Consider the following 144,179-nt stretch of genomic DNA (forward strand, 5'->3'; position numbering starts at 1 on the left):
ATCTGGGCAAAGGGCATATGGGGTGTCTCTGTATTATTTTTTACAATTGCATGTGAACCTACAATATCTGAATAAGAACTTCTATGAAAACTAGGGATCTTGGGTCATGGCTTTACATATTTTTTAATTTAATTGTTTTGAAGATCAACTTTTTATACTTTTCACTGCAGTGGCGTGGAGTACAACGAATGCAAATGCTGTTTGCTAACACGACGATTAGTCACCACAAAGACAAACAACAGTTAGAAGCGTAAGTCAAGGAGAAAAATCAGTGAAATTAGAACAGCAAAACCACATCCAGACGGATGAGGCAGCAGACGAGGAAGATGACAGAACAGGAGAATCCACCCAGATACATCTATTAGATAAACACGAGATACGCAAATCCTTGCTTGAAAATTAAGATAGATTCAAAGCCCTTTATTAGAGTATTTATAAATCTTCCATTTATAATAAAAACTCCACTCCACGATTCAATTAATTTCTTTGTTATCTCCAGAAGCGTTATAATGCAGGGCTAAAGAAAAAAGCACAGTTAAATTATGCTCAAAGCCCACACAAGCCTTATTTATAAATTATGTTCCACATAGAATTCTTTCCCGTTATACCCTGAACAATTGTAACATTAGACGCGAACTTGGCTACGTTCTCTCTCTTTCTCTCTCTTAACCGCCAGGGTGTCTCAGTAAGGTTCACCCTGGCCACCCTGTTTAATAGCACAGACCCCCTACCCTCTGGGGCTTTCCCTACCCCCTCACCTGGCTCTCCTTTCTCTTGTTTCAACAGCACTTCTCATATCCTAACATTTATTATGTCTACAGTTAACATCTGTCTTCCTTCCTAGAAAATCAGCTTTATGAAGGCAAAGATTTTCTGGGGGTGGGTTGGGATGGGTGGAGGAGACACACACTGAGGTACCTACAATGGAGTTGGCGCACAATGAATATCTGTTTACTCAATGAATTTTAAGCATTCAATGGTCTAATTTTTACTTCAAAGTTTTTGAGTAGAGACTAAAAAGAACAATAAGGAAAGCTTTGTGTGTGGCTTGTCCCTCCTGGGGGCACTGCTATGCAGACAGCGTGACGTGAGCATTCAAGGCAAGGTGGGAGCAGAGGGTCAGCCTTGCATCCCCATGGGGGTGACACTGGCCACCTGCCGTGGGCAGAATATGGTGATGAACGCAGCAGGGTATTGAAATAGGACCTAGACGAGGCCACGTCCTCGGCAGTTTACAGCCCAGAAGGGGTGCAGAAACACATCCGTGGATGAAGACGAGAAAACTGTGAGAGTTGGAGGTGAAAGTCACACGATTCTGCAACAGAGAGGTCTGACTTCCAGGGGGATTCCCGTGGGATGCACTTGAAGATGGAGGGGACGTTCTGCAGGAGGACACCTGAGCAAAGACATGAAGCTGCCCCTGGGCGGCCCCTAGGAGGAGCTTTGTCTGAAGCAGAGAAGGTGTCAAGAGAAGGCGGAGACATCATCGTGGCGCAGATAAAGGGCCAGGATAACACACAGTTAACTAGCAAACGTGCATTTATAATGAAAGAGGTTAAGCCGTGGGGAGCCTGTGCCTCCAGGTCTGGAGCCAGGATCGGGAGAGAGGGGAGGGGACCAGGGCTACTGTCTCCAAGGAGAACCGTCTTCAAGTGTGTCCACAGCTCTTCCCCTCCCCCAGAGGGATCCAGAGACGCACCCGGGGCCCCTGGAGACCCTAAATGCTCCTTCGATGTCTCCCTTGGGGATGGGGAACCAGGGGCTGGAGAACCATGCCGTCTCCAGAACCCTACATTCTTCACACCTGGCCACACACACGCACTGCCTGGAAAGTTCTGAAAACCAACTAGTTCAAAGGTACTCTTTCTTTCTTCCAAAAAGTTCCTTTCTCTCCCCCAAAACTGTTACTTCAAGCAAAAGACACTTCGGGACCGAAATGGCGTCTTTCGAACAGTGCCTGACCCACAGCCACTTTCCGTTTCCTACCAGAATGAAAACACAGAAAAGGAGAAAAACAGCACAGGGAGCTAGGACAGCCGTCCACCCGCCGCCGGCATCTGGGAGACACGCCAACGGAGAAGCAGGATAATGCAAGCGGGTTGAGAAACAGCCCTCAGCCCTGCCAGCCGGGGCCCAGGGTCCAAAAGCCAGCAGCCGGGGCCCGTGGCGCAGGGCCGCCCCTTCCCGCTGCTGCCCTCCCGCGGGCTTCTCATCGCCTAGGAAAACCGCTTGTCTATCCTCCTCTGGCACAGCCGCTATTTTTTGAGGAATGTAGATTGATAACTAACATAGAATTGATTGTCTGTGTTGTAAACCTGTTGCAAAACCAAGGAGAACGTGACAGATGTCTCCCCTCCCCCCAACCCGTGCAGGCTTCCTCTCTCTCCAACCTCAAGTCCACGCGGACCTGCGGTCAGCTCCGCAACCCCACCATCAACGCCGACACTCAGCACCCTAGTCCTCACCTGGGTCCCTAGAAAGGTTTCCCTCCTCCGGTGTGGCCCCATCCCAGTGAACTCTGCACTGAAACCAACAGGGTCTCCATAAATGCCAGTGGGAACACCCCTCTCGAGGTCTCCCCATAGCCATAGGCTAAAGCTGGAGTTCCCCTTGGTCAGCTCACCTCCCCCTGGGCCACACCTGGACCACCTTGTCCTCTGAAATTCTCTCCTGCTAGAACCTCCCTGGATACCCCAAGCTTGAACTCAGCCCCTCAGCGCTGAGCCTCCGTCTTCTCTGTCTGCCTAGAATGTTCCCGCCCCCTCTCTCCCCCTGCACCTGACCCATCTCATCACTGAGGGACCAGCTCAAGGAAAACCTCCCCAACAGCCAGTGATGGGAGAACTTCCCGGCACAGCATGCGCTGAAGACCTCCGTCAGACCACTTCACAGGCACAGCTGGGCAATGATCCGTTTCTCTTGTCTCCTGCACGGCGGCCCCTGGACGAAACTTCAGTCGTTCGTTCCAAAGCGATTTATTCAGCGCCAGTACATACCAGGCACTCACTGGGCACACTCACCAGGCACACAGCAGTGAAGGCACAAGTTCTGGAATTTTGATGCTTATTAATCAGCGATCCTATAAATCAGCCACGTAATTTCCGAGAAGGATGGGTATGCTGCGACTGTAGCTTTTTCTTCTCTATCCTCCAACATCCAACCTAGGTTTTGACACAAAGGACACGCCCCATAAATTGCTTGAATGAGCGTGAAATGGTAAGTATCGGTCTGATGATGATAATGAAGTGTTCAGTATAGAAAAGTGTGTGTAGAGAACATGGGACAAAGAACAGAAAAGGGGAAGAGCAGAACTTCATCAGCTGATTAGCTGATGAAGAGAAAGGCGGTGGTGAGCACTTCCTTGAAGAGTTACAGGATGTCTTAGTCAGCTCAGGCTGCCGTAACAAAACACCATAGCCAGGGTGGCTCAAACGACAGGAATTGGATCCTGTAGTTCTGTGGGCTGGAAATCCACGATCGGGGTGCCTGCATGGCTGGGTTCTGGTGGGAAACACTTCCTGGCTTGAAGAGCGCTGCTTCTGCCTCCCAGTGTCCTCCTGTGGTGGAGGCAGAGCTCTGGTGTCTCTTCCTCATCTTATAAAGACCCCAATTCCATCATGGGGACCCCACCCTTGACCTAATCTAATCACCCTCCAAAGGCCTCGATTCCTACTACTATCACACTGGGGGTGGGTAGGGTTTCAACATTAGCATTTGGGGAGATGTTAACATCCAGTCCATAACAGAGGCACGACCTCCCCTGCCATGAACTTCAAAGAGATGTGTGAAGGGATAGAGTCGTTGGTGGGGAGGGGGTCTGCAAGGCCAGGGCTTGTCCTGCCGACTTCTGTTTTCTTTGAAAGTCTAAGTCAAGGTCACCTGCTCAGCTGAGGGGAGGGACAGGTTGGGGAATTGCAGGGAAACCATTAAAGTGTAAAATGACCCTTGAAGAGCATGGGAAAGGCAGCTTTTTCCAGAGGCCAAAAGACGACCCTCCCCCAGCCCCGCAGCACCGACGTCCAGCTGTTTGGACATCACTTGACACAGTTACATGCTTTTCCGGGAAGGCCCGGGGGCAGAGCGGGAAACAGAGAGGTAGAGAGAGGGGCTCGCGGCTGAGAAGATGCTCATCACCTGGGCAGGGGAGTCAGGAGCACAAGCAAACCACCTCAGGGCTGGCGGCTCTAGAAAGTGGTCCAGGTCTGGTGTCTGGGTATGGAAGTGGGGGAAGTCAGCACCGAAAGAATGATGCCGTCTGAAAGTTTTGCTTTTTAAACCAAAGAAGAGTCATTAAACTATATAAAGTCAGGTGAAAATGTAACATGATTTGACCCCGTTCCCAGAATACTGATGCCCAACCCAGCAGCTTTCAGTTCTGATTTGTGTTTATTGTACGTCAGAAATATTTCCTAACGTTGTTTCATGGCCTAGCGAACCTGCCAGTCCTGGACTTTAATCTCCAAGAGGCAGGATAACGCGTCTGTGTAACAGGACCCCTCCAGGACGAACCTGTAACTGCCCCCAATGCTGAGCCCTCGGGGTTCATGGGCCTCCCCTGGAACACCTGCAGGACTGGGCCTATCTAAGTCAGCCCGCTTGCAAACGGGTGTGTGTGGTCAGATGGAGAACCAACACATTTTTGAAAATGGGACACATGAGAAATGACCTTTCCTCACATTAAATTTCACTTAATCGAAGTAAATGTGGTATGGTTGTCTGTGGCCCAGAGGATAAAAAGCCTTGGGTACTGTCTCTGCTGGCCTGGGTGCCCACCCCCGCTTGGAAAGTCGAGCTGAGCGTGGGGCAGAGGATTTGCTCTGTTGTGAAAAGAACTGGGCTCATGGTCAAGTCCAAGTGTGTAATCTGAGCAGGAAGGGGTGGGTGTGTTTTGTGCGCACCAGCAGGTCGACTGGGGAAAAGGTGATGTTTACTGCAGGGCTCAGGAAACGTGAATTTTCGGCAGCTCCGGAGCTGAAATGGCAGCAAACGAGGAGGGGTCACAGCAAGCGGCCCCTCCCAGCCAGCCCCGCACAGATGGGCCGAAGGGGACAGTTAGGCAACCGTCTGAAAAAAGGGAAGATTAAGATCAGGACACAGAGCCTGGGGCAACAGGCAAAAAGGAAGGAAAGGGTCACGAAAATGGACCGGGAGAAGACACCGGTGCCAGCTGGACTGCCCGGTGCTGATTAAATAGACTGGGATCCGCTCAGGATGGATGCCCAGGGAGGGAGGCCATGGGGATAGACACAGACCCAGCGGCTCTGATACAGGGGTCCTCGAGCTCCAGCGTTCGTCTGTTTCTGCTCCTGAAAAGTTGCCACTTGCTGACTGATCGCAACCAGCTCATTACAAATCTCTTGGAGCAAATGGAGCCTTTCAAGGCTAAATATAAAAGACGTTGGCCCAAAGGTTCTGGGGCAAATCTGGACTTTTGTCTTGAAAGGGTAACGTAGTTGTTGATATTTCCAACTCTAACAGAATGGCTGACATAACCCAAGTGTTGAACAGTTATTTGGGGCAATTTTGGGAAAGAACTCATCTTTATCACCCAGGAAAAAAGAAAGATGGGCAATATCAAGTAAAATGGACCCCTCCTTATTTTCAATAACACATTTCTGGGCATAAATTGTCTTGGAAAATAATGCCTCAATTTGTGTTTTTGACTATCCAGTAGAGTCATTTATTTAAACAGGGGTTCTTAAAATTATTTAGGGAGTGAACCACCAGAAAGTTACAGAGCCTAAGCAAAGATTGATGTTCAACTCTATTTTCAAAACTAGGATTTTTCCTTCTTAGTGCTTAGAAGAATGTCAATATCGAAAGTACGCAACACACATTCACAACTACGAAGACAGCTCTCTATGAAAACCCAGCTGTCAAACGACATCCCTGAGCCATTTCCAAGGGATTCTGCTCAGGGTTTGTACTCGTTCCCTCCTTTCTGTATCAGTTGAAGTGTTTTCTGGCAGAGAAGCCATAGAATGTGCAAAAGATTTAAGAAAAAGTAGCTGCGGGAACTTTTTAAATTGAGAAATTTCTATCCATTTTCTCAACCTTGTGTGTGCCGTGAGAAAAGGCCTTTGTTTTATTTTAACAGTAGAAACCTTGGTTCAACCCGTAGAACACATGCTTTCCACAAGAATACCGATGGAGAACCGTTGTCCTGAGATGTCTTTGACTTCCGACGTTCTGTCTTAGAATATATTAGAAACTGGTTTCTAGAAGTGGTGTTTTCTTCCTACAGGATTGAAGTTCTCTTCTTTTTCACTTGGCTCTGACCTCATCATCTGTTTTGATCTTATTGCCTGTACATTTTGTGAGACATTCTACATCCCTGTTGAAAAGAGGTGAAAACTATTTAGATAAGACGTGAGAACAAAATTCGACGACCATGCGCCCCGCCCCCAAAAAAGCAAACTTTGGAATCAGGATTTAGAGTTTTCAGAGTGCTGTTTCCTCATTTTTGTCTTTCGTTTATTCAACAAGTAATTAATGAGCGTTTATTCTACCTACGCCAGACACTATTTGAGGGCTGGGAATATAGCAGTAGATAAAACACAACAAGTTCCGGCTCCATGGAGCTGACATTCTGGAAGGGGTAAACAGGAGACAGACAATTAAATCACCTTTAGTAATACAACATGGCAGGTGGTAGTGAGGGCTATGATTACAAACAAGCAGGGCACAGGGGATGAGAAGGAGGTTTTCACCTACAGTGCTCAGCGAAAGTCCCTCAGATAAGGTGACATTTAAACAGGAAAGTGAAAGAAAATTTCAGGGCAAGGCCTGAAAGGTTCTCTGGGGTGAGAGCATTCCAGGAAGCGGACTGGCAGGTGGCTGGCTCTGGGCGGGATTTACTCTTTAACCCTCCTAGAACCGATGTGTCCATAAAGCCTTTGTAGGTTTATACATCGAAAGGACCTCCAAATGAGTTCTTTGATGGGATAAGTATAAAGTCGAAGTCTTTAACATTGAATTTTTCTGTCTTCAGGCTCCCCATCTTACCTCCACCGGGCACCCCTGTGTCCTCAACGTCGGACACAAGTTCTCAAAGCGTTCTTTCAATGGTTTCCACTCATGTACTTTCACTGCACGGGGGGCAGAGAAGACTGAGCTCTGCAGCAAATTCACTGAGACCGCCGAGCACGTCTGCTTGCAGACGTTTCCTGATTCCCGCCAAGGTCATCTTGATATTTTCCTGAAAATTGTCAGAGAGCTTCCTCAGTGGACCCAGATTTCTTTGACATCGACAGGAAAACCACTGAGGGAGGAGGGCAGGGTCCCGGCTCCACTTGGACTTGGTGTGGGAACAGCAGTCATTCTCAGAGCCCGGGGCCACAGGGTCCTCCGCAAAGGCCTGGGCTCCACGGTGCCGGGTCAGAACCCCGTGCAACTTGCGGTAAAACCAGCCACGGAGAAACCCAAATGCTGAGGCGGGGCGTTTCCGCAAAGGCTCACCTGTGCCGTCGGCATGATGGTCACACCTGCTCCCTTCAGAACACCTTGCCCCGCCTGTACTTCATCCCTCGCTGCAGATGGCAGAGGGAAGTCCCTCCCTGTCCCATGACAAGCCACAGTCTGCCTGTGAACAGGGCGGTGGGAACAGGGCCTGGCAAGCTAGTTGTGTAACAAAATGACACAGAGAGTAGGACGCAAACCCCTGCCTGGAAATGGATAACTTTATCCACCCATCCAATCAGAAAGAGCCCAGTGGCCACTACTACAAAGTTACCATTTCACAGAAATGCAGAAAATACAACCACAACCTTCATGGGATTGAAGTCATATAACCTTTACATTCAAGTGGCTGGTGCGGTCTGTCAGGGCCTTCCTTTCCCACCTGGCCATAGAGCCGTGTGTTCTAGGTCATGGCCAGGTCATGGCCAGGTCCTGGCGGCCCCAAACAGCAGGTGCTACCAGGGAAGAGCTGTCCTTGTGTTAACAAATGTATCATCTGTGTCACAAAACCAAAAATAGGGCTGAAACAGAAAAGACATTTGTTTGAAATCCACATGCATGTGAATTTCACACCCAACAGGCCTTGCAGCTCCTGCATTTCACCCTCAGAGAGAAACCCCTTGGGCAGAAATGTCAGGCCTTTAACTTTGCTGCTTTACCAAAAAAAAAAGAAAAGAAAAAGAAAGGACCATTTAAAATATTTCAACCTATATGGGAAAAGAATCTAAAAAAGAGTGGATATATGTATAACCGATTCAATGTGCTGTACACCTGAAACTAACACAACATTGTAAATCAGCTCTACTGCAATAAAAATTTAAAAATAAACTATTTCAGAAGGGCTAGTAATTAGTAGGATGGGCTTCTGTAGAATCTAATAGGTTAGTTCTTTAAAAGCTAACCCAAGCAAACATGGTAAATGCTAGCAGTGCTGGGTGGTGAGGACACAGTGCTCCTTGTATTAGTCTAGCTTTTCATACAGATATATTTTAACAAGAAAAAAATACATATTTAATAATGAATATATAATAAAAGGTCATCACTATTTAATAATAAAATATATTAATGAAAATGCTGCTGGATGCTTTGAGCTTCACTAATATATAGGGTGGAATACATCTGTGTAGCATTTATGTGTAATATTTGCTATTAATGTGTAGACTCCTCCCTCCCCTCCACAGAGGTTCTAGAAAAGCAGACCCCATACCACTTCACAGCCAGCATCTATTTGTCCTTAGGTGATGATGTGATAAGAGAACGCCACTAAAGCTTCCATGACGCTGTAGCATCCCGCCGCCATGCTGGGGACCAGATATTTCTTCCCCTGGGCTCAGATTCGCCTGCTGTGTGGACACCTAACAGCCGGCCGCCACCAGCGGGCTGTGGTCCCCAGACCCAGCAGCCAGGGGCAGCTCTGTGGCCTGGCACCAGCCGGCAAGCATCCCGGTCCAACTGCAGACGCCGCTCAGGGCTGAGACACAGAGGCCGGAGACCGGTGGCCCAGGCTGCAGCGTTTCCTGTTTCCGTCAGTTCTCCCTTGAGCTGCCCCCAGAGAGGCCCTCCCAAGGAGAAGCATCAGACTGCATCGTGTTTCTCCACCTCGATTCTTCTCTGCCGTCAGCACTGACCGCCTGGACCACGGACCAGACCATCCTCCGCCTCTCCTCGCAGCCCTGCCAGTGCGATGAGGTCTCTGATGCTCGAGGAGTCTCGGTCCGCATCCCGCGCAGAGGAAGCCACCGCCTGCACTGGGCACAGTTCACCCCTACCTGAGGAAGGACAGGGGACACTCTGCTACGGAGGGAAGACTTAGGGGGTCGGGGGGTCGGCCGGGCCGCCTGGGCACGGCCCACCCTCCTTCCTGCCAGTCCTCTGCACCCACAGTGACCCGTCTGCCTCGGCCAGGGGTCAGGGACAGAGGGAAGTTGAGACCAAACCCCACCATCCTAAGAGGGCAAGGAAGGACGAGCTGGAAGTTGCTGGTTTTCACCTGTCCTGAAGTCACTCTCACCTGGACAGGACCTCAGGGTACCTGCCTACCACAGCCAGGGCAACTTAGCAGGACGCACTCGGACCTCAAGTTTGTCCCTTCAAAGGAGAGCTGGGCGTGAGGCAGCGATCATGAAACATCTGTCCACACACTGTACGCTCCTGTGCCGGTATTCTGCTTGGAGGAGAGGCGTTTCTTAAAGATGGGCCAGCTGGTTGGAATTTAACACACACACACACACACACACACACACACACACACACACACACATATATATATATATAACACTCTCAGTATCTATTCCTAAATTCTAGTTGGGGCTTTTTGAAACTTAAGAAGCCCTTGGGAGGCCATCTAAATGCAAAGTCTTTCTAGATCTGGTTGCCTCCTTAGTTTCCACAATTGCCGCACCTACACGTACTTAGAAACAAATGTTAGTGACTCACCCATGTTCTCTCCAAAGCGTTAACTTCCTGGGAACGACTTTCTTCTCCTGTGACAGCTCTTTGTGATGAAGTATGGCCACCTAGTGTACCTGTATGTTCGCGCGTGGGACGAAAAGTCACAAGATGCTGTATATACTATAAGTCACACACTCTGTTATTCTCCATGCTAGTCTCATGGAGTCGAAACAGATCTATTTGTTGCTGTTGTTTTTGTTTTTGCGGTACGCGGCCCCTCACTGTTGTGGCCTCTCCCGTTGCGGATCAACAGGCTCCGGACGCGCAGGCTCAGCGGCCATGGCTCACGGGCCCAGCCGCTCCGCGGCATGTGGGATCTTCCCGGACCGGGGCACGAACCCGTGTCCCCTGCATCGGCAGGCGGACTCTCAACCACTGCGCCACCAGGGAAGCCCAACAGATCTATTTTTTAAATGCAGGTCATGACCCACTGAAGTGGTTTAATGACCTGCAAATAGGACCCGAGCCTTGAAAAACACTGGTTTGCGGCTCTGAGTTGACATCGGGTGAGGTATGGGGGGCCTTCTCCCGTCCCTTCCTCCCTGCACTCTTTCCCACCTCCCTGTGATGTCCAGTATCTCAGAGGATGGAAGTATCAAGGATATTGACATAAATCCTGAACTCTAAGTAATAGTTTGTTTTGCAAAGATATAAATGCTCACAAATTTTCCATCAAGACAGAAAATTAATACACAGAAAACTTCAGTGCCTCTTCCTCCGTGCTGTCAGCGCTTACTCTGTTCTCCCAATTATTTTTTTCCTCTAAGTCAGAGGGAAACACGACATGTCTCATTGCTTTGAGATGCACCCTTTCCACCCTGTCTTAGTTTAATTTGTTTATTGGTTTAATGTCATGACACAGGAAAGTAATTTCAGGCACCTGGGATTATGGTCTATTTTGTGGTCTCCTATTTAATTTTTAAATTATGTGTAAAATTCACAACCTGCTTCCTACTGTATTTACGTTAATATTAAAATTGCTTATTGTCAAGTAAAATTCATAGTCCAGGAAGAAAAGCGGTGTTTACTCCAGAGCTTCAAGGACCCCAGAACAATAGGCCACCATTTCTCTTCATGGTGCTCTGGTTCTGTTTGAAAATTACGGCCTTAAAGCAAAAGAAACTACCAGGAATTTCAAGCACCATCATAAGCCAGCTGAAGAGGTTTGGGTCAGTGGCTCCCAAGGGCCACGACAAGAAAACCAGATGAAAATGACCTGCTTTCATTATTACCGTAAGCTAATCATTGTGAACACAGTGATAAAATCCTCCTCCACACACGTAAAAGCATGTGTCGATCTAAGATCTAATAACTGCTATCAGTCACTGTTGAGCTGTGTGTGTGTGTGTGTGTGTGTGTGTGTGTGTGTGTGTGTGTGTTGAACTGTGTCCCCCCAAGGCTTATGTTCACATTTTGACCCCTGGTACCTGTGAAAGAGTCTTTATTCTGAAAGAGCATCTCTATAGATGTAGTCAAGTTAAGATGAGGTCCTACTGAAGTACCCTGAGCCCTGAATCCAATATGACAGATGTCCTTATAAGAACAGAAAGGACACAGACACACGGACAAGGCCACGTGCGGACGAAGGCAGAGATTAGAGCCACGTGACTATAGCAGCCAAGCAACTCCACGTACCGCCGGCCACCAGCAGGGCCGGGACAGAGGCCGGGACCAGATTCTCCCTCATGACCTTAGAAGGAACCAACCTTGGCCACCAGCTTGATGTCATACTCCTGGCCTCCTGAACTGTGAGAGAATCAAATTCTGTTGTTTTAAACCACCCAGTCTGTGCTAATTTGTTACTGCAGCCACAGGAAACTAACACGGACGTGTAAACTCCCATGAATGCATTTGTATTTTTATCATTTAATAAACGTCTATTCTACGTGAAAGTTCCCCCAGAGAACCCCAGGTTACACAGTGGCCCCTGCACAGGAGGACCAGCTCCTGTCTTCGCTTGGTGGGGAGGAGCCTGAGGGTAGGAACCAGGTCAAGCTTGTTCCAGCTGCTTCTCCAGCCCCTGTGTTTAGACATATTCTTGCAGTTAAGTCTTAGATTCTAAGTAAGAAGTAATAGTACATTGACCATAACAACAAAGAAACATACTTGAGTTATTTTAATTCTGTCTTTCATGGTGACCTTTTCGAGCTTTTATTTATGGTTAAAATTGAAAACAGTGGGACAGAGGGTGGACTGCAAGATGGAATATTTCTGTGTGGTAAATGCAAATCTCAGTTCATTAAATATTTTACTGAATTTGGAAAACATTTTTTAAAATAGAAAGGTACTCTCTCAACTGCTATTTGTTTTAAAACTAAAAAACAAATCAAGAAAAGCATAATTATCACTGACTATGACACGGTCATCACTTCCCCACTGTGGGGAGGAAGGCCAGTCGGCACCCTTTGTCACCCCCATTTTTGCACCGATCAACAAGTATATGCTGGCACTCAGCTAGGTCTGGGGGATACGGAGATTACAAGAATAAATACACACAGTCTCTTTCTTCAAGCACCTTATAGTTTATGGGGGAGGCCAACATACATGTGATTACACCCAGCCATGGTTTCCAAACCTACTGTAGAGTGTTTGCGTGTCCCCCAAAACTTGTATGTTGAAACTTAACCCCAATGTGATGGTATAAGGAGATGTAGGACCCTTGGGGAAGGTGATTAGGTCATGAGGGTGAAGCCCTCCTGAATAGGATTAGTGTCTTTACTGAGAGCTCCCTCACCCCTTCCACCAGGTGAGGACACATGGTGAAGATGGCCGTCTATGAACCAGGAAGGGGACCCCCCACCAGACACCAGATCTGCCAGCACACTGATCTTGGACCCTCAGCCTCTAGAACTGTGAGAAATAAATGTGTGTTGTTTATAAACAGCTAGTCTATGGTCTTTGTTACAGCAGCCTGGACAGACTAAGACAACACCAGAATTAACTAGGAGTCTTCAAAAACAATTATAGGCACCCACTCTGGAAGACAGCTTATAAAGTTAAACATACCTTTATCACATGTCCCAATGATCCTACTTCTGGGTATTTACCCTAGAGAAATAAAATGTGTGTTCACACCAAAAGCTGTACTCGAATGTGTACAGCAGCTCTATTTATAGTTGCCCCAAACTGGAAACAATCAGAATGTCCCTCAACGGGTGAATGAATGAGCAAAACGTGGTATCTTGGGACAATGGAATACACCTCAGCAATAAAAAGGAACACATTTGTGACACACAACAACTTGGGTGACTCTTAGAGGCATTGTGGAGAGTGAATGAAGCCAATCTCAATAGGTCGTATTATACTTGCACGATGTTATTGAAAAGACAGACCTATATGGTGAAGAATAGATTCGTGGTTGCCAGGGGCAAGCGATGGGGTTGGATATGACTGTAAAGGGATAGCCCCGAGGGAGGTTTTGGGGATGATGGAACCATTCTGTGTCCTGACAGTGGTGGTGGTCACGGGAATCCATACATGTGTCAAAACTGATAGAACTGCAAACCCCCCCCCAAAAATCACCATTGCTGTGTGGTTGAAAGGTCTTAGCGGTAGAGAACAAAAGCTTGAGAAGCAGGTGAAGACGGAGCTGTGAAGAGCTGCAAAGAGGTTGTAAATGAATTTTGAATGCGATGGGGAAACGAAAGATTTTTAATCACGAGAGAAGCATGATTAGATTTGGGTTTTAGTAGGGTCATTCTGTTGACAGGATGGAAGACGGATTGGAGAGGGTTACGTTGAAGGGGAAGAAATCAATTAGTATTCTATTGCGAGAGATCAATTAAGAGCAAGAGATAATGATTTCAGCTCTGGACATTCTGAGTTAGAGACATGTATGGACATTGAAGCAACGATGTGTATAGGGGGTTGAATATATGAGTCTGAAGTTCAGAAAGAGGCCTGAGCCGAGACTATCAGTTTGCTGGTTGAATTCATACGTACGGATGAAGTTGCTTTTCATGAATTGTATACAGGGTCGCAGGGGGGAAACAAGCAGTTTGGGAATGCAACTAGGGGGATCACAGTCTCTGAAAAGAACAGAGAGAGAAAGGAAGCTGAGAATGTATGGTCAAAGCGAAAAGGCAAAGAACCAGGAGGAAATGACGCCCCAGAAGCAAAGGAGGAAAGAAGAGAGGATTCAACACGCTGTGTCTGGCTCATTATCACGTGATAGACGGATGAGCAACCCAGCCGTTCACAGAGCCAGGAAGTCATCTGTGTGTCCCCCGGTCCACAGCCTCATTTCACAGCTAAAGAAACCGAGTCCTAGGGATGTTACTTGGCTTGTTTGAGAATCATGGCTAATTCATGGTCAGGCTATCCCTGGCAACCAAAACGCCTGGAGGTTGGAATGAATAGTCGGATTTTTCAACGTCTTCCATAAAATATATCTATAAATATATATTTTAGTCAACACATTTCCCCATCAATTTTTGTTATGTCCACTTACGGGAGAAAAACCTCATCCATCCCAAGCCAAATAAGTCAGAGCCAGCATGAGTGGGTTGATTCCATTTTTCTGTTTTTTTATGTGAATAATCACCAGTCTACCTGGATATTTCATTTGCCTTCCGCTCCCCATTCCGTAGAACAGAAACATCACTTTTGAACTACCCATAAAAGTCCCAAATGTGGCTCCTAGGTAGGTTTCTTAGATAATTATGACGGAAATTCCATTTTGCCCCAGACTTGACTTTTCCATTTTCTTTCCCAAAATACTTGCCACTTGCTACCCCACCAGGGTATGGAGACACTCTGAAGTGTATGGGATTTCCTACAAACTGGGATAACCTACCCAGGCCTTCCAATAGCTTGAACACTACCACATAGCTTTTAAAAGAAAGAAAACCTTATATGTGTTTCAAACCTTACAACTAATCTATTATACAACTGAAATTATTCTATCCAGAAAGGTTAAATGTCACACATTAGAGCCTCAGATTCTCAGCGCACTCCGTTCTTCCCAGATAAATCTCAGTAAGTGAAAAAAAAAAAAAACAACATACATTGCCGACATGCCAAGTTTGCTCCCTGATTTATAGATTTCTTAAGAATTGGATTTTGCTTAGCAAGGTTGGAAGAAAGAAGAACATGGCATCCAAACACGTGGCGAAAGGATAACTAGTCTAGAACTGAAGTTATAGACATTTGGCGTAGTACGAAGCCACTCGATGCTTTCTTGGAAAAGGCAATAAGGAGCATTCTTTCCCATGATGTCATATCTTTTAGAAGCGAAGTTTCTCAACAGCCGCTGAAATAACGAAAAGCAAGTGGATGACAAAATCAAGGTGGACCAGAAAATGCAGGTAAGTCATCCGATCCGACCCCAGGGCTTGAGATGCAGTGCCGTTCGGTCAGGCACATCCAGCCCACCCCTGAGTACGGGGGTTCTTTAGGTATGGCAGAGAAATACTGTTTCCTCTTTTAATTTACTTGTATTGGGGGGTTTTTGGGTTTTTTTAAGTTGAAGTATAGTTGATTGACAGTGTTTCAGGCGTATAGCAAAGTGATTCAGTTATTTATATACATATATATATATATATATATTCTTTCTCTGTTTTCTGTTATTAGTCCTTACAAGATATTGAATATAGTTCCCTGTGCCATGCAGTAGGTCCTTGTTGTATATCTATTTTATATACAGTAGTGGGCATCTGTTTTCATCTTTTAAACAGCTACTAAGTTGTCAGGACATAAGTAGTTAATAAGTTGCTTGAACCTAACTACTTATACAAAGAGCAGTTAGGACCCACCTTTGGCTTAGGAGTTGCTATGAAAAATCACTGAGACACGAAGGGGCCAAGAACCGAGGAAGCAGGGAAATCTCTATGCTCTGTTATCAATGCCCTGGTTTGGCACTTGGCCCGGGAAGGGGAGGGCCCCAGCATGCCCACTTGTTTTTCCTACTGTTGGTGCCTCACCCACTTCTATGGGGCCTGAAATTCGCCAGTCACGGAAAATGCCTGCTCAGGAAACAGATGTGCAGAGGCTGCAGAGGAAACCCACAATCACCGCCCATGTGAACCAGCCCAGGCCTCCATTCATAAAAATTCAGCAAACCGAGGGCCACGAGACAGAGGAAAACACCAGCACGGAAGATAATGATGAACAAATAAAACAGCTCCGTGGAGAGAAAACAGAAATAATCATAATAATGAAAGAAATCCAAGGGGCTTCCCTGGTGGCGCAGTGGTTGAGAGTCCGCCTGCCGATGCAGGGGACACGGGTTCGTGCCCCGGTCCGGGAGGATCCCACGTGCAACAGAGCGGCTGGGCCCGTGAGCCATGGCCGCTGAGCCTGCGCGTCCGGAGCCTGTGCTCCGCAACGGGAGAGGCCACAACAGTGAGAGGCCTGCGTGCCGGGGGAAAAAAAAAAAAAAAAAAAAAGAAATCCAATTTGATCTTGAAAGGTTAGAGAGGGAGTTGCACCCATAAAATCAGAATTGGCTGCAATTAGGAGCAGGAAGGGGGAGGGGCAAAAGAAAACGAGAAGAAGAGAACAGCACTCACACAAAAGGAAGAGACCCTGGAACTAAAAGTAGGATCGTAGGGATCAGCAAAATAAAAATGGATGGAAACACCAAGCTGGTTATCTAGACCAGAGCCCTTCTCCACTGTGCAGACCAGTCAGCAGATACTGTCAAAGCAATCTCCCAGATCCAGAAGCAAAGATAAACAGACAAGTGAATAAATGAAAACTTAACAGTCTTGTGAGATATATCCAGAAGGGTCAAACTAATAGAGACTTAGAGACAGAAAGGTGAGAAAGAAATAATAAGAGAAATAATTGAAGCATCATTTCCAGGGCTGAAGTTTCTTAGATAATGGTCCACCAAGGCCAGAACAGGATGAAGAAGAAATACATCCACATTCTGATAAAATAGAAGAACACCAGAAATAAAAGGAACATTCTAAAAGCTCCCACAACAAAAAACGGAAGAGGGCCATGTGGTATGAATGAACCATTGGCAGTCATGGGAAGCTAAGAAAATTCACAAGGAAGTTTAAAGGAATCCAGGAGCCCTTGGCCTCGGCTCACTCTTCTTCACGTGGTTGGACTGAGTGACGTGAATTACATCGCCTTTGCGACAGGTTCCACCACCTTGCTTTGAAGAGGTTAAAATTGAGTAATTATAATACTATGGGCTGCCATGGAGGGACGTGTACTATGTGAAAGAAACAAGGTGCAAAACAAATGGACCATCTTATCCTATTGAAGCTAAATACACACACAGGCACATAAAAACTGGACAGATAGAGATGATGATGATGAAGATAGATTAGACAGTTAGATAGAGATAAACATTTAAAAGGACAGAGTACACAGGTGGAATTTGGGAGAATACATTGGCTTTTTATCTTCCACATTTGACACTTTCTCTCCTTTTTTTTTTTTTTAAGAAGGAGTACAGATTACTTTTGAAAATTTTTGTTTACAATGGGGGCTGCAGGAGCACGGCGTGCTCGAGAAGTGAGGAAAATCCGCGTGGCTGGTGAAGGCCGAGAGTGGAGAGCCAAGCAGGAAGATGCCAGAGCTCTGGGCACAGAAGGATCAGGTCCCCACGTTCAGATGGGGCCAGAGAGGGAAGCCAGGAGTGCACAGAGCAGGGAAAGGACGCCTTAGCTCTGGCCCGGAACACGGAAATGACACATCTGACCCTCGGCCGGGTTTGTTCTATGACCTAAGTGGATTCACCCATCGCGCACAGACAGAAGAAGTCAAGAACCGTGAAGCCTGGATCGATTGTTCGGGGATCGACTCCCTGCCCTAAACCTTATTTCTCTGCACGGCGCCATTCCTAGTGGGGAGTTAAATTCCCGGACATGCTCAGAACCAAAGCAAGCAAAATGAGGGTCGCTAGGCACACAATTCTTCTTGCCCTCCATGACTGTCCCACCAGCAATGGCACCAGCTACCCCTGGGTCTGAAATGCAGTTGAAAAAATGCCCCCAAACATGGTGGAAAACTCTAGATTATGTTGGGAGAGCAGGGCATTTGATTGAATCCCCAATCCCACCCATTCCTGGTCTTCCGTCTTGGGGATGCCCCTCAAAGAGGTGGACATGTGGGAGTGAGCTAGAGTCACACCGGCGGCCACAGCCCCGAGGTTTCAGGATGGCCCGGTTTTGCCATATTCCTGAAGAAATTATGAGTGGGGAAGGAAACGGGACTAATTCTTATTTACCCTTAACCGCAGACTGTGAGTTATAGGGACAGATCATGGCATGTGATTTATTTTCCCACTCTTTTGTGTTTGTGTTTCTCATGCTCAAAGGAGTTTATCACCCTAAAGACTCCCATAGACGTAACCCCACATCTGCAGCGGGCAGGTCCCCAGACTCTCCAAAGGGCTGCCCAGCTGAACCTCGTGCTCTGAGCAAAGACCTTAGCCGGTTCCTGGGGATTTCCTTACCCTCCAAGATCTTACCTTGGCATGTTGACCAGGATATCACTAGCGAAGAAGTATCAATGTGGGTCAAAGGCTCTTTTCTGAAATGTAATCAAAGCACCAGCAGAAGAAACCATGATAAAAAAAAAAAGTATTGATAAGTACAACTCAAGTCCTATTGTTGCCTTTGTTTAAAAAAACCCCACAAAACCACAGACAATTTTTGTATATAAATTTTTATTTCAAAGCATCTGATCCCCAGAATGTATTCCACAATAAGTGATTTTCTTAAACAAATCAGGACAGTCATCAGTAGGATATTAGTTCTGGGGTGAAGTTTTCCACAAGGTTCCCCCCCGTACTTACTGTGGATGGTATTTTAATCATCTGTCCTGGGAAAAGCACGAACACAAAATCAAGTCGTGTACTGAACCTTCAATGTTATTCTATAAACAAAATGAGTTTTAAGCCTCAGAAAACACTTCCGAACAAAGAACATGTTTTTAATGCCCATGAGAAAAAAACAACTATGATAAAGATGATGGGTGTAAAGGATGACTGTTTACAGCCGAGGTAGACGTTCTCCCATCGAAATCTCCACCAAGTCTGTTGTTGTGAGTCCCCAGGTCCTGGGGGAGGACACTTGGTTTTTTTTCCGCTTTCTGACATCATCTGTTGCAACCTGATGCAAAGCAGCACTTAACTTGTCACAGGAGGAAATAACTCCGCAGCCAGCACGGAACGTCTCAGGGAGCCCGGGGGCTGGGAGGCCAGCAGTCGAGGGTGGGGCAGACCGCCTCTTGGGGGAGCTCACAAAAACAGTGCTGCGGTTCCAAAGAGAAAGCAGGATCCAGTCATTAAAGAAAAGGGTGGGAGTCCTTGCCAGGCGGGAGTCATGATACAAAACTTCGGATAAAATGTCAAGGCTTATTTCAGAATGGCTGTGCGAATGTTCCGTGCTTCATGGGAAGAGGGCTTGGAGCAGAGCATCCGTAGATACAGGTCCCCTAAGAACGGAGATAACAGGAGCGATGCTGGTGGTCCTTTGTGCCCCTTCTCAGCCTGGGGGCCTCGGGGGCAGGACCGCGAGCGTCTTCTTCCTTTCCTTGGTTCCCAAGGAGCAAAGGCCAGCCTGGTGAATGTCACAGCAGGTGAGCGCTGGCCAGGCCAGAGAAGAGAATGAAAGCTCCCTGAAATGTGCCCTGCATCGCTGGGGCCCTCGGGATGGCTCCGTGAAAACAGCATGTGAGCCTCCTGCAGCCTACAGGGCCCAGACTTGCTCTCCAGGCCTTACATAGATATGTAGCACGTAGCACGCTGCTTCTCACAGAACATGCACTCAATTAATATGTATGAGCACACGCATGAGAAGTAGCTATTAAAATGGTTTATTTTATCTGTGGATAAATGGATGAACTAAATAAAGGACAAAACACAGACCAGCAAGATACTTCATGACGTTACTATCTTATTATAAAATTCATTTGTGCAATAATAAAAACAAGCACATGTGCCAGGACTGATGGTACAGCTTCGTGGGTTTTGAAGCACATCGATCTTCACGCCATCCCCATTTCACAGAGGAGGAGACTGAAGCCCCAGAGTTCAGGCAACACGCCGAGAACAGAGCGGCACTGACGGGCAGGCGGGATTCGACCCCGGGGAGTCGGAACCAGTCACAGCTCTAGACCACTCTGATGGGCAGCAGGCAGCCAAGTCACAATTTCCAGAATCCCTGTCTTTTCCTGGTTGTCATATTTGCTTCCTCTTGTTCGTTATGTATACTCCAGATGTCTTTCAAGCTTTCAGGTTACGTGGTTAACAGCTTGGCCAACAAGAACCAGACCACGGCCTATTTATTGCTCTCTATGCAGCTTTACAAAGATGGGTGTTAAACCTAATTTCCTCGTTGCTAACTGTGAGAGAATACTTAAGCTTGGAAACCTCCTACCTCACTGTTTAAGGCTCAGACAAAACAGGATCCATGAAACAGTCTCAAATGCCTTTCAGGGGTTCTGAACCCGGGGATTACCATCATTGGAGGGTTTTAAGATTTTATTTCAGTTGAAAGCAGAATTAAAAGAAAATAATTTTTTGAGAAATTTTTCTCCACTGAGATTGTGAAAACATCATTAAACAAAGTTTATATACCTACTAAGGACACCCAGGTGTTTCCAAATATCTAAGCATTTGGTATTGTATGTAATTAAGAATTATCAAAGAATATCTTTGCTGTGATTCATAAAATCTTTAGCAATTGATTAAGTAATTTTTAAAAATTATTAGCTCTTGAAAAAGACCTGAAAATATAACTGTTCCATAAATTGAAAATGGAATCCTGTTAATTGAAGATCTTCTCCGTAAATCACACCTGGGGAGCCATGGAGGAATTAAAGCTTTTCCGCAATCTTCCCCAAATGCACGCTCAGGTAAAATAATATTACAAGGCAGGAAAAGAGATGAACTTTGATCCACCATCAATCATTTACTGATCGTGCACCTGGGACCAAGCATTGTGTTGGTTAAGCTTGGGATTCAGAGACCAGCGGGGCAAACCTCCTGCCCACAAACTTACTTCCTGTTCACAAGCTACTTCCTGCCCACAGCTACTTCCATTGGGGCAAACTTCCTGTCCACAAACTTACTTCCTGTTCACAAGCCACTTCCTGTCCACAAACTCACTTCCTGTCTACAAACTTAAATCCTATCTACAACTACTTCCTGTATACAAATTTACTTCCTATCCATCAGCTTCCGGGTGGGAAAGGGAGGTGAGAAGGATCAAAATAGTGGTTGCCATGGGAACCAGGCCAGGGAATCTCTGGGAGAGAGGACACCTGAAGATGGGCATCTGCACTGAATAGGAAGGGGCTGCAGTTCCTGGGAAAGCATGAGAATTGGGGTCGGGGGGCGTCTACAGAGGAAATGAGAATTGTGCTTGCTTTTGGAGAACAGGTGGAAATTGGATGCTCAGAGGGAAGCAGTGAGGGCCCAGGAAGCAGAGGGGACTCCTTGGTGATCCAATGTCAAGGTGACAATAATAATAGAAATCATTGTAACTGGAGAGAATGACTTCAGTAAGGGAGAAGGAGAAATGTAAGTTAGAAAGGCAGATTGGGGTCAGAATGTGGTCATTCTCAAACGTTAGACTGAAAGTATTATCCTGTAGGTAACAGTGGATACTTTGGGAAACAATATTAACATAAAATAAATCACTAAAAACGTACTATCAGAGCTGGAAATGGCTTTAGAGAATAACCAGCCGCCACTCCCGCTCCTCTAGATTGAAGCCCCTTGTGTCTAGAAGGCTGATTTATTTTCCCTGTATCCCCACAGTGCCTGGCAGAAAGTACTCACTCAATACAAATTTAATTTTAAAATGAAAGAATAGGAAAGTGTAGCCCACAGCAATTGATTTAGTGACTTGCCTAAAGTCACCCTGCAGAGAGCAGACCCTAGGTTCTCTGTTCATCCAGGACCAGAACCCATTTTGGCTTCATTCGGTCTTAAACATAAGCTAGATATTTTATCCACACAAAGACAGCTATCTAGATATATGCACTTCTAGATAGTTGACTGTATTTTTCCAGTTGACACATGGACATCTGATGTCTTTCAAATATACACATTAAGTCATTAAGTTTAACATTAAAATATAGGTGTAAAATTTTCTGGAGTCAACCTTACCATACGAATATTACAAGGGTTCACAAGCTATATGATATATTAAAATACATTTAAGAGGAAGAACTGGGCTTCCCTGATGGTGCAGTGGTTGAGAGTCCATCTGCCGATGCAGGGGACACGGGTTCGTGCCCCGGTCCGGGAGGATCCCACATGCCGCGGAGCGGCTGGGCCCGTGAGCCATGGCCGCTGAGCCTGCGCGTCCGGAGCCTGTGCTCCGCAACGGGAGAGGCCACGACAGTGAGAGGCCCGCGTACCTCAGGAAAAAAAAAAAAAAGAGGAAGAACTAAGAAAGCCCTAATCCTACAAATCTCTTTCTCTCTCCTTCTCTCTCTCTCTCTCTCTCTCTCACACACACACACACACACAGAGGAACACACACACACAATAACTGCTCACTAAGATTATCAATTCATTAATTCTCCCCTCTTTCAAGCACTTCATTTTTCTACTGTAACCCTGGGTGGAGGGAAATACGTGAAGCAAGATTGGTCGTGAGTTTATAACTGCTGAAACTAGGTGATAAATATATGGCTACTCCTTATACCTTGCTCTCTACTTCCGCCCATTAAAAACAATTTCTCATTAGAAAATGTTTTTTAAATAAGTGTGAAAAAGTAATATCCATTAACAAATAAATATTTCAGGCCAAACTGGCTTATTGAGCAACATTCTGATGGAAACAATGAAAATGGAAAACTGGGTGAACAGGGTATCATTAGAATGGTTTCCTAGCAAGTGGCTGCAGGGGTCCGGATGCACAGAGTGTAGGTAATTTGGGAAGTTATCACCCTAGAAGAGGAAACAGAGCTGTAGGACTTTCTATCCTATTGTACAACTGCCTGCTGAACAGAGAGCTGCCACGTTGTTTCAGAGACAAAGCCATGTTTTAACCCCAAACTTAAAAACAGCGTTATTATTCAGAAGAGATTAAAAGGATTTCTAGCAATGTGAGTATTTGAAAACTCAATGACTAGGAAGCATTCACCAAATTTTATAAATCGAGACTTCTGATTTTGTTTTTGCTTGTATACCAAAATAGACCTTTCCACGTGGGCACAGCTCCCCGCAACCCATAAGCAGGAGCAGGTTGGGAAAGCCAGCTGCCATGAACCCCATGAACCCCTTCACTACTAGTGCAGTCCATAAAGTTGACCATCTGTGCCTGAAGGTCTGTAGTGCCTATGTGTGTGAATGTTAACCATACGGGACTAAGCCCCTTTGGACGGTATATTCTCATCTTATTGGCTATAATCCTTGACCAATCCAAACCAAAAGTAGACAGTTGTAACCCTAAGGACTAAAAGAATCTAAAACTGAACTTACCTCCCTAAATTGTGAGCACGATTGTCTGTCTTCATTTTATCATTTGCTATTTTTGAAGGAGAAAAATGGAGAAAGATTGAAATGTGATAAGACAAACCATCAGAACCTAAAGTTCTATGTATACATTCCTGGTTGTATAACCAATGTCAAGGGTTGGCTGGGCATAGAAAGAACTCCAGAAATGTCTGCTCTTACTAGTATATATAGGATGGATAAACAAGGTCCTACTGGATAGCACAAGGAACTATATTCAATATCCTTTGATCAACTATAAAAGAAAAGAATACGAAAAAGAATATATATGTATAACTGAACCACTTTGCTGTACAGCAGAAATTAACACAACATTGTAGATCAACTAAATTGTAGATCAACTTCAATAAAAATTTTTTAAAAAAAGAAACGTTTGCTCTTGAGCATAGAAATCATTGTTATCAATCTCATTACATGAGAATAAGTTGAAAGTACAGGTACATCCTATATACATCTTAACACACATAGTTATATACAGTAGACAAATTGTTCATACAGACGTGAGCAGCAAAAAACCCTAGTGAGTAAACCCTGGCACACTGGATGCTTCATATTTCAGTGTGTTCAGATATCTGGGAAAGTAGGGAATTGAATTTGTAATTGCATTTTATTTTTTTTTTGCGGTACGCGGGCCTCTCACTGTTGTGGCCTCTCCCGTTGCGGAGCACAGGCTCCGCGGCCAGGGCTCATGGGCCCAGCTGCTCCGCAGCATGTGGGATCTTCCCGGACCGGGGCATGAACCCGCGTCCCCTGCATCGGCAGGCGGACTCTCAACCACTGCGCCATCAGGGAAGTCCCTGTAATTGCATTTTAAATGCAAAGCCTAAACTATATTACTATGTTTATAAGGCATGAATAGTTATAGCAGGTACAGGGTCCTGGAAATACCAATTCTTTCTTCACAGGCCGCTAAGGCATTCTTTAAGAACGGAATAGTTTTCATGTTTCTATTCGGGATAAAATCAACCACACTCAGCCAGAGTCTGTAGCTAAGACAAGGTGAGTAAACTGGATTTTAGGCTGAAATTATTGTGAGGTGAAGCTTGAAAGGCAGGAAGTGTCTCGCAGAGTCCTGGGCTCTCGGGATTGGAGGGAATTACGTGCAGAAAGGCCCTCAGAGGGGGCTCCAGCTAAAGATGGAGTTAAATGGCCTGGAACTCAACTTACAAGTAAGTTAAAAAATAACAAGGGTCCTCCCTTTTCCCTGTTCCTTTAATTGAAGTATCTTCTATCTTGGAGGCCTCTTTTGAAATGCAATACTCCTGGGAGTGTGGTCACACCTTAAATTATCAGCTGACACTTTCGGAGAGATTAGCGGCAGCCCACAGAAAGAAAGAATGGGATTTAGGCAAAGTGCCTGGGAGTGGAGGGAAGGCCAGAGACAAAGGGGGGAAGAAAGCTTAGTTGATAACCAGACAAATTCTCCTAGTCAAGAGCGTTCTGGTCTGCAATCCAGACTCCTAACCTCTGAGTGCTGTCCTTTGACCAAAAAGGTAAACGATGGCTCACGTGTTGCTATGTAAGCTATTTCGGCACAGTCTCCCAGGTTATCTTGGAAGCAATTCGAATTCCCTGAGTGGGGCAGGCAGGACGGCAAACGAAATAAACCCTTAATACAATTGAAAAGCATTGACTTTTTACTTCAAACATATTTAGACAATCCCTGAGGGGTGTTTGTACACTTGAGATCAGACTTTAGAAAAACTATAAATGCACTTTAAGGTAAAGACATAGTCAACAGAATAGCAAGTACTGATAAATCTCTATCCTGAAAACTCATCAGATTCTTCTAGCGATGCAACTAAGATACTCTACCAAAAACTATGTTGCTGAAGGATTAGAAAAAGAAATTTCTGCTTCAGGAATCTATTCTTTTTTTCCTTTTTCAGATGTACTTTTAAGATTTACTCTTTTAGCAGAATGAAATAATGCCATTGGCAGCAACATGGATGGACCTAGAGATTGTCATACTGAATGAAGTAAGTCAGACAGAGAAAGACAAATACCATGTGATGTCACTTACATGTGGAATCTAAAATATGACACGAATGAACCTATCTACAAAACAGAAACAGACTCACAGACATAGAGAACAGACTCATGGATGCCAAGGGGGAGGCAGTGGGGAAGGGATGGAGTGGGAGTTTGGGATTAGCAGATGCAAACTCATTATATAAGATGGATAAACAACAAGGTCCTACTGTATAGCACAGGGAACTACACTCAGTATCCTGTAATAAACCATAATGGAAAGGAATATGAAAAAGAATATGTATATGTATACACATATATAAGTATATATATTTATAACTGAATCACTTTGCTGTATAGCAGAAATTAACACAACATTGTAAATCGACTATACTTCAATAAAATAAATTTTTAAAAATACTTACTCTTGGGCTTCCCTGGTGGCGCAGTGGTTAAGGATCCGCCTGCCAATGCAGGGGACACGGGTTCGAGCCCTGATCCGGGAAGATCCCACATGCCGCAGAGCAGCTAAGCCTGCGTGCCATAACTACTGAGCCTGCACTCTAGAGCCCGCGAGCCACAACCACTGAGCCCGTGGGCCTAGAGCCCGTGCTCTGCAACAAGAGAAGCCACGGCAATGAGAAGCCCGCGCACTGCAACGAGGAGGAGCCCCTGATCGCCACAACTAGAAAAAGCCCGCGTGCAGCAACGAAGACCCAACGCAGCCAAGAATCAATCAATAAAATAAAATTAATTAATTAATTAAAAAATATATATATTTACTCTTTTAGCAACTTTCAACTAGGTAATTCAGTATTGTTAACTATAGTCACCATGCTGTACATTACATCCCATGTCAAAAAATAATCTATTTTTAGTTTTCCTTAGTACCCTGGCGAGGGTATTTATACATGACCTTCAAATATCGGCTTGAATTGATCAATTTACGACAGAAGCTCGCCGCAACGCTTCCTTGGAACCCTACCACGCAGAGAAAGTAACCTGTCGCGTTTCTGTGACTGCACTGGTAGATCCTAATGGCCTTAGGTGCCACCAGAAGTGGCTGAGCACGGGCTTTGGAAATACATATTTGTGAATATTAGCTCCATTTCTCCAGGTGTGATAAGGGGCAGTGTGTACAGCACAGAGAGAAGAAACCAAAAGTTGCCTCCTAACTCCACTTTCACATCCATTTGTGTCTCTGCTGCCACGAAATGTTTCACCATCACTACCAATGAGCAGCAAAACAGATGTGACTTTTAATTCATTTTCCCTATTTTCACACTCAGGTGACCATATTCATGAGCAAAGGAAGGGTCAAAACTATTAGTATCCTTAGATGAGCATGAGAATCATTTGAAAGTGAGCGTGAAGGGAAAACAGGTTTGTTCTTTAAGCTGTAACGTGGCAGATGTAGCTGAGCTCCTTTTGCGCACCAGACAGTGGGTTTGAAAAGACAGGGGAGGGAATACGGCCGTCACCTTTCAGGACAGTATCATGTGGCCATGTGCAAACTGGGTCTGATTTACGAAATAACTAGTAACAGTGGAATTGTGCTGAGAAACATTCAACTAATGATCAGGAGACTTGGTTTATGATCTCAGTGTTGTCAATTACTAGGTGTGTGACCTTGGACCAGTCACAATGTCTGTCTCATGGGTTTCTCCCCGTAAAATGTGACATTTGGCCACGGCGAGATGGTTCCTTTCTGATCCAGAATTGTCTGATTCCATGTGAGTCAAGTCCAGTGAGGGAGCAACCAGGGTTCATGGCTAGAGCACCTGTCACCCGTTGGGTGGGTGACATGTGTTACATCCCTTAAAGCACCTCAGTCCCGTCCACACCTCTCTCTGCCGAAGGTCCTCAGTTTAGGCTCTTAACTGCTAAGGAAGAATAATTATTTAAATGTAGACCAATTGGTAAAACCGGCATATTTTAGGAAAAAGGGGAGGAGAGCTCAACTTCTCATTATGTAAAAAATTCAAAGTATCATGTCGGATGAGGGAAATGTGTAATGCGGACCAACACAGCCCCTGGTTAGTACAAGAATTCTGCAAAGCCGAACAGGGATTCAACTGATGTGATTTGATTGAGGCAACCAGAAATGAGGTATTCTCTTGCTATTAGATTTTGGACTTTAAACAATTTTAGGGGAAAGTTCTATTAGTTAGCCGTATAAATACTATAAATCTACTCTGATTTCCCTGAATCTTTGTATGAGAACCTGTGTGTGTAAGGTCAGTATATCTTAGAGAAAGCAATAAATATTGAACAATCTGAAAAGGTAAGTCAGAGAAATCTAATTACAAAGGCCACAGTTCAACCCCAAATGGATGTATTTGAAAGGAACGTGGCTAACACAGGCTCGTCAAAATGGATGACGCCCAACCTACAGTGTCTGATTTTCAAAGCCTCACTCTCCTTCTGCCCCCATGGCCATTTCTAGGTCTTTCAAGAGAAGAAGGTCTTCTTCAGCTTCCTGGGGTGAGGGGTGCAGGCAGAAGGGAGCCTGAAACCCTCCATCTCCACACGAACCCTCAGAGATAGGCCGCCTGCCACCCCAGGCTCACACGACGGACAGGAAGCCACGCTGCTTCCCAGGCAGCAGTCACTTGTGTGTTGTAAACAGTGACCTAGTCATTAAAAGTATATCCTACGTGGCAGCCACTGGCTTTGTTCAGGACCCAAACTCTCTGTCGCCAGAGATACCAACAACCCTGTTTGCTCGTCACCTCCAAGGTGATGGCCTACGGATGTGATGACCTTCTTCATTTTAACAGATTCTCCTGCTGTTTGGAGACTAGGAATGAAGAACCCTACTTAGTTTAATGCCCCCGAACGTTAGACTGATTTGAAAACATCGTCGTTGTTTTGACAATGATGTTGACATTTCAGACAGAAGAGCCACGCATGGTGGGGATGCCTCGGGCTCAGATCCAGCAAATTGGAAGGACTTCACGCAGCCAGGCTGAGGGTAGCGGCTCTGGAGCACGAGGTATGGCTTCCACCCTCATTTCCCACCTCCACGCTGGGTGGTCTTGGGCGAGTTTCATCATCTCTAAATCTTAATGGCACTGGAAGCGTAAAGATCACTGGGAGGTTTCTATGTGACAATGCACTGAAAGCATTTGCTCTACACCTTAAAGGCATGCGGTACCTGGCATATATATAATAGATATATAATATACGTAATAATAACTAGTAGTTAGTGTTGTGTTTATTCCATTGTCAGGGCTGCCATAACAAAGTACCATAGACAGCAGAGATGCATTCTCTCACAGTCTGGAGGCTGGAAGTCCAAGATCAAGGTGTCAGCAGGGTTGGCTCCTTCTGAGGCCATGAGGGAGGGTCTGTCTGCTCCAGGGCTCCCTCCTAGGCTTGCAGGCAGCCGTCTTCTTCCCGTGTCTTCTCACATCATCTTCCCTCTGTGCGCGTCTGTCTCTGTGTCCAGATTTCCCATTTTTCTAAGGCTACCAGTCACATTGGATTAGGGTCCATCCTGGACCTCCTTTTACCTTGATTTTCTTGTTAAAGATCCAATCTCCAAAACAGTCACCTTCTGAGATGAGGACTTCAAAATACGACTTTGGAGGGGACACAGTTCAACCCATAACACTGTTGCTATAAATAACAATAATAATAATTGATATTTTTACTGTAATTATCATGATCATTTTTGGAGCAGAGGTCATTCATTCCAGGGAAATACATGATGTCTTTGAAACTGAGAATTCTTACCCACTATCTTGTTATAGCTGACTGAGAAGGGGGGTGACTGGTTAAATGAAAGAACGAGTAAGTGGGTGAATTGTGGGCAGGATGTAAGTACCACTAAGGATTTATAACCAACAGGACTAACAGAGCTCCCAGCACCCGAGGGAATGAGTCACAGACACGAATAAGATGCCCCATAAGGAACCTGCAGTTCCAAGCCCACGGCAATAGGAGGACAAAGCAAAGACGTCTGTCTCAGAGGAACCAAGGTCAGAAAGAAAGTGGCAGCAAAGTAGGCTTGAGGACTTCCCTGGCGGTCCAGTGGTTACGACTCCACACTTCCACTGCAGGGGGCACGGGTTCGATTCCTTATCAGGGAACTAGGATCCTGCATGCCACGGTGCGGCCAAAAAATAAAAATGTATTAAAAAAAATAATTCTTATTAAAAGAAGAAAAAGCAGGCTTGAGGCTGAGTGGGGCTCCTTTTCCCCTCCCCCACTCCCCAGCTCTGTACTTCACCTCTCAGTACCTCAGGGTCCACAGAGTTGAATCTACGGGTAACTGTAAAGTCACCCAGCTCAGAACCTACACATCACACCATCATATGCACACAAACATGTTAGGTTTTTTTTCCTTCCCGCAATTATGTGACACTTCCCGATTCTGGACCCTTCGGGATGGCCCCGGGAAGCCCAGGGATCAGCAGTGGAAATCCTGGAGGAAGTACCCAGGGCTCTCCTCACTGCAGCAGGGGCGGGAAAGCCCTCCAAGCACAGAATTTCCATGGAAACCACCCTGAGGCGTGACTCAGAGGACACGGGCCTGTTTGACTTAGGTTACATTGTCGCCAGGTTGAGAGCATGGGGGCAACATAGCCTACGGTGCATAAGAGACTCAGTGGATTTGGGGTATACTTAGAGGGTTTGTTTGTTTGTTTGATTTTAGTATAAGAGAAAATTGCTTTATTTCAAAGGCCAAACTCATTTTCCTCAGAAGTCAAAATGTTATTTAATATATACGTATTAGCCAACTGGAGTTGAATTATAACTTAAAAATCAGAAATAAGAATGTCCTTTATGAAAAGCAATAGGGGGGCTTCCCTGGTGGCACAGTGGCTAAGAATCCACCTGCCGATGCAGGGAACACGGGTTCTAGCCCTGGTCCGGGAAGGTCCCACATGCCGCGGAGAAACTAAGCCCGTGCGCTACAACTACTGAGCCTGCGCTCTAGAGCCCGCGAGCCACAACTACTGAGCCTGCGCCCCTAGAGCCCATGCTCCGCGACAAGAGAAGCCACCGCAATGAGAAGCCCACGCACCGCAACGAAGAGTAGCCCCCGCTCACCGCAACTAGAGAAAGCCCGCGCGCAGCAACAAAGACCTAACTCGGCCAAAAATAAATAAATCAATAAATAAATTTCAAAAAAATAAAAATCAGTGGGACACACACACTAAATCGAAATACCTAATTCAACAGGCTGGTTGTAAATATGATTGTAAGTAGCCTGTGGGCTACACCTACCTCCAACAAAATATGCCTTCTTCCGGGTGACAGCAAACTCAGATAAACAGATAAACAGACACAGGGAGTCTGACTGATTAATAGGAAAGGTGCTAGAAGGGCAGAACTTCGGAAGAAGAGAAAGTAAAAACGCCCCCCCAAAAGGTATAATCAGTCTCCTACTGATTTGACAAAACAGCCTCATTTGTTCTTGGAACTCGATTCACAGTTGATGGTGAATTACAGAAAGGGCAAAAAGATGAAATTCCTTACGGTATAATTCTCAAGGGTATGGAAAGGATTCAAAGAACCCTGTGAAACTGAACACAGATCGTGCTTTGTCTTCAAGGAAAATCATATTTGAATTACCAACCTAAATATTTCAGTACACTTTTATGAGACAAACATTTTCTTGGGATGATAAAATATGCATTTTGCAAAAAAATAGAAAGCATGTCCCAAAGGACTGAAATATGTATTTAGGGTGTGTGTGTGTGTGCACATACACACATATGTACTTATATAATACAGACATCAATATGCATACACACCACATACATGCCCTGTATCACATTCATACACTATCTATCTATACACACACACACTAGTAGTCATTATTCATACCAGATCTATGTCTGAATACTGTGATCCAGCCTCACAGCCCCCACTTAATGGAGGTGCACTACCACGGTGCCAATCACCAGGGTAAAACGCTGTGCCTAGAGTTAAAGTTTAGTTTTACACTTAGAATTCACAGTTGGTCTCACACACACAATGGGATTTGAGTATTTAACCGTTCTCAGAACTTCATAAAGACGAGTAAAAGAGAAATCCCATTGCTTTTGGAGAAGGAGAAAATGAGTGGTTTGTGCAATATTTATAATAAATGTAGATGGAATCCCAAACAAGAATTTGCCTTTAGGATGAACAGTTGAATTGGCAATACAAATGGGCTAACAAAGGGTCGTGAACTCCTCGACCGTATTCTGTTCAAGGACTTTGATAAAGGACCGGTCATGGGTTTTGAAGGTCCAGTGATCTCATCAGGGAACATCCGGCTCCCACTGCGACACTGCCCACTGTGGACAACGCATCCTCTTTGGAAGAGCTTGGACCTTGTTAGGACAGAGAACGGCTGCACCAGGGTCAGACCTGAGAAACCAAACAACAGCAACGCACCCGCTCCCAGTCCCTGACCAGCCCTGGCGTCTGGAAACACAGAACCCAGAGCAGAGGTCAAGTCCTCTGCAAACTGGCAGCAGGCGTGGCTCTGGGATGATTCCGCAGACAGCCCAGTCACCCTCAGCTGGTTGGCTGAAGGATCGAATTTTACCACCTGTTGGAGACAGCGTCTGATTTTGTTCCAATATCTGAAGAAACTTTTAAAGCCAGAGTGCAATCACGTGGCCTCCTTTCCACATCCAGCGGGGGCTGGGAGGGTAGAGACAGACACGAAGTTGTCCTGCTGCCTGCAGTGCAGACGGTGTGCCGCGGACAAGACGCATAATGGGAGACTTAATCAAATTTCAGTTTTCAACTCTGAACCCTGAAAGGAGCCCGCCTTGTCCCCAAGTCATCGGCTAAAGGGAAAAGGCTACACCAAGTGACCACGTGGATACGCTGATTGCTGACCTCGTGGATGTCAGCCGTTGGAAAGGATCAGGGGGCTCAGGGGGTTCCCTGAAGAGGAGGGGTCCCAGCAGGGCTTTGAAGGAGACGTAGGGTCCATGAAGGCAAAGTGAGAAGGGAGGTCTTTCAGAGCCCCACCCCCAATCTATAAACCAGTCTTTCCCATTTTCTCATCAGTATTTCTCAGCATCATTTACCTTGAAAATTCTGTGCAAACGAAAACCATCAAAAGCAGTTCAGTTAATTCAAGATAATTATTTCAGTGGAAGAGATTTTTGTTTTCCTAACCCCCTCTCTGTCTGCAGAGAGGCAGCTCTTGGTTACACCTACCGCGGAAAGCCTTCGCTCTGCTTACTTTAAAGAATAAGCCACTGTTTGATTTGCTTTCTCATTTTCAATATGTAAACCCTGGTCTCTTGTGTCTCCATTCCAGGAAGGAAAAAGAAAAGAACAAAGCTCTTTAAATATCAGAGTGACGGCTGCTTCCAGATGCACACAGCCTCAATACTTCATATAACAGCAGCTTAGGAGGATGCGTGAGAATTTCCCGGCTGGCAACCTCGATTTGACAGGTGAACCTCCACTGAACCAATCACTTCTTATTTGGCTGCAATTTGTTTCGTTTTGCTGGCTGCATTGCAGGAGTGTGTATTTATTCCAAAAGGTCGTTCACCTATTCCACGGTTCAAAGGGATCATTTTGTTCATTTGAAGGGTGACTGTAACGATATAGGAAGACATAGCCAGGGAAGGGGAGTTAGAATCGTGAGCCAACTTAGTAGGACAACTTAGGAGTATAAACCACGAAATACAAAATAAAAATACCATTCCTTCGTTTAAAACAAAATGAAAAAACAAACAAAAAATCGCTAGAGCAAACCACACTGCGAGAGTTTTACTCTATACTAAAAGTAATAATCACAGCTGCTGTAAATACTTGGTTTATTTGTTTGATTCATATTCTGCATTGGCAACATATTCTGTCTGCTTGATTTAACTAACCCACAGCAAATGAAAATAGAGATTCATATAAATTTGTACCTAGATTGTAATGGAGTCCCTACCTGAACTTAGGGTTTACTTGATTGGATGAATAGTGACGTGTCTTACCCACCTCCTGCCGTACTGCTTGCCACGTGACAGGCCAATAGGTCAAGAGACCAGTTGTTGGGACTAGGAATAGTGACTTTATTCAGAAAGCCAGCAGACTGAGAAGATGGTGGACTAGTGTCCCAAAGACCCGTCTTCCCTGAGTTAGAATTCAGGCTTCTTTTATACGAAAAGGGTAAGGGGTAAAAGTCCTGGTTCTGGTAAGACTTAGGAGGGGATGTGTTCATTGCTTCCCTCCTGCAGCCATTCACAGGTGGGTCTGGTCGGGATGTCTCCTGTGAGCTAAAAAAAAGGTATCTTAGCTTAACGCTCATAACCTGGGAGGCACACGTCCCAGAGATGGGCCAGTACATAGGAATTAAGCTTACAAGCAGCATCCCCTTAGTGATGACCTCACAATAGAATACAAAGGTTCTTCTCTGCTACATGAATAGCTTTCCCTACCCCCATGGGTCGGCCCACTTCTGATGAACAAAAAACTAGACTGTGGCTCCACCGTCTATCTTTTTCTTCAGAAAAGGCCATTCTTGCAGCAAGGATGAGGGCAAGTATTTCCCAAAAATAGCGGGTTGACTAGCTACGATCATATTCGACAAAAATCTTGCTTGGCCAATCAAAGGCTATCTTCAGGTAGGACAGGTGGCTGTCGTTGGTTGTACCACATTAAAATATATGATTTACATCAGATTTTTATAATCATACTGCTGTGGTTTTCACAGATGTTTGGCCTGTAAACATGCTCAAGTTTATAATTTATGTGCTACCATCTACCTGTATCTATGGAGGCTACGAGAAAGAAACCAGAACCACTTGGGAGCCGAAAAGCATCTGAATGAACTTCATCACGGACTGCCAGAGGACTTGGAGATCTGAGTCCCCTCTGAGTCTGATTTTCCTCAAATGTGAAAATGCAGACAATATGACCTACAGCAGAGCTGGTGGAACTGCCAGGTTCACGTGGGTGGAAGAAGGGCTGAGCACGCTGCCTGGCGGGGGAGAGGCATTCGGGGATGCTAACCAACGCCTTCCCCTTTAGAAACCTCCGCATCGTCCCAATGGCAAATACAAGCACTGACAGGTGTGTGTCTGACCCCTCGGCAGGTGTGCCGGGCTGGGAGCAGAGGTCAAGCATCTGGACGGCTGTATTTATCCACTAACTGACACCCCTGCTCTCTCTCCTTAGGCTCAGCCTGAACATCGAGATGGAGAAGCGCGCTCTCCCCTTGAGGTGGGAACGCAGAGTCACGGACGCGAATGCAGACGCGGTGGGGTAATTACAGCTGTGTGCTGCCCATCAAGTCTTTCCTGTTATGTACATGCTCAGATGAAGTGGGCCCTGTTCACAACCATGGCATCGACCCTGGGACTTGTACCAAACAGAACCTCAAACACAAACCAGAACCAACTGCGCTAATTTGCTGAACCCCAAATGGATCCAAATTCAAAGCTTTTATTTTCGAAAGTGCCAGTAGAGAACCACAGTTTCAAAAACACCAGGAAAACAGTCTCAACAGGACATCACTACAGGAAAGTTTCCTGCGATCTATTTCAGTGTGCTGTGGGTCTTTCTTCTTCTACTTTCTCAAATTGCTGAATTCGTCATTAAAACAATAACTGAAGTAATCTGACGTCTCCTCCATGGAGCCACGCTTTATTGACCCTAAGATCTCTCAATCAAATGGAGATATGATCAGTGTGATCAATTGAGAGATTTCTACGGCATCTGTTCTGTGACATAGTAAATCTATGTCTCTATGAGACAAGGACATTGATTTTTTTCCAGAGCAGGATTATTTTTTTCAGTTCTAAGAAAGAACTGCTGAGGGCTGCAGAACTGAGCAGATCGCCCCATGGAAGAATCTGCTTGGTTGATAAGATGGTTTAGAAGAAAAATCACCTTACTGCACATCCTGAATAACTGTCAGACTAGGTCACAAACGCTGTTTGACTGGACCGTACCAAAATATTTAAGGTATCGAATTTTCCAGAGCTCAAGGTACCTGTCTTGCCTAAGACCTGGACCTCAGCTTAGATTTTCCCGTCATCCCTTCGTTCACACCGACCGGTCTGGGGCCATGTCTGCGGATCCAGTCTTTACTCTGTTGGCCACACAGGGGTCTTTGTAATCATACCGCGTCTGATCTGAGTAAAAGGTAAACGGTAAAAGGTGCTACTGAGTGCTGGGTGGTCATCACCTGAAGACAGGGTTCAAGGACCCAGCCAAGACCTGAAGCTGGATATGACTAAGTAATTCTGTAAATCCTCAAACAAGTGCAGTGAGGTGTTTATCAGAGCAAAGAGATGCTCCTTTGCAAAAGGAAAAACATTTTCTTGATCTGTGGAAATGGCAGAACGTCTCCCCTCTACCATGATGGGCAGCCTCTGCCTTGAACAGCAAACTTGCAGATTAATGAAGGCAGTAAAATACAGCACATCCTCCTGCCTCCAGGTATAATATTTTATTCATAGAAGAGCTGTGTGAGCCTTGATGTAGATGGACTTCCATTAACAGGCAAAATTCAATCTGAAGGTGTCACCTCCAGGCTCCCTTAAATTCAACTCTCAGTCAGATGTGCTGGGCGTCCCCCCTCCTCAGGTAATTCTTCCCAAAAAAGAAAAAGGAAAAACAGGGGAAAAGGAAAGACAAGCAGGTTAGAAACAACTTGAGCGCCAGTATAACTCATGCGGGTCCAGGTAGGGCCCTGAATCTCCCAGTCACAGAGAGAACAGCTCTAGGTTCCAGTAGAGCCATTTTATTTTATTCTCGCAATTTGTACTCCCAAGTTTATTTATTTATTTTATTAATCGAAGTATAGTTGACTTACAATGTTGTGTTAGTTTCTGGTGTACAGCACAATTATATATATATATATATATATATATATATATATATATATATATATAAAATACATATATATATGTATATATACATATATATATAATACATATAAAATACATATATGTGTGTATATATACATATGTATATATTCTTTTCCATTATGATTTATTACAAGATATTGAATATGGTTCCCTGTGCTATACAGTAGGTCCTTGTTGTTTATCTATTTTTTATATAGTAGTGTGTATCCGTTAATCCCAAATTTCTAATTTATCCCTCCACCTCTTCCCCTTTGGTAACTGTAAGTTTTGTTTTCTATGTCTGCGAGTCTGTTTCTGTTTTGTAAATAAAATTCACTTGTATCATTTTTTTACATTCTACATATAAGTGATATCACATGATATTTGTCTTTCTCTGTCTGACTTACTTCACTTAGTACGATAATCTCCAGGTCCATCCATGTTGCCGCAAATGGCATTATTTCATTCCTTTTCATGGCTGAGTAATATTCCATTGTATACATGTACCACATCTTTTTATCCATTCATCTGTTGATGGACATTTAAGTTGTTTCCGTGTCTTGGCTATTGTAAACAGCACTGCAATGAACATTGGGGTGCATATAACCTTTCAAACCATGTTTTTCTCCAGATATATGCCCAGGAGTGGGACTGCAGTATTATACGGTAGCTCTATTTTTAGTGTTTTAAGGAACCTCCATACTGTTCTCCATAGTGACTGCACCAATTTACATTCCCACCAACAATGTAGGAGGGTTCTCTTTTCAGAAGAGCAATTTAAAGTCTTGTCAGATAGGTAATGTGTGGTGTCAGATACACCAAATGTGTGATTTATTTTCTCCATAAATTGTGAATGGTTTCCAATTACCCCCAAACCTTTAAGAAGCTCTAATTGGCCTTAAATAAAAATTCAATGACACATTTATCATCGTTTCTATTCTCAAGTGTTTGATTTCTTTAGGTTCAGAGCCTTCATTCATCCACTCATTCATTCATTCACTTTGTTCCGAGCCTGGCATCACACAAAAGCAGAATTGCAGGAAGTGTATAAAACCATGTAGGGACCCCCAAATGGATTACTTTTAACTTTCTTAAACCATTAAGATGTAACTCAAGTACATTAATCTATCTGCCAAGCAAGGAAGTGGGGTGTTAAATTTTCTGATATATAGGACAGGATAGTGGACTCCTTGGGATTTGAAGCCCAGTATTTTAAGCTTCCGGCCATTCTAAGCCCTTAGCACTTGCCCATGACGTTGGTGCAGGACCCTCGACCCACCCCAGAATGGCTCCAGTCTGGGCTGAGGGCAGGGATAAAGGCAGAGCTGCCCACCCCACAAGCTCACTGCTGGCTGCCACTCCCAGAGAAAACAGAAAGGTCAGCCCTTCCTTATGCGACTCCTAAAATTAATTTGGTGCTTAGCCTCAGAGGTGGATCAAAGGGTGGATTACCTGAGGTTGCCTCTGTACTAACAAAGGCATCTCTTCAGCATGGTAAATCGGTGTGATGGCCCTGGGCCCAGAGCAGCGATTTGAGAAAATCACCCATGGCAACAATTAGGCCATGAGTCTTCAGTGACTGCCAGGAATCTCACTGAATATTGGAGGGAGAGAGAATTTATATGTAATCCAATTTCGAACAACAACATCAACTGAACATTCCCTGTTCTGCGAGGGCGAAACCCAGCCCAGGTCTGAAGGGACCCGAGGGCTGTGCCTCTAGTGAGACATTTATCTCACAAAGCCTTGGCTTCCTCGTCTATAAAATGGGATATCAGCCTCACAGGCTTCAAGGCCGGCACAGAAGCGCTCAGCACACAAGTTATTATTATGATGATCCTTCAGGCTGCTGTGATAGAAGGAAGTCCACACCAAGAAGCAAAGGCCTCCCGAACAAGGGAGCACCCTAATTGCCCTAATATAAGCCTCACAGAGATGCTCTCCGTGTGGAAGCTCAGAGGAGGGACCTGCAAGAAAGAGGTACAGAGCTGACATTATCAGCTCCAAGAGGAGGGAAAATTCAACCTCACAGCCTTCTTGCAGACCTGTGAATATCTGAAGTCTTTGAGAAAACTTCAACAAGGAAGAAATAGCAAAGCCACAAGAAATGAACTTTAGCAGCAGGAAGGAGCCCCTTTGGGCCCCAGCATCTCTGACTAAATGGAAGCAGATCTTGACGGGTGCTAATTGGGTGAGTGTTTCTTAAACATACGCTTCATTTTCCAGCGGAGACCCTCAGCCCTCACATGAATGGATGGAGGGCTGTGGTCACTGGTCAAGGAGCAAGAGATGGGTGAGGACGAATGATGGGGGAGGTTATCCTCAAGGGGGTTGCACTCCGTCAGTTCCCAGGCATCTAAGGAATCCCCTTTACTGGGAGAGGTAGGGGTCCAGGACGAAGCAGTCGTCCCTTAATAACTAACTATCTTTTATTCTACATATTTTATGTGGCAGGCAGTGTGGTGGCTATTTTAAGCAGGTGATATTTCTAATCCCCTCAATGGTCCTGGAATGTAATATTATTGAATCAGTTAGCTGGATGAGTGAAATGAGGCTCTGTGAGACTGAGTACCTTGCCCACCTCAATACACATCGATACATATAACATTTTGTCCACCCTAACGTCCTTCCTTTCACTAGGATTCTGAATGCGGGTGGGCAGGAGAGCTGTCACATAGGGTGGATGCTGACCCAGGCTGCGGAATCAGGCTACCCCACAGGGTCCCCCGGTGACTGGTCTGGGAGTGAGCATGCAACCCATACAGAACCAGAATCATCTGGAGGAAACTTTGTACGATGTTGGGAAAATCTCTTTCTGAAATTGCTAACTCTGAAGGGAATGTAGGCCTGGGGCTGCCGGGAGCTTACTGTGTCAGAACCTCAACCCATAGGAATACAACACGGAGAGGTGAGGAGAGAAATAGACTCCTAGGAATTTCATCCCTGAGGTCCAGCAGTGACGGGATCTCTGGGCCAACGGTTCTCAGAGTGGGATACCCAGGGCAGCAGCAGCAACCTCCCTTTGGACCTTGTTGGAAGTGCAAATTTCAGCCACCCCAGACTCAGTGAATTGGAAACTCTGGAGGTGGGGTCCTCCAGGTGAGGTTGATGCAAGTTCCCCTAGAAAACCACGGCTCTAGGTCAACCACGGAGTCTTTACTTTCATGAGCTAACAAATGCCCTTTCTTTGCCTAGACTTTGATTAAAATAAAAGAAACAAAACCAAGATAGTTTTGAATTATTTTCATGAAAAAGTTAAAGTCTTTCTGTACATCCCAAGCAAACAATTATTTTCTAATGAGAAGCTTTTCACTACAGAGGTGCCTTGGGGGGTGTTTTCGTTTTGTTTTGTGTTTGTTAGTATCTGCCTGATGCTTACAAGAAAGAGGAAATTTGAAGCTCCACAGACAGAAGTCGTATTTGACGCCGTGAGTGCTGCACAGTGGAAAGCACTGCTGGGGATGTGGAATCTGAGTGGCTGTCATTTACACAGGAAGCAGTTAGCAATAGGAGTCCAGGCCACAGAGAAAGCAGGGGGCTGGAAGCGTAGATGTGGCCACTGGAGAACACCGCAATTCAAACAACACAAAACTCTAGTAAAGAGGAGAAAAATGACAGACGATGAAATCTTTGAAGAAAAATTTGAAGACTTGAAAATGACATGCATCCTTACCTTTGCTAAATGCATGGAGAAAGAATGGCTGAAAAAGATATCACAGGAGATCAGAGCAAAGGAGAGCAGTGGATGAGGGGACAGTTCTCACGGGCAGTGGTCCACTGCATGCGGTGCTCCTAGACAAGCAGGATGTGGCCAGTGGTTTAAAACTCCTCCCAGAGGTCCAGGGCGGTGGGCCTAGGAGTGTCCTTTGGATCTGCCCATGGAGAAGACTGGCGAGCTGTTTCAGCAGGGGATGGAGACGGGAGGGAAACTAAGCTGGAAAAGGAGTGAGCAGATGCTACAGGCAGTTGTCCTGGGGGTGGGGTGCACACCCCAGGATACAGGTTGTGGATGGCAGGTGGCTGACGTGGAGCCTGGAGGAGGGCGCATCCTAGGAGGATGGATGGCCGCATGCTTATAAACTGAGTGGAGGGGTGAGTAGGAAGCAATGGGAAAGAGAGGAGGTGTGAGGTATCCTATGAGGCAACCCTCTTGTAAAAGTGGGGAGGCTCACGGCTGCAGAGGTGTGAGAGAGAGAGAGACAGAGGCATCACAGGGCTCTCGGGCAGAGCTGGGCTGGAACCCCTACCTTCTGGCTCCTGGGTTCCGTGCTTTCCACCCATAGGTCTGCACTCTGTTCCTCCAGAGTCACCCATCTGTTCATCCAACCAATAAATGTTCAACGAGCACATTCTACGCCAGGCAATGTGACCGTGCACAGAGACATAGCAACGCCCAAGGCGAGAGTCATGTGACCACGGCTGTCGCCCCAGAATCATACCCCTGCCCCCCCATGAATAGAAAACAATTACTGTTATCCAAGTTTCAGGAGGAAGCTACAAAGAGAAAAAAACAAGAACTGGTTCAAACCACCGTGACCCAAGATGGCAGAAGATTCGACTTCCGGTTGACCTTGAGCCTCATCACGGGCTCACTGCGATGCATTAGCTAAACGACACGCCCACCAGCTGCACACGGTTGCCAGTTGCCATGACAACAACCGGGAAAAGCCAAAACAAGGACTGAAAAGGACGGTTGCATCAATTCTGGGCCCAAGCCGCAACCCCGTTTCCAGATAACTCATGTATTCCTCTCACTCTTCTCCAAATCCCTCCCTTTTACCTCGACCTTCCTATATACTTGGTGTCTCCACCCGAACTGTGTTGAGAAGTTGATTTGCAAACTAGGTTCCCACTTCCCCATCCTTTGGCCACTGAATAAACCTGGTGCTCTTCCAGTCTCAGCATCAGTTTTGTTACTGGCTGCGTGAATCTGATCGGAAAAAGAACCTCCCCAACCGAGGCAGGTCGTCTCCACCCGGGCTACGACCCCAGCCTGGGTCTGGTCAACCAATCTGGTAACAGTTGCAGGGTAGGGTTTGGGGCCTTAGCTCCTGCCCTGTGTAATCTCCAAGCCCTCAAGCCCCCTCAAATAGATGCTGGATATAAGTTAGAAGATAGCATTTGCCATGAAACTCAGCTTCCAAACAAGTGCCCTCCTCAGATCACCACCTCCCCACAGGTCCTCCCTGTGGAAATCCGGGGCTGCCCCTGCCCTGGGAGGTTAGAGATGAGGACACCAACCACAGAAACTGTGACTGCAGAAGCCCAAGGTCAACGTAAGGAGGTAGTGACGATGCTGGACTGTGTAGAGCACAGAGGTCGACCCCGGGTGCTCCTGGGAGGCCCACGAGTCCATCGGAGCATGGAATTCCCGGAGGGAGCGAGAAGGGCCTGCGCCTTAGACCAATAGGAGCTACCCAGTTGGAGGAGGTGACTCACAAAGAGGCAACAGGATGTAGCAGGAGGAGAAGCAGGAGGGCAGAATGACCAAGTGCAGGAAAACCCGGGCCATTTGGCATCCCCAGAGCAAGGGAGGAACTCCTGGGACCGTGAGGCCAAGCTGGCGCTTGGGCTTCATCGGGAAGGCCATCGGGAAGCCCGGGGCACACGGCAAGACACCTGCCAGCATCGCGGATGGAAAAGAAACCAGTGCCAAGGCTGGAGGGTGAGAGTCACGATCCAGGCAAGAGGCAGGTGGCGGGCGGAGTTGCCAACGGCAGCAGTGACAGAGGAAATGGGACAGCGGGGCAGAATGTGCAGGAGACAGCGTAACTGGGTTAGAAGGGGGCATGTGAAAAGCTGTGACAATGGGGGCAGATTTTGCATACGTGTGCAAGTCTGCCTTTCTTCCTGGGGACAGTTTTCATTCTTAAAGATGTCCGTGACCCAAGAAGACGTCCTTATCTAATTTTGGAGATGCATGCTGTCCATTGGGCGGGATTGCGTGTTTTACTGGTTAATGGCAGGTAGGAATGGGGTGTCACTCTTAAGGCTTGTGGCTTCTCTCCAGGGAGCCTAGGGGAAGGGTAGCCTGCAGACACGCCAGGGAGAGGGCACACGCGTTCACAGGTCGGCAAGTCTTAGGTGCACATGTTCTTTTGTGTGTTTTTTGATGTATCTATTTATTTCTTTATTTTTAAATATCTTTATTGGAGTATAATTGCTTTACAATGCTGTAAACATTTAGTTTCTGCTATTCGTTTACATATATCCCCATATCCCTTTCCTCCCACGTGTCCCTCTCACCCTCCCTACCCCACCCCTCTAGATGTGGCTATATATACAAGGGAATATTACTCAGCCATAAAAAGAAACAAAATTGAGTTATTTGTAGTGAGGTGGATGGACCTAGAGTCTGTCATGCAGAGTGAAGTAAGTCAGAAAGAGAAAAACAAATACCGTATGCTAACGCGTATATATGGAATCTAAAAAACAAACAAAAAAATGGTCATGGAGAACGTAGGGGCAAGATGGGAATAAAGATGCAGATGTAGAGAATGGACTTGAGGACACGGGGAAGGGGAAGGGTGAGCTGGGACAAAGTGAGAGAGTGGCATGGACACATACACACTCCCAAATGTAAAATAGGTGGCTGGTGGGAAGCAGCCGCATCGCACAGGGAGGTCAGCTCCGTGCTTTGCACGTGTTCTTTAACTGGGTTAATCGGTCCAGCGCGGAAGGAAGCTGTTTCAGTTCAACCCAGGGAAGACTCGTCGCTCTGCTTCTTCAGGCACCTCACCTTGGAGGGACCACGTGCTGCTCAGCACAGTGAGGTTGTGATACACTCTGCCCAGGTCGGGGTTGGAGACCTCAGCCCAGGAAAGAAGCTACAGTCTCACCCCAGGCAAGTAGGGTCTTCTGAGCCCAGAAAGACGACCTGCTTCACACGTTCCAAAGGTAGCCAGCAGCAGCGAAAAGGAAGCAGCAGGAAAGAGAAAGAAAGGCAGCCGCTCTCCCCCCCATCAACGCTGATTCAGGCTGGTCCCAAACAATCGCCCAGAGCCACTGGGAGGCCCTCTGATGGCCTCACCGAGGGGAGGGTGCATTGCAGATTAAAAACAACAGCCTGCCCGTCAAAGGCAATGCTGTTCAGCATAAGAAGAGGAATGCCACGGCGGGGAGCAGATCAAAGGGCTCTGAGCATCGCAGAAGCGGCTCACAGACTCACAAAAGCACCTCTGTGCCTTTAACAGCAGCCCCTGGAAGGGTCCCCGGGTTGCACAACCTGAATGCTGCCCAGTGATGTGGTTTGGAAATTAACCTGGCTTTTCTTCCCACTGCTGTTTTACATATTAATTAAAGTGTTTTCCCTGGATCTGGAATGCCGGCAGGCTGGCTGGGCTCTGCAAAGGCCCTTCTCTCCTCCGGCTCTGCCCTGGCCCCAGGCTCCGTCGCGCAGGGTTCCGGGATTAAATCTCTCCCGAGTCTGCAAGGGACCCTGTCCTCCCTGGCTGGTACCGTGCTAGAGAACACACAACCAATAAGGCCTTTAAAAAGTCACCCGTCACTTCCCCCAAAGATGACTGTGCTGTGCAATTTAAGGGAGCTGGGCTGTAGGAGAAATTCCTGGAAGGGCCTCCATCTCTCTCCTCCCCGCCAGCCCATTCCTTTCTTTTCTTTGCACGAGCCTATTCCTTTCTTTTTCTTGTTTCCTATTCCAGCAGTGTTTGGAAAAACGTGCAAACAACTCACATTTTACGAATAAGCTGACTTGTTTTAGATCATATATTTTGAGGGAATCACAGTGGCTTAACGTTTAAAACCACGGAAACCTGAACCCTCAACATGCAGAACTGTTCCGCAGAGCTCAGCTTCCACCCGCCTGCTCCCATCTCAGGCTCTGTGTCCCGACGTGCACCTTCGAATATCATTTTTTTTAAATGGAAGATTCACAGTGCTGCTTCAGATATACAGTAATGCCAGGATTTTCTAGTTAGATACATGTGGTTCATATATCTGTCACCAGGATAATAAAATTAAGTCATAGTACTGCCTTAGGTTTTAGATAGTTCAGCCTAATCCATCCTTTTCAGTTCTGAATTATAATTTGGACTGTATCCATGAACTTCTTGGATTACGTTAAGCTTACGTATTTCTTTGTGATTTTAGAGAACTTCGTTCCCTATAACATCAGGCGTCAGGTGATTTAAACTCAACAATGCAAAATGTAGGGCTCATTGGTCATCTGTCACAAAGGCAACTCTGCTTCTATAGCAAAGAGAAGATTATTCCAAAATTTATCTATCTGTAGCAGTCTATCTGTAATTTATCTATCTGTAGCAGTCTACATAAGGAAATCCAGTGGATTTACTGAAAATAAAATAAAGCTACTCTATTTCCCTACTTAGCGCTCATTTATAAAATTCAAAAGAGATCGGAGAAGGTCAGGATTCATCGCAATGAGGGTTTGGGGGTGCCACGGAAAGGTGGCCTCCACACCAAACGTGAGCTGTAGCAGCAGAAATTCCGTCACCGTTGACGTATTCCTTGGAAGTACGTCTACAGTATATACCACACGCTCACCTCCACCCCGCCCCTGCGTAGTGAGAGGACACCAGTGAGGGTGGCAGAAATCCTGTACCAAACTGGTTTAATTAATAAGGAAACGTAGCGCCTCCTCCGGACCATCAGTCCAGAGGCAGGGCCTGCTTCGGGGCTGGAGGGGCCGGGAGTCCTGCGTTGCCCCCTCCCCTGCCATCAGCCTAGGTCTCCATTCTTCTGCCTGTTCTTCCCGCATTAGCTCCGTCCCGGGCTGGCACGTCTTGCAGTCCTGGGCTGATTGCCTGAGAACTTACCTACATTCACCGAGTGAGCTGCTTCCAGAAGGTTCTCAGCGGTGCTGGGGAAACCCTTCCATGAGCCCTAAGCCTCCCTCACATGCTCTCCGGGGTCCCGAACCACCCAGCAACGAGAAGACAGCCCCCCTGGAGCTGCAGGGGGACCAGCCTCCTTCCGGCATAAGGTCCGTCGGGGCCTCAGCGTTCTCTTAGAAACGTCTGTGGAATGAAGCAGGGGATCTCTAGCAGAGGAACAGCGGTGCGAAGTTGCAAGTCCCCATCCCAAGAATAACTCCAGGGGACGGAAGTGATGGATTCCCAGTCGGGAAGTTCATCCCAGGGTTTCCGTACTGAGAGCTAGGACTCAAGCCCATCTGAGGCTTCTTCCAACTCCAAAAGCCTGTAACGTTACACCTGTTTGAAATGTCCCACTTTGTCAGGATGGAAGATTCACAAAGGATTTATCGAATGCCTGCTGTGTGGAGGGGACTCTTCTTCTAGGGTCTGGATAGCAGGAGTGAGCAAAGCAGACCTCACCGCCCAGGTCACTTACCTTCTGGCAGGAAAGACGGACAACACACAGGGTCAGCAAATGGAACGACGGAGGGTCAAGCGTGAAAAAGCAACAGATGGGAAAGCGGATAGGAAGTATGGAGGCAACGCTGGAGTTTTCATTTTAAATAGTAGCCAGGGAAGAACTGACTGTGAAAATAACCAGCCCCCGCAAGGATTTGGGTTCAATTCCTTTATCCGGGAGGCAACTCCAGGAAGTCCAGCGGGGAAGTAGGAGGTGAGCAGGGAGCCTGGAGAGTGAGCTGCACTGGGGCAGCTGGGACTCAGGGCGGCTGAGGACCAGAGGGAACATGGGGAACACAGTTCAGGACGCCCCTCAGACAGAGGACCGGGGGGGACAGAAGGTTCTGGAGCACAGGGGGCTGCCCGTCGTGGTGAGCACGGGGGCACTCGCTGGGCACCAGGCCCTGCCTGGTGACTTTGGGAGATGCCGTGTGGCATGGCCTGGGGAAGCGGAGCTAGGAACGGAGCCAGGAAGGTTTTCAGGACACAGACTTTTCCCCCGAGTCAAGTGGGGACACATCTGACCTATTTTCTTAACAGGGTCACAGTGCTTCCTAATGAGGAATGAACTGAAAGGCAGCGAGAGCGAAGCTGGGAGATCAGTCTGGGAGGAAACCAAGGCCCAGGTCGGGGAATGGGCTCTTCTGAGGACCACGTGGAGAGGTGTCGGCCGGGCAAGAGTTGGGTCAGGGGGTCCCAGGCAGCATTAGGTCAAGTCTGCATGATTGGAATGTCTGCAGGAAGAGAGAGAGCTGGAAACTGGAGAGAGGGAGAGAGAGAGAGGAGAGAGAAAGATGGAGAGAAAGATGGAGGGAGAGAGGAGAGAGACGGAGAGAAAGATGGAGAGAGAGAGATGGAGAGAAAGATGGAGGGAGAGAGACGGAGAGAAAGATGGAGAGAGAGAGAGTTGGGGCAAAAGTACAAGGAAGTTGGAGGCAGAGGGAGGAAGTGTGAATTAAAACAAATCTCCTTGTGTCGCCTTGTTTGTGTGTTTGCCTTTCTGACGCCAAGTCGGGATTTCAAACTTTAAATATAGCATAAGAGTGTGAAACATGCAGCTCACTGGAGTAAGGAAATCTTTGTATTTGCTGCTGATGGGGTAAGAAATGTGGGTCTGGGGGATGATGTCCTTTTCCATTAAGATACCTTGGCCTCAGGGAGGGAAAGCTGGACTCCGCTACCCACCGCCTCACACCCCCGCCACGACTCAAATTGTTATTTTATTCCTCGTCATGTCTCCACATCATAAAAAAATGACTGTGCAGGGCTTCCCTGGTGGCGCAGTGGTTGAGGGTCCGCCTGCCGATGCAGGGGACGCGGGTTCGTGCCCCGGTCCGGGAGGATCCCACGTGCCGCGGAGCGGCTGGGCCCGTGAGCCATGGCCGCTGAGCCTGCGCGTCCGGAACCTGTGCTCCGTAACGGGAGAGGCCACAACAGTGAGAAGCCCGCGTACCACAAAAAAAAAAAAAAAAAAAGAAAATGACTGTGCATATTATGGGGTTTAACATAATTTTCAATGAATGAAAGAATTTGGGGAGAGGGTTTCTCAAAATGCCAATACCCATTGGTTAGATCTTCTAAAGATACAGCTAAGATTCTTCTATGAATAGATTTATTTAATCTGAGAGTCCAAATAAAAGAAGCGATACACACTTATGATATGTTTGTCCGAGTTACACATAATCCTATCATTCAAGAACAGACCTGTCAAAATAGAGACAGCAGAGTGCAGCTGGCTAAGCTGACCTGGCCACAAAAGTCATTTATCAAGATCCAAAGGTAGCTCCCCACAGGACGGCCTTTTCACACCAACCCGCAAGTCCACAAATAATTTTGAAGACCCAAACTTTGACATGCTTTGAGATCCAGTAGCACTGGGGCGAACACTTTGACCAGGGAGAGGCCAGCCCGTTGCTAGGGTTAATCCCCCAGCAAGCCGTTCAGGCCTTAGCACCCGCGAGCTTACCTCCCCCGTCCACTCTGCCGGAGTATGTTCACGCCTCTGAAAGGACTATCCCTGAGTTATGAAACCACCGTTACCACCATACTCTCATTTTGAGTCAGTTTTCTAAACATTTACACCCATGAAAGTCCAGGTTCGGGGTAGGCTGGACATTCGTCCATCCCTAATCTCGGAGAACATACACTTTACTAGAGGGGTGACCAGGTACCTCAATTCAGGGGCAAGCATGAGCCGCCGCAGCCACCCCCGTGCCATGGGTCCGTCGTACGTTTGAGGGAATCAGGGAAGTCTTCCGGGAGGAGGTAACAGTGCCGAGAGCCCTTCGAGCATGGCTAGGCCTTTACCAGGCCAACTTAGGGGACAGAAGGAGGCAGCAACCACACAGACGGGGGGGCGTAAATGTGTAGGGAGCGCTCCTGATTCCTTCCCGCCACCCCTGGACCACACGGCGCCGGGGATGCCCAGATGAGTCGCTGGAGATGGGGCTGAGTCGTAAGGGCCCGGAACCCTGAAGACCAGAGTTTAGACCTTGCTGGGTAACAAGAGGGAGATCTGTTGAGGTTTTGTGCGCTGAGCAGTGATGCGACCTGAGCTGAGCATCAGAACGATGAATGTGTGACGCCACAGAGGGGGGCTGGACGGGCGTCGGGCTGGAACAGGGAGTCCAGAGGACCTGGCGCAAGAAGCAGCATCCTGTCAGCGGGGACGGCGAAGCAGGGGCGGAGCTGAGTGAGACCCCAAGACAGAAACGGGCTGCATGTGGGGAGGGCCCAGGGGGCTGTCAGAGGTAAGTTTCAGCCTCACTGACTCAGAGAACGTGGTCAGGAAGTGGAACTGGTGTTCAGGGAAGACAATGGTCCGTTTTTGGACCTGCTGGATTGACGATGCCATCAGGAAAACCAGGTGAAGGCATCCTGCAGGCCACTGTCAATGCGAGATCGTGGCTTCTGGGACCCAGAGATGGGAGCAGACACCAAGAAGGAGGTCGCAGAGGAAGGAAACGCCGAGCCGGGAGGTTACGGAAGCAAAGCGGGGCTCGATGAGGGTCAGAGGGCAGAGGACGCAGGAAGGGCTGGAGGAGAAGGACAGCTGGGCAACCAGAGCCCCGGGGGAGGGTGGGCGCCGTGCGGAGGCGTGAAGCCAGACAGACTGGGCGTGAGCCCTGGGCCCCCCCTCCTGAGGCCACAGTACGGCGCGGCTCCCCCTGCCAGCATCCCCTCGTGTTCCAGGGGAGGTGCTCTGAGGATGAAGTGAGACCACAGGGTCTGGCCCACGACCGCCCCGTAGAGCGGAAGGATCCTTCCCCCAATTCCCTAAACAACATTCTACATGACAGACCATCTCGGAGGAGCCATGACGTATGGCTCTGGTGGCCGGGAGGTTGTCAGCACCCGTGGCACCTGCTGGCAGGGAGCGCTGGAGCCACTGCAGGTCGTCCCTTCTCTACCTGGAAAACATGGAGACTGTCTGTCTCCCTGCCTTCCTTCGAAGCTATAACTGACAGTTTCTCCCTCGAACGCTTTCCTCAGCTCTTCAAAGCAGAACTGGGATCTCAGCGACTGGCGTCTGCTGGTCTTTGTTCTTCATATGAGGCCCAAGGGGGGGCCACTGAGTTTCTCACCAGCTGGTTTGGCACCAGCCCACCCACACGGATTAGACAGACAGAGACTCAAGCAGGAATGATGCCCACGTCCTAGAGCAGGATGGGATCAAGTGCTGATGAGCATGAGGCAGAAGGAGGGGAGGGAGGGGGCTTTGCATGGTAGACACTCCGTCGCCCCCCCACCCCCACCCCGCAGAACCAGGACCCCTGGGGCTGGCTGGACGGGGGAAAGGGAGGGAGAAACCCAGGCGGCCAGCATCCTGGAGAGCGGGAGGGGCGGGGAGCTGTCAGTTACAGACCCGAGCCGGAATTAGAAAGTGCAGATTTGACGTGGGGTGTCCTCGTAGCCCCAGGTCGGGAAGGCCCTGACCACAGGGTCCTCTGGGCCAAGAAGGTGAAACCTGTCGGGCCTTTCTGGACTGATCTCCTGACTCTATTTATGCTTGCCCACCTGCTTCAGAATAAATGAGCACCTGAGACCACGGGGTGGCAGGGAGGATGGGCTGGGGACCTAGAGAAAAGCGAGGGGCAGTGTCGTAACCATGGACGGCACGGGCGGAAGTGGGGCATGTTCGAGAGGAGACCTTCTTGTCACCGAACAGGCAGGGAAGCCCAGCGGCAGACAGACCTTCCCCTTTGCTCCGAAGGGCGGGCTGGGAGTCTTTGAGTCAGCTGGGTGACTTCTGGTCTAGCCTGGGCTCTCAGAAGGCTTTGGGACAACCGGCCTGACGGGTATCTGCTGTGTGTGGTCCCCCGTCAGCCAACAGACCAGCCTGGCCTTGCTCCACGACGACCCCAGGCTCCAGGGGGGCAAGCGGAAGCTGCCGGCCTTGGGGACGACCAGGTTCGGTCCCTGTCACTTGTGCCAGCATCCTCCTGGACACAGCAGGTCACGGCCGGCCTGACTCAGGAGTGGAGAAACAGACTCCTTTTCCTGATGAGACGGGGGTCACATCTCAGGGGGGAGATGCAGGGCGGGGCCGGAGAGGGACATACGTGGGAGCGTTTTTGCAGTAAATGTATGCCTGAAGCTTGGGGAAGAGGAAGGAGACAAAGAAAAATGGTGCTACGGTGGCGTCTGTCGCCAGGCAGGGAACTTCGGAGCGTGAAGTCTTGGCATTGGGTCATTTTCAACTCCTGATAAGGCCAAATGAGTTGCCACTTGATACGATGGTCTGTCACGTAGAATGTCGTTTAGGGAATTGGGGGAAGGATCTTCAGAGTTTCTTATATGATTTATTTTCGTGCTTGTCACTTATTATAAAATTAATGAACTTTTATGAAAGACCTGTGCCTGACACAGGGTAGGTGATTAGTAGAGGTATTTGCTGAATGAATCTAATTCAATCCCCTTTGAGATAATTCACGTGTAAGGAAAATGAGGCCCAGAGAGGCAGAAGAGTTTGCTTAGTGTCACACAGGAGAATCTCTTTCCCCGAATCCTAGTCAATCCCGCCTCCTTTTCATTCTCTGTTAATTATGGTTTTTTTTATACGTGATAAGAAAAGAGAAAATGATTGAAGACACTGTAACATTAAGTCACGTAATATGTTTTATCATTTTAAATTTATTTAACCTAGCTTCGCTCAAAAGTTTTGTGGCTACGGTGGTATATTACATGATATGAAATAGATTATCCTGTAATATAAGGAACCAGTTTCTCGGCCGACTACCTAACACCACGCCTTGGGACATCAAACCCAAGAACGTTGTTCAATTATTTTATCAAACGGTACTTATTTCAGCCTCAGATTTTTCCAGGACAGCTGATTCCATATTCACTCCAGATCCTCTCTTTAGGTCTGGAGAAGTCGTTTCTTGAATAACTCAGCAAAGACTTCAGTACGAGAGGATCCTCTGCTTCTTATACTCAATCTGCTGGTCAGCGTTTCCCTTTGTCAGAAGCAAGCGGGGATTCCATCCTCAAACTGCAGGAGGGCCCTTGGCTAAGAGCAGCCCTGGACCACAGAGCAATGATACTACGGAAGAAAGCCCAGGGGACGTAGTCACAGACGAGGTTCCAGAAGAAGCACGTGCCACGGGCAGTAACTGGTGGACACGTGGTTTGGCTGGGAAACATCTGTAGCAGCAAAAAAGACGTGATCAGCAAAGGATAGCTGTGTGTCCTGGGAGTGGATTCATGGGCAGCACGTTATGAAGGAGATCATGGGATCCTGTTTTTCCTATAAAGGATTCTATCCTTATCCGCTGATTATATCAATCAAAACAAAGTGGGATTAGTTAAAATAGATAACCAACAAGGACCTATTGTATAACACAGGGAACTCTGCTCAATCCTCTGTAATAACCTAAATGGGAAAAGAATTTGAAAAAAGGATAGATACGTGTATATGTATAACTGAATCACTTCGCTGTACACCTGAAACGAACACAGCATTGTTAATCAACTATACTCCAGTATAAAAGAAAAATTAAAAAGATACAAAACCAAAGCAAAGCAGGGCAGGTGGCTGGTGTCACAGGAGTGGCCCATGTGGCTCTAACACTTCCTGACACGAGGCTTCACTCACTCTCTGGAGAGCCTTCATGCTTGTTCACCATGCTGAGGGTACAGCAGGGCTGGGAGGTCTCCCCTCTACCCGTGGCTGCCGAAGGGCTCCAAGCCATTCGTCCAATGCCGAGCGAGACTCGGACCCAGGCTTTGGTCTCTATCCTGGGCCCCGAGACAGCTCCTTGCAATGTCCAAGTGCCAGAGACAGAAAAGCAAAAGCACCCTTCTCTGCCGTCTCCTGGCTTTGACTTTGAATCGTGTATCATCCTTTCAGCCATGTTCACATCCCAGGTGGGTGGGCACTTTACAAAAGTCTCAGTCTGTTTGGGCTACTGTAACAAAAGTACCGTAAACGGAGCAGCTTAAACACAGGAGAAACCTATCGCGCATAGCTTTGGAAGCTGGAATTCCGAGGTCCACGTGCCAGCCTGGGCAGGGTCTGGTGAGGGCCTCTTCTGGGTTGCAGACTCCTCATTGTACCCACGTGGTGGAAGGGGGCCATCTCAGGCCTCTTTCATAAGGGCCCTAATCCCACCCATGACCCCCTCACCTCCCAAAGGCCCTGCTTCCCAACACCATCACCCAGGGACGTAGGTTTCAACAAAGGAATCTGGAAGAGACACACACATCCCGTCTATAGCAACAAACAAAGATGAGAAGTTATTTTCTAGAAAATGACACAGAAACCATTTCAGCCTATGTTTTCAACTTCCTGACATGTTCATTTTGGTGCCTTTCAATCACTACAAGTCTCACCTTTCTACCAGACCTTGAATGCAAAGGCATGTCATGAAAAGTCTTATTTTCTTCCCCAAGATACGAGCTCAGCGAGCAGGGTAATGAACCCGTGAAGTCCAGAAAGAATGAGGACGTGTGAAACCCTCTTTCCAGAGAACTTAGGGAATCAGCACCCCAGCATCCTTTGCAACAAGCCAGCCACCTGGCCCCTGCATCTCTCCTGAGTCACCAGGTAAACAGCTCAGGTTACTGTGAGCATCGGTGCCCTGCCCAGCTGTCTTGCACGGCTGGTCACTGCCCTCAGGTGTGGCATTTACTCCGGGATGGAGCATATTTTCAGCCACACCTGGATGCCTCCAGGTAGACGGGAGAAAACGTTCAGTGGAAGGGAAACAACATCCCTATGACTGATGGGAGTCTGTGCAGAGGAAGGCTAAGCGGAGGGAGGGGTTTACTCACTATCCTTGCAGTGGAACAACTTCGCTTCCTGCTGGAAAAGTATGTGATGAAAAGCTTCCTGCCGTGTTCAGTTACCCTTTGGAGGAGGCCAGAAAGGGGCCATTAGCAGCGAGACTCCAGGATTTAGGCAAGCACTGGAGGACCACCCCGGGGGCTGCCATCTGGCAAAAATCAAGGTGGCTGAGGGCACGGCTGAGCCGGAGACAGATGTATTATCGACTTTACATCCCGTGGCCCAAGTTGGATACACTCCCCTTCACGTGAGTCTTCAAAGGTCAGCCTGGTAAGTAACTCGGAGGGGAGTGAGAAGAAGAGGATTCCCCGGGCCTCTGTGTTTCTGCAAGACCAGTGGTCCTGACCTTGGAGGGCTGCTCTGGCCACTGGCCGGACATCCTTGGTCCAGGCCAAGCAGATGAAAGCAGGAAGCGATGTCTGTGAGCCAAGAGCTGAGTGTTTTCAAAAAATAGACCGGACGGCAGGAAGCAGCACGGGTTTGCTTTGAGAGCAGTAAACAAAACTTTGGTTGCCTGCCAGGGAGGAGCTGCCATCTCCAGGGGATCCTGGAGAGCCTGGCGGCTGCTGGGGCCTCGTTAGGGCTGGGAATGGGCAGCAGGAGGGCTGCTGGGCAGGGGCGGTGGCGGGGGGCGGGGGTCGTCCCTTCTCCTCCCTCCCTTCCCAGGGAGGGCCATGGTCCAGAGGAAGAGGAAGAGCCCGGGCTGGCTTTGGTGTTTGGGATAAACGCCACCGGGGCTCAGCTCCCTGATGGGAAAAGAGGATGGAGGGAAACGGCCAGGCAGCATCTCCCGAACTCTGCCAGCAGGTGCTTCTCGCGGGACAGGAGCTCGTTCACGGGAGGGTCCTGTTACCACGGGGTCCTGCAGGGAGGGCCCGTCTGGGTCTTAGCCCAGGGCTTCCCTTCCTCCCTCACAAGGAGTCTGAGAGGGGCATGACCACATCCACACGGATAAAAGAACTTTGCAAAGACAGACCCTTCCCTGGGGTTTGTCGTCCGGTGCCCTCGCAAATTAACTGGCCTCCCTCGCTTTTTTAGGGGAAAACCTGTTTCTGCACACCCCGCAGGACAGTTATGAACCGAATCTCTAATCTTGCAAAGTCGCCGTGGGCGTGACCACTTCTGGGCATCCTCTGGCCTCGCTGGGTGGTGAAGGTAGGTGGCCTGTGAAAACACTGCCGGAGAGACGGCAACTTCATTAAAACCTTATCTTTGATTATTGTAACAGGAGGTGCCCATCTCCCCTCCTCAGCACACCCGGAAGCGTTCATTCCGTGTGAGGACAAAAGGACCATGTCTCTTGTGTGTTTTGCTTTTCTTGGACACAGCATGGCCATGTATAGCAGACATCACTGATGGTCATACTAACCAAGACCACAATAATGTGCTAACAGCAGTTATATCAGTGGATGAAGAAAATACACAGCCCGGCAATTTTGAATCACCCTGACTCATCACATGCCCTATCTTAAATGTAGGGCAATGGACACAGCGTCATCAAGATCTAAAGAAGCAACGGCTCCCTTTGTCTTTCAACTGGCGGCACCGAAGAGCGGAAATGACAAAGAAGTCGAACACCGGTATAGCTCAGGGTTTGGACACACAAAGGAATGAACCGCCTGCCCAAGCAGCCTGCAAACTTGCCAAGTGATCTTTAACCTGGGACTCAGGGGCTTCAAGACGGACTAGCTGTGATCCTGCCGGACCCTTGAAGATGGTAACAGCATCTAGATCACCAGGAGTCCATGTGCATCTTCCAAGCTGACCACTAATGGGTCAGAGTCAAACTCTCCCAAAACAGTGCAGGGGGGCCCTTGAGCCCTCAGCGCGGAATGCCCTGGAACCTAGCATTCTCCTCCAAGTTTGTAAGTTGGTTTCTGGTGAATAGTTCCAGCATCTCCGGGACTTTGAAACAACTCCTCGCTTCTTTATTTACAATCAACTTTTCTGGGTAAATACACTCACCAATTCCTGCCTTGTACGACTCCCTTAGAATGACAGCCCTCTCGTCACTAAAATAGCAGATTTCAGGGATTTTAAACCCTGCAGATCATGCCTTCTTCCCGGTGCCGAACAGGAGCCCCCAGGAACAATCAGTCAGGGCACCAACGGGCCGCACGTCACCGACAAGTTCCCAGATGCCACACAATGCACGTCAGTCTCGTGACTTAAACTCCATCATTTAAAAATCACCTTCCCGGGGCTTCCCTGGTGGCGCAGTGGTTGGGAGTCCGCCTGCCGATGCAGGGGACGCGGGTTCGTGTCCCGGTCCGGGAAGATCCCACATGCCGCGGAGCGGCTGCGCCCGCGAGCCACGGCCGCTGAGCCTGCGCGTCCGGAGCCTGTGCTCCGCAGCGGGAGAGGCCACCGCAGCGAGAGGCCTGCGTACCGCAAAAAAAAAAAAAAAAAAAAAAAAAAAAAAAAAAAAATCACCTTCCCCATCGCTCTGATTTTATTTGTTCAAAACAGACGACACCCATGTTATTGCATTACTATAACGCCCAGGTAAAGCGGAGGTACAGAAAAACGACTTCTAACAAGGAGGTGACACCGTCCTTGATGAAAACCAACAGACACCATTTTCGTATCTTCCACCTCCCGAACTGCACCTCTTGGCTCTGCTGACCTGCCTGCCACGTGCTCTGGATGCCATCTGTCCCGTACCTGCGTCTCGGAAGCAGGATGGCAGCAAGCACACGGGCACAGGTTCCGGGGCTGTGCTTCTGCGTCTAAGTCCCGGTTCCGCGGCTAGTGAGCTCTGTGCCCTCCGGCGAGTCCTTTCACCATTGTGTGCCTCAGTCTCCTCATCTACGAAATGGGATGGCGAATGCCACCACCGAAGGGTGTGAGGGACGATGAAGGAGTGAGTATCTGTACAGGACTGAGAACAGGCAATGATTCTACGTCGGATGAAGTGAGTAAAATATTCTTTTTTTAATGAACACATCGACTTTTCATAAATTTTGTGATGTGTGGGGTATTTTCTGGTTTCCAGAATACACATATTAAGTGAAGAGGTCACAGTCACCAAGTGTTTTTAAAGAACCAAATAGTTACTGAACGACCCCAAACACCAGAAGAGTGGCTTGATGTCAACTTCATTATCCACACGGGAAAAAGCGTTCTCCAGGCTTTCTTCGTTTCATAAATAATGTATTTTATTGTATTGCATATGGCTATTAAGGAGAGCATCCATGATCATTACAGACTAAATACAATGCACTAGTCTAGTTCCATTGAGTCTGGTTTCCAGCAGTGCCATATAGGCCCTTATATACAGCAAGGACAGTGGAAGACAGCAAGAGAAGGTCAGTCTTTTGTCATATCACAATAGCAAGAAATATATTTAACATCTTGATCTCCAGAAACAATACGTACCCCAAAAGAAAACACTGTTTAATAACTGTTAAAGTTTATATAGCAAAAAATATTTTAAATTTAAGGTAAGTCAGGCAAAATGTACAAAGACCCAATATACATTGTGAAGTTTTAACAAACATAACATTTATACATTTTGGTTCCATTCTGTAAACTAAATTAAAAATGTAAATATTGCATATGCCTTTTTTTTTTGAAATGTACAGGATAGAAGAAAATTTAGTATATTATCAACTTTTTACTTCGCTTGTTTAAAGTTGCAGGAGGAACATGAACCATGGGAAGGGTGGCAGGACCACGTGAAGGATGGGGAGAGCTACTTAAATACGAGTCAGACACTGCGATCAGCAGCGCCCACGTTCAGTCCTATCTACGGGGGGGTGTGGGGGGTGGTTTCCATAGCAACTCCATCCATCCCGAGTCCCAAAACTAAACCAAAACTTTAGGACATTTTATACATTTTAATAAAGTCTCTCTATATTACACACTGAAAATGACCATCAAACTAACGTGGTATAGTTTACGCACTGTTGTGCTGTGTGATTCTCTAGAAAAGTGAAACTTGGAAAATGCTCAGGGCGATCACTTTACATTCAACTTTGTCTTGCGGTACAATCCTCTGTTCTAAAAGGTCAGCATGGCAGGAGAAAGACTTTTGCATTGCGATAAATACATGTTTAAGACATTGAATTTTTTGGTCTTCCTCTAGAAAAGCCTCATTTTATGAATGCATTATTCTATAGTGATATCTATCTATATATTTATATATATTTTTCTCCCCCCCCCCAAAAAAAAAAAAAACCAACTCGTATCTCCAATGAATTCGTGTAACCTCTACAGGACTCTCAGAGAAGAGGCACTGGGGACCCAGACACGGGAGGGGGGCTCTAGAGCTCCCCCGACGTGTCAAGGCAGCAGAGAGATGCCGTGACATCCTGCAGGTCAAGGGCAGCGGTCTTCCGCGACACCCGCGGTAACTGCCACCACACTGAAAACATGTGCAATAGGGGTAGCCTTGTCGGGAATTGTTTTCACAAGTGACATGTACTGTAAGATTGTTTTTCTTCTTCCTTGTCTATTAATAACATAGGGGCCAGAATGCCTCTTTTATCAGTTCCTTTGTGTGTGTGTGTGTGTGTGTGTGTTGTTGTTGTTGTTGAGGGCAGCCTCGTTGCCAGACACAATAGCATCATAGTAAAGATAATACATTTTAAAAGAAATCTGCCAAACCCTTGACCAGCCTTGAACCGCTAGCATGCCTACGTGAATTTTTGGTTAGAGAAATGCAAGCTCAGGATTAAGGATAGCAGAGACGTTTGAGCTTGTGAATAGCATCAAAGGCGTTTGCAATGTGAAGTACCTACATAAACATCTACAGAGAGAAGATTAAACAAGTCTGTTAAAGGTAAAAAGAGATACTCACCCCCTTCCCAGACCCCGCCCCTCCCACCCCCCCATCCTCCAATACAGCTGATGGTTTTCCAAAGTAGGTTGCTTCAGTTACATATAATAATTATTATTTATCCATCCATCTTCCAAGTCCAATCTCAAATTTCATCTCCGTTGGGAAACGTCAGTCCCACGCTGGGCTCTGTCTGTGAGTAAACACGCAGGTACCTGGGTTGGAGTCTGACAAGCAGCTGTGTACCGGGCCTGTTCGATGAGGCAGATGACCGCGCTGGGACTCTCGGTACCCAGACGTCCTGCCGGCCCCTGACCACGCCGATCTGGCTTCACCTGGAACTGAGGTAGGACGGTGGTAGTTTCGAGAGGATGCCAGTAAATACCAGACTTTACCACTTTAATGCGAATTGGCAGAATCTCCCAGCATGCTGAGGGATACATCTGCTTTGCCAAAAGGAAAGTTAAGGAGAAATTAAGACACTGGCCACAACGGAAAAGGCCGATGAAAACGTCCAATTTTCTCGTGAATCACTCCTTCCGCTAATTTTGTCGAAAAACGAAACACAACACGACCAGCACAAGGATGAATGCCCCCTGTGGGAACGAGGGATAGAGACGGTTCCACGTCTAATCCAGAGGCGTCCACGTGTGGTAATCGCTCAGATTCAAAAGGAAACTGAGCCGCTTCAGATTTTAAAAAAATGCTGAGCATCTTCTGTTCATGTTTTTCTCTGATGTGTGTCGTCACGGGGATAAAGCCAGGCAGATCTTCACTCTGAAAGAGGAAGGAAAGAAGTCAGCGGGGCCGCTGTGCACACAGAGCCATCCTACTGCGGGAGACGAGGTCCCTCTCAACCCTCCTTTACCATCTGTGTCACTTTCGGGAAATGATCCACTTCGGGAAGCAAACTTTTACTCATTCCGTTTTCCAGAGACGAGTTCAATGGGTAAACTCCCCTTCGGTTTCCCCGGGAGCAGGGCGACTGGGTTTACAGTGAGTTGTGAGATCCATAAAGTGAGGTTCACATTTTCAATGCAAGAAAGCCATTCACGATTCTACCCTTGGGAGAGGGGCTGAGCGACCTGGCAACGGCCCCTTAAATGCCCAGGTCTCAGTTCTTCATGTGGACAGAGCGGGAGAAACCACTGCTTTCCTCACAGGGCTGTGGAGAGGACGAAAACCACGCCACGTGTCACCGCGTGTTCTCAGCTACATGGATAATGCCAATGTGGGTCGCGGTAAGAAAGTGGGAGATGTCATATGTTCACACTTCTGCCCTCGGAAAACCCTTCCCACTGGGTACTCTATCCTGTTGCTAAAACGACCCAAGATTCAAAAATAAGCCCCCGTTACACACCCGCTTCCTCTGCCCTTGGGCGGAGCCAGCAGGACCCTCACCAGCTTCAAGTGCTCCCCTCTTTCTGGGCTGAAAGATCAAACTTCCTTAACTTTTTCCCAGTCCCCAATGTTTTCAGCGTACTTTTACTGGATGTGTTTGTCCCTTTAGCGGACACACCAACTGGAGAGACTGGCTGGCATTTCACAGCATGCCGCCTTTGTTTTCTTTTTAAGTCTCTTGGCGTTTAAACAAAAATGCCAAGCTGTTCATCGCTCCCCATGCTGCTAACTACTTGGTCACATGCGTGCCTGGTGGGTCACGCCCCACCGTAAACAGAACCGTGTCTTCCTTTGCAGCTGTAGTTACTTAACCTGCACCTCTGAATATTCCTCTAAAATCACTCAGAATTCTGCGCCCGGCGCTCACCACACTCCTGGATTTGCTTTTTTTGTGTGTCTACTTCTTTTCTGTTCATCTTGAGTTCAGAGGACTAATCCCAGCAAGAGAGAAACTTCCAGTATCCCACAGCCAAGAGTAAGCACCTGCTCTGTAGCCCGGCAGAACCCAAACAAGAGCCTGTGTAGACATGTGCTGTCTACACGCAACACAAATACTGTATCTTTTCACGACGTTTTCAGAAGTTCCCTACAATGTGACATTTTGAGGCAGTGTCACTTCATTATTTTTAAAACAGCTTACGTCCTTTAAGAAATGTAACAAGTAAACTGTTCAGCACATGAAACTTAATGGAGAACAGGGTCCCAAAGTTCCTCCGAAGGGAAGATGTGTCTCCGGCTATTTTATTCATTATTGTGATTTCTGGTCCTAAGAGGCTCTGGTGAGAACCTGAAGGTTAGTGTCCCTTAATAAATACAGGCATTTGCTAAAATCCACCTGGACTTGAGTCTCACCCTAAATGAGTTTGCATTTTGTCACTCAGGCCCTGACGGTGAAAAGAATCTGACGGCCACCCTAGAGGGAGTACTACCTAGAGGGAGTACTACCCTAGAGGGAGTACTACCCTGTGGGTCCACTTTCGGAAGGTTTCTATTCAGAGCTTATTTTATTTTTACACTAACGATTAGCTAAATGTACCTAATTGTCTCCTGTTAACGCTAAAACCGCATTACCTTGAAAACAGCTAAGCAAGTAAATTCTTTAATCCCTCGAACTCAAACACACAGAGTTAATTATTGCTGAAAAACTTACATTCCTTTACTGCAAACTCATAGGGCCATGGACATTTTTGCTCTGTTTTTAAGGATGCTTTCTTGCTATGAAATAACTATCATTAGACCGTCATGAGCTCTAATCAAGTTGAATGTGTAACTTCATTTTTTTGAAGTACAAACAACACGATTGTCAAAACCTTAATTTCTAAGCACTAGCATTATGAAAGAAAAGAGCTGCTAAGGAGCAAGGAAATAATTCATGCATTTATTCACACAATGACCTTTCAACATGACTTCCAATTCTGCTCCGGTGCAGGGCCTCTGCGAGGCACATGGGAGAATGATGAGGTAGAGAATGGGAGTCACATGACAGCTGTTTTCTGGGCAGGGAAGGAAGCAACTCTTTCAAAGGTGCGCTGCCCTCTGCAAACACCTGCATTCTGAAGGATGCTCGGCTGCCGTTACCAGCAAAGGGAGAAGAAAGCTCTTCCAAGGGCACAAGAGAGATTCGGGCTGTCGGCCACCCAGTGAGTCAACTTGATGTGGGGACAGTAAGGAACATGGTCCCCTAAGATGCTGAGCCGTGGGCCGAGCAGCCCCAGGCTTCCACGGAAGGGAAGGGCCAGGGATGTGGTCCCACACATGGCCAGGGAGAGCCACGGATGACTGGGGAGGGGGGCTGAGCACGCGCGCACAGGTCCCATCACAGGGAGGGGGGTTCGTTCGCGGCGCGTGGGAAGGACGTGAGCTGCCTCAGGCCAAGGAAAGCAGAAAGAGGACGGCCACCAGCTCAGAGACAGCTGTCCGGGCGAGAGCTGTGCCGCGCTTCAAACACATATCTCAGCGTATAGGTGTGCCCTGGAGCCAACACATCGACCCAACGCGGATGCAATCTGTCTCCTACTGGGTCAGATAACAGTGGCCTTGCACAGACACCTCGAGGCAGAGAGCCTCCGAACTTCAGTCCACGCCACCCAAGTCACCTGCCACTGAACCCTCTTGGGTTCACCCCCAACTCACGGGGAGATCCTCCTGCACGCACCCCAGCAAGAATCCCGACCTAGGATCACCGGGAGGGGGCCACTCGTGGAAGATGCCTGGGATTCGGGGCTCAAGTGCGCCAAGCAAGCAGGCTCTCTGCGGCCAGGCCAGCAGCCAGCCAGCAAAGCCAGACCCGCCTGCCAGGAGCCGCCTCTCACTGCTGTCGCTCCGTCCCGCATCCCAGGAAGGAGGGGACGGAGGCGGGAGCGGAGACCTGGGAATGTGAGCCCACTTTTGCCTTTTATTTAGTCCCTTCTGAAGTAAGTTAAATCACCCCTCCCGCTGAAAATGAGTCTGGTTCAGCCAACTAGAAACAAAAATCTTCCAACACTGCCAGCCCATCACCCTCAACTGTTAAATATGTATGCTTCGTAACGATGAGACTCCAACAAAATTTTATTTATGTTATGACCTATGTTAATTCTACTAGAGGCAAAGAACCAGTGACTAATTTCACAATTCCTCCACGGTGAATATCATTAAGATGGGAGACATTCTCTGAACTGTGAGGGTACAGGGGCGACACAAAGAAGAAATAAAGGCCAGAACCATGTGTTGCTGGTGAAAATTACAGAGTAACATGCACCAGTTCTGAATCTGCTCCTAGATGTAATGCTTCTAAAATAATTTATATTTATTGATACACATTGCATTTGCAGTATAATTACACACTGTACTGTTCTGTAGCCTAGACATTGCTTCGTAAAGAAACTCATTCATGGAAAGCATCAATCTAGAGTTATTTGACTGAAAAAAAAAAAAACTTTCAGCACAAAGACTGACGTTGTCCCATATGGCATGTCACGTAGCCCAGCTATCCTTTTCCTTTTCACTCTGTGACACATGACAAATGACGTTCATATGAGGGATACAGTCCCTTATGCAGTTATCCTAACTCCCTACGGACCAGCGCTAATTCTGCCCTTTCTCTTCCATTTAAAAGACCAATCAGAATGCAAATGAGGACAGGTGTTGTCAACAAAGGCCCCACCTCCAATTTGCTCTATTTTACAAAAAAAAAAAAAAACGGAAAGAAAAAGAAAACAATCACTGAAAAACTCTGTCCTTGAGCCCAGTGGGGGAGCTCCCGAGCCACGGAAGGCTCGGATGTCAGAACACGGCCACATCACACCACCGCCGAGCTGGCCTCCAAGATCGCAAACACTTCAGTGGAAAATGCAGTGAGCGTCGGGTCGAGAAGGTTTCAGAAATCAATCGGGTAAATGTGCTCTGGCAAACAAACTCAAGCAGCATTCTGGGAGCATGTTCTGACTCACGGCTCTTTTTTAAACGATTTCTTATGATTACTCGGGTTTGGATGCAGATAAGAGTTCCGTGTGGGGCTCCACGGCACAGCAGGAGGGAACGGGGCCTGGTCTCATGGGCCCTGGGTGAGCAGCAGTGGACAATACAGACAGCAAACCCACGTAGCAGGTGCCACTGACTTACTATTTTCAGGCAGATCTGAATGAGGACCAGTGCAGACACTTATGTGCATGACAAGAATGAAACATTCTACTTCTTAAGATAAAAATTTATATTTCTAGTAGTAACTATGATTGAAAATATATATATAAACCCTACGGTGAGCCCAAACATGTCCTTCAGGTCCACTGAGACTTTTTATGTTAAACACAGAAGGACGGGAGAAAATAAACTTTTCTGTTGCATGAGCAAATTCCTAGAAAAGTCAACCTGATAGTTCAGTATCTCCTCACTTTACTAGAAGCAAAGACACTCCTAGAATATACAAACAAAGCAAGGTCGGGTGTGATAAGCCAGGGATTCTAAGAAAAACGGTTACTTGAACTTTGCAAGTGGAAAAAAAAAAAATAACTTAAAAGGAAAATATGGAAGCACAGGGTCCCCGGGACAAACGGGCTCAGTGACTGACTTCACCAACCCGACTCGTGAAAGATCTAGAAGCTTCTTGGAGTTGAGCTCATCATTTCCACTGACAATTAAAATCATTTCATCCGGAATGCTTGTTGTTGAAGACATTTCCTAGCATCAAGTTGCAACTTGATGCTAATGACACAACGTGAAACAGGATGAGACAACCGAGTTCTCACGTGAGGCTGGGGTTAATGAAAGGCATCTCTCCTTCTTCAGCTCTTGCTTAATCCTTCCCATAAGACCTTGTCTTAATCACCAAAGACTAGAGCAATCAGGTGTCCTAGACTGTTATCGCACTTTAAATTTCCCCCCATTGTCCAAGTTTCACCCACAGCAACCAGCATAAACTTTATAGTGAATAGCCTACACCAACTTTATGTTGTAATACTTAAGTATCCATTCCTTTTCTGTTTGTTATTGAAAAGCCTGGTGTGTGGATCCTGGAAGCTACCCTTTTATGGCAAGAGTTTTCCAGCATCATTGGAGAACTATTATCATGCCCTAACGCAAACACCCGAGAAGCAAAAATGTCCTTAAATTGCTGGTGGACCCTTCTCTTAAATTATGAAACGTTAGACCTTTTCTAGGTAAAAACCAGATGAGGGAGCCTTGGTGACTTGCCCGCTGCCTTGGAGCTGATCAGCAGGAAAGGACGATCCTTAACTTCTCCCAGAACTTTCCTCACTGCTGCACTGGGGGCCGACAATGCAGCCCCCATTTTTGCAAATAAAAGACAGGAGGACTCGGGAAGGAGTGAGGGGAGGTCTGGAACTTCCATTTGGGTCCTGGAGTTTAAACCTTTACACGGTACCATCAGCTGTTTATCAACTCCCCAAAGACACCGAACCCTGCAAACTGTGCGTTTCTGCTTCGTGCACCTATCTCTCCTGCTGATCAAGGGCCTGGACCACCTCGGTCCCCAGCATACAGCACATGCCTGTTAGGTCCTCCACGAAGCTCTGACGAGCTAAACAGAAAGAAAAACCCATGGGGTTCATGCCACTTCTCATAGGCAGAAAAGCAGAATAAAATCTTCTAAAGGAGCACAGAACTTTAGGACTGTCTGAGGCCCAAGAGAAAAGAAAACCTTCGTCGTCTCACACGAGAGTGGCCTTCTAAGAGAGAGGTCAGCAGGGTACGGCCAAATCGGGTCCTTGCCTGTTTCTGGAAATAAAGTTTTATTGGAACACAGCCACGTTCACTCTCTTGGACACGGCTGTTTCTCACTTTGACAGTGGAGCTGAGTGATGGTGACAGAGACATTGTGTCCCAGGACACGAGGAAGACGAGGAGGAGAAAGAAGGGTAAATTTGTGAAAGTTACAACATACATTTCCATCTGCGGGTTACACCTGGAGACTAATTGATACCCCCTCTGAAAATTATCGGCAGGCTTACGTGCTTCAGAGATGCAATCCCATTGACTTAAAAGCCTGCTATCCTGTTACAGACCCTACGGAGGAGGAAGCAAGTCATAAAATCATTTATGAAGCTAGCACACACTTTAGGAATTAGTTTTCCTTACTCTTCCACTTGATATTCCATGCATAATACCATAGTACTGAAGAACCCTCATTATTACTAAATATATCCTACAGTACTACTCTTTCAACTTGAACATAATAAGTAAAGTTATATATGATAGATCTGCAATTCAGAAAGGGCCCAAATCTCTTCTCTTGCTTGAGTCATTTGAGAACGTGACTATAAGCATTACGTTCCTACCCTCTGAAACAATATTTGGGCCAAGTGATGGAACCTGCGTTAAAATTGCAAATATCCTATGAACGGTGTAATTCTCCCTCAGGGGTATATTTTTGTACACTATAAAAATGTTTATATTGTGTCTATCTGAGGTTCTCAAACCTAAATATTATAGTTTTGCTATAAACTTAAGGGCGTGTAGAATAACAGTTTGTTCAAAATATATCCATCCCCAAATATCCTGTTATGTATCATTTCAAATGAGCCGTTCTTTCCTTCGAATATTTAAATATTTAAGAGTTGCTACTGGGTTTTCTTCATTTTATAATTTGATACCTTTTTTGTTTTTATTATTGAAACTGAAATAAGCATTTTCTGGAAGTTTGAAATTATGCCAAATGTAACTCAAATTACCTCTGGAATATCACTAACAGGAAACGTACTTATGAGTACAGTTAAAAAGGTACACCTTCAGGAATCTGAAATTTACTCTGGTTTATACATAATGATAATGCAATAATTTGGAAATGTTCTGAAAACGGGATTTGTGAAGTGCTTGTCTGTCGTCACAGAAAAAGAAGAAAAAAGAAAGGATTAGAAAAAATGCGGGGAAACATATTGTGACCCACCACCAGCCCAGCCAGTGCCCCGAGCTGTCTTGCTGGGCACAGACCCACAGGGCCTGAGAAGCCTCCACCTCCAGACTGCGAGTACATTCCCTCCCATGGATGACACCTCACTGATACGGACGCCAGCGTCCTGGCTCGGGGGGAAGAACACACCTTGTGCAGACGTACACCTGGCCTTTTCATTGAGATGCAGGATCTCCCAGCAATGAGGAGGCTGAGGGCCGTGTCCTTTGCCCTGGCACAGGTGGACACCCATTCCTACCACCGGCCACCTCAGGAGCCTTGCTGGGAGCTCAGGAAGGACTCAGGGCAACCGTCCCCACGGCTCAAGGACATGCGAGTGTGGAGAGCCACTGGCCTCCCCAGAGTCGGGGTCCCCAGGCCCAGCAGGCAGCACCCACCAGGGTGTTCCCTGTTAGGAAAATGGGGACATTATTCTCCTGCCCTAGCTTTCTCACTGGGCATGGGGAAACTACTAAAGAGGTTTTATGCATACACTATATAACTAAGTAGTACAAACAGAAAACGTATATATACACACACAAAAATTGTTTTTTCCACACACAGTAAGCATGTGCTGCTGGCAGGACGTGCACCTTGGGGCCGGGTCCTTCTGCCTTCTTCCCGCACCTTTCATTGATGTACACGGGTAACCACACGCTGTGCTGTGAATGACAAAGCCCTAGGCCTGGCAGCCCTGTGCACTGGGAATCTCTGAGCACATCGATCTGCCGTCACGGCGTCTCCTCCATTCAAAACTACACCCATGAATGACATCACCAGCAATTGCAACTTCAGGCAGTAAGTAAACAAGCCATGAATGCACAAACACGAGGGTGAAGAGCTCTCGGGAGGGAAAAAAAATGAATAAACTTGTTTTCATTGGCTAGAAGCGGAACAGAAGCAGAATTGTGGGGTTTTTTTTGGGGGGGGGGTAACTCAGGGCCATTTAAAGCTAACAGTTCTCAGACCCTGCCCAGAGCATCCTGCCTGGGTGCCTTCTGCCACGCCTCGTGCACAGGCCGCGCGTGTCTCTGCGTCACCGGAGAACGCACACATCCCTCTCCGCATCGCAGGGCCCGCGAGCAAGATGCCAGCAGCCGGCGGGGCCCCAACTAGGCGGGGCCACGGGGCACAGGACCTCTATTCTCTCGGGGGTCACACACGGCGGTGCCCCATAATGCAGACATTTAAATTCCTCTGTAAATTCCTCTGTGGCCGAAGAGAGCGATTTACATCCAAATGGAGTACCCCTGATTGAAATTTCAGGAATGAAGAGTGGAACGTGCGAAGTTACAGACCATCTTTATCAAGTGCATTTGCTAAAAAGTAAAGTAAGACAGCAGCCGCCGACAGCCACGCCTTCCCAGGAAAGCGGGGCCAGGGGGACCCAGGCCCCGGTGCCCCAGGCTGCAGACCACCCCCAGCTTCCCCGGCAGGCAGTGCCCGGACCAGCCAGGTGAAGCCGCCCTGCACGCTCGTTCCGCCCAAATGCTGAAATGTTTTTAATGTCCTTCACAGCTTGAGCCTCAGCTGGGTACACCTGCTGAAGAGAACTTGTGCAGACTTGTCAGAGCCCAACCTAGACATTCTACATGCTCGTTTGCTGGGAGGGACCCTGCACACCCGGGGCCTCAGACCCGGGACTTTCAACGCGACATCGGGAGATCCGCAGAAGCCTGTGGTTGGAAACTTTGGCCCCCAGCCCCTCCTGGAGTGCCCAGGGCCACCAGCTGTCAGACACGGAGCAGGGAGGTGCCTGCCGCTGCCCCCAGGTGGGAAGCCTTCATGCCCGGGGCTGGAGGGCACCCAGTCCTGTCCAGACGGTGACACACAGGGGGACGCTGCTGGGACACCCCTGATCACAAACCCGTCTCATCCTTCCCTCTTCTCCAGGGAGAAGGCAGAGGGCAGGACCAAAATACCAGCGACATAAAGTCAGCTTCCCAAACTGCTGAAGGCTTGGAAAGGTGGGAAACGATCCATCCATCCGGTGTAAAGACGGCATTTCTTACTGATTGACACGAAAACCTTCCCGGGCTCCAAAAGCTGGGCAGGGTTTGTCTATGACTTTTTTTTTTTTTTCCTGAGGTACGCGGGCCTCTCACTGTTGTGGCCTCTCCCGTTGCGGAGCACAGGCTCCAGACGCGCAGGCTCAGCGGCCATGGCTCACGGGCCCAGCCGCTCCGCGGCACGTGGGATCCTCCCAGACCGGGGCACGAACCCGTGTCCCCTGCATCGGCAGGCGGACTCTCAACCACTGCGCCACCAGGGAAGCCCTCTCTATGACTTTTAAGAATGGATTTAAAGAAGACATGCCTTCCCAACCACCTCTTTAGGAATCAAAAACACAACCTCCAGACTGAGCAGACGACCACTTGATAGACCACAATGACGCCCAATACATCACACACACAGGCCCCTCCCCTCCAGAAAAGCATCACGCAGACAGGGATGTCCTGTCCGGAGAGATCACTTCCGCCTTTTCACAGTTAGCAGCGTTACGATTCTGTGACACTCGGTCTATATGAATTAACATAAAATAACTTATTTTCTCCATTCTCCTTAGAGGGCAGCTGGCCATTCTGCAAAATCTACTCGTTGTATCGAACTGAACACGAATGGGGCGTAGGCTTCAAAGTGACCGAAACAGAAGAAGCAGAATAAACTTGCCCACTCATTGTAACTTTTACTATATTTACAAATCGGTTGTTTCAATATGCTCACATAAAGAAATATTAATATTTAGCCATTGTCATTCTTTGGAGATAAGCTTGAATTGGAGCCTTATTTGACTTGCCCATACTTCACACACTTTGCACAGATCTGACAAGACTACGCGTGAATCAAGTTATTTACAAGTCTATGCTAGCAATCTGCTTGTAGGGCGAGAGTGGCAGACACAGAGGGGGAAGCACAGCCCCCCCGGCCGTGTGTCCCAGCTGAGACCCTGGGTGTTGGTCACAAACCTCCCCCCAACGCGAACATGCAGCCTCCCGCCATCCACCCCTTCCTGCTCTGATTCCTTACACATCAAATTCTGAAGAATGACTTTAAGAGACCCACGAGCATAAGCGTGTTTCCTAAAATATACACTGGACAGAGAAAATGCAAATTTCACACATCCGGTCTGGACAAAGTAATAGCAACCCCTACGAGAAGGAACAACTACTAACACAGTAGAAATAAATAATTAGGATGGGATCGTCATTTTTCTCTTGTTCGAATGGATGACCTTCTTTAAGACACTTCATGCAGGCCATCCCTTTTTTACGGATCTCAGAAAAATTAAGTAAAACCGAGCTTACGTTCTGAAGGTAGACCTAAACCCATGTCAAGTCCTTAAAGTGACATAAGCTACAAATAGCCACAAAGCCCACGTACTAAGGGTGCGGTTTCTCCACAGAAAGGCTAGAAGAAGGGGAGGGTCTTTATCCACACGCGGTACTAGCTTTTCTGGACGCCTTACACCCCTTAGCTCCAAGCTCACCCCCATCGGTGCTTCCACGTTGAGGTCCCATCTCCACGAAATACAAGGAATAATGACTTTTCTATCATTTTAGTTTCCCAATCAGCTGATGAAGAAAATCAGTTTGTTGCAGAGCCCGAATTTCACGCTCCTTACCGGAAAGCACACTGTGCGGATGGATGCCCTGGGGAGGGGGAGTTGGGAGTAACTGACCCAGTTTTTCAAAGGAAGCCACTGGGGGTTCTGAGAAGACACAGAACCAGGAAGCAGCGAGCGGACCAGAGCATCGTTCCCTACAGCCCGGCAGGGGCTCCCCTGAGGTCCACTGCTAGACCCCTTCACCCTCGGGTGGTTCCTTTAAAAAATAAGGGTAAGGGCAAGAACGTTCCCTCCTTGGAGGTTCTGAGGATGAGACACCATCTAAACATGTTATAAGGTGCTTTACAAATAACGTCTGTGTAACCGAGCATGTAATTCCACGACCAGACACTTGTGCTTTGATGGCATTGTTTATCTTGTGACAATTTCCCTCTGCCTTCCCCAGTGCAATGACATCTCAGCATATTCCTTCCCCCAGAACCTTTTAGGTCTTTTCACCTTTTACACCATATTTTTGAGAAAGAAAGTCAGGAGCTGACATATACCACACTAAGTGGAAAAAGATGCTAGGGCGAAATGATATGAAAAGTTTTTAAACACTTCCCATACTGTTCCAAAGAAACTATATTTTCCGTCTTCGCTGTTGAACGTGAACAAAGTCTTTACGCTGGTTGACCAGGCTCTACACGTCATGGTTCATTGTTAGTTGCTTCACATCACCTACTACTCTCTCCCTGCTCCCTCTTGGTCAGCTACACGGGTCTCCTTCTGATCCTGGGACACACCAGCAACTTTCTGCCCCAGGGCCTTTGCACAGTTAGTCATTCCCTTTGCTCATATGGACTCTCCCCCTCAATACCTACAGGACTTGCTTCCTCTCCACCTTCTCCCTCTCTCTTCCCTGCTTTGTTTTCTGGAGCACTTGTTACTACCTACACTACTTCATGCTCCGAACACATGTCAACATTACGTTTATTTCCTTGGTTTCAAAGGTAGGCTTGAAGATTCGGTACTTCTGGTTTTGGGTTGTTTTTTGTTTGTTTGTTTTAGCTTGGAAGCCAAACCTCTTTCTTTCTAGCCTGCACTGTAATATTTTTCAAATGGGTGAAACAGTTTTAAAGTATGCAACATGTCACAATTAGCATCCCTGTAATGAAAAAATAAGAAAACGTAACCATTTGGTTAAATCTGAAAGCTGAAGGAAGATCTAACCTTTCCCGCCTGTCTCTCCTGCCCCACAGGCCGCCTTTCTATCCTCCCAAGGAGCCCTTAAGGGAAGTGCCTGTCATTTCTCTGTTGGCTTTTTTCGGGGAAAAACAGATAAAACACACACTTTTTAAAAAGGCTCAGAGCTGCCTGCACGTGGTTTCAGGTGTGTCTTAAGAAAACAGAACTCTACTTGGAAATTAATAGGACGTCTGAAAATTAAGCAATTTTGAAGCCTACACTATAAATAGAACTGTGATCACATGAAATGTCTGTGGATCATTTATGAGGAAAAAAACGAACTAAAATCGAAATGTTGACTTCTCACGGACAGGCAGCAGCACTGAGCACATCTTACGTGTGAGTTTTCCCAGCTTTGCAGCTACGGATGCTTCCCGTCACACAGACTACAGGTGAGCATCCTTCTTCGGCAAGAGCTGAGGGTGAGCAGGGAAGCCTCAGAAGGAACGGGAGAGGGAGTCCACTAACCTCGTGAAGTTTCTGGAATCCAAAGGCTAACAGCAAAGACAGAGCACACAGAGAAATACTGGGAGTTCTGAGGCGAGGCTACCCAGAGCTCAGAGAGGCTGACAGCTCGGAGCCGGGGCCCAGCAAGATCAAACCTGTGGTTTCTCGGAGGAGAAAACTGATGTGGAAATTCCACTTCATTGGATGGACCCCAAGTGTGCGTGGGGGACTGGGGGCACTACACGTTTGAGTGGTTCCACCAGACTTTTCCAGCAAGGACACCTGCAGTCCCAGCAGGGACAGCCCATCCTGTGTCTTTGGCCAAGAACGGCTCAAGAGTAAATTCAGAGATGAATTCTGAACATTCCAGACTCGTGAAGATGCGTGCTTGTCGCCCAGAGTTATTCTAGGAACCGAGTTAAACGCTCCACGCGTTTAACTTGGGTTAAACTTGGGTATTTTACTGCGGTGCTTATTTCATTGAGAACTAAATCTACTCATAAACCAGCACTACCCACAAGCTAAACCACAAATAACAGTAAGAAGGAAAACGGAATTAAGATCTGTCCGTGCTACTGCATCTTTACAATTTTGATTATGACCCTCCGCACCAAAATGTCATTCTATCAGTAATTGGAAGCTACTGCAAACTTTCAACTTGAAAAGAAAATGTTCATTTCAAAAACTTGTCAAAATAAATAAAATCGAAAGACTGTTTCAAAATTCATGAATGTTTGTATTTATAGAAGTGGGTCAATATTTCATATCGAATATTTCCACACGGTTCATTATTAAAAGTTTAAATTTTTTTTGTTTATTCAACCAGTTAAAGTGAGTTTTCTGAAACTGACTGAGCTAAATGTCCACTCTGGTTTTATAATATTCTAAAGAGAGAAAAAATACAGATTTTGCAGTTTCGCAACTAAGGTATTTTGCGAAAACGCATCTAAATATTTTCAGCTGAACTGTACATTTCTTGTAAGTCTAATTGGTGAAGTAAGAAGAGTTCTTTGTATTAGTTTCACCAAACTTATTTGATATAAATATTTGATGAAGTATTTGTTTAAAAAATTTAATATAAATACAACTGGAAGAGCTTATGAGTAGCTCATGGATTTGTTTTGTTTCATTTGCATAATACAAAAAGTATTAGTTTAGGTCCCTTTCATGCTGGAAAACATTTTTTAAATTACCTGCATCATATAAGAATAAAACAGAAGCCTAACACCACCACAAATCACGGTAGCAAATTATCTTTTTAAAAAATGCATCCAGGCTGTGGTGTAAGAAACTGACCACTTTCCCTTTCTAGGAATTCTTGTTGCCTTAGCACTTCAGGAGCTCTGGCTGTACGTCCATCTCTGATTTTCAAACAAAATCAATGTGCACAGCACCCTCTAGTCCATGCCCTGTTTAATCCTGCTTACTGCCTGGAGTTTCTAAAATACTATATGCACAGTTTTTAAATTTAGTAAGAACGTCCCGGCCTGTTTCCAAAACTTCTCCCCCAGCTAACAATTCCCTCCATCCATCCGTCCATCCGTCTATCCATCCATCCGTTCATCCACCCACGTTGGGCTCCGGAAGCCCTCCAGGAAGAAAGAAGCAGGGGACCACAGGGGGCCTGAGCTGGGCCTGGCAGGGCAGAAAACGGCTGCGTCACTCACATGACAGGTTGGGGAGGCTTCTACGACCTGGGGATCCACGGGCATCAGACGGTCACTGAGCTCAGCCTCTATTTTCAGTTGCTTTCCATCACTAGCACGGGGCCGGGAAGCCAGAGCTCCGTCCCAGGTCCTCCGAGGAAGACAAGTTTTCACAGAAGGGATCCAGACCTCATCCAGGGAAAGACTACCGGGTTTACTTACAAACACTCCCCACATAGCACATCAGCATCTAACCCGTCCGCTTTCCACCTAACTGGGAAACAGAGGACAGGACCCCTGACAGGGTCCTCTGAGCTTTGCTTTCTTCCTATCCTGAGAAGCAGTTTCATCACTCCATTCATTCCTGACAGGGGGACAAGCATTCCCGTTTTGTTATCCTGCGCCGCTGGCCGCCAGCGATGCTGGGTGGATTACTGGCACGCGTGGCTTCTAATGGCAGGCGTGTGGCCGTCTGCTAGGAAGGAAGTGCTCTCTCTGCGGATGCTGGAGAGACTGGCAGCTCGTGTTAACACAGCCCTGAACCACTCCCCAGAGCACAAGGCTATAGATTCCCGACCACGGTTTTTCAAACATGGACAGCTGTTGTGTGAGCTGTTATGTTTGTTTATGTCTTCTTTTATGCCTTTCAAAGCGGGGTTAGAATCACATCTTAGGAAGGCAGTGCCTTCTGAAAAACCATTTCTCATCCCATAACAATGAAGTTAAGTAAGTTTTTTCTCGGAAAAAAATAAAAGATCTTAAAAACAAGAAGGGCACCAGTGAGATAATCCACTCCCCAGAAGATCACCACCTAGCAACCACTGATTATTCATGGGTCCTTAGGCAAATTCTAAAATTGTTCGTTTTCAAATAGACTCATCATCAAATAGAGTGATGACTCATCATGAAACAGTTTCTTAGGAGACTGCTAATGGCCTTATTCATAATGACGAGTATAGGATATTTCACTTAGAGAAGAAATGCATCTTAAGGACCCCTCAAGGAATGAATGAAAACACAGCCCCATTAGATGTCAGATCAGGGCCCCAGGATGACCCACTGATAAAGAAAAAGGACTTACATTTTCCCAGATCACAGAGGCCTTTCGATTTGAATTATCCCAAGAATTTTCTTTCTTCCTCTTCTCTTTTTTTTTTTTTTAAACACAAGTAAGCACATGATCTTGAATGTCTGCCAGGCCTTCACCCTTCTGCCACATCAGAAAACACTGCCCACATGGGCATCAGCAGCCTATTTCTCTAACTTACAACATTCTTCCTTATTCAAGTGTCTGCTTTCCTCTAGTTCTGTCCACCAGCATACCTTGTAGTATATGCATGAAGCCATTTCCTGCAAGGCTCCTAAATCAAAAAACAAATAGCACTTCTACAAACAATAAATCATTCTAGAGGGAACAGGCCATATCCTAGGAGAAAGGTATTCATCTCCACACAAAGGTCCACAGAGACAGAGCAAACCTATTCTTTCCTGATAATATTTACAAACATCTCTACCCACTAATTAAATCGGTGACCTTGGAAAGGACGCACGACCTCCCTCGGCCTCTGTTTTCACAACCTTAAAATGAGTTACATTAGACGGATGGTTCTCAACTCCTCTCCCTCAAAATGACCTTGTATTTTTTTTTCCTGTCACCACTCTGTGTGGAGAGAGTTTTCAAGCATTTAGTGTTGTGGGGGGTGGGGGGGGGATCTTATCAAGTACAATATACAGTTTGCTTTACTAAAACAAAGACAGCTGGAGGAATATAAGTTTTCCAACTCTGCAGACCACTGGAAGTCCAGGAAGAGAGCCTGAGAGGTCCCAGAAGAGACGACCAACCAACATTTTGATTCAGCTCTGAAATTCACCCACATCACAAGAGCTTTGAAAACAATGTCGAAACCTGAGCTCTTCCAACTGGCAGGTGTGGAAAACAGTTTTAAAAATGAGGGGGACTTCCCTGGTGGTCCAGTGGTTAAGACTTTGCCTTCCAATGCAGGGGGTGCGGGTACGATTCCTGGTCAGGGAGCTAAGATCCCACATGCCTCGCGGCCAAAAAACCCAAACATAAAACAGAAGCAATATTGCAACAAAGTCAATAAAGACTTTAAAAGTGGTCCACATCCAAAAAAACCAAAAACGAAAAAAAAGGGGAGCTTTCTGAAACTAACATGACCTTGTAAATCAACTGTACTACAATAAAAATTAGAAAATAAAATAAAAAATACATTTTTAAAAAATGACAGAGCTTTCCTTTATTGTCCAGTCTTCCTGCTTTTAGCTGTCCCCATCTTACTCTGAATGAATAACGTGTGGAAGAAAAGAGAGAGAAATTAAGTTACTGCCACCAAGTGAAATAAAAACCCAGCTGTTAACTTGAAAGCTGCCTAAGGCCGATCTACGGTAAAATCCCAAGGTCACTATTGTATATGAGCTTCCAAAGTAGACAGTGTGTAGGACTTGGATAAGATGGGATGTAAAATAAAGAGTACTGGTACAACAGCGTCTTCGTGCGGTTCAACCCATCACTACCCTTTTCTGTCTCAGGGATTCCCAGGCAAGTCACTGGGACTCTCTAAGCTGCAGGTTCCTCGTTCCAAAAATGGAGATCCAGGCGGCCCTCCTATGACACAGGGCTTTTGGAGTATTACATGAGACTTTATGTATGAAAATGTCTTAACGCTATAAAGTGAAAAAAAAATACTTTCTGGATTTCAAACACTTCTTTTGATTGAAAGGGGAGAGGGGCATGCAATTATCTTTCCATATTGATCAGAACAACGGTTACGTTTTCATCATCTCATCGACTTCAGCAGCATTCTTTCAAAATCATTCACTGTCCACCAAGTTTTGGGGATCGTTAGTTACACTTATAATTTGGAGGCAAAAGATGAGTGGATTTAAGTAAGTACTTTTGAATTTGCATAGAGAAAGCACTGTGTTGCATTCATAAATAGTAAAGATTATGCACTGATTCTATGCAAAAGTGTAAGTCATTCTGGAGCTATACATATGGATTTTAAGGTAATCATTAAAATCACTAATATAATGAACTCTATCATAATACCTATTTTTTTTCACATGGGAGAGATTGAAATTTAGTACTCTACCATAGTAACTCACTCAAGCAGTTGTACTAACAATACCATATGGATAGATTAAAGTAACAGTAAAACTATAGTTATACTTAAGGTTATAAAGTTTTAACGCGATTAGAGAACACATTATTATTCAGTGTTGGAGCTTCAATTATGAAAATAATATCCAGAGCCAGCCTCTGGGAGCACAACTGGATGCGATATTATGAAGCTACACACATGTACACACACATCACCCCAAAAGAGTAATTATTTATTTCCCCCAAATTTGGTACTCTTTAAAACTGATACTAAAAAGCCCAGTATTTACAAAATGCCGTACACGTAATCATTCATCTTTAAGGTCTATCATGGGTCACAATATTTGACCAAATATTCCAAATTTCAGTAAGAGCACCAGAAGCAAATCGCATCTCTGGGCATAAACATCACCTATGGCATAAGAAAACTGGGCCAAGTCTGAAGACACGTTTGCCTGATGAACTTTCACAAAGTCTCTGGACAGGTAAAAGCGACCTGATACAAAGTTAACATTTCCTAGTCCAATAGAAAAGACATCGAGAGCTGCTAACTTAACCACTGTATCATTTGTAAAAATGCAGCCTGTAAGTCTTAACCCAATTCCATTTCAGCAGAATGCAATGAATTCAGTTCTGATGCAATGAATTCAATTAAATGAGATGGCCAAGCACAGAAGTATCTTGTATTATTCGCACCCAAAGAGCAAAATGCTAGTGTCCAACACAGACTCCAGCTCTGTTCACACTTTCTTCTGTGCCCGTTATTTCAGTGCACAGTTCATGGAAGTCTCTGCAGCCACATCTAGAAAGAAATGGAATCATCAGGAGCAATTATCAGCCTCAGCATTTCCTCCATCTTGAGTGATGACTTCACCAGTTCTCTTCAGAAAAAATCTACCGCTGAACTCTGTCTACGATAATCGACCTGGAGTGATTCAGAATAATCACTGCCACCTTGAAGAATATGTTCAAATTAATGAAACGAACACAGAAAGAATCTTCCCATTGAAATGTGGCTATTCTCATAAAACCTACCACCTGATCGATAACATGTTTATATCCGCTGATCTTGGAGGTTCAGAAAATTCCGTTTGGTGGAGAAGAATGCCAGCATTCAAAGGCCTTGCCCAACTTGTACGGAAACGTGCATTCTGCTCATGTCTGCAGTAGATAAAGTCTGCAGAGGATTCACCTATCACAGGAGCCCCAGTGAAGACCGGGCTGTGGGGAAGGGCACGCTGGTCCCCTTCCCTCCGAGCTTCCCCAACTTGGTGTACTTGGCAAAGCAGATAAAGGAGTCAAGGTACATTTTCCCTTAAGTTTCTGAGGTGAAATGGGAACACCTGATTCCGTGCTACCCAAAAAAACAAAACAAAAAACCCTCTCTACTTGCCAAATCTGATACCAAAAGTTAACCGGCTCTTGGGACTCTGCTGCTACAGAAAACGCATTAGTGGGAATTTTAACAGAAAACCCATTATCCCCGTGCTGGTCCTGAAACTTTCGCAAGTTCTTTTCAGAAAGAGATTCATTTTAATACTAAGAGTTCTAAAGAAAATAAAGCATTAATTACCTATGAAAATTCCTCTTCTGGGGGTTAGTGGGCCTGTGGAAGAACAAAAGAAACGCTGGAGGTTTTCCTACCCAGTTTGACAACCAGTCAAATCAAAACAGGGCAGGAGTGATCACCCTCATTAAATCAACCCTGAAGACTGAAGCCCCAGGCCAAACAATGGCCGATTCAGCAACTCACAGTTTAAGGGTTCTGCTTTTCTCATAAGGCACCCCATGTTAGGAGCAATACTGTCAATTTTAAAAAGCCTATATTCCAGTTACACGTTTTTCATCTTGACACTATCTCTTACAAGCACGTCGCAAAAGGTCATCAGAAAGTACGGTCCTGATGTAGTTTCAGGATCGGAATGCTCTTTTCCTTAATTGTTATTTTACTCTGTAATTTAAAACCCTACTTCATGACAATTGATAATTATCTAGGAAAAGAAAAATCTCAAGTGAAACAAAGAGGGGGAAAAAACAATGGTTCTCAGAGACTGGAGTAAAACCAGCCACCAAAACAGAGAAGGCCTGAATTTCTTAGGAAGGTACCGGCTCCACGTTCAGACAACTTTGAGCATCCTGGTTTTTAATTTAAGAACACCCGTTTACAAAAGTGCCTTTCCTGTACATAAACATCAGTAGCACCGCTGGATTTATTAACACGTTTCTTTAGAGGAGCTGAACCGCTCCGGATGTTGACAACCTCCTGGGCCTCCCAGGGGCCCTGAGCACAGGAGGAGAGGGTTATAAGGACCCCATTCTACAGACAGAGAAAGTGAGAAAGAGGGATTAAATGGCTTTCCTCTCTTGCACGTGACTCACACAGCACGGCAACTAGACACCTGGCTTCCTGATTCCTGGGCTAGTGTTCCACACACCCTGCTTCCTGCTCCGAAGTACTATTTTGGTAAAGGTTTCTCTTTCAATAAAGGAACTAGAACAAGTCATGTGACTTTCATTCAGGAAAGCCTGTGTGTGTTTTCATTAGCACCTTAGTTGTCTGTTCCTGGGAACAGGGTGGGAACAGGGCACGGATTACCTTATTATGACAAGAGCTAGCCAACCAAAGCAGAAAAGCTTGCACGACAGGAAAAATAAAGCGTGTGTGGTTTGTCAAGTCATCTCCTTGGAGTTCTAAAAATATTCAAGCCCCTTGCTTTAAGACTTCAACAGACAATACTTTTAAACGTGACTTGTGACTCTGTTGTCCCTTCAGAAACAATTGTGTTGCTCTCTCATCCCTTGATTCCTTCACTGTGGGAGGTGAATAAACAGTCCTTCTATGGAACAAATTTAAATACAGATGCTTTCGGGGTAATTCTTGTCTAATCTGCCTTGTACCTACAGATAAACCGATTCTAGAACAAAAACCCCACTACAGAGGAATAGTAAAATAGCACAGTTTATGGTATACACCGATCTATAACCCTAACGACCAAATATATAAAGTTCATTTTAAAAAGTGGTTTTAAAGCACAGTGACTCCAGTAGCATAGTTTCAGTTCCCAAACAACAATACTCTATAAAGATTGGTTGTATTTTTTCCCATACACACCCACAAAACACAGGGTAGGTAACCTTCTCCCTGCTCCCAAGTAAGATGCATAGTTTCGAGGTAAATTTGTACCTGCTCTGCAGGACCTACAGATACATACACACCCATCTGTGTCAATCTAAGGCGTGCTAACTTTTGAATTGGCTCCACCATTGAAACCCCACCACCATCCCCAATCCTATTGGAAACAACCATCAAACACTGCTGGGACCTTACCTCTTTGTCACCACCTCTCCAAACACCAAACGCTAGCCCCCCAAGGGACCCCGAATGGTTCCACTTCAGCATAACTCGTGAAGTGTTTCCACGCGGAACCCAAGGAGCTGGATGTGGAAACACGGCCACTTCCGAGAGTCAGGGCAGCACACCCAATGACTCAGGAAGTTCATTTTCCATTTTATCTTCAAAGAAATGCTTTGCAAGTCTTCCTTCCATAAACCGTGCTCTCAAACAACACTTATCTCCTGTGCACTTTTTATCTATCAGCATCACAGACAAATGTCTACGCGTAAACGTGAGTTCAGTAAAAGTGGATGTTCGTTCTGGGTTTCTCCACAGTCCCTTTCTGGCTCCACAAAATGCAATTTAGTTTCCCCGTTAATTAAGATGAGATGCCCGTCTTCCCTACCCTACTGTTCTCTGTGCTCAAATTAGTTTACTAGAAATCCATTTAGCATGTAGTCCTTTTTTCAAAAAAAAAAAAAAAAAATGTGGTTTGGGCACAATGGACCAATTGTAGTTATCCATTTTGCTTAAAAATAGTCTTTTTTCCTTCTTAAGAGAGTGTTTACATTAACGCCCACAGAGACTCTGGACAACCAGCAATCCAAAGCGATCTCTCTCATCTTTGTTCAGCCACCACCGAACATACAAACTGCTGTTTTGATTTCAGAATCCTGAATCCTATAGGTTGTAAGGAATTTTATACTGGTGGGAAATCTGAAACAAAACAGGCCAAATCAGGCCTCTCATAAACTTATCTCTCGCGGTTTAACATTTTCCCTCATCTGAAAAGGGCATTATATTAGACGTGAATCACGTTTCTGAAAGTATCTACTTTATCGGAAAGGCCTTGAATCCTTTCAGGCCTGGAGGTGCACGCTCCAGCTCATTCGCCCTGTGACTGCAAGAAACACCTCCCAGGGCCCTCCTCAATCCAGTCCAGGTTTTTCCCGCCTACTCCACCAGAAGCGGTAAGAGGTGTTGTGTTCTCAGGCTGTTTTTCTGATTAGAATCAGATTTCAGCAAAATGTACTTTCGTGCTCACGATGGCCTATACCCATTCCTGTGTGTACAGATTTCTCCTCCACTCAAGTCTAGTTACGCTGGTGTGCATCTTGGACGGCAGCTAATCACCCTTCAAGTCCCAGACACACGCGCAATTTTTCAGATGCACCTGTAGGGCTTAAGTTAACTCCAAGCAAAGTGACCTTCCGCTGAGCATCAGTTATGAGACACATCCTGACAACTTCCAGGGGCCTTCGTTAGATGCTGAACCACCACACTCTGATAGCTCTCGTGACTCTTTTTATCTCGTGTTCCACAATTTTAATAAAAAAGCAGGTAGCGTTTCCTCTGTTATATTGGATTTCCAGGGTATCCACTCTACAGCTATAACTTGAAATCCCGTGGATACTAGAAAACACATGCTGGATTCAGATGGCATTAGAGGGCTCTGTTCTCTTTTAGAAAAAAAGGTGTACGGATCCCCAAGCTACCTCAATCGTCACCCTGTAACCCTTGCAGACTGCTGACCTCGGGCCAGCATCTAAGACGTGTTCGCTGCTCTGTGTTCTGCGGTTCCCACAAAGCCTCTATCTTCCTGACGACGCTGCACAGAAGCGGCTACAAAATTAAAGAAGAAACTCTCTTGAACCCACCCGCCCCCCCCACCTCTCCTCCACCGCATCATTCAAAGTTTGAGACAGTCAGAACCTCTGAGACAGTCAGGACGCACCTGCAGGTGCAAGGCAAGCACACCTCTCTCCTTTTGCATCTGTGATGAGACTGCAAAGAACAATACTGGACACCATCCCATCCAATGGTTCCTGATAAGACCAGCATGGTCGTCTTTCACTGTCTCCTCTGAAGCCCAGAATCACATCACCTGGGCGGCCGAAAAATGCTGGGGGCCTGGGCCCCGCCCACTGGCCGCTTCACATGACAGCGCCTGGGCTGCCCCCATAGGCCATTTCTCAAGCCTACTCAGGCGGTCTAACTGGGTCAGGTGCTCCCAGCCATGGTCCCCAAACTGGCAGCACCAGGACAACCTGGGGGCTTCTTAGGAAAAGCACACTGGGAGCCGCATCCCAGACCCACTGCACTGGAATCTCGGGGATCCACCTAGCCCGGCCGTCCGGGGCTCAGCAAACTCTCCAGGTGACTCCCAAGTGGGCTCGAGTTGGACAACCACTGCTTTTGAGCTGTGTTTAAGCAGCGTCACCATTTCAGCTTGTTCGGAGCAAAGGAACGTCTCTGGTGGAAAAGCTCCCACAGGCTACGTGTAAACTTGAAATGGTTCGCTGTTCCCTGCAGCAGTCACCAAAATGGATGTGCGTTTCCTAAACAACTTTTGGGCCTGTGTTTTATAAACTCTGAGGCTCGGCGAGAGTCAGCCGGGCCTGGCTCCAGGAAAACAAAGAGAAAGGTGAAGGCTGTGGCCTGGGAGCTACCGGAACTTCAAGTCCCCTCCCGGCACCAGTTTCCCGCCTCTCAGATGGAGAAGACCCCCTCTGCCGCCTGCCTCCCCCCGGGGGGCTGACCTGGGGGCACCCGCCAGGTGTGCTCATGGGAAGACGGGGAGTCTGGGCCCAAGAAAACAAATCAATAGTCTCCCGAGTCCAAAGATTCCCACTCAACTCAAAGATGACCTGAGTGCTCCTGGCAAGGTCTCTGGGGCTCGAGAGCTAACATCGGCCCCACAGCGAAACAGAACAGGAAACCTGCGCCCGCACTCTGGCATTTAGGTCGAGGTACCAAAGAAGGGAAGAGGCTTGAGCCACGGATGCCCTCGCGTGCCCACCCTTCTTCCACCAGCCGCAGGGGTCTCACCTTTCACGACCGTGGCCTCTTTCAGGTGATGCGTCAAGAAGTCGAGGCTGGCGTAGGTGCTGGCGGAGGGCAGGGCGCCAGGGCCGGGCCCCACACACACCCCGCCGGTGCTGCCGGCCCCTACCGCGCCGATGAGGCCCCCGAGGCTCCGGGTCCGGCCCCAGGCGCTCTTGTCTCCCGTCTGAGGATGCTGCTGAGGCTGCTGCGGGGACGGCGACAGCCCCGGCTCGTCCCTTACGTCGATGGCGATGTAGTTGAGGCCGTTCTGGAAGCCAGCAGAAGTCTCCCGGCGCATCGGCGAGCCACTGCCCCCGGGGCAGCCGACCAAGCCCCCGGGCTGGCTCGGCGTCCAGGGCCGCGCCTGCGGGTGTTGCGGCGGCGGCAACTGGCGGGGGGACGTGGGGGGCTCGTCACCGCCACCCAGGACGCTGCCGCCGCCCCCTTCGCCGCTTTTCCTGAGAGACACGTTCTCCACCGAGGCCGAGTTATGGCGCTTGGGGTTGTGGGCGAAGGACGGGGACACGGGGGTCACAGTGGTGGTCGAGGAGAAGGTCTCCGAGCTGTGGCGGCGGCGGCCCCCTTGCGGGTCCGCACGGATGACCTTGGCCCCGCGGTGCGGGTCTGGGGGCTGGCTGGCTTGCAGGAAGGCCTCGACCCCCGACACCTGGTCCATGAGGCTTAGCCTCTTCAGGCCGGACACGGGGCTGCTCACGCGGGCCCCGTCGGGCTTCGGGGGCGCGGCGATCGGTTGCGGCGGCGTGGCAGCCACGCCGAAGGCCATCTCGGTGTAGTCGCCGCTGTCGCCCGCCCCCGAGGATGGAGAAGAGGCCGCGCCAGGGCCCTGGGAGGGTGGTGCCGGAGGCAGGCGGTACAGCTCTCCGGGCGGGGGCGGCGGGGGCGCCGACTGCAGGGCCGAGGAGGGGGCGGCGGGGCGCGGGGGCAGCGGCGGGTACGCGGAGGCCTCGGGGGACAGGAGGGCGTCCAGAGAGCCCACGGGGTCCCCGGCCTGGCCGCCCGGCTGGGGTGACTTGGGCGAGTTGAAGTCGAGGTTCATGTAGTCGGAGAGCGGGGAGCGCTGCCGGCTGTCGCCGCTCGTGCCCGGGGTGCCCGAGCCCAGCGATGAGGCCGGGCTGCCGGCGGACAGCAGCGACGACGACGAGGCGGCCGAGGCCAGCAGCGGGGGCGCGGGCGGCGACAGGCGCGCGCCCGCCTCGCCGAAGTCGATGTTGATGTACTCGCCCGGGCTCTTGGGCTCGGGCGGCAGGGGGTACTCGTGCATGCGGGGCAGGGTCTGCAGCCCCTCCAGGGACAGGCGCGTGGGCCGCGTGGCCCGGCAGCGCTGGCCCAGGAAGCCCTCCAGGCGGCCGCTGCCGCTGCCACCGGGCCTCCCGGGCGAAGGCACCGCCTGGTGGGGTGGCTGCGGGTGGCCGCCGCCGCCCCCTGCCCCGGCCGCGAAGGCGCCGGCTGGCTGCGTGGACCCCGGGCCGGCCGTCGACTCCAGCCGCTCCTCCTCCAGGATGCGCCCCACGGGGGAGCTCATGAGCACGTACTGGTCGTTGTCCCCGTTGCAGGTGTAGGCGGCCTTGTAGGAGCGCGGCAGGGAGCTGTAGCAGTAGCCGGGGACGCCCCGGAGCATTTCCCCGCCGCCGCCGGCGTGCAGGGCGGCCGAGAAGAAGTCGGGCGGGGTGCCCGAGGCTCCCGCGTCGCCGGGGGACATGTTGAGGTAGTCCCCGTTTGGAAGCAGCCTGCCGTCGGCGGCGCTCTCCACGGACAGCTTGGAGCCTCCGCACCACATGCGCATGTACCCGCTGTCCTCCGGGGAGCTCTCGGCCGGGGAGCTGGTCTTGTAGCCGCCCCCGCTCCCCGGGAAGGCCCTGCTGGCGGCAGACGCGGGCGTGGGCCCCGCGGCTCCCGTGGGGGGCAAGGCCGCGACGGCGGCGCGCGGCTGCAGGATCTGCTTCGGGGCGGACACGCTGGTGGGGCTCATGGGCATGTAGTCGTCGCTCTTGCAGCTCCCGCCGCCGCCCGCGAGGGCCACGCCGGGGGTCATGGGCATGTAGCCGTCGTCCGTGCCCAGGTTACTGCTGGAGCTCCTGTGCGACCCGATCTCGATGTCGCCGTAGTCCTCGGGGTAGGGGTGGTAGGCCACTTTGGGGGAGGACGCGGGGCACGACGGGCAGAGGCGGCCTGAGCTGCCGGAGAAGGTGGCTCGCATCAGGGTGTATTCATCCAGGGACGCGGAGGAGGGCTGGGGCACTGGCCGCTGCCGGGCAGGCGTGGTCAGGGAGTAGGTCCTCTTCCTCAGCCCCCTGTCCAAGTCCTGGGCCCCGTCCCCGGAGACTCTGCGGTAGGGTCGGCCGCAGTGGCTCAGGGGCCGGTCCATGGTCATGTACCCGTACAGCTCGCCCCCGCTGCCGTCCCTGGCCGGGGGCGTCTCGGCGATGGACTCGGGCGTGTTGCTCCTGAGACTGCAGAAGGCTCTCAGGTCCCCAGGGCTCGAGCCGTACTCGTCCAGGGACATGAAGCCAGGGTCGCTGGGGGAGCCCGAGGCCGAGGCGCTGCCGCTGGAGGGTCGCTGGGGGTGCAGGGGGTGCTGCATGTGCGGGTGCGGGCCCGGGGGCGGCGGGTAGGAGCCCGAGCCGTGCCCGCTGCTGGACGACAGGCTGCCGGGGCTGGTGGCGGCCGCCGGGGGCGAGTGCGCCACGGGCATGGACATGGAGCGGCTGTGCTGCAGGGCGCCCCCTGCCGGCGCCAGCGTCACCTTGCTCGCGCGGCCGCCGCAGCCGCCGCTCAGGGTGTGCGAGCGGCTCAGGGGCGCGCGCACCGGCCCCGGGCTCAAGGGGCTCCCCGCCACCGACACCGGCCTGCCGCCCGCCGCACCGGCCCCCGCCGCCACGCCGCCGTCGCCCTCGCTGGCCGTGCGCACCCGGCACGAGCTGCACTTGGCGGCCGGCGGTGTGGCGGCCAAGCTGTCGGTGCGCGAGCGGCGCACCAGGCCCGTCTGGCTGGGGGGCAGGTTGACCAGGTGGTGGTGGCGACGCGCGCCGGGGACGCTGATGGGGTGCGTGGCCGACGAGCCGGACGACTGGCTCTTGCTGCGCGGCCGGAACTCGAAGAGCTCCTTGAGCGCCTTCATGGCCTCCAGGATGGTCTCGTGGATGTTCTGCGCCACCACCGAGTCGTCTGCCTGCATCCACAGCTCACCGGGGCCCGTCACGGCCGAGCGGCCCACCTCGATGAAGAAGAAGCTGTCCGAGTGACCGCAGCGGCGGATGTTCATCAGCTGCAGCGTCACCGACGGCTGCTCGCAGTTGAGCTTCACGAAGCCGATGGTGCGCGCCGACAGGCACAGGCGGTACACGCCCGTCAGGTTCTTGCTCTGGCCCAGGCCTTTGGGCTTCAGGTTCACCTGCCACACCTCACGGTAGGCGGCCGTGGCGGGCGCCACCAGCCCGTAGCTGTCATCGGCGGCCGCGGCGGCGACGGCGGCGCCGGCCGAGCCGCCCAGGGCGCCGGGCAGGGAGGCGCTGCAGGACGCGGAGGGGGCGGCGGCGGCGGCGGCGGCGGGGGGCGCGTCGCCGGCGCTCGCTCGGCCCTCGCTGACCAGGTCGGTGAGCGCGCGGTACCAGCCCTCCTGCTCCTGCTCGTTCTCGGCCGCCACTGCGAAGTACTCGTCCTTGGTGTAGAGGGCGATCAGGTACTTGTGCTTGGCGTCGGCGCGCTTGTTGATGTTCAGGCAGCAGTCGAGCGCGATGACCCGCTTCGGGGCGCCCGCTTTGCTCCGCCACTTCTTCTCGCTCTCGTAGTACTCGAGCCGCGGCGGCTGCGGCGCCGGCCCCCCGCCCGCTGTCGCCGCCGCCGCCGCCTCGTCGCCGCCCGCTCCGGGTCCGCGCAGCACGAAGAAGCGCTTGTGGCCGTGCTTCTGCTTGCGCAGGTAGCCGCACTTGCGCACGCCGCTGTTGTTGTTGTTGTTGTTGTGGTTGAGGTTGAGGTTGGGGCCGTCGCCACCCGCCGGCCCGGGGCGCCCGTTCATCGGCGGGCTCGCCATCACCGGCGCTTCAGGCCGCGCCGCCCGGCCCGGCGTGGAGGGGCCGGGGGGAGCGGAGGGGGCGCGGGCGGCTCCCTCCCCCCCTGCTCGCCCGCCGGAGCCCGCGTCCCTCGGGCCCAGGAGGTGGGGAAGGTTCGGGGAGGCCCGCCGGGTGGAGGGCGGGGGGCCGGCACCGCGCGGTGGCGCAGCGCCCTCCGCGCTCCGGGGCCCCAGAGGATGCCCGGCGCGGGCGGCGGCGGCGGCAGCGGCCGCTGCCTCCCGGGCTCTCGGGCGGCGCCTGGGGCTCGCGGGCTGGGCCGAGAGTCGGGGGTCCCCGAGCCTCGGGGCCGAGCCTAAGGCGCGCCCGGCCGCACGGGTCCTGCCGCCGCGCCGCGCTCCGGGGTGCCGGGGTGTGCCCCGGTACTCGGGGTCCGCGCCGCCGCCGCCGGGGCTGCTGCTGCTGGTGCTGCCAACGGCGACCCGGGCTCGTCGCGGTCCCCGCCGCACAGTGAGTAACACATCGCGCACCGAGTGACTGAACTAAGAAGAGCAAAACAACATGTGACTCGGCGTTACGCAGGCACACACGGCGCGGCCCGCCCCGCCCCGCCGCCCGCATTGGCGCCGCGCTCCGCGACGGACGGCTCGCACGGCCAATAGGCGCGGGGCGCGGGGGGGGCGGGGCGGGCCGCGCACCCCGCCCCGCCCCCCTTTCTCCCGGGGCCGCGTTTCCCGCCGTCCCCTCCCCCTCCCGCGGAGGCCAGGGCCCGGGTCGGGTGGGGGCCGGCTCGGGCCTCATTAATCAGAGGCTCGTTGTGGATGCCGGCGGAGGAGATGCCACCCAGGGCGGGAAAAGGGGCGCGCGGGAGGGGCGGGGGCCGGCGGCCGACGCGCGGAGGGCCCTGCCCTCCCGCCTTTGAGTCAATTAATTGGGCTGGGAGCTTCCGCCAGGGAGGGGACTGGGGTGGGCGGTGGGGGGGGAGGAATTGGGACTGCAGGGGGCGGGGGCCGGCGGAGATCAAGGGCCGACACCGCCCGCCAGGGTTCGGTGCGTGGGAGGGGACGGTGGCACAGCACTCGGGCCCCGCATCGCCTCGCCGCCGCCCCACTAGCGGGGGCCAAGATAGGGGCAGTGAACTTGGCCGCCCTCTCGGAATCCCCCTCCCCCCAGCACACACTTTGGCTTGCGGATCCGGCGCCCCGGCTTGGGGTGGACGCGCGCCCGCTCGGCTGGGCGGGTTTGCTCCTGGGTGGTTCCCGGGTGCCCGGCCCGCGGCTTGTTTACGAGCATCACGTTAGCACCAGTGAGCTCTGGATCCATAGCAGTTTCGTGCCCCTTCCTGGAAGGAGAGCCGGGGTGCTCCCGGGGTCCCACCCGCTCAGGGGCGCCCTTCCCTCGCACCGGGTCGTGGGCTCTTTCCGGGGCGTCATCAGCGCCATTCACTTGTCAGGGTCTCGGGAAGTTGAAATCGTCTGTTGGATGTAATAGGAGAAAGAGGAGGACGGGCAGGCGTAGAAAACTGCAGTTTCCTTAGTGCCGGGAAGGGGGCGCGCTCCAGCGAGCACACAGCCCTGTGAGCCGGGTCCCCGCGGCGGGTGCCCTCCTCCTGCTAGGCCCTCCGCCCCACGCGCGGAGGCGCGGGAGTGGGCGGTTCCAGTCCCGCGCGCCCTTAGCCGGCAGCGGCCGCCGCGTGGAAGGCGCCCATGGATGCTTCGAATTTTTACATCTGTGTGCCTTCTGTGACTTTCAAAGTCGATCACAAATAAGGACCCACCATACAATCGCGTCTCCTAAATGACAGTGAGGGCTACTGGTGAGGGTGGGAGTCCCCGAGTTCAGATCAGAGCAGGCTCCGGATCCTGCAGAAACCACGAAGGCTAAAAGCAAGCTTGTGTCTTTGTTTTTTCGTTTTTTGTTTTTTTCAATTGTGTGTCTTCACGAAATGATTTGGAACAATAATGTTGGTTTTTTTTTTATTAAGTCCTGGAAGTTTGCCTTTGAATGTCCTCTGTACTTTATAAAAGTCTTTATTTTAAATATAATAAAGTCTTAAATTTAAGAAAAGTAACAAGATTATAATATTTGAAAGGGTGATATATATTTTAACCTGTTTGTAAAACTGTGACCTAAAAATTCTGCTAGTTAATTTTATGGGCCAAGAGATCCTTACTTACAGAAAGATCATAGTAGTTTTGTTTGTTGTGTATACACATTATGATTATTGATGAGTAACAAACATAAGAATAATCAATGTCACAAAAATCATCATAGAATTTGCCTCAAAGAGGTGTATGTAGGGTTTCCCAGGTGGCGCAGTGGTTGAGAGTCCGCCTGCCGATGCAGGGGACACGGGTTCGTGCCCCGGTCCGGGAGGATCCCACATGCCGCGGAGCGGCTGGGCCCGTGAGCCATGGCCGCTGGGCCTGCGCGTCCGGAGCCTGTGCCCCGCAGCGGGAGAGGCCACAACAGTGAGAGGCCCGCGTACCGCAAAAAAAAAAAAAAAAAGAGGTGTATGTAAAGTTGATCCTTCATTTTAAACCATGCTTTAAAAAGTAATACCTCTGGCAGTGCCCTTTTAAGTGTGCATGTGTATTTCTATGTGTGGGCCTGGGTGTGTATATACATTTGTGTGTGTGTGTGTGTATGATTGTGTATGTGTTGGGGGCACCACCATTATGGACATTGTGCTTCGGTTTTTTCTTTTTAGATCTTGCTGCCCCTTTTATGGTAACATGTTGCCTAGCAATCTGCTAAGTAGTTAATATCCATTCATGTTTTCTTCTTCCTTGACCCTTTGAAAAATAAAATTCTTAGGAACTCAAAAAAAAAGAGAGAGAGAGAGAGAGAGATGAAGGGGTTCTTATCTGGGAGCTTGAAGAAAATGTGGCCCAATTTTATTGGCTTTGTGATGAGTTACAGTAAAGCAGCGCTGCCTGTATGTTCAGTAACCCTAATGGGCATAGTATGATCATGGGGCAGCCTGTTTTCAGCATCACGCCATAATAATTTCTTCTGAGAAAGTACCTTTTCTTTTTGATTTTGACTTTTCATACTAAATTAAGTTTTCAAATATTCATTGAATACTTCTTTGCTGTGCCCTTCAGATGTTAACAAGTCCACCTTGGATTTGTTTGTTTTTTTCCCCTTAGAGGGATTACAACGTTCAATGCCAGTTTCAAGTAAAGGTGTCAGAAGCTCTCCTTTGGCAGTTGACACTTTCCCCATGTAGTACTGCCTCAGTCACTGATTAGGGGCAGACAAGGCAGGGTGAAGAATGATCTCCTCTCTCAGTGGCGTTCTCGTACTATAAGATCACAAAGCTACAGCAAAACTACTTGTCATTCTGAAGTCCTAGAACCTCTCACTACAAGTGTGGGAGCACAGTTTCCATTCTCATTAAGAAGTCAGTCCATGAAACCAGCAGAAAGGAGCTCTGTAATTAGAAGCATCCCAGTCTTCTTCCTCAGCGAAGGAACTGGTTGCCTTTCTCCCTTTCCATTGCCAAATAAGCTATTTATTTATTTAAAGCTTGTGTGACACCTTGTGATTTTCCAACTGCTCTCCCATACTTTTCCAGCAAAAGTCAGCTAAATAACATCTGGCAACCTGCTCTCTCCGCAGGGCTGGGTGCTGCTGTGTGGCCTGTTGCCAGCAAGAGCCTGGATGAAATTTTTTCTCATGGTCCGAAAGCTTTCATCAGAAATTCTCTTTCCTTTCATGGATAGCAAAATGGCCATATCTTTAAACAAGGAGGGATTTTTGTTTGTTTGGTTTTGTTGTTTTGTTTTGTTTTTTAACGTAGAATCTTACACAAGGATTCTTTTACTAAAACCAAAAGTCCTTTCTGGAATAATTTAATTACCTTTCATAAAGTAGTCAATTTCACAAAAATGTAGACATTAAATACGTACCATAAATCCATAACACAAATAACAGTAACAATAATAGTGACCATCATTAATTTTCTTCTCTGTTTCATATAAGGAAGCATCTGTAACAGGAGAAAAGTAGATAACATGAGAGGGGTTTTTTTTTTGTATTTTTGTTTTTTTTAATTCTTAACCCTGTAGCTGTTTGACAGTATTTTTGGTCTGGATGAACTGTTATCTGACTGAGTAAGCAGATCACTAAGTGGAATATTACATGACCGGTTTTAAAATGTATTTTAGCCACATAGCACAGGGAGATCAGCTCGGTGCTTTGTGACCACCTAGAGGGGTGGGATAGGGAGGGTGGGAGGGAGACGCAAGAGGGAAGAGATATGGGAACATATGTATATGTACAGCTGATTCACTTTGTTATAAAGCAGAAACTAACACACCATTGTAAAGCAATCATACTCCAATAAAGATGTTAAAAAAATAAAATTAAATTAAGATATACAGTGTAAAAATAAATAAATAAATAAAATGTATTTTAGGAATAGAAATTTTAACATCAGAGGTTTACATTGTAGTCTTTAAAAAGAGTGGCAACGTTTCATCAATTTTGCTGTTAAATAATGTATAACAGTTGCTCATTTAATACATTTCCCTTTCTGTGATGAGTGAACCCTGAGGACAGACTTTTCCTCATCTAGGATTCGTATGGGGACTTCCTACACTTTCGCAGCTAGTTTTTTTCTCTCACGAATATATTTGCTAATATGTTTCAACTGAAATTTCACAAGGATTTTGTAACATTCCAGTGCTGTGCAACAGAATGATTTACATGAAGGAATGTAACTGCTGTTTGGATCATTCACTGTCAACGGGTGGCTTTGCAAATGTTTGAAAAAGCAGGATTTGTTCATAGATTGTATCGGTTTCTCGGAAGTTGTAAAGGCTTTCCACTTCACTATTTCTTTCGCTCATTAAAAATCCTGATATATTTTAAATAGTCCTTTCCTTAAATATTCATTTGGGGAAGAGGGATTTTCTAAAATAAATGATTTCTCATGCACATATATGCTAGAGCAAACTAACACTTAAGAATTATTCTGAAAAGTGTATGAATTGAATTAATACTGTTTAGAAAAATGCTCATTTAAGTAGTAGGCACCAGGATAGGCTAATCCAATATTAAAAACATTTTTATTTTAAATAGAATTGTGTTGAAGAAATATTAACACATAAACAACCAATTACATAGTGACTGCTGTCAGTGACTTAAAATTCTTATTCATTAACCCCTGAATTTTGTTGTGTTTAAATTTCGAGAATATATTTCTAGATTAAAAACAAAACCAAACAGAACTTTTTTTTCCCCTAAAGACTTCCCATGATTGAAATAAAAATTTCACATTAATGGCTATATAAAATTACTGAATCATTAAAAAACAATCAAACAAAAAACCTGTTCCTTCCTAAAACATCCCTCTTCCTTGGAATTCTTGGCCCTGAAATACAATATACTAACATTTTGCTTGACTAAACTGATGCTTTGCAATGTTCTGGCTGCAGAGTTAAAACGTTGTTTATTGTGTTTGTCTGGTTTTTCCTGTCAGAGCAGAACAAAAGTGTCTGCTTCTCAATGTGTAGTTCATGAGCAGATGACATTAAAAAAAAAAGGGGGGGGGCTTTAAAATGACACAGCTATATTTTCTGGGAAGGGAGGGGGGATGAGCAGTGAGGCCCGCTGGGAGTGCCCTTGAACAGAGCGCAAATGTTAAGGAAGGGGAAAGATCAACCCGCGTTCATTGATCCCACTGTTAGTTCTGGGAACAAGCTTTCGCCCTGTTTTTGCAAACTGCTCAGGACACAAATAGGACACGGCTGCCCCGCTTTTCGCCAAATGCTCTGGTGTTTTGGGCTGTAGTCAGAAACCTTCCACTTTTCTGCAGTCGTTCACGTGCTGTTTCTAGGCTTGCCTTTCAGTCTGTTTTCTAGAGTTGTTTTGAAATCCAACCTAAAGATAAGAGAGGAAATGTGACCCGCTCTTGTGAATGCTGCCACCAACTGGCAACGCTTCTTCCCAAGGCAGGACCAGCTCCCAAGCGAGTTGTCACAGCCAGAGAGGTCCTGCTTTTGTAGAAAGCTGGTTGCAAACTCACCTACACTTGCTCTGCACAAATCTTTAAATAAATCAATAGAAACTGTTTGAGATAAAACAAAGAAATATCAACAAGTGAACTAAGGGCAAAGTCAGATGACAAATGAGGGATGAGTATATTAGTAAGTTTAAGAATTGTTTTTTTTTTTTGGATTGGGTATCAAGCTAACATGGTCACATTTTCTAATATTCTTTAAATCTCAATTTGCATCTTTAGTTACCAAGAACAGCTGTTGTATAAAAAATGTATACCAATGTCCATTTAAGATTTTAGAAAACTACTTAGCCAACAATTTAAAAACAAGAATCTAAACAAGATTATTCTCGAACATTTCCTGGAGCAAACCTAAGGGTTACAATAGGGATACAAACTTTTGGTTGTTTTCTCCACTGAACCGACCTATCAGTCTCAATTTTTATTTTTTTTTAGAATAAGCCAAAGTCATCTTGAGAGATAGTGAAAAGCAAAATTTGAAAAGTATGGAGGAAAGAAAATATATTTTAAAAACTATAAATAACAACATTTTAAAAGCTATAAATGACAAATAGCAGTGAGGTGTCAACCGTGGCTATCTTTCTGATTAATTTGAACTTATGAACTCATGGCTTATTTATCAAAGCTAAATGTATAAATTATACCATCTTTCATAATTGCTCTAGTCTCAGTTTTTAGGCAATGCCAATGACAGAGATAGTCAAGTTAGTGATGGTATTTGAGCTAAGTTACCCAAATAAGGTGAAGGGATCAGAAGATGGGATTTATTTGCTACCAAATTTGTTCTTTTTTTTTTTTTTTTTTGCCTACGTTGGGTCTTCATTGCTGCACGCGGGCTTTCTCTAGTTGCAGTGAGCGGGGGCTACTCTTCATTGCAGCGCCCAGGTGTCTCATTGCGGTGGCTTCTCTTGTTGTGGAGCACGGGCTCTAGGCGCGCGGGCTTCAGTAGTTGTGGCACACGAGCTCAGTAGTTGTGGCACGTGGGCTCTAGAGCACAGGCTCATTAGTTGTGGTGCACGGGCTTAGTTGCTCGGCGGCATGTGGGATCTTCCTGGACCGGGGGTCGAACCCGTGTCCCCTGCGGTGGCAAGCAGATTCTTAACCACTGCGCCACCAAGGAAGTCCCCAAATTTGTTCTTCAGGTACCTTTATCCTGGATGAAAGAGGAAAAAAAAAAACCCAATAGCAATAATAATAATAATAATAACAACTAATTAGAGTGGTTTATCAGTGTATTTACATGTTACAGCATTCGATTCCCACCAATCTGTGAGTATCAAATCAAATAATGTAATATATATTATTATATTATTAATTAATATATTATAATCATTATAGTTATAACTATATTATAATAATTAATAACATATTGACATATTATTATAATAGGTATCAATGTAATATAATAAAATACATCATTCTCCCATAATGCCAATATTATAAACATATGATTCTGACACAAGCGAGCATCCAGCTAGATCTTTAATTCCCGTTCTGGGTTATCTTTAGTAACTTGAACTATGAACCCACATACAATGTTTAAGAATGATGAGCTATTTATATGTGTATGCTACTTTTTGCCTTGTTTAACACACTTAGAACACAAATGATATTAACTAAACTGAAGTAACTTGAGGCAAGAGGGATTCCTGAGGTTCACAAGAAAATAATTAGAGCAACAACTTGTGAAATTAAAGCAGATGCCACTATCGCCATTCCCCACTGACTGTTAAATGTTAAACGGAGATTTCAGTTCAGATAAACACATTCTAAGAATCCCTGCTGGGAGCGCACACATCAGCCTGCATTTTCACGTTTGTTAGTTCTTCATTAAAATGTCAGCCTATCGTCTTGCTAGAAGAGAGAAAAAAAATTAGAATTACATATTGAAAATTTCTTGAAATGACATTTGATCCTATAAGAATGTCTTTTTAGGTAGTTAATAGTAAGGATTAAAAAGCCATACTTTTCTCTGCTGTTAAACAGCACACAGAAAATGAAATATATTTGGTATTTTGAGACTTTATTATTCTGTTTTTATTTTGGCAAGTGTGTCCCTGATTTTAAAACTTCTGCACACTAAAAGTGGATTCCAGTTTCAAAATGGTAACCGTATCCCTCATGGTATCAGTTTAAAAGGAAATTAATATGTAGATTGTCAATGAGCAACATTGTTTAAAGTTACATTATTTTTCAGTTATAGAATGATAGAAAAGTAGGCTTATCCTTTATTATGCAGGTGAATTTTTATCTTTCTCAATTTAAAATATGAAAATCAGGAAATATCAAATTATTAAACATATGTTAAGTATTCGTTTAAGCATCAAACATTTTAGGAATTATCTAGAACATAGGTTTTTGCCCCTTTGGTTTTCTATCTAAATAATAAAATGATTTACGTTTGAGAAATTTCTTTCGTTACAATATTGTCACATATAATTCGGAAACAAAAATTGTTATATGTTATTACAACCGTCATCTGGCATTTTTCTTAATTTTCTTAATGCTGTATTTTGGTTCGTAATGTTGCTATTTTAACCTCTTCTAATTAATAATATATGGTAGAGAAAGTGATTTTCATCTTTAAGCCCAGGAAGTTTCACAAAGTATCCCATATCACATTAGATAACATTTAGGAAAATTCCAGGAAAAGGTGATATGAAGATATAATAAGAAAACAAAAGCTGAACTTCATCTTGGTTACATGGAACTATCTTCTGGTTAAAATTCTGTTTGCAATTAGAAGAAAGAAAGAGGATACATAAGAACAAGTAAAAGGTAAATTGAGGCAACTTTAACATTAATCTTGTTTTAAATGGCTTTTTATTTTATTTTATTTTCTTGATGGGAGGTGTTGGGCAGTTAACATTTAAATCAATTTGCAGGTGATCTTGAGCCATCAGAGACCTTCCACCTGGTTTCACAGGAGCATGTGCACGGCTCATCTGTCCTCATTCCATGTTCAGTTAGAGTAACAACCCCATTTTTAATGCTATTGAAGTTCCTGTCATTCATTTCAAAATGTTTCCTAACTGTAATTAAGCTGTTTGTTTTCCACTGGTTCTTTTTTTTTTTTTTCTCCCTTTACATTCTTAAGCAAGTTCACTTTACTCTCTTCTCAGTGCTCTTTGCAATCTCCAGCTGATGCCATAGGAGGGAAAACCCGTGTTGTCTTCCCAAGTTTGCTTTCTGGATGCTGTTCCCAGTCGTGACTGTACTACAATTTCAAACATAGCCATGCATAATTAAAACATTTTAGTGATAATAACAAAGTGCCCATTTTACAAGCAAGGCACATCCATTTAAACGAGATTAAGTGTGCTTAAACCCCGTGCTTGCTTCCCAAGCCGAAAACTCCGCAGGGAATGAAAATTGTTTAAGAAAAAAAAAAAAGTCTCTAACTTTCATTTCATGGAAATTAGTTTTAACTAGTCAAACATTAGTAATTCTGTTTAGACTATTTTTAGGTTAAATTTTTTAAAGCTAATATTTTAGACAACCAATCCTGAAGGTCTACAGTAGGGAATACTAGTAGATGGTCCGCAGTTAACGTTATCTGGTGATAGACTCATACTAACCCAATAAAATATTTGATTCTATCAAATTGATCAACGTCTTAAGCATCTACTTTGAGCTAAAGTCTGTGTGGTCCTGTTGGCACCAAAATGCAAACCCACAGCAGCCCCCGAGCTGTGCCTGTTGGGAGGGACGGCTTCCCACAGGTGTCTCTGGTCCCCATACCTCTTGCTGGGTAAGTGAGATGTGCAGGTCCCTGGCTCCCCCTTACTCAAGCCATTTCCAAGGACTGCATTTGCAGCAGTCACCCTAAGAGATAAGGTGATGGATGACTCCCTCCAGGATAAAGAGCAGGCTTGCTTATTTCCTGCTACAAAAGACGTGGATTTCCCAAGCCCGGTGAACCACAGCTGTGACAGCCTATCCCCTGCTGCAGGGACATCCACTGGGACTCCCCATATCACCCCCATGGTGCTTGGGGGCGTGTGAGGGACAGAAGCAGGTCTTGCTCTTTTCTGTGGCACAAGTCTCTGACCCGAGAAGCCCACGTCCTCTGCCAGTGAGCATGTCACAGTGACAGGCTAAGTACTCAGCTCATAAGGAAAATGCACAATGAAATCTCAGCCCGAGATACTGCCTTTCAGGAGGCTCCGTCTGAGGGGACAGAGAGCCTGTACGTACATAGCCAAAGCCAAGGGCCAGAGGCATTCAGTACAGAAACACATCCAGCTTCACAGGGGAAGTTGGTGTACTCTAAAGCTGGCATTTTATTTCATTTCTGGAGAAGATAGACTCTTTGATAAATGATGCTGGCACAACCGGAAAATATATCTGAAGACACGTTACAGTTGCATCCCAGTCTCCTTCCACTAAAATGTCAGATGAATCAAAGTTCTGCATCTTAAAACATGAAACCATAAAACTTAGGAGAAAAGGAAAGAAATATTGATAAATTTAACTTTCTGAAACAGAATTCTGAGGAGAAAAATACAAAATGAAAGTACAGACAGCAAACTGGGAAGAAATCACAGCCAATATCAGAGGTGACGTGCTAATTTTGTGTTTATTTCATACTTTCAAGTCTCCTGTAGGCAATCATAAAGAGACCACAAACACAACATAAACATGGATGAAGGATCTGAACACAAAACTCACAATGATGAAAATAAACGCAAGAAAGTCTTAATCCAATTAAACCTCGCTTAACCTTTCTCATAATAAGATAAATGCCAATTAAACCCACAGAGTGGTACAATCGTTCACCTATCAGATTGGCACCAATGAGAAGTTTGATAACACAGTGTGTTTGCCAGAATGTCAGGAAAGGTTCCCATGCAAGGAGGCTGGCGGTATAGACTGAAGCAGCATCCACGCAGGGCAGTTTGACTCAATCTATCAAAGTGACAAATGCCCACGCTCCTTGACTGACAGTCTAACTTCTGAGAATCACTTGTGCATTCTGGAAATGATTGCTTTGCAAGAGTATTTATTGCATTATTGCTGAGAATGAGCCTGATATACATGTGTGAAATAATATGTATTGGAAGACCTTCATTCCAGTCTTGTCTGGAATAGCAAACATTTGGAAGCTAGCTTAGTGCCAACAATTTGGAACTGGTCAAATCATATATGGATGCAATACTCTGCAACTGAGGCATAAATGAGGCAGCTTTATTCGTACGGACCGTAATATCTGAAGATGCAGTGTAAGGAAAGAAAATATAACACAAGAATCTGTTAAATATTCAGAGGTGTAAAAGTAATGTATGTTAATGGTTAGTGGCTCAGTAGACCTTGCTGATGGTATGTCTGTGAGGGAGGAAGGGAAGAAGCAAGAATAGCTCCTGAGAGAAGGGACCCTCCTGCACTGCTGGCGAGAATGCAAACTGGTGCAGCCACTATGGAGAATATCATGGAGGGTCCTCAAAAAGCTAACGGTAGAGCTACCATATAATCCGGCAATCCCACTCCTGGGCGTATATTCAGAGAAAACTCTAATTCGAAAGGATACATGTGCCCCAATGTTCACTGCAGCACTATTTACAATAGCCAGGACATGGCAGCAACCTAAGCGTCCATCGACAGAGGAGTGGATAAAGAAGATGTGGCACATATATACAATGGAATATTACCCAGTCATAAAAAAGAAACGGTATTGAGTTATTTGTAGTGAGGTGGATGGACCTGGAGATGATCATACAAAGTGAAGTAAGACAGACAAAGACAGACAAATATCATATGATATCACCTATATGTAGAATCTAAAAAAAAAAAAAAAAGGATACAAATGAACTTACTTACAAAACAGAAACAGACTCACAGACTTCGAAAACAAACTTGATGTTTACCAAATGGGAAAGGTGCGGGGTGGGATATATCAGGGGTTGGAGATTAACAGATATACACTCTACTCTATATAAAATAGATAATCAACAAGGACCTACTGTACAGCACAGAGAACTCTACTCAATATTCTGTAATAACCTATATGGGAAAAGAATCTGAAGAAGAATGGATATACGTACCTGTATAACTGAATCACTTTGCTGTACACCTGAAACTAACACAACTTTGTAAATCAACTGTACTGCAATATAAAATAAAAATCAAATTAAAACAACAACAAAGAATGGCTCCTGAAACGTCTTGCATGGGAACTGGGTGGTTGGCAGCATCCTCTCCTGAGGTGGGGAGACTGGCCATGGAGAGAGGGCTGGGGAGGGAGGTTGATTTGAGATGCCGGAGGGTTTGGACATACCGTCAGGATCCAAGGGAAGATGATGGGTAGACTGTCACAGAAGTTTGGACCGGAGGTATCAGTTTGGGAGTCACAGGCATATAGTGGCATTTAAATCTGTGGGATGGGCTAAAATCGTAGTGAGAGAGACGAGAGCAGGGAGAGCACCCAGGACACTCTCACATTTCAAAGTCAGTGACAGGAAGAGGAGCCCTCAGAGCACACTCAGAAGAAGCGGCCTTTGAAGCAGGAGAAAACAGCAGGGCGAGGCATCACAAGAGTGAGCGGAGGAGAGCTCTGCAGGGTAAGGATGCTGAGTGACCCAGGGAGGTGGATCTGGTGACACGGAAGCCGCTGTGGATCTGGACAGGAGCGGTTTCCTCATGGAGGGTGTTTGTGGAGACAAGGAGGTTGGAAGGAAGCCCAGAGAAGGCATGAAAGATGAGCAGGGTCCCTGAGGATGAAATTGAACAAGGGAAGTACTTCCATTATGGGTTGAAAGTACTGTCCTGGCAGGAGCAGTGGGGACCAAGCAGGACACAGAATTCCGAGGGAAGCTGAGGTGGAGAAATAGCAGTATCCTTGGGGAGCACAGGGCAGCGGGCGTCCTCAGGATGGAAGGAGGGTTCACCTAAGACAGACTCAGGTTTAGAGTCAAACAGAAACTTGAAAGAACTACGGAGGAGTTTGGGAGATGAGGGAGGAAAACTGCGCTGGTTGGAAGGTGGTTTGGCAATGTCTTACAAAACTAAACATAATCTTACCACGCAATCCAGGAATCATGCTTCCTGGTATTTTTTCAAAGCAGTTGAAAACTCATGTCCATATAAAATGTGAACACAAACGGCTACAGCAGCTTCGGTCCTAACTGCCAAAGCTGCAAGCAACCTAGATTCACAGTCGTAGGTGAATGGATAAACAAACTGGTATACTCACCGGTTCTTTTAAAAACTGAGCTGTCGAGTCATGAAAGATATAAAAGCACATTAGATGCATGTTACTGAGTGAAGGAAGGCAATCTGAGAAAGCTATTCACTGTATGATTCCAACTCTATGACATCCTGGAAAAGGCAAAACTATGGAGACAATAAAAATAAATAAATCAGTGGTTTCTGGGGGAAGGCGAGAGACAAGTGAAAATAAACACTCTGTATGAGGTAATGATGGTTCTGTGCCATTACATCTTTATCCAAGCCCATAGGACAGAGAGCACCCAGAGTTAACCTAAGTTAATCTATGGGCTTTGGTGATTATGATCTGTCAATATATGTTCATCGGTGGTGGAAAATGCACCATTCTGGTGAAGGATGTGATAATGAGGGAGGCTGTGAATGGGTGGAGGGGGGCAGGAGGAAATCTCTAAACCTTCCTCTCAATTTTGTCGTAAACCTAAAACTGCTCTAAATAATAAAGTCTTAAATTTTGTTTCAAAAAACATCTCCCGTGAGAAAGTACTAAATGTCACTGAATTATGTATGTTAACATAGTGATTTTATGTTATGTGAATTTCACCTAAAAGAATCCGCCGTGATTAAAGAAAAGCATTTCACCTCTACGGAGAGGGTCCAAGTAACGCCATGGTTATCCTACTGCAACAGACAAAAAACCAAAGCATAATCTTTCTTCCAAAAGATGTGCTTATTTCAAAAACAGGAAACAGAAGGAGAGCAGAAATGGATAGAGAAAATTAAGAAAAAAGGGAAGGCAAGGCTAAAACGCAAAATGCTGACATTCCCAAATTAAGGAGAAGAGAACCAGGTAGTGCCCTAATCCCACCAGATCAGGAGACAAAAAGTTTCTGATAAACTGACAAGCTTCTCTTAGGGGTTTGTGCTGGAGGTGCTGGGTCCTGACCTTGAATCACCTGGGATGCGCTCAACAGAAGGCATTACGATCCACGATCCTGCATGAACAGTGTCTGAGGCAATGCTCTAATTTGATTGCCCAAAGAGGCTTTTAACCTTCAGCCACATAATTATCGCATAACAAACACACATCCCTCTTCCCCGTTGATTTCCCACAGCACACGCACGGTTTCACGAGCCACCCATCTACCCTCAGTGTCGTAACATGGGTTTGAAGAGGTTGGCAACGATTTCAGTTGCCTTGTAAAATGCTACATCTATATTCTGATTATTGAAGGAATAATTGCTGAGCGTAGACAAATTTTTGACTATAGAAAAGTGAATAGAGGAGAATTAAAATGAACCATAGTGTGCACCCGGAGACAGCCATTGTTACCGCTTTAAGGACATCCTGGCTGTCTTTTCATATGCATATATGTTGTTGTGCAAAATGGAAACCACGCTGCTTTAAAATGTTTCAATGCCACCAATTTCTTAAAACATGATTTTTCTTATGGCTATGTACCATTCCATTTCCTCACTGCAATTACCTGGTCCCTTCAGCCACTTGCACTCATTGCCCACAGGCTGCCAGGCTCAGAGCGTTTGGAAGAGCCAGACATGGCCTGTGAGCATCGCCGCCACTGTCTGATGGTCACTGTTCCCGAGGGGCTGCAGACGCAGCAGATGCTGACAGCAGACGTGGATGGCGGTCCGTTCAGTTCACTGGGCATTTGTTGTATTTCTGCATGCAGGAGCCCTGGCTACTGAGGACCCAAAGAGAAAGGACACAAAACGGAGTCAGGGAAATAGAAGATATAGCAAGGATGGTCCTAAATACTGCAGGTGTCATTATTCCCATTTTATAGATGATGAAACTGAGGCACAGGGTGGTGCTTAAGCTCAAATCACATGGCTGGTGAGGAGCAGAGCCGAGATTCAGGGCTGGCAGCCGAGCTCTGCGGGCCATGCCACCCCCCCGCCCCGAAGCTGCGTGGTGCCCGAGGCCACAGGTGGGCTCAGCGCCCACACAGCCAGCTGGTGAGGAGGGTTACCAGTAACTTACCTTCTCACATTCCCACCATTAGCTAAGCAGAAAGGTCAATGGGGACCTGCTGTGCACAGTGCACTGAGCTGTGTGTCAGGAGGGACGATGAAGCAGCCCCATGGGTCCTGCCCTCAGGATAGGAAACAGACGTAATAGTAACGGTACAGCGATTATGCGATTAAGCTTTGCTTATGTACCACGAGCCCAGGTTAGGGTCCCGGGTTCCCTCCCTCCTTCCTGGTGGAAGGTTGGGTAAGGAAGATCAGGAAGGAGACGGTACGGAAAGGAACAGTGGCCCGCCAGCCCGAGGCGACCTCTAGCCCTCAGATTCTTTAAGGAACTGAGTTTGGTTTGAAGAATGCTCCGAGTTGCAGAGACTGACCTGTACCCCCTTCAGCCAGCAGAGTGACACGCAGAAGCCCCAGGGGACCCCAGAACTTAGCCTCTCAGAACCTCCGATCCACGAGCCATTTGCTGTTTGCATGCTTCCAAGCGGCCCCTGGCGAGAGGCGCTCCAGGGAAGCCTGGCTGGTGTCGAGTCCAAATGCAAACCTGGACATAAACAATCCCACGATACATCCCCGAGTATGCCCTGGCCCCGAGCCCTGGGCTCAGCGTGGTGTTTCCAGCGTGATGCTTGCTAGGAGGGTTCCTGGAAGTACCTGGCTGAAAATTTATGAAAACTTGGCCCAGGTATAAATGTTTGTAAGCTATTGTTCTTTGTCTGTAAATCTTTGGAACTGTTGTTATGTATTTTTCCTCTGACAATTTGGCAGAATTGGAAAAAGTTACCATGAGATCCAGGTAGAGCCCCAGAGGAGTTCTGGCCAAGAGGGGAGGAGGGCACTCAACCAGGCAGGAAGTTGGGCTGAAGGAGAAAAGCAAGGACACCAACTCCTTTGCACTGAAACCACATCAGCTAAAGAAAAGAAAGGGAGCCCGGCAGCGCTGACTGACACCTTGGCACTCCCGTGGGTGGTCCCTGCCTTAGCATGACTGTCCCAGCTGCCCTTCCCAAGCCCTCCACGAGGCGTCTCTGCCGTCCGATGGGCTGCTCCTGCTTGCTGCCGTCGTTCCCTCCCAGACTTCCTTCCGGCGTAGGTCCTGACGTCTGCGTCGGGATGTGCGTTCTCCCATTCTGCTTCCCTTCGTGGAGATCTTGGGGAAGCACAGAACCATCAGCTGAGCATGCTAAGAGCTTCCCCCTCTCCTCTGGAGCCCGACGTGCCTGACTCACGTCGTTCCAGCTGCCGGGATGAGATGGGTGATACATTCTGGATGCGTCCTCCCAGGGAGTGGGCATGTGCTCCTTAGCTTCTGCACCTGTGGAGCCACTTTGGACCCAGAGGTAAATGAGACGTGTGTTGACGACGGCAGAGCTGCCTTACCAGTTCTGCACCACCTGCTTCTGGATTGATGCTGAGCCCAGGCCAGGCCCCTGTTTTGGGTGCATCTGTGCAAAGCCTCCCATCCTTCCAGGCTCCTCTCTGATTTGGCCACGGTGATGGCTGGCGGTTCAGTGAGGCTGCAGCTTGCCTTATGCTGACGGCACCTCAACTCAAATGCATGCCACTCCTCTCTTGCTCTTTCCTTGGGCTTCTGTGATACTAAAGACACAAGGGAATGTCTTCTCAGCACTCAGACTTACGCTACATGAAAGTCCCACGGCAGCCCAATACCACGCGGCAACCCTCAGACAATGGAGGGTGAGAGCAATTGGACGTGTGTATCTCCCTTTGATAACACAGCCTAGGTGATGGTGGACTAGGTGGGCTAATCCAATAGGCCTTGTGTCCTTATAGAAGAGAAGAGACACAGAGGCAGACACATGCAGAGGGAGGATGGTGTGAAGACACACAGGGAGAAGCCACCTGATGACAGAGGCAGAGATTGGAGTGTCAGGTCTGCTACATGCCAAAGAGCAAGGATTGCCAGCAGCAGAAACCAAGAGGAAGGTGTGGAGCAGATTTCCCCTAGTGCATTCATTAAGAGCACGTCCCTGCTGATACCTCGACTTCAGACTTCTGGTCTCCAGAACCGGAAGAATACCTTTCTGCTGCTTTAAACAATCAGTTTATGGTACTTTGCTACGGAGCCCTAAGAAACTACTACAATTAGCCTAAAACACGTTGTAATTCCAGATAATTACTAAGCGATAAAAGACTACTAGGCTTATTTCAAAAGAACTAGGAGCCAGCTTGACAAATTTCCCCCTGGTCAAAAGGGCGCAATTTGAGTTTTAAAAAGGGTAGAAATGGCAAAGATTGACCTATATCACATTGGCTTAAATCCTTGTGATTATAATGATATTTTACAAAACCAAATTGGTCACTTCTTGAGAGGCATGAATAATGAGCCCATTATTTTGAAACCCCAGTAAATAAAAGGAAAGGATCAAGCATTTTTTATGCTTATCCTCCATCAACTATAGACATTTAACTAAAGATCAGATGAGGGGAAAGCTCTACTTATAAACTTATTCCAGCTAATAAATGAAAACAAGATGATAAAATTTGAATGCAACTATTTACCAATCTCCAGTGAATCTATGGCTCGAGGTGTCGAAAAGGACAAAGAAACAGACATAAAGTACGTTCTGAGGATACATCCCAGTGTGGTCTTGCCAAAGGAATTGAACCCAGATCTGAACGAACCTCTGAATCCAACCACACACAGCGGGTACAGGATAACTGGCTCTAGGGAGCAGGGGACCTTTCTTTTGTCAAAAGGATGAAAGAGTCTTCTAAGCAAAGAGGCAAGCTCTAAGCTAAGGAAACATGGAAGTGTCCTTTGTCCCGAAATGCCTTAACATCTCAACACTGCGCTTCTGTACTTTACAGGTAAGTATGGAAAACGCATATTCTGATTTTTAATGTTATCAATTACATCTTTGCAAAAGCTATTCCTGAAATAAATGCATTTTTTAACATCTTTATTGGAGTGTAATTGCTTTACAATGGTGTGTTAGTTTCTGCTTTATAACGAAGTGAATCAGCTATACATATACATTATCCCCATATCTCCTCCCTCTTGTGTATCATGATCTCCCAAAAGGATTTAATATTTAATTGTAAAAGTAGGCAGCAAACCTGAATTGTGGCATCATTATGATTTTTAGAACAAAAATATACAAAGAATCATTTTTGGTGGCAAATATAATACTTTTGGATCAGTAAAACTTTATGTAATTATTGCTGTGTGGTTTGTTCATGATATATGGCAATCAGCAAGATCTAGTCCTTGGGAAACACAACAGGACAAATGGCCCACCTTCTTCAACAGATGAACAGTAAGGAAAAGAATCGGTTGGTGGGAGATGATGTGTGGACTTAAAACTTAATCAAGTTTAAGTACAGCAATAAGGAAGTGTAAAGGAGCGATTCGTGTCAAAACCAGGAGGGGGTGATTTTGGAAGGGGTGAGAGCCCGTGATGGGGAGGGGGACACAGCCAGGGCTTCTGGGGAGGCTGGCATCGTTCAGTGTATGGACCTGTTGCTGGAACAAATTCACTGGCTTTTAGCAGTTGACTAAGCCCCGCCTTCGTTTCGTGCATCGTGGTGGTACCTGTGTTCCACGGGCTTGCCCAGGGGGTGCGCCTGTTGCCTTCCCATTGTTCGCGAGCTGATGGCAACTCACTGCCCTTTCTTTGAGAGTCTTCATTGTCTTTTATAGCATTTGGTAGGGTTTACCTCTCTAGGTTGGACACGTCTCTACAGAGACAGATGCACACTGTTCGGCGTAGGGGTGGAAAACGGTCTGACTGTTGGCAGTAGCGAACATTGGTCATGAACTTTCACATGGCAAGGTACCGACCTGACACATCAGGATGATGGCAGCGCATCGATCTCTGTACTGACTTGTCTATTTATGCCTTCATCCAGCACTTGTTGCCAAGGAGTGGGAGAGAGAATATTTGGGACCTCTATATAAGCAGAGGGGATTTCCTAGGGGATGCTAACTGGATGACAGGGAACTGAAACAGCAGTAATAAACCTGACATGTATAGGGACCTTCCAGGGGAGAAGCGAGTTTCTATAAACAGGAGACCCCAAGGCCTCAGGAATGATGCCAGGTTTTCCCAGGGACCAGCTGGGTACCAGGAAATGTCACCAGCTCAAAGACTTCTCCCAAGAAGGCGGCGGGGAAAAGGCAGGGTCAGGATGGGGCTCCTGCCTCCAGAATATAGAAACGCCCAATGTCTAGGCATCTGCAAACGAGGATTAAACACTCAGACCATGACACTGTTCAGGCAGGACGCTCTCCCTTCCCTTCTGCGGAAGTCATCGTACCAAGGGGAAAGTCACGACACCAAGAATTGAAGGACAAATGCCAGCTTTCCTCTCTCATGGCTGGTCCCCGCATTTCAGGGAATCCCTGAGCTGGAAGGAAGAGCTCTTTGACCAGGAAGAAAGAGTACGGTTTTGATGTGTATGGGAGTGGCATTTGTAATATCTGAGGAAATGAGGGTGCCGATAACTGAGGGTGACAGAAAAGTCATGGGACTGGTTTGAGTGTCTTTAGGAGGCAGAAAGAGGAAAAGATGTAGAAGGTGTTTGAAGTTCCTGGTGCCCACTGGTTGCACTGACTTAATTAGAAAAGGCATACTGACCTACAGCACGCAATCTGGATGGAAGGCATGTTTGGACCTGAAGCTTGAAGCTTAGATGGTATAATATAACCTGACCTCTCTCTCTCTCTCTGTCTCTCCCTCCCCTCTCCCTTCTCGACTTATTTCTAATATTTAATTTTCCTTGTTGACGCCGTTGTCCCCACCAGCAGGCAGACTCTCTCCCCACGGTTGGAAAGGTGGCCATTTCTTTACAGCTAGTGCTCTGAAGCCAGAAAGAACCCCTCTCTCCCGGCATCTAGTATCAGTTGTCACAGAACGACTCAGACTTGTCCTACCTGGGGGTTCCCTATACGCCTTGATGAACCATCACTGCGAAGGGCAAATGGGACGCCAGGGTCACCAGGCTCAGCCAGGTGCCCATTTCGTGGTTGGAGACGGGGGTCTCAGAGTTAACCCTCTAGCTGGAGTCACGTGAGATGGGCGAGGGTACGTTCTCAGTGGTAAGAGAGTTGGGGCCGAGAGAATAAGGAACCGGAGAGTTCAGGAACAGCAGAGGTAGCCCAGGAGCAATCGTGGGAGAACAGACCACAGAGGGCTCTTGACTCTCCTTCAGAAGTGATGGAAGGACTTCTACGTTTCAGCGTCCACTTGGCTGGCATCCTCAGTGGAGCAGAAATGAGGTTCCACCTCCTCTCTAGTCTTTGTTCCTCGGTGTCTGTAGCTTTGAGATGCTGAGTGGAAGGAAAAGAAAGTACTGAGGTTGCACGAACATTTTCAAAACACATAAATTGCTGAGAAAGCAGTGGACTGGAGGCCAGTAACAGACACAGTCAGTCATGCTGGAAATTACACCCCACTCCATCCAAGGAGCTTTACTGAAACACAAAAGCGTGCATGCGAGTGGCCAGTAGCGCAGATTTTCCCACTTATGACTAATATTTTCTTTCAACGTATGACAACCAAGGGAATACAAGGGAATGCATCGTCTGTAAATCCTCACCCAGCATCTAGCATACATTTTCATGCAAATTGCTACACAGACTACAGTTCCTTTTCCCGACACCCGTCGCCCCTCTGAGTAATCGCCAGGTGACTGCATTTGCTTAGGTTGCTAAAAGACACAAAAATAATGGTAGGGTTTTTTTTAAAAAAAATGGTGTAATTTAGTGGGAAAAGCAAGTAAGTTCAAATAGAACAGATATAATAATACAGTTACTTTTTATTCTAATCTTGTTTGATTCTTAAAATGTGTTCCGTAAAGCAAACTGTTCTAAATAACCATTAATAGACACATTAACAGACGCATTAAAAAAATGTATTTCAAAGTCGTTTCCAGCCTGCCAGAGTTGATGGACGTTTACGTCAAGTAAGTTGTAGTTGCGGTAGCAGCGCTACACCAACCGACCACCTCAATTCTGCTCCTGCTTCTATGACTTAATAGCCATGAAATTACGGGCAGCGCACTTACCCTAAGTGTTTCCCACCTAGAAACATGTGGGTGTCTGGTTAGATGCTGGCTGAGGCTCCTTTCTGTTCTAAAAAATGACGTTCCTCAGCCATGTTTAAACCCAGAGCCCTGATTTTGTAAGCAATACAACCTTAGGGCTGTATTATTTCAGTTTGTCAAGTCATTGGACAGGAATTATATAGGAATTAACTACTCCAGCAATTGGAAAATGAAAAACAACTTTAGTGGGAGCCAGAGTTCAGTGCTTTCCCCACTTCTGCATGATTTCTCAGCCGGCCCTCCAGCCCTCGCTTCCCTCGATAGATACCCAACTTCAACTCCAAGGTCAACTTAGTTATGTCACTCCCTGGCACATACCCTATGCTGCCATGCCTCTCACCCGCTGTAACGAGCCCACCTGTACCTCATGCAATTCTCCACCATCGGGCTGTGAGAGAAAACGGAACCCACGGATGGGTCTTGCGGGAAACTCACAAACACAAGCATCCAATGAACCCAGGACGCGGAACAGCCTCCTGCACCTCCAGATCCAGCACCCCTTCCACTCTCCCTGCCCCGGGCCCTCCTTCCTCAGGCTCCGCCCCCTCCCACCCCATCCTCACTCTCAGCTGATGTGTGAGTTTCCCAGAGCTGCTGTGACAACATACTATGCACTGGGGGACTTAAAACAACAGAAATGTATTCTCTCGCGCGCTTCGAAGGCTGGAAGTCTGAAATCAAGGTGTTGGCAGGGCCAAGCCCCCTCCGAAGGCTCAAGGGGAGGACCTTCCGTGCCTCTTCCAGCTGCTGGGGGTGGCCTTTGATCCTGGGGTAAAGACGCAGTGGTCCAATCTCTGCCTCTGCTTCCCATGGCCTTCTCCCGGCAGGTGTGTCTCTTCTCACGAGGTCACTGATCACACCCTGATACCTTCATCTTCACCTGATCACATCTGCAAAGATTCTATTTCCAACTAAGATCCCATTCATAGGTACCGGGGATTAGGGCTTTGACATCTCTTTGGGGAACGCAATTTAACCCACCATGTAAAGGCTGTGCCTGTCTGCTCCCTCTGCATAGAGGGCTTTCTCTCAGTTGATACTTGGCTCCCTGTTTCATTCTGGGAGGAAAAAGTCAAGTTCTTTCCAATGGAAGGGGAGGACCTCCAGCACGTGGTGCCTTGAGCTAGCCCCGGATGTCCTCCCATCCCCTGTCTCCTTCAAGGCTTTGCCCATGTGTCACCTTAAGTCTCTCTCCCCTCTTCTACTTTATTTTTCATAACAAAGCTCCATTTGTAACATGCAGAGACTATGTTTATTTATTATTTCTACGGATTGTACTGCATTTCCCACTATTAGCGTATAAAGTCCACATCTGGGGTGCTCACGCTAATTGTCTGGAACCTGCTGAGTCTTCCTTAACTGTGTAATGTATCAGTGTGCACGACGATTCCTCCCAAACACTTTTTTAGAGTCTGTCAGATATTTTGGAGCATACACCCCCTTGGAAAAAAAAAATGACTGGTTTCAATTTTTGTTCAAAATGATGTAATGAGCCACAAATTAGGCATAGCAACTAAATATGCCAGTAAAAAGATTAATATAAAACAAATGTGGAGAGGCCAAGCTGGAATATATTATTTTGGTCAAAAGCAAAAGAGTTGATAGATTTTGTTAAGAAGATTTGTACGAAAACTGTGGGGCTGTTGACGAGTTTCCAAAGTACTCTTTTCGTAGGGAAAGGGGAGGGGCAAACGGGTAGGCGAGTAAGAGGTACAAACTAGTATGTATAAAATAAGCCACAAGGACATGTTGTACAACTCACGGACTGTAGTCAATATTTTATAATAACTATAAGTGGAGTAGAACCTTTAAAAATTGTGGATCACTATATTGTATACCTGTACCTTATGTAATATTGTACAGCAACTATAAGTCAATAAAAAAAATTTTTTTTAAGTACGCTTTTTTGTGACTAGAAACAACACATAAGGTGGAGGGTTTACTGTTGTAGTTGTCACTTCAGTTAGTGAGGTCAACACAGCGTGTCCTGTTGTTAGTACTTACTGAAAATGCGTCAAATATTCCTGCATCTCAAAATACTTTCTTGAAGCGTTTACTTATTTTTCAGTCTAAGTATCCTTGGGACAATATTCCTATTTATTCAAAACATTGCTAAGAAAATTTCTGCAGCTCAGTTAATAATACAAATTAATATAAATACTTGTGGGTCAAACTTCAAATAGCGAATAGAATTTGGAAAAAGGAGAACAGTTGGCATCTGCAAAACGGTTTCACATGAAAATAGCTCCAGCATCAGTGGATTCCTGTTGGGAATGTTGTCTCTTGTGGACTATTTGAAGTAAAGATTCAAGTTAATAAATAAAGGATGTGGTTAAAAAATAATTAGGAATGACAATTTCTTTTAAATAACGTTCCATATGCAAATAACTTTCATAACGAGATTTATATAAATACATTAAGATATTCTAATTTGGAACGATTTAGCATTATTCAACGTGATGATAATGTGTGTGAATGTACATTTCAATCTAGAACACCCTATGAATACACCCTATGGAGTACAGCCTTAGAAAGATGCCGCTTGATTAGAAAAAATGCCAGCCTAACATAACAACGAAATCAAATATGTGTACTTGATTCACTTGTGTGTGAAGTTGTGGGGATGCCCTCCCCCTGAGCCCCAAGTGAGTCTTATAGTTAAAACAGTCTTCCTGAACCACACGTGGGATTAATGGAGCACAAAGCTGCCTAAGAGGTTTGATTTGGATGGAGGGAACAGAGCTGGATCTATGACACAAACATTATCAGAGGTCAGTTGGTGTCCCTTTGGTATAAGTTCAAAATCAGGGTCTTATATCTGCCCAATGTTAACAGTGGAAAGTAAGGTTCTTCTAGCAGAGACATTCAAAATGATTTCAGAGGTGCTGAATTATGTAACAGTGAGTATCCTCACAGACAATAGGGCCATACCTGAAAATCTAGGCAGGGAATTTCTTGTTAAATATTAGGGCACTTGTGCTTCCCTGGTGGCGCAGTGGTTGAGAGTCCGCCTGCCGATGCAGGGGACGCGGGTTCGTGGATCAAGTGACCCTATGGATCAAATGAGATTTGTCAGAATAGCAATGCAACTTTACAAATGGATGTTGTTTGGATATAAGGCGGTATTATTGTTTTCGTCTGGTTAAACACTGGAGATGTTTATGTTTATCAGCGTTACTTATTTTTTTTCAAAACATTTCCCCCCGTGACTTCATTCATTGCAGCCTGAGCTTCTAAGGCAGGAGACGAGGTACAATCACGGCCCAAGTCAAACAAATCTCACACACACTTGTCAACAAACAGTTTCATTATTGCCAGAACTCAATTGCTGTAACACTACTGAAAAGCTCATAAATTACTTAAAACTGTGTGCTCTGCACTTTCCCCGAGAAATCTCCACGGAAAGCGATGTAAATGGTGTGTAGCTTCTGATGAATTGCTCTGCTCTCATCCCTAATGTAAGGTTGGGTCTCTCTTTATTGCATGGTGGTCTGCCAAGGTAGTTGGTGTCCTAATGGTCAATTAAGTTCCAAACGGACTTCGAAGACCGGGATTAGCTATTTCCCTTTGCTTTCACTTCTTTAATAATAATTCACTCAAAGCCCGGAGATGATGTTACATATGCTTCATCTGCAGTCAGTGTTTGCGAATTATTAAATACTGTTTTCCAAAAACATGTTTAACAGCAAAACCTTTTTAAGAGCAGATCTGATGATCATTACAACGATGACACAGTGAGAAATGAGCAGGGCTACAATATGGCCCAGGTGAACTTATCTACAGAACAGAGACAGACTCACAGACATAGAGAATGGACCTGAGGTGGCCAAGGGGTTGCCCCACCTGGGTGGGGAAGAATGGAGTGGGAGTTTGGGATTAGTAGATGCAAGCTATTATGTATAGGATGGATAAACAGCAAGGCGCTACTGTAGAGCACAGGGAACCATATTCAATACCCCGTGATAAAACATATGGAAAAGAGTATGAAAAAAGGTATATATATATATATATATACACACACACACACTATATATATGTATAACATCAATTTGCTGTACAGTAGAAATTAACACATTGTATATCAACTATACTTTAATAAAATAAACTTTTTTAAAAAAGAAATTAACGGTGGCTATGACACCATGTCAAGAATACAACATCTGGGCTTCCCTGGTGGCGCAGGGGTTGGGAGTCCGCCTGCCGATGCAGGGGACGCGGGTTCGTGCCCCGGTCCGGGAAGATCCCACATGCCGTGGAGCGGCTGGGCCCGTGAGCCATGGCCGCTGAGCCTGCGCGTCCGGAGCCTGTGCTCCGCGACGGGAGAGGCCACGACAGGGAGAGGCCCGCGTACCGCAAAAAAAATAAAAATAAAAAATAAATAAAAAAAATAAAATAAAAGAACGCAGCATCTTCACTGCACAATTGAAGATGCTTTAATCCTGCTCCGTTGTTCAGATTTACTATTTGTGTATCTCAGAGGGAAAAGCTCCGTGTACACATTTTATGCCACAGGCGTTATGTCTTATAATAAATGTGACAATGGTGCATAAAAGGTTTTCAAAGGAATATTTGGGAAAATACTTGAAAATTTCTTGTTGGGTTTTCCCGGTATCCTGTGATATTACTCGTTTTACACAGGACTTTAGTGCCAGTGGGGAAAAGTACCTAGATTTCCTACACCTCCAATCAAAGGGACAGAGGAGGAGTCCCAGACTCCCACCCTCAGCCCCACAGGAGCCCAGAGAGCATCCTCTGATTAGCTCTGTTATCACAACAGGGATTTGTGTGAGACACTGAAAAGTACCTAGAAAGCCACGTACTTTAATAGAAGTCGAAAAACTGTGAGTTTGTTCTCTAAAGTAATCTTGGTTAAAAAAGAAAAACGTCCATCTCAAGAGGTCTGTCACACAGACCTGTGGATGCCCCTACTGAATGCAAAACCGCAAAAGATGCCTTAAAATTATAGGCATCCTGGTCCTAGGGCTGATGTGCATGGATCTGGGACCCAGCAGAGGGGGAGAAGGAGTGGGGACCTCTCAGCTTTTCCAGGCTCCGTGCTCTTCCCTCATCTCGTTCCCCCAGAGCTTGGGTGACTGCTGCCATCCAGCTGAGGTCGTGGAGGTGGGATACCCAGAAAGATGGGGAGAAGGGGCATGTACCAACTAGGAAGGAGATTCTGGGGCTCCTTCTCTGTACAGGAAGTCCCCTACATATGAAGAGTTCCGTTCCAAGAGCACGTTCGTAAGTCCAGCAAAGTTAGCCTAGGTACCTAACTAACACAATCGGCTATATAGTACTATACTGTAATAGGCTTATAATACTTTTCACACAAGTAATACCTAAAAACAAACGCTAAAAATAAAGAAACTTTTTTTTTTTTTTTTTTTTTTTTGATACGCGGGCCTCTCACTGTTGTGGCCTCTCCCGTTGCGGAGCACAGGCTCTGGACACACAGGCCCAGCGGCCATGGCTCACGGGCCCAGCCGCTCTGCAGCATGTGGGATCTTCCCGGACCGGGGCACGAACCCATGTCCCCTGCATCGGCAGGCGGACTCTCAACCACTGCACCACCAGGGAAGCCCAAGAAACCATTTTTAATCTTACAGAACAGTACCTTGAAAAGTACAGTAGTACAGGACAAGAGCTGGCATACAGGGGCTGGTAGCAGTACCAGCTATATCACCGGTACCTTTACGCTTGCTTCTGGACATCCTCGGCTAGAAATAAAGATATTGTACTACTGTACTCTCTACAGTACTGTAAAGTACACAAAAGCACAACCCCTTGCAGAGGATGCACGGACGTGACAACGTACGCCAGACACGTGAACTAGCTTACGTGATGGGACACGCGAACGCAAGTTCGCATCTTTGAAAGTTCACGACTTGAAGGTTTGTATGTAGAGGACTTACTGTACTTTAATTGTAGGTTAACAAGTGGTTACAAAAATTATGTAGAGAGGCCTCTGATACCCACAGGCCAGTTTCCTCTATGGTTAGATATCACATAACCACACTGCAATATCCAAACCAGGAAATGTCCATTGCTGCAATGTGCAAGGTGCCACGTCATCATCTGTGTAGATTTCTATAGAGGGCGATTCCCTCACTAGACAGATCTCCCACTGCTGTTCCTTTCTGTCACACAAAGGGCTGTGGCAGGAACAGAGATGGAGGGTAGAGGCAAGAAGGGGGCCCAGAAACTTCTCGTCTTCGTGGATACAGTAGTTTTCATACAGCATGGTACCTGCTTCTGTAAGCCACAGCCCCGTGACTAAACATGTCCTGCATACTTACCCTATAAGAGAAGGAGAAGAGCCTACAACAGGCTCTTTTTGATCGACACAGTCAGACAGGTTTACCCTGAGAGAAATGGTGGGAAGAGTGTTGACGTGGATAATAGTACCTTGATCAAGAGAAGATTCCAGGGTACCACCAGGAGAGGCAGGTGACGGTGCTGGAGGGGAGGAGATTGGTTAATGAGGCATGTAGTTGTTTTGGGTCCCCAGGCCCTGAAAGGTGTGCGTACTAACGTAAAACACAAGACCAAATGACTTGTATTGTTATCTACATGTGTACCAAACCACCTGTTTGTCCAGCACCACTAAATGAAGTTTCCCCTCGTGAGAATAAGTTGTCTAGACAAGTAAAGGTGAATACACCTTTAACACCTGGTATTCATTAGACCGCTTAATGGAAATTTTTCTAAACTGAAATGTGAATCTCTCTGCTTCTTAAACAATACACCTCTTACTGAAATACACATTTCTTGTCGGCATGCTGTGTGCTGGAAAGAACATCACCCCACTGTGTTTTTCAAAGGAACTAAGTTCTGGTAGCACTTCTGCGTCCATTGAGCTGAGTTGCTAACAGCCACATAGGCTCATCAGTTCCCTTGCTCTTGAGGGTTGCTCTTTTGATCTAGAACCACCTAGAACCATCTAGAACGAACCGCTCTGGGCTCCCCACCCGACCCCTGCCCTCACTAGAGCAGCTCCTCCTTTATCTTACTATTTATTTTGTGGTATTAGAGACCTGCCTGAGGTTTTGTTTGAGAATAGGACATGTTGATGAGAGATATTTTGAAAACCAACAGATCAGACAATCGCTTTATGATCCTGTGAATCTCCTTTGCCCTCAGCTAGGGCTCACAGCTGGAATATTGAGGTTCTCTAGGATTTTAAAGATTCTCCCAGTAGATACTGCAGCTGCTCATCACTCTGTCTCTCCCACGTGCTGTTTGTGATTTCTGGAGGGAACAGGATTCCAGCCAAAGACGATGGCCTGGCCCTGCCCCCTCCCCCCAGACCACAGACTTGGCTCTGAGCAGCCTTCCAGTTCCCTCCCTCAAGGAAGGTAAAGATGCATTCATAAACATTGAGCTTCAAATCATTGGAGATAAAGTATGAACTGCTTGAACGAACCATCAGGAAGGAGCCAAGACTTGATTTTTTTGAAAAATCCCCCCCATTGGCCCAGAGTGGAATGAGGAAACACCATGGTTGATGGATAAGGAAACATAGCTGTCTTTCTGTAAAATTAACAGATTCTCAGGGGACATAATGCGCCCTCCATGGCTCCCCTCCTCCAGGACGGAGCTCTGGCTCTCTTCCATCTGTGCCTGTTCACCCAACAGCACTGTACACACCGTCGTCTGTCTCTTTATTTAAAAAAAAGATCTCAGGTGAAGCAACTAGCGCCTCCTCTGGCAGCTTCATTTCCTCATTTGTTGATGCAACAGAAACAAGGCTCTGAAAGTTATAGTTTAACAGAATCCCAGGCATACATAATATTAAAAATTATATCTTCGATGTTATGAGATTAAAACTCTGGCCCACTCCCTGGATAATGGATCATATAATTATATTTCCTTTGAAACTGTTGTGTAATATTTCAGGTTCTAAATAACACCCTCACCCATGGCCTAAATCAATGGGGAAGTATTAATAGCCAGGAATATCAGTGATGGAACCATCCATAAAATCATATATAGGCAAGCTTTATTTTTGCCGGGTAAGCCTTTAATTCAGACATAGTCTTTCACTGAAAGTAAAATTATGGTACAAATGGTCAGGAAAACAAATTGTCCATGTGTGCTTTTGCTGGTCCACAGAAAGAAATAGGTTAAGGGTGACAGCTTTGGATGCTTTAAAATAATTAACTTCTTAAACTCATAAATTCTTATTTTATGGCTCCCTACAAATTAATCAACATCTGTTTAAAAGTGGAATTTTGCAAACGGGCCTCATTAACATTGTAAGATTGTATATCTTTACCAAAATTCTTTCCATCCACTTTCTAAGCCGATGACAAAACTGTTCTACGGATGGTGGGCCTTGCACTCTGTTCCACTCTGAGGCTATTAAAGAATATTTTTAAAAGTTATATTTATCTTTTTCCTCCTCCAAAAGAGCATCTTTGGTATTATATGGTGTTATTTCATGTTTATAAATTACAAGATTGGGCTTTCCTGGTGGCGCAGTGGTTGAGAGTCCGCCTGCCGATGCAGGGGACGCGGGTTCGTGCCCCGGTCCGGGAAGATCCCACATGCCGCGGAGCAGCTGGGCCCGTGAGCCGTGGCCGCTGAGCCTGCATGTCCGGAGCCTGTTGCTCCGCAACGGGAGAGGCCACAACAGTGAGAGGCCCACATACTGCAAAAAAAAAAAAAAAAAAAAAATTACAAGATTATTCAGAGTTGCTTGCTGTCTATCAAAGATTAACCATCCAATCAGGGAAGACTGTGACCAAATTTGGGAGAAAAGTGATGACATTGCAATTTGGTGACAGTGGCCGTGAGACTCACCAGGCCCCCTCGCTTGTCATCGGAGCGCACTGCTCCCTGAGGTCTACCCCCTGCCCTGTTCTCCTGCGTGGCCTCCTGGTCAACCAGCTTCTCAGCTGCCTCAGGTCCCAAGGCCTGCGCTAAACCGCAGCGCCAGGCCACTCTCGCTCTCAAGCTTTGCCGGCCCACACGTGACCCCTGTGCAGACCAAGGCAGAGATGGCACCTTGGACCAGCGGTAGGTGGAGATACATGTCTATGAATCTGGGATTCCTGCAAACGCAAGAACCAAGAACAGCCCCCGAGAGAAAACGCAAGTGAGAGTTACTTTCGAGGTTAGAATGAGCTGTTGGCAAAAGCCGTGCAATGACGGACGCTCGAGAAAAAGAGAGAAAAGGCCATGTTGCGAGCCAATCCCAGGAGGGAAGAAGCACCACGGTGGCTGATGCCCGCCCCGGGTCTCCCTCGGAGCGGCGAGGCCTTCCGCGTAAGGCGCCCCTCCCCAGCCCCTCCTCCACTCCCCGGGAGAGGGAGCCCCACCCACACTCCTCTCCCTCTTCGTGGATGCCAACTTTCAGTGGATACCCGGCCCGTACCCGGCCCTGAGCTGGCCTGTCACCTGGGCTCCCACCTGCACAGTCTCCTGCCAGCCTCACCACCATCTCACAGAGAAGCAGAGCCCCTCATCCGCCTTCACAGAGGCAGAGACCCAGAATGTAAGTAACGCGTCTGTGCTCACATGACTCCAAATCCGTGTCAGAACCAGTGAAAACCCAATGGCTGCCTGACAGCAGAACTGCCTGCCCCCTTCTGAGCTCAGAAACTGAGGCTTCCTTGGTCCTCAGGCCGAATCTTCTGGTCGCCAGCTGCCATCAGAGACTTCAGCCACCAGGCACCCCGTGCCCACCTTTGAACGCAGAGGAAGTCTAAATACCTTCTTCATAGTGTTTATTCAGATAACCTCTGTGTCTCAACAATTCTCAGCCATTAGTTAAGTTGTATGCCTTCACGGGCATCAAAACATTCATAAAAAATTATGGACTTAATTTCCCACTTTGACCATTGGATAAAAAACATATGAAATTCTAACATTTTTTGCATTCAAATGTACTCTTCTTAGGGGCAGGACAGGAATAAAGACGCAGACGTAGAGAACGGACTTGAGGACACAGGGAGGGGGAAGGGGAAGCTGGGACGAAGTGAGAGAGTGGCGTGGACTTATATACACTCCCAAATGTAAAACAGATGGCTAGTGGGAAGCAGCCGCATAGCACAGGGAGATCAGCTCAGTGCTCTGTGACCCCCTAGAGGGGTGGGATAGGGAGGTTGGGAGGGAGACTCAAGAGGGAGGGGATATGGGGATATATGTATGCATATGGCTGATTCACTTTGTTATACAGCAGAAGCTAACACAGCATTGTAAAGCAATTATACTCCAATACAGATGTTAAAAAACAATGTACTCTTCTTTCTAGATGTTAATGATTACGAGCAGACGAACCCGGGTCCAAGTGTAACCTGAACAACAAAAGACCCGCCGCCGCTCCCTGTGGCTCGCTGTCTGAAGTGCTGAGTCCGTTAACCGGCTTTGATTTGCAGTCACCTTACAAACTCAGACCCTTACAAGGTACTGAAAATATTTGTTCTTATGTGCTTGGACAAGTTTCTTCCTTTTTTTTTTTTTTTTTTTGTTGCGCAACGGTATGACTATATTTATTGTGCCTGGGAGGCAAGGTGAGGGAGAAATCTCAACAGACAGAAGGTGGGAAAAGTCTGGAGTCCCCTGTAAACGTCAGGAAGGTCCCTGCTGGACCCATCACAGAATATGAGAGGAGGCAAATAGATCATTCCCTTTGTTTCTCCCCTGGGCTTCTTGAGCTTCTCGAAGTTCTTCTGGATGATGGCATAGAACACAGTATAAGCCTTGCAGATCTCCATGACCGTCAGCCGGATATCCCAGGACTCTGCCTCACCCAGCTGGTGCCCCCGTCGCCGATAATCACCCACGTGGGGCTGCTCAGCTGCTGTGGTCACGGCGTCAGAGCGCTCAGAGCAATATTTGGGGGTCTGAGTGTGCAAGCCTTCCGGCTTGCTGTGGAGGGTGGTCATCAGCTCAAACACCTCCTCCTGGACAGCCACGCCAAATTTTTCCCATCCTCAATCCGAGAGATCTGCAGCTGCAACCAGGTAGTGACCAGGTTGAGCTTCTCGGTGACATCCTTGCTGTCAGGCTTCAGGCGCTGCAGGAGGACCTTCTCGTTGCAGTTCGCTGGGCCACAAAGAGCACCTCTGTCGTCATCTTCCTCTTTCTTCTTTTCCTCCTCGTATTCCTTCTCCTGCTGCTTCTTCCGCTGCTCCTTTTCTTTCTTCTTGAGTGGATCAGGCCCTGGGGTGTCCAGGGGGCCTTCAGATGGTTCCGGTTGGCTTCACTGAGAGCTGGCTCCTTTAAAAATGCATCCAACTCAGAAATCTTCTTGGGGAAATAGCTCCCGAGCGGGTCTCTGTCTTACCACATGGGTCTTCACGGAACACAGCCACCTTGGCGTGGGCTTCGGTTAGGACCCTGAGCGTGGCCATGGCCGGGGCGGGCGTCTAGCACCGCCCGCGGAGTCAGGACTGGGCACGGTGAAGGGAAAGCGAAAGCAGCACTCGCTCTCCTTCCCGCGTGGCCCTCCTGGGGAGTCGGGGCTCTGGAGGAGGCCGGGGGGCGGGGGGGAGGGGGGGTGCAGACGGGAGAGAGGCTAGGAGTCGAGAGACCCGTGTCCGGCGCCCCGGCGCCCCGCCTCCCCGGCACCGCCCGTCTTTCGACTCGGACACGTTTATTTCAATCATAGTTTAGTATTGAAGTAAAGATGGAAGGAATTCCATTTGCCATTTTGGAATCTTGTTTCAAAGACTTGGAGGAAATTAGAATTCCAACATGATGAAAAGTTAACGTGTGTATCCCAAACGGTACATATCGTGTGAAACTTGGAACGGGAGAGAGAGCGCGCTATAAATGCATAATTAAATGTACTCCTCAGAAACTCACTTTCAAACTACAGGCAGTGATTCAATTTCACCAACATTTTGGTCTTGTTCAGGGAGGGGAGCACAGGCCTCTGGAAACGCAATTCTAATCCTAGGCTTTCTGGAATCCTCTATCATCTGAACCTATAACCGGTCTTTACTTTGCTGTGCTTTGCTCATGGGACCACGTGAAGTTAATGCCAAAAGGAATGTAGCGTTTCATTAAAAACTGTGTTAAGCTGTCACTCTAGTATATGAGTAAAATCATTCAAGAAGCGTAAAATGCAAAGGCTAAAGAGACCTCAAAGTCCACTTCACTCACTCACCTCATGTTATAGGCAGAAACTGAAGCTGGGAGACATGGGCTCGTTCAAGGGGGTGTGGCCGACTTATCTCCTTGCTGATGGGGTGCCAGATGGTGGGGAAGCGTGGGATTGGATGGGATCTGGAGACCCAGGTGTGGGTTATAACTCTTGCCACTTCCTGGCTCTTGGGCTATTACCTCCCTGGGTCTCAGTGTTCTCATCTGTATAATGAAGATGTGGTTTATTCTACAGACATTAAACAGAAAGCTGTATGTAAAATGCCTGGTTTATGGAGTAGACACATGGAAGGGTTCTTTTTTCCTTTTAGGAAACGTTATTTCTAAAAGCATCTCGAGCTGGCAGATGTGATGGGACGGTCTACCTCACGTCAGTCTTGCGTCATCCTATTCCACTGATCAGCTGTATCGTTTGGTGCGGCCCTTCCTTGGGCAGCCCTAGGTGCTGTTACATAGGGTCACCGCGGAAGGCATGATATTCCATGATAAGACCCAGTGATTGTTCCTGGAGGGCTGATCTCCTAGATGTACCCGAACGTATGAGCTCCCCAAATGACACTCCTTCTGGGCCCATGGGTTGAAGATGTATATGGCTTCTCCTGCTTGTTGAAGACTTATTAGTTTAGAATGCTCTCGTCCTTCCCAGATCCAGCTTCGCAACCTTTAGTACCGATGACCTCCCACCTGCCATAAACCTAGAGTTTCAGTGGAGGTTTCCAGTACCCCTGGAGAGTAGCAGAATCTTCTGGTCTTTCTGTGAATTAAGCGTTCCTCATTCTCTAGATATTCAAGGAAATGGAGAGCTTAAGTTTCCAAAATGCCAAAGATTTTTAAAACTTTTCTCCCCCTTGTTACAAGGAAATTCCTGTTCATCACAGAAAATTCCCCAATGCAGAGAAACATACAGAAGAAAATGAAAATCATCCCTATGTACCAACCAGAGATGATTTTAACAAATTTTTTCACATTTGGGTTCATAATGTAATAGAGGTTCTAACACACTTTCTTATTTTGTATACGACGTAAGGCCAGCTTTTTCTATTGTCATTAAATATTCTTGTGCGATATCTTCCCTTAGTGGTTGTAGCATAGCATATCCGTGTTTGGCAGGGCAGACACTAAAATAAAAGACATTTTCATGAGCAAGCAAAGGGAAAGTTAGTGCCCTGGCCTTGAATGGATTAACTATACTGTGGATCAATTAACCTGAGCAACGAGGTTTTGATATGTCATGAAATTTGGGGCAGGGATGACGTGCAATATTTCCGTCAAGTTTCAAATAATATCCGTTACGTAACTTGATAGTACAATAGGCTAATATGCAACTCAGTCTGAAAAAGGCAGCCTCTTTTTATAATTAAGCAAACCAATAGAACAAAGGCACAGGAAGTACTTTAAAAATATATAATTATGGAAGACGAGAGCCATTTCAGAGAAAACAGGAAGAGTGTGCAGGCATGATTAGCCTAAGCGTGGAGACAAGAAAGCCACCATGATGTGTGAGGTCTACTTCCTGTGGTCCAGGAATTGGTGCTTAGCTGGGGGGGTGGTGGTGAGAGCAGGGATGGGGACCACAAGCTGGAAGTCAGCATCCCCATCCTGCTGAATGACTCCCGGGCTCTTGTTCATCTCAAATACTTTTCTTTTTTAATTGAAGTATAGTTGATTTACAATGTTGTGTTCACAGAGCACCGGGCTGAGCTCCCTGTGCTACACAGCAGGTCCCCACTAGCTTTCTATTTTACACATGGTGGTGTATTTATGTCAAACCTAATCTCCCAGTTCGTCCCACCCTCCCCTTCCCCCCCCGTGTCCACACGTCCATTCTCTACATCTACGTCTCTATTCCTGCCCTACAATAGGTTCATCTGTACCATTTTTCTAGACCTAGATGGGGGGAGGGTGGCAGAGAGGTCCAAGGGGGAGGGGATATAGGTATACATACAGCTGATTCACTTCATTGTACAGCAGAAACTAACACAACATTGTAAAGCAATTTTACTCCAATAAAAAAAAATAGAAAAAAACAATGTTGTGTTAATTTCTGCTGTACAGCAAAGGGATTCGTTGTACATATATATGCATTATTTTTTTAATATTCTTTTCCATTATCACAGGATATTGAATATAGTTTTCTGTGCTACACAGCAGGACCTTGTTGTTTATCCATGTTTGATGAATAGCTGGCATGTGGCAGGCACCTTGCCGGGCTTGGGGACACAGAGTTGCAGGGCTGACCTCTGCTCTCCAGGACTCAGCTGTGGTGGGACAGGCAGGAAACAGACCCCGCGTGACATCGCCATCCTGGATGAAGGGTTTGGGACTCGCAGGGGGCTTTCGGGGTAGGGATGTTCTCCCAGAGGTATGATCTGAACTGACACACAGAATGAACTGCACAGCTGGACAAGCAGAAGGATGACCAGCACCCATCTGAGTCCCAGAGGAGGATGGAGGACGGCACCAACCCCGAGTCTGGTCGTCAGGATCCCCTTGCCACCCTCCCTGCGGCTCAGCCGTCCTCTTAGCCCCCGTCCCCCCCCAAAAAGGTTCACAGTCACCATTCAGGAAGGGCTCACGGAGGCGGAGAATGGGACTCAGCTGACACCTGAGGGCCGATCTGGGTTGCACACACACCTGTTTGCAAATCTGGTCTAAACCCTCTCACTTAGAACAATTGCGTGTTCCATTCGCTTCACTCTTTACTCTGAGAAAAGTCCCTGCTGATCTGGGTGGTGACGTCAGTGCTACAGCCACCCTGCAGCTGTAACTTGAGAGGCGCGACTGGCTGGGGCCCCTGCGGCCCCGGAGTCACAGGCGTGTGAGACGCCAGCCCTGCGGCTCCCCACGCTGTGGGATTTCTTTCTGAATGTTGCTATAGAACCAGCACAGATAAAACACCTTCAGCAACAAGAGCCCGCGCAGTTTACAGACAAAATAGTACCTTAGTGACACCAAGAGTGGCGCACGAAGACACACAGCAAAATAGAGCTTCTCTTCTTCACAATTTTGAAACCGATTGAAAAGTTTGAAATTGGAAAGCTTGTATTTTAAAATGACAGGGTATTTTTTTTGTTGGTGTTGGTGTTGGTTTTTTTGTCTTGGAGACACTGTTTAGACCTGCCCTCTACCGACACTTTTGCTTGGAGTTGCTGCCAACCATCAACTCACCCCCAGCATCGATGACACGTATTCTTTCTCAGCTGTGTTCGCACTCCGGCCACGTGGCAAAGCCACTGACTACCTATCTAGGGCTGCACTGGGAACCACTGATCTGGAGGCTTTCTTCTGGGAAATGGGGGGATGTCACGCACCCCGCAAAGTCTCCGCACCTGTGCTCTTTGCCAGGTAACTCAGGAATGGGGGTGGATTCTGAGAACAGTTGGGGTCGTGTATGTACATGGCAATCTACTGGTTTATCTCAGAACAGAGGATTTGTGCCCTTGATGTGATAAAGACAACGTTGCTTAGGTCGGAGGCACCCAAATGAGGTGATAGCTCGCCAAGATTCCTCTGCTCTTCTCGCCTTGCTTCCAAGAAATAGCTCTGTGGAGTAGGGAAAGCCCGAACCAGACTTAGCCCTCGGGGCTTCCGTTCCTCAGCTTTAGAAAGGATGAAGGCTTCCAGAGATCCCTCCTGGCTGTGATACTATGTGACGAGATGAGTTAGAACTGTTAGATGTTATTATGAATGGGTATACTGGTCCACAGGCCTACTCTGCAACGTAACTGCCCCAAAGGGCTTTGGAAATGGTCCCTTGAAGAATAATCCATGGAAGATCCCTGGAGTGACATAAGTACTACCGGCGTGTGAAGCAGGGTCCTCGCCCGCTGTGCCCCCGGGTGCTGCTGGGATGTCCAAGCTTAGCTGGGGACCGGGTGCACTGAGAGAGCGCCACCTGGCGTCCTGAGGGCTGCAGGGGGGCGTCTGCGGGCCGGCCTGGCAGTGTCTGCGGCGGGGAGAGCTTCCCTCTCTTCCCCCGCCCCTGGGTCTGGCTACTTCCTGCTGAGCCTTCAGGCGTGGCCGTAGACACCCTTCTTGCAAAACACTTTTTCTGCATAGCACTTACCACGTTGCTGGACTCATCCTTTCTGCCGAGTCTCTTGGGGGTAGATCTGTTCCCCACTACGTCCGTCCCCTGCCTGGTACAGAGTTTGGCCCCTAGAGGACGGCCCGTGGCCTAGGGACCGGTCAGTGTCAGCCCTAGGTTCCGCCCGCTGGGGCGCTGGCTGAGGGGCACAGTCCAGGCGCCCCCCCCCCCGGCAGGACCCCACGGCACGGAGGACGCGGGAAACACTGTTACCAAACGCCTGTGATTCGCTCTCATCCTGGGACGAGTCATCTCGAGGGAAAGAGAAACAGCCCCTGCTCCACTCGGCCCTGGGAACTGGGCAGAAACTGTTGGTTTTTCACTCCAGTCCCTGAACTCCTGGTGGAGTCGGGGCTTGAAGCTTCCGAAGGGTGCTTGGGTGCCAGCCTGCACTCAGATTCCTTGTGGACAGAGGGCCAAGAGAGGAGTCATGGGAACAGAACTGGCGTCCACTTCTCGACACTCCTGTCTCCCTGGAGAGGTTTTTTAGGGCCGCGAGGCAGGGACACGCCGAGAAAGTGAAGGGCCCAAGCACGTGGCCTCAAGCTTCCCTGTAGAACACAGTGCAGAGATGCTAAGAAATTCCAGGGCATGTCTTCACTTTAAGGAAAAACATAAATAGACGGTATTTTTAGTACAGTTTTAGATTTATAGAAAAATTGACTGGAAAATACAGAGTTCCCATAACTAACCACCCACACCCCGGGCAGTGTCCCCTGTTAATAACATCTCGCATTGATGTGGTCCATTTGTGACAGTGGATAAGCCAATGTTGATACTTTATTATTAACTAAAGTCCATAGTTTACCTTAGGGTTCACTCATTGTGTTGTACATCCTATGGGTTTAGACAAATGTATAGTGACATATATGCACCATATAGTATCATATGCAGGACAGTCTCACAGCCCTAAACGTCTTCTGCGCCCCTCACATCCATCCCTCCTCTTCCCAAACCCCTGGGGGCCACTGATCTTTCACTGTCTCCATCGTTTTGCCTCTTCCAGGATGTCACGTAGGTGGAATCACACAGTGTGTAGCCTTTTCAGACTGGCTTCTTTCACTTAGTACCATGCATTTAAGATTCCTCCACGGGATTAACATATACACACTACTATGTATGAAATAGATAACCAACAAGGACCTGCTGTATAGCACAGGGAACTCTACTCAATATTATGTAATAACCTGTAAGAGAAAAGAATCTGAAAAAGAATATATATGTATACATATATATATGAAACTGAATTGCTGTGTTGTACACCTGAAACTTACATGATGTTGTAAATCAACTATACTTCAATAATTTTTTTTTGTTTTTTTTAAAGAAGTAGGGCTTCGCTGGTGGCGCAGTGGTTGAGAGTCCGCCTGCCGATGCGGGGGACGCGGGTTCGTGCCCCGGTCCGGGAAGATCCCACATGCCGCGGAGCGGCTGGGCCCGTGAGCCATGGCCGCTGAGCCTGCGCGTCCGGAGCCTGTGCTCTGCAACGGGAGAGGCCACAGCGGTGAGAAGACCGTGTACCGCAAAAAAAAAAAAAAAAAAAAAGAAGAAGTAAACATGAGAACTCTGGGGAAAAAAAAAAATCCCTCCATGCCAGCATGCCAGTTTGCGGATTGATACCTCATTTCTCTTAATCACCGAATAATACTCCATTGACTGAATGGACAGTCTGTTGATCTGTCTTCTCTTCGGAAAGGAAGAAAATGACAATTTTGGAGGGAGGTAGAAAGAAAATGCGTTCTTCATCCATCAGGTTGTTTTTCTTTTGTTTCTCTTCTCTACTGCCTTGTACCAAAGTAATAAAATGCTTAAATGTAATGAAACTGGAAGTTGGGAACAGCGGGTCACTAAAGTGTAAGCTTGTACGTCCCTGTTTTGGTGGTAGGGCTGCCCCAAGGGTACATATAAATACTCCGTGACCTCACTTATTAAAAATAGAGCCGTAGGCCAGGTCCCCACTGCCCTCTCACAGGATGGCCTGGAACACTGCCTCCACTGCTGCATTGCATTCTGCAAAAATGCTCCAGGGTACAAGTTATTCGTTGTGTTTCATTCACCACTCATCTCCCCAACTCTGCTAGACCTGAAGTTAGGCAGACACACTGAGTCCTTGACGGAATCCCCAGCACCAGGGTGTCCGGCCTGAGTCCCGGACCAGGCACACCGGCCAGACGCCTGCTAAATGATACCAAGCTTCCCTGCCTGACCTGCCAACACTGAGCCACTGGCCTTCTCCTGTCAGGTTTTCATTTCAAAATATGCAATCCTTGGTTCTGTAAAAGCCATTTGAATGCAGTGCTTTTAGTGAGTGTTACTCAGATGACTCACAGGAAAACAAAACAGATCTCAAAACACGTGCAAATTCTAGCCTGAGTGTGGTCCCCCGTCCCGTGCTTCGGAAAGAATCCAGCCTTTCCCATATTTGGGAAGGATGTGAATTATGTGTGGTGCGCAAGAGAAAACACTGGTGGCTGAGTGCCCGCCCCGGGTGACTGATGGCCGTGAAACCCAAGACAGGACAAGGGAAGCCCAGGGTGGAGAGCAGGCTGGCAGGTGGGGCTCACGACCCCCCGTGGGAACCGTAGGAAGGGGCAGCCCCTCCGATCACCTTGGATCCGCTGGGCAAGCTCACCTGCCCTGTCCCTGCCTCCGGTCCATCCTCTGTCCACCCATCTTCCCTGGGCAGCTGCACTTTCCCGAGCAGGGAGATCCTGGGTCAGCTGGTATTTGACCAAAGGTTTATGCACATATGTGAATTCAGTGCAACACATTTTATTATTTCTGAAGAAACCACTATGTTCCGTGGCGTTCCAAGGCATGGCAGTGCTTTACATGCCATCTGCCCCAAATATTTGCTCATTTGGTTTCTTTGTAACACCCTCTCTGGAAATCCTCTTACTATTATAATACCCTTTCTGGAAAATCGCCCATAGGACTTTAAACTTTGCTTACTTACTAGGTAATAAAATAAATAACTCTTGATTATTTCTTCTCCATTTTATTTCCAGGATAAGAAAACATTTATTTCCTTAGTTAAGTCCCTTTCTTGGGGAATTCCATACTTAAAACCTTCATCGGATAGTTCAAACTTGTCTCTTTTCTGATCTAAAAGATGAAAAACTATTTTTTCTATCAATATTCATTGCTTTTAAGAGAATCTATCAAGTTATCCTTACCAATACATTTATTGTTTACTTTTACACAGAAAGAGCTGACTAAGTGACCAGCTTTGGCGCCAGAGCATTTAGCTCTTTTTAGAGATGCCTAGAATGAACTTTTCAGACATCCTCTTTCTTTGTTTTTCACGCCTGAAGAAAATTTGCAATTCTTCATCCAATTGGGTCCCATGGTCCTATTAGCTTCTTATTTTAAAAGGTTAAAGGAGCATCACAAGTGCCAGAGTGAAGGTGGCCGTGACCATGCAATGATAAGAGTTCATTACGAGAATATCAAAATAGCTGTCCCAGGAAAGGAAGGCAGGTCTGAACGTTATTGATTCCCTGAATCCAATGACATTTCCAAACAGGAAGTACATGTCCATTGTATAAGTCAAGGCTTCGGCCCACACAGTTTTGTTTTCTTTTAATTAAGGGGGAAAATGACCTTACCCCTCCGCAGGGGTTGCCCTCCGACCGTCTTAATTTACTACCGTGAGAGCGAAGCTCATCTTTCTTTGCTGGTGCATTTCCTCCCCTGATGGGTCTTTGGATAACAATTTTGGAGTGACCATATGCTCAGTGGACAATATCCACTTACTGCAGTGATTCCTTTTCTGCATGGAGTGTCTGGATAAATTCATTACGTACAGAAAGTGAGTTTTCCCAAGTATAGGAACCACAGTAATGCTATACCTCCACATTTCGAGACTAACTAAAGATTTTTGAAATTTTCTTTCTCTTCACTGGTTTCTTCTCCACACTGGTGTTTCCGAATCCTAACATTGTTCTCATAAACAGAAACCAAACACGTGTAGAGTCAGGCTCCCTTTCACATAACCCACCTGCCCTGCCCAGGGCGGTTCACCCCGCCCAGGAATGCAGGGTCCCATTTCAGTATGTAGTTTAGGCTTTCCTTTTTATTTCAGGGAAGAGTGATTAAGGTTTAGTTTTTACCCTTTATGTCATTGCTTTCTTCTTTAGGAAATTCTGTTGTACTTATTCTGAAGCTTCTTTGCCTATGGTCTAAATTTTTCCACTTTTTCTTGAATGCCTTCTTTTTGATTTTGAAGCGTTCCCTTCTTCTCACCTTCTCTGAAGGCACTGTGTATGTCTCCTGATTTACATCTCATTTTTCTAAGACGATTTTTTCTCTTCATCCCCTACTACTGGCACCGCCTCCCCAAGATGCACTAATTCTGAGTTATGTCATTCTTTACTATCTTCTGTTATTTCCTTCACCTCATTCGGTTCATGCTGAAGTATCATGGGTTCTGTTTCTCGTAGGTTTTGTGGATGGCTGTGTCTTGCAGGCATTGGCTGTAGGAATGTCATTCTCTTCCTTACTCTGCTTTGTCTGAGGATAACATTGGGTGGAATTATCCTGCGATCCTTTTCTGTGGCTCATTTTCTCCAGAGGTGAGCTCTTCTGTTTTCAGGAGGGAGGAGAGAGGTTCGAAGAGCTTTTCTAGCTTCCTGGCTCTCGAGCGCCCTCTTCAGTGGTTTTCACGACTGATCAGGGGATCAGGTTGTGGCTGGTCCCTGCAGAGACTTCCTGGCTGTGCTCACCAGCCCTATCGCCCCCTCCCCGACTGGCTCTGTCCTGCTCACTTCTGACTGTATCCCCAGCAGCTTCTGTACGTTGGAGTGTGTCCTGGAAGGGAGCCTGGCTGGTGAGTTCGAGGGGGGACCCTTGCACTCATCCACAAGTCAGAGTTTGCAAAGCTTCTCCTGTTTCCACAGCTGGAAACTGACTCCCATGCTTTCCAGTGAGTCGCAGGCTCTGTTTGCTCTGCTGTCCCCACATGCATGGGCTGCCTGCTGCCTCGCCCCGCCTCCTGCCAAGCCAGTTATGACTCCCCTCAAGTCTTGTGGCTGTCATGGGTCCCTCTCTGGCATTCTGAAGGCCATGGGGGGTCTTATCACCTAGTTTTTAGCAGATGCTCTTCCTGTCATTTCTGTTGTGCTATCCTAGTCGTACTGTGTTTACTGGGCAGTAGGTGGAAATTGAAGATGATTCAGAAACGCCACCGCCTCTTCCAAAAGAATCATTTTTAAAAGTTTTGAAATAGCATACCATTGGAATAAAAGGCTAAGAAATATTTTTCAGCCAGCTTCTAGTGTACTGGGGGAAATGGTAATCTATCAAAACAATAATACTCAATATATTTTATTATTTGAAAGAATCAAATCCTAAAACTATGTAGAGAATAGGCTGGAAAATTCAATATGGCATCTTGGCAAATTAAAGAGCTTATTAAATATGGTGCAAAAGGGCTTCCCTGGTGGTTCAGTGGTTGAGAGTCCGCCTGCCGATGCAGGGGACACGGGTTCGTGCCCCGGTCCGGGAAGATCCCACATGCCGCGGAGAGGCTGGGCCCGTGAGCCATGGCCGCTGAGCCTGCGCGTCCGGAGCCTGTGCTCCGCAACGGGAGAGGCTGCAACAGTGAGAGGCCCGTGCAAAACATTTTCTTCCTCTTAACTTGTTTGGGATTTTTTAAATGGTTTTCATCACTATTCAGAATATCAGTAAAGTCTCACTCACACTGAGCATTTGTAAAGTGTCTAGTTGAAAAATCAGTGAAGTCAGGCTTCAGAGGCAAAGTAAGTCTGCAAAAGAGCATTGCAGACCACACAGCCGTACCACTGCACCCAAACATACACACACACGGGTATGCTCATGCTTGCACGCACATGCACACACACGAATACACACGCATCACTTTATGAGTTTCTCTTAAATCTAGACAACAAATATCCTTTTATGATACATATGGAGACCACTCTGTTACTTGCCTTCATTCTATCAATAGAGACCAATTAAGTTAATGCATCCCCTGGCAAGTCTTAATTCCTAGAAGATCATATTTTACTGAGCTTCTTACACGCACTTTCATCTTTGCTAAGTTGGAATGAAAGTGAAATCCATTACGGATATTACAAGAGGGGCTGCTTTGGCAAAGGAAAGAATGTTCTCTCATTTTCAGTTTCCCCACAAATAGAGATGGTTCTTTGCTAGGGTAGGGACTTAAGATGCCACCTGCTAGAGACCATGGCGAGTGGTGTGCCCTTGAAGTTCAAGGACTCTTGTCTACTCCTATTCTAATTTTCACACCACCAGGGTGGGGACCTCATTCCCTGAGTCTTTGATGTATGGCAGGTCTTGGGCATTGATATTTTGGTGTCTTAAATCTCTGCAGGTGATTCTAATTACAGCCCGGGTTGACAGTCACTGATATAGAACATAGACCAGGAGGATGAGGCTAAGAAAAATATGATAGGCTTTAAACAGATTAGGAAGGAATGTGAAAGTCTTTCATAGAAATTTGGACCTTGGTCTATAAGGAATAGGGAGACGTTGCATTTTTTTAATTAAGGGAATTATAGGACTACGTATTTTTTGAAAGAAAACAGGTCACAGTGGACTGAGGCTAGGGATAAGAATCCGGTTAAGGCCACTGCAGAGGTGACAGCAGATGAGGATTTGCACTGCACTGGTACCTCAGAGGGAGAGAGAGTGGGTCACGGGGGGAACCCTCCAAAATGATGCAATGTGGCTCTCAGAGAGGGAGGAGGTATGGGAGCTCACTGGGTAGTTCTGACACCATCTGGCTATTAAATAGAATTAATAGGCTTTGGTTACTAAGAGGAATGAGGAAACGAGTAGGAATCAGAGTTGACCTGAGGGTGACTGCGGAGATGGTGATGCCTCCTTCAAAAGCAGAGCGGATCCTGGGGCTGAGCTGGATTCTGCCGTGCTGGGGGCCGTGTGCCCGGCGGGGATGGGAGGCCAAGCTCCACTTGGCAGATACAATTACAACCTGGAGTTCGAGGGAGAGCTCTGAGCTAGACGCAGTCCAGGTTCAAGGATGTGTAAGTGACCACGGCAGGCATGTGGACGAATGAGGACATGCTAGAAGAATGGGTTGAGTTTCAAAAGAAGGGGTCTAAGAAGAGAGCCCTGGGGGATCAAAGTACAAGAAGGGGCGAGGAAGTAAACAAGCAAAGACATGAGAACCAACATCCAGGGAGGCAGACGTGGGTCCAGAGGGCCAGCGCTGGAGACGCCCGGAGAAGAGGATGGGTGTCGGTGGGAGCCGTCTGCTCAGACTTGGATGCGCACAGAACACGACCTGGGATCTGCACCAATGCAGGTCTGATCCTACACGTCTGGGGGCTGATCTACATTTCTCACGGGCTCCCCGTGTTGCTTCTGCCACCAGCCCCTGAGCAGCAGGGACCCAGAGACGTGCACTGGCTGGGGGTTGAGAAAGGGAGCCAGAAGGACGTGCCACTAGAGCAGAGGGTTTGAGAAGCATGTTCGGTTGGATTAAACAACAAACTAAAGGCCAATGACTTGAGAATGTGAGGTTGAAAGCAGGGAACGGGGTGCATGGATGTGAAGTCTTGTCCAGGGAAGGTTTGCTCTAAGACCAGGTGCAAGCCCGCATGTTTGCCACCAGAAGGAAAGTAGCCAGGGAAGAGGAAGTGATTGAAGACCCAGAGACCAGCCCACGAGGCTGAGTACAATCAAGAAAACGGAACATACAGGTGTTGACGGTGATGCAGAGAAATTGGAGCCTTCAGACATTTCTCGTGGGAATGTAAATGGTCCAGCCACTGCGGCAAACAGTCTGGCCGCTCCTCAAAAAGTGAAACAGAGAATTACCACACTATCCAGTTACCGCATCAGAGGGAAGTCCCAAAGGAGGTGAAAGCAGGGACTCAAAGAGATCCTGTCCATCCACGTTTGTAGCAGCATCACTCACACTGAGCATAAGACGGAAGCAGCCCAAGTGTCCATCAATAGATGAACAGATAAACAAAATGTGGTCCATCCTTATAGTGAAATAGTATTCAGTCATAAAAAGGAATGACGTTCTGAGATGCTACAACATAGATGGACCTTGAAAACCTTATGCTAAATCAAGTAAGGCAGACACAAAAGAACAAACACTGTATGATTCCACTTAGGTGAGGTCCCTAGAGTCTTCATATTCATAGAGACAGAAAGTAGAATGGTGGTTGCCAGGGGCTGGGGGAGGGGTGAGTAGGGAGTTGCAGTTTAAAGGGACAGAGGTTCGGTTTTACAAGATAACAAGGGCCCTGGAAATGGATGGTTGCACAGCAATGTGAGTGTACATCATGTCACTGAACTGTAGAGTCAAAATGGTTAAAATTTCATGTTATATATATTTTACCACAATAAAAAATAGTTTAATAAAAAGAAAAAATTACCCTCTTTAAAATGAAAAATCAAGAGACCCAGCAAAGTCCCAGAGGACGTGACTGGTAGAGGCGGAGTGAGGGTAAGGAAATCCAGAGCTCAGTTGTGGCAGGGTCTTCGGGGGAGAGAGGGAGAGCTGGGTGTGTGGAGATCAGCTAGGAGGTGACCTTTCTGGCAGTGAAAGAGGTCAGAGTGTGAGGGTCACGCTTTCTAGCAGAGAAAAAGTCATTTGGATCTTGAGGTGGTAGGTTTGGAGTTAGGCTTGTGGGGTGAGGGAGAGCTGGGAGTCTGAACGGGTGAGCCTGGGAGACATTGGGCTGGACCACATGTCCTGGCCCTAAAGTTAGCGGGCGGTGCGGGGCAGGACGCACAGCCAGAACTGGCCGACCCAGGGTTCCCCGGTTGGGTGTTTGGTATCAGGTGGGATCTGCAGAAGGACGGAAGGCTGGCCCCAGGCTCGCATCCTGAGATGGGCTGTGGGAACAGGGAGGCTCAGAGAAATGGACCGAGCTACCTAAGAGGTTCCCAGCAGGAGCAGCGGCCAACTTAGAGCCCAGTTAGCTTACCGGTGAAAGGCAGAGGTGAGCTCACAAAAACAGGTGGGCGGCCTCCTAGCTACAGCAGGGAGGGGCTTCCAAGCAGGATCAGGAGCTGGGGGCTTCGGGGATCACCTGAGTCTAGACTGAAGCTGGTTCCTCCCCACCTCCCAGACTGACGCTGGGAACCGGGGCCAGAGCCCATGGGGAGGAATCCCTGGACCACCCGTGAGTCGGTGGAGAGGGTCTGTAGGGCTAAAGACCTAGATCAAGCCCTGTGTCTGCCGTATGGACCAAGGTAGTTCTTTTCTCCCTCTAACTAGCCTGAACCAACCCTAGCTTTCAGGAGAACGGCTTTCTTCAACTTCCCTTCCCACAAGCCACCGGGGGTCATTTTAGTTTCTGACTGCACACCTGGTGGTAAATTTACATTCCTTACCTTAGTGCTCTGCAGGTGAGAAGTCCAAGATGGGTCTCACTGGGCTAAAACCAAGATGCTGGCAGGGCTGCTCTCGTTGGCTTGTGGCCCCTGTCATCCCCAAGGCCAGCGACGGCCAGTGGAGCCTGGCTCACAGGGCATCTCTCCAACCCTGAATCCCTCACGATCACACTGGGCCCACCTGGGTGATCCCGGACTCTCCCCATCTCAAGTTCAGCTGATCAGCAACTTTATTCCATCTGCAACATAACTTATGACCATGTTCTGGACACAGACGGAGACATCTTTGGGACCCATTACTCTGTCTACCACAAAAGGATGTATTATTTCCTAAGGAAAAAAATTGGTCTTTCCAAATGTCCACACGTCTGAAAAGCCATTTTAGTATACTAATTTATGGTAAAAGCCTATGCATTCTTTTGATTGGCTAAAAACGAAGGAATGGACACTTTACTTACCATGAGAATTCAAAGTGAAATAAAAGCAGCACTAAAGCAGGGGAATGATGGATAATTTGGGTTGGATATTAACTATTCAAATTCAGTTATAGCCAAATCAGATAGACTCCTAATATCTTCAGGAAAAGACGGATAATAAAAAAGCTAAACTTGAATATTATAGAAATGTGTCTTAACATGCGATTGTAGTTTTTAACTGCTATAAGCTAGGTAATAAGTAAACAGAATATTAGGAATTTAGATAATAAGCTTAATCAATAATTAACTTTCATATATACATACATCCATTTACACAAATAGTATAATTGCCATGGCAGCGTAGTGATTTATTTAATATTTGATCTTTTCAGATCTATTGTGGGTACATTCAGTTCCACAAAATCACATGATAACTCCTTGTTGGGAGATAGAATTTTCGTTGTAATAACTCCTAGCACTGCATTTCTTAGGAAAAATCATGGAGAACCACGTAAGTGTGAAAATGCTAAATTAAACAAAATCAATCATTTCTTTACTGAAGACTTGCTTAGAGCCTTTGATATACCCATTTTCATTGTAAATCTTACAGAGGGGCTTCCGGTCTGCATCATTTCCAAAGCTTCTTTGAAGACAAACCCCTTCTTGCAGAGTGAAAACTCTAAGGTATTAAGCAATCAACATTTTTCACAGGTAAGAATATGCCTGAAATATATGCGATATAGATATATATAGAGAGAAAGATATATGCAATTCATACATGAATGGAATTTATATATGAGTGGAATTTTTCTAGAAGTATATTACATATACTTATGTAATATATATATATATAAAGAAATACCTACAGGAAATTTTACCAAAAGTGAAAAAATGCAGACATTTCCAGGATGTAATTAAATGTAAGCGCTGATGACATAATCCTAAAATGACAAGTCTCCTCTAGACTGTGAGCTTATTATCATGTTATAAAGGTACAGATCACAGGTAAACCAGGGATGCGTTTATTGAACAGAAGGTTGTAAAGCTAGTAACATGGTCTCAATAAATATTTGTTGAGAAAATGGATTAATAAATGAATAAATTAAAATTTAGCTAGGGAACATCAACATAAACTACTTAAAGCCTTATTAGTCAGGATTCTCCAGAGGAACCAGCAGGATGGGTGGATGGATAGAGAGATGATAGATAGATAGATAGATAGATAGATAGATAGATAGAGATTTATTGTGAGGAATTGGCCAAGTAATTGTGGCGGTTGAGAAGTCCCACCATCTGCCATCTGCAAGCTAGAAACCCCAGGAGACCCCAGGTGTAATTCAGTCCAGGTCAAAAAGCTTGAGAACCAGGGGAGCAGGAATCCCAGTCTGAGGGCTGGAGATGGATATCCCCCAGCACACCCAGGTGGGCAGGCAGGAAAGGGAGCAAAGTCCTCCTCTGTCCTGTCCTGCACCTTTTGTTCTGTTGAGGCCCTTAATGGATTGGATGATGCCCCCTCCCCTCCAACTAGGGGAGGTCAAGCTGCTTTACTGAGTCACCAGTTCAAATGCTAATCTCATCCAGAAATGCGCTCCTCAGACCCACCCAGAAAGAACCATAATCCAGGCACCCCACCTCCAGTCGAGTTGACACATAAGATGACCCTTCACAAAAGAACCTGGCAGCATGTTGGTGTGTGAAGAACTGATCTAGCAAGATGGAAGAGTGTAGTAAAGAGGACAACTTAATCATTGTGAGTGACCTGGGATGTGGTCACAGTCTTGAAAGGCTACAGAGTTCAGATAATTCTGTAGAAACAGAGAGAAAAGAGCAAACACAAGGCTGATAAAAGTAAGTAGATCCACTTCATTGCAGTAAGCATCATCTACTTCATATTTATAGCTTTGACTAGGTGTGTTACCATTTGACACACTTTATATATACAGTCACTTAATTTTCACCATAAGTTTGTAAGGTGATACGGTTACACCCCCTTTACCTGTGAGGAAACTGGGGCACATAAAGATTAGTTCAGTGTCACAACCTGTAAGTGATGGAGCCAAATTCATACTTTTAACTATCGTGTCATACGACCTCTGAACTAGATTTTACATTTTGGAAAGAAGAAGAAGATGGGATTGGATAATAAGGTGAGCCCAAGTAATGGATGGACTTGACAGTTAGGCAGAGGAAATGAAATATGGTTGTCCAGGTGGTATGGATCCATTATGATCTCTTCGGAACAGAGTGCCCTGATTACACCTTGATTAAGGAAGATAACTGTGGACACATGCAAGGTGATTGCAAGAGGAGAAAGGGCCTGAGAATCATCAGGAAACAATGGAGGCAACAGCTGGTCAGAGGGGATGTGATGGAAAGGAAATGTCTAACCTGTGGTCAATTTGGGGAGAAGAAATAATAGCAGTTATTGGCAGAGAAAGAAGCAAATGAAAGAAGCGTAGATCAGACACTTGCGTCAAGGTTTCCAGCCTGGGTGTTGCATTGATGAGAAGCCCACTGCTTTATGGTATGTCATAAAATAGTTCTCTCCCCTTCTTTCCCAAAAGGGATAAGGACGTGAAAGATAATCGGGAGAACCATCTAAACTCCTTCTTGGTTATATTTCTCAGCCAATTCAACAAGTCCCATCTCAAGCATCTCAAACTGCAGCTGATATATTTGAACTCGGGATTATAGAGGCAAACTCTGAAACACTGACCGTCAAGAGGCAAAGCTCTCCAAGGGGTGGGGGGAGGGAACACTCACTGACCACATCCTTTGATTTCAGATAGTAGATTTATTTTTAATATGCAGAAAGTGGAAATTCTAATCTTCTAAGTTGGAAGGCGACCCATACTTCCCTTTCTACTTAATCTTGTTTATCCCCAACTCTGAGCTACTGCTTTCTTAATGCTTCCTGCTTTAGACTTCCTTACAGAATATCACACTGATATAGCCTGACCTTCAGATGACTCATTTCACTTGAAAAACTGGTTCTAAGAAGTACACATACTTTACAAGTTACTATGGGCAATAACAGGCTCTAGGGGATTCCATTCCACATTCATTTATTGAGCGTGTCTGCAGAGATCCATGTAAAATACTGACGAGGTGACCGAAAAATGCTTTCAACAAGGGCTGCATATTTCAGGAGCTGGCATTCCAGTGAGTCAGGCAGGGAAGGACACAGGACACTATGCACAGAAGAGAAACGGAGAAATGGGATAGGATCTCAGAGAAGGGACAAACTCTGGGACCATGAAGGGCTTTAGGAAAGTTTTCAGAGAAGATGCTAAGAGGGAGCTGAAACAAAAAGAATAAATAGTGTTTGGTGAGGAAGGGCAAGTGTTCCATGCTGATGGCCCAGCCTAAAATCATGACAGTGAGGGGCTATGCTAAACATTTGGTGACTGTGCACACAATGTATGAGGTTATGAGGCAGGATACAAGGCTAGGGCTTGGTCACGGGGCCTCAGATGTCATGGTAACATGTTTGGACTTTATTACGTAGGTCCTATGAAGCCACTTGAAGGAGTGACGTGGGTGATTGGACTTTACAAACAATCTTATTTGCAGAGGTGAGATTAGAGGCAACAAGACCAGTTAAGAGTCTGTTGACATTGAGCTTGGCAGTCCTTTCTGTGAAGGACCAATGAGAGCCTGACTGAAGAGAGTGAAGGCACTGGGAGAGAGAGAAAGGATGAATGGGAGGACTTAGGACCACAGAAAGGAGAGTACACCTTTACAGTACCTAAAACACTTTGCACTCCTCTACAAAGAAGAGCAGGTCTACCTCCATTCTAGACCCCCCAAGGATTTGAGGGCATCAGATGAACAGTGAATTTACTGTTCACAGATTGGCTGCCACTTGGCTTGACTGATAACATGTCCCACTAATAGAGCTTGTCTTTTTGCTGATGGTTACATAAGTGTTCAGAACTTTAAAGTTCTTTTACTTCTTCTCCAGGAAGCCAATGGAGTGACTCAAGGACCACAAGTGTTCTTAATTGCACCTAAAATTAAATTAGTAGTCACCAACCAACAAAAGAGGGATATGATTTTTTTGTAAGAGTCCATAAACACCTACTGAAACTGAAAATATGCTTGGCCATAAAACATGTCTCAAAAAATTTCAAAACGTTGAAATGGTACAGATTGTGTTATGCGGCCACATTAGAAACAACCTAGAAATTAATAAAAATATATAGCCAGGAACTGCCAAATACTGGGAATTAACTAATACACTGTAAGAAAACCTATGATTTAAACAAGCAGTCTCAAAGGGAATTAGAAAATGTTTTTTACTAAATCATAATGAAAATAAAAATACAACATAATAAAACTTGTGAGGTGAAGTGAAAACTGTACTTAGAAGGAAATTTATAGCCTCAAAGTTATATATTACAAAAGAAGAAAGGCTAAATATTAAATAATCCCTATAAATGATCAAGGAGTTTGAAAACCCAAACCCATTAAACACAAAGGGAATAGAAATAGTAGAGATAAGAGTAGAAATTAATGAATAAAACCCAGATATACAATAGAGATGACAGATAAGTCAAAAATGGTTTTCTTGTAGGAGTAGTAAAATTGTTACATTCCTGACAAGATTTATAGAATGAGAGAGAGAAAGAGAGAAGACAAATACTACCAAAATTAAGAATATCACTAAAAAAGGAAAATCATGATAGACTTTACAGACATTGAAAAGATGGTAAGGAATATTATATATAACCCTTATACCAGTAAATTTGAAATTTTATATAAAAAGGGTAAATTCCTAAAAGAACGCAGCTTACCAAAATGAAGACAAAAATAAATAGAAAATTTGAGGAGCCCTATATCTTACAAATAAATTTATTAATTAAAAACTCTTATTCCCCACCCCCATACAGATATCCAGGCCACATGGCTTCACTGGTAAAAATTTCCAAACTTTTAAGGAAGAAAAAACATTAATCTTATACAGACTATTTCAGGTCATAGAGATATAGGGAGTACTTCTCAACTTTTTATGAAATCAGCATAATGATAATGACAAATTTTTGATGAGGGCATTACAAAAAGAGAAAATTATAAGCTATCACTTTCATATAGATGCAAAAACCCTGTACAAAATACTAGAAAACTGAGTCAGTCAATGTATGACATATGTAATCCATCAAACCAAGCTGAGATTTATTCTTGGAATACAAGGTTGATTTAAGATTCAAGAATGATCATTGTAATTCCCTATATTAAGAAAAGGCAGATCATCCTAACAGATACAAATAAATTGTTTGATAAAATTCAACATGCATGTATGATTTTAAAATCACTAGGAATAAAAAGAAATTTCTTTCATCTGATAAAGGTGATCTACAGCATAACCTATATAAAACATCTTTTTTCATTGTAATGTACTGAAATATTTCTCCCCAAGGTTAGTAATGAGAAAGCACGCCTGCCATCACCACTTCTACTGAATAGTTCTTTTTGAGTTCCTGGCCAACGTTTTAAGGAAAGAAAATGTATGAGGCTTTGAAAAGAAGAAATAAAAATGTATTGATTCACAGACAACATGATAATACGTACAGAAAATCCAAAAGGGTCCACAGACTAGCTACTAAAATGAATTTGCCAATTTAGCAATTTCACTGATGAGTTCATATACAAAAATCTATTTTATTTCTATATACCAGCAATAAACAAATAGGATATCATATAAAATATAATAGCATCAAAAATATAGCAATGAGGAATTAATCTAACAAAAGTAATTAAGCTGAAAATTTTATAGAAATAAATCAAAGAATATCTAAATAAGTAAAAGGATATACTATGTTCATGGAAGGAGAGACTGAAAGTCATCAGTGATTTGATCTATAGACTCAACACAACCTCAGTCAAAATACCATCAATTGTTTCAAAAATGTGAATATCCAAGATAATCTCAAAAAAGAATAACAAAATTGGAAAACTTGTCCTAGAAGATATCAAGGCTTTTATTACACAGCTTTTGAAATAGTGTATTACGGTCACGAGGATAAACAGGTAAACTAAAAGAAAACCTGGAAAAAGGTCCATTCATATGCATTCACTTGATATAAGTTTAAGGTGAAACAGTAATATAGTGGGGAAAGGATGATCTTTTCAATAAATGCTACAGAATTAATGGAGTGTCCATGTTTTACAAATACATTGTGACTCCTACCTCATAATATACACAACATAAATTCCAGGTGGGTTGTAGATGTAAACATGAAATGTAAAGAATCTTTATGACCTTGGAGTAGGCAAAATTTTAAAAAATAGAATGCAAAATATGCTACCAGAAAGGGGGGAAAACATAAAACTCTCCTTCATTAAAATTAAGAACTTCTGTTCATGAAAATATACTATTAAGAACTTGGAAATGCAAACTCCAAAGTCGCCACCGAAGATTTTACAATACATATATCTAACAAGAGAGTTGTCAGAATAAATGAAGAATTCCTGCTTATCTATAAGAAAAAAAAAGAATACTATAAAAAAGAAAAGAAGGCTGGGCTTGAAATGGTACTTCACAGAAGAGTCTATCCAAGTAACCAATAAGCATATGAGAATATGAGAAGATGCTCAAACTCAGCAGGGAAATGAAAATAAAATTAAGTAACTACATATTCACCAGAATTGCAACAGTTATGAAAAATAGAAAAGAAGAAAGACAAGGAAAGAAGTAGAGACGGAGAGTGAGAGAACAGAAGAAAGCAAGCAAGAAGAAGGAAAAAGGGAGAGAAAGAAAGAAGACATTTGGAATGAGTGTTGGTGAGCCCACAGAACTGAAACTCTCGTAGAAAATGGTAGTATTTTCTACAACTCGACATATGCACACTTTACAATTCAGCAATTCTACTCCTCAGCAGATGTTCACCCAAAATGCATACAAATGTACACCAAAGTCTTAAATGAAAATATTTCCAGCAATATTATTTGTGGTAGTCCCAAACTGCAAACAAATATTATGACCTTCAGTAGTAAAATGACAAATAAGTTGTGACGCATTCGTACAAGGGAATACTGTCTAGCAATGAAAACAAATGAAATGTCACTACACCCAACAGGATGGACGAATTGCATAACATAATACTAAGGAAAAATGTCAGATAAACAATAGTACGTATTACATAATCCTACGTTTATAAATGTCAAGATCAGCAAACTAATCTGTGTTGATAGAAATAAGGGTAGCAGTACCTTTGGGAAGGTGGTGAGTTGTGGCTGGGAGAGGGGCCTCTTGGGGTGCCAGTCCTGTTCTGTTTCTTATTCTGGATGGTGGTTCACAGGTGTGTCCACTTTGAGAAAGTTACCAGTTTGTACACTTACTATATGTGCACTGGTCTGAATGTATATTTCACTTCAATAAAAATGTATATAGATATATATAAACAGACAAGAAAAGGATTGTGGATACAAAGCAGGTTGCTAAATCTATCATCTAATTATCATCTATCTGTCAATCGTCTATCTGTCAATCATCTATCTATCCATCCATCCGTCCATCATCTATAAATTTATATTGGTTTTCTGGAGCTGCCATAACAAAATACACAGACTGAGGTGCCTAAACAATAGAAACTTATTGTCCCACAGTCTGGAGGCCAGAATCTGAGATCAAGGTGTGGGCAGGGTTGGTTCTCTCTGAGGCTGTGAGAGCAAATCTGTTCCTCTCCCCAAGTTTCTGGTGGCTGGCAGGTGATCTCTGACAGTCCTTGTCTTGTAGACACATCACCCTGGTCCCCGCCTTCTTCACATGACATGCTCAGTGTATGTGCTTCTGTGTCCAAATTTCCCCTTTTTATAAGTCATAGTCAGATTGAACTAAAGCACACCCTAATGACCTCATCTTAATTTGACTACATCTGCAAAGACCCTATTTACAAAGAAGTCACATTTTGAGGTACTGGGGTTTGGGATTTCAAAATATGAATTTGGGGGGAACATAATTCAACCAATAACACTATTTGTGTCTACACACACACACACACACACACACACACACACACACACACTCCAGCAAGCACATAAGAAAGGCCATAAAATATTTGCAATCCTTTAATAAAATCCTGCCTTTTGATCAAAGCTTGTTCTTGGAAAATAAAAATTTTATTCCAATACCTAGTGGCAAACTTTTATAGTTCAGTTCGAAGTACATATATATTTTGTATTTAACACATAACCTGGGACAATAGAAAAAATGAAGCCACGATAATTGAGCTCCAGATGTATGACTAAAACATGGAAAGTGGTCCAACATCCTTTTTAAGCAGAATTGTTGGTCCTTAGCCAAAAATTACACAGTGGAGGAAACGGTGTCACTGGGAGTAACTACGACTAGATTCGTTTTCTGTTTCAGACTTACTTATACAGAGAAATGTCAGCTTTTATTAAACACTAAGCAAACATCGTTAGAATGAATGCTACGAGAGTTGTAGGCAATGGAATTTCTGATTAGAGTCTGGGCTCAGCTGGGTGCGGGGGTCATGGGTGTTAAGAACTAAGTTCTCACCCCTGGCTGGCTGCCACGCTCACGGTCACAGGGGCTGCTGGTACCCCCGCTAAGGAGCGTGTGCTGAGATGACTCTACCTTGCTCTGGACAAAACACCCCTGCGAGCCTGCGCTATGAACCTTGAGTCAGGACTGTCTTCAGACAGAAGCCAGGGCAGCAGCGTTGCACGTCTGTGTGCTGCTTTGCAGGGTTGCAGGGAACAAAGTCCTCCCACGAGGCCACTTGTTTTGATGCCCAGGACCATCTCTGGGTTTAGTAAGGCCACTTAATTATCCTCCACCGAAACCACATTGGGCGGGTAAGGTGAGTGACTCACCTGCCCAGGGTGTCCGTGAGATGCAAACGTGACAATTCCTGCTCCGTGCTTAGCACGATTCTTGGCACGGAGCAAGGGCTCGACACATGCAGCCTAGTTATTAGAAGGAGTTTACTGTTATTACTTCCCCAAGATCACATGGCTCATAAAATTCTGAGAGAGAAATTGACCTTAGGTCATCCGGCTTCAAAGTACCTTGATTGCCTCGAAACGTTAACAAAACAAAGCAAAACAAAACAAAACAATAAGATGGGAGCAACGGGGTAATGACTTCATGCTGATTCATGTCAACCAGCTGCATTGGCTGTCATGTGACTGTCTGTCTAAGACGGATGAGGAAAAGAACTAGCTGTCATCATCATTTCTAAGAAAATCCCAGCCTGGAGTAGCTGCACTGGAGACGCAGAACGCGGGCCGGGCTAACAGCGTTCCCATCTGTCAGGCAGGTTCACGGCAGGACACGGAGCAGACACCTGGCCTGGCCGCCTGGTTACCTAGAGGCCGAGAAAAACACCATTCCTTCCAAAACTCCCTCTCCTCCTTCCCGGAGGCAGACACAGACACAGCAGCCTCCTTCCCAACGGAGAGAGAAAGGCCGCGTTACTGGGAACAACACAGAACAGTCCCTCGAAACATAATCAGGCATCAGCTGTGAGGAAACCATCTGCAGTACCCGGTCCAGGAGGCGAGGACCAGCCGGGAGGAGAGGACGTGGCCTCCGGAGTCGCCCTGTCATCTTTCTGGCTGAGCACACCCACGACGGGAAGAGAAGAGAGAGTGGTTTCTCGAGTTGCAGGCACCTGCTTGTTGCCAGGCAACGAGGGCAGCCCGCGGCCCAGACAAAAGGCAGCCGGGCATCCTCGGGTGCGGCTCGCATACAAAGGAGAGCAGATGCTGGGGCCCGGCCCAGGAGGAGGGGCTGCGCTCATAAAGGCGCCGCCCTTCTCCCCCAGCCCCAGCAGGCCCTTCCTGGGCTCCCAGAGGATAAACGGGAAGCTCTGAGAAACTGCAGAAACCAGACTAGAAACAGACCCGGAATCCGAAAGGAATTGACCAGAGTGTCAAAGGAAGGGGGGAGACTGAGTATAAAGGCATGGACTCTGTTTACCGAGGAAGCCCTCACGTGAAGGATGGAAAAATGACTGTCAGTCGTGTAGCTACGATTATTAATAAAAATGGTACAGCAACAGCACCCATCTGTCACGGAGACAGTACCGGCATCTCTCGGGGGACGCACTGGTCTTCTCATCTGTGTCCCTCGCCCCAGGGTGCAGCCACCCCAGAAGGTGGTTGTCTGGGAGGAAGGGACAGGGAGCCCTTTCTCTCTCCAAACCCGGCTACTGGTCAGCACGACCTCCAGGTGCCGTCACTTCACCTCTGGGCCGCATCTCCTCAGTCCTACACCAGATCCCATGGAACACCCTCGCGGGGTTATTACGACGGTTACACACGTTAATATCGGCACAGATTCTTTTTTTTTAAATTGATTTTATTGAGGTAGAGTTGATTTACACTGTTGTGTTAATTTCTGCTGTGCAGCAGAGTCAGTTATACATATTCATGTATTCTTTTTCATAGTCTTTTCCATGATGGTTTATCCCAGGATACTGAATACAGTTCCCTGTGCTCTACAGTAGGACCTGGTTGTTTATCCATCCTATTTATAAGAGTTTGCATCTGCTAATGCCACACTCCCGACCCACTCCCCTACCCCACTCAGCACAAATTCTCACAACAGCGCCTGTGTGCTCTAACTGCCGTGTTGGCCTTTGTTGAAAAGACAGGAGTCTTTTCACCCAAACCTCCAGGACAGAACTTTGGGGCCCGGACCTAGGAAAGTCGGTTTAGAGAGTTTCTCCAGGAGAGTCTGGGTGGGGCTACCTCGTGACACTCACGTTAGAACCGTTGGGTCATGTAATTTGACAGTCTCTCCACCCGTCAGTGATGGCCTTAGAACTAGGACTCCTCCCATCACCCCCAGTTCCTACCCATCTGCCCTCTGGCCTCACCTTCCCCTCTCTCCCAGGGGCCGTCTAGCACACTGTGGGGACCTGTTCTCGAGTCCCAGGGACACTGTTTCACAGCTGGTGCCTCTGCCTGCCTTGGTTCTCTGCCTGTGAGGCTGTTCCCTGCTCTTTGTTGGACAAACTCTTATTCATCCACAAAACCCTCTGTGATGCTTTGGCCCTGGACCCCTCTGCTGCACGCACACCCCATCACAGCTTGTCACGGTGGATGCACCGATTTCCTCCATTCTGTCATAAAGTACATCTGGGTTTTCTGCTCTGTGGCCAGGCCTGGGACAGAACAGCTCCCACTTGTGAAGGTGGGATAGGGGTTCAGACATATCAAGGGCAAGTGCAAGAACACAACTTGAGATGTGCGTGTCCTGAGAACAGTGAGGAGAAAGACCAGCCGCCACTCAGGGGAGCCAGGAAGGAAGGGCTTCCAAGAAGAAAGGAAGCCTCAAATGGGTCCTAGGAGTGAAGCAGGGCCTGATCAGGCAAGGCTGGAGGAGGGGGTCCCGGGAAGCCGCTGGTCCCCTCTGGCGGACCCCAGGCCCCTGGAGCGCCAACTGCATTCCCCTGTCCTG

General features: G+C 46.9%; 1 protein-coding gene and 1 pseudogene across 2 annotated transcripts; both read right to left on the reverse strand.

The window, feature by feature from the left end:
• Positions 1-57,619: 57,619 nt before the first annotated feature.
• Positions 57,620-85,662, reverse strand: IRS2 (insulin receptor substrate 2). Its single transcript, XM_082859483.1, has 2 exons — positions 81,500-85,662; positions 57,620-58,321 (listed from the first exon to the last, which is right to left on the reverse strand). Exons 1-2 carry the CDS (start codon positions 85,545-85,547, stop codon positions 58,317-58,319), a joined length of 4,053 nt encoding a protein of 1,350 aa, XP_082715609.1. The 5' UTR covers positions 85,548-85,662; the 3' UTR covers positions 57,620-58,316.
• On the reverse strand, positions 85,547-118,131 carry LOC309974615 (proteasome activator complex subunit 1-like; annotated as a pseudogene). The gene is made up of 4 exons: positions 117,375-118,131; positions 115,577-115,695; positions 85,901-86,066; positions 85,547-85,824 (listed from the first exon to the last, which is right to left on the reverse strand). The product of its transcript is annotated as a proteasome activator complex subunit 1-like (transcript).
• Positions 118,132-144,179: the final 26,048 nt, after the last annotated feature.

This window comes from Leucopleurus acutus (genome assembly GCF_964270905.1).
Source record: "Leucopleurus acutus genome assembly, chromosome: 18".
NCBI lineage: Eukaryota > Metazoa > Chordata > Mammalia > Artiodactyla > Delphinidae > Leucopleurus > Leucopleurus acutus.

Coding starts and splice junctions, on each gene's coding strand:
- IRS2 (XM_082859483.1), bottom strand. CDS start 85,547: ATGGCGAGCCCGCCGATGAACGGGCGCCCCGGGCCGGCGGGTGGCGAC.